This window comes from Gasterosteus aculeatus, chromosome X (genome assembly GCF_964276395.1).
Source record: "Gasterosteus aculeatus chromosome X, fGasAcu3.hap1.1, whole genome shotgun sequence".
NCBI classification, from domain to species: Eukaryota; Metazoa; Chordata; class Actinopteri; order Perciformes; family Gasterosteidae; genus Gasterosteus; species Gasterosteus aculeatus.
The window spans coordinates 15,193,396-15,333,917 of NC_135698.1; the positions used below are offsets into that span (position 1 = coordinate 15,193,396).

The 140,522-nt window shown below is 45.4% G+C and overlaps 8 protein-coding genes and 1 non-coding gene across 30 annotated transcripts; 5 read left to right on the top strand and 4 right to left on the bottom strand.

Annotated features, from left to right (window-relative positions):
* The first annotated feature begins 1,833 nt into the window (after positions 1–1,833).
* Positions 1,834–11,838, top strand: eif4g2b (eukaryotic translation initiation factor 4, gamma 2b). 3 transcript variants are annotated; one of them, XM_078082395.1, is made up of 21 exons: positions 1,834–2,076; positions 3,038–3,157; positions 4,125–4,190; positions 4,460–4,585; positions 5,133–5,235; positions 5,342–5,473; positions 5,564–5,630; positions 5,718–5,869; positions 5,966–6,076; positions 6,338–6,520; positions 6,645–6,786; positions 7,049–7,212; positions 7,310–7,411; positions 8,262–8,390; positions 8,803–8,907; positions 8,986–9,201; positions 9,304–9,562; positions 9,706–9,910; positions 10,108–10,316; positions 10,781–10,902; positions 11,019–11,838. In XM_078082395.1, exons 8-21 carry the CDS (start codon positions 5,786–5,788, stop codon positions 11,082–11,084), a joined length of 2,097 nt encoding a protein of 698 aa, XP_077938521.1. In that variant the 5' UTR covers positions 1,834–2,076; positions 3,038–3,157; positions 4,125–4,190; positions 4,460–4,585; positions 5,133–5,235; positions 5,342–5,473; positions 5,564–5,630; positions 5,718–5,785; the 3' UTR covers positions 11,085–11,838. The 3 variants fall into 3 exon arrangements, with proteins under 3 accessions (XP_077938521.1, XP_077938522.1, XP_077938520.1); XM_078082396.1 differs by having other exon boundaries at positions 1,844–2,076; positions 8,812–8,907; XM_078082394.1 differs by having other exon boundaries at positions 1,878–2,076; positions 7,310–7,410; positions 8,252–8,390.
* Positions 8,000–8,163, top strand: LOC120809916 (small nucleolar RNA SNORD97). The gene has a single exon (XR_005710164.2). It is a non-coding gene; the product is annotated as a small nucleolar RNA SNORD97 (small nucleolar RNA).
* Positions 11,016–15,608, bottom strand: LOC120809197 (uncharacterized). The gene is made up of 5 exons (XM_040162846.2): positions 15,364–15,608; positions 14,072–14,285; positions 13,902–14,000; positions 13,685–13,752; positions 11,016–12,412 (listed from the first exon to the last, which is right to left on the bottom strand). The coding sequence occupies exons 1-5, from the start codon at positions 15,606–15,608 to the stop codon at positions 12,268–12,270; spliced, it is 771 nt and encodes a 256-aa protein (XP_040018780.2). The 3' UTR covers positions 11,016–12,267.
* A 64-nt stretch (positions 15,609–15,672) lies between these two features.
* Positions 15,673–18,178, bottom strand: LOC144383703 (uncharacterized). The gene is made up of 3 exons (XM_078082397.1): positions 17,809–18,178; positions 16,407–16,547; positions 15,673–15,894 (listed from the first exon to the last, which is right to left on the bottom strand). The coding sequence occupies exons 1-3, from the start codon at positions 18,070–18,072 to the stop codon at positions 15,682–15,684; spliced, it is 618 nt and encodes a 205-aa protein (XP_077938523.1). The 5' UTR covers positions 18,073–18,178; the 3' UTR covers positions 15,673–15,681.
* Positions 18,179–19,257: 1,079 nt separating this feature from the next.
* lyve1b (lymphatic vessel endothelial hyaluronic receptor 1b) lies at positions 19,258–23,151 on the top strand. Of its 2 annotated transcripts, XM_040162215.2 has the most exons (7): positions 19,258–19,496; positions 19,679–19,714; positions 20,273–20,435; positions 20,868–21,007; positions 21,237–21,638; positions 21,935–22,019; positions 22,135–23,151. In XM_040162215.2, the coding sequence occupies exons 1-7, from the start codon at positions 19,478–19,480 to the stop codon at positions 22,322–22,324; spliced, it is 1,035 nt and encodes a 344-aa protein (XP_040018149.2). In that variant the 5' UTR covers positions 19,258–19,477; the 3' UTR covers positions 22,325–23,151. The 2 variants fall into 2 exon arrangements, with proteins under 2 accessions (XP_040018149.2, XP_040018148.2); XM_040162214.2 differs by lacking the exon at positions 19,258–19,496 and having other exon boundaries at positions 19,539–19,714.
* Positions 23,152–23,912: 761 nt separating this feature from the next.
* rlig1 (RNA 5'-phosphate and 3'-OH ligase 1) lies at positions 23,913–27,977 on the top strand. 2 transcript variants are annotated; one of them, XM_040162216.2, is made up of 7 exons: positions 23,913–24,315; positions 24,635–24,752; positions 25,005–25,100; positions 25,352–25,468; positions 25,695–25,892; positions 26,079–26,248; positions 26,348–27,977. In XM_040162216.2, exons 1-7 carry the CDS (start codon positions 24,229–24,231, stop codon positions 26,549–26,551), a joined length of 990 nt encoding a protein of 329 aa, XP_040018150.1. In that variant the 5' UTR covers positions 23,913–24,228; the 3' UTR covers positions 26,552–27,977. The 2 variants fall into 2 exon arrangements, with proteins under 2 accessions (XP_040018150.1, XP_040018151.1); XM_040162217.2 differs by having other exon boundaries at positions 24,085–24,315; positions 24,638–24,752.
* cep290 (centrosomal protein 290) lies at positions 27,976–60,844 on the bottom strand. 12 transcript variants are annotated; one of them, XM_040162198.2, is made up of 54 exons: positions 60,024–60,158; positions 59,807–59,884; positions 59,547–59,616; positions 59,403–59,449; positions 58,752–58,883; positions 58,264–58,317; positions 58,043–58,063; positions 57,361–57,507; positions 56,885–57,067; positions 56,633–56,722; positions 56,103–56,225; positions 55,769–55,789; positions 55,494–55,617; positions 54,393–54,565; positions 53,952–54,114; positions 53,732–53,832; positions 53,590–53,656; positions 53,322–53,413; positions 52,861–52,936; positions 52,656–52,783; positions 44,742–44,906; positions 43,777–43,926; positions 43,592–43,707; positions 43,398–43,500; positions 43,019–43,249; positions 42,250–42,423; positions 42,046–42,157; positions 41,218–41,423; positions 40,756–40,907; positions 40,000–40,111; positions 39,346–39,801; positions 39,073–39,237; positions 38,694–38,801; positions 38,473–38,607; positions 38,108–38,377; positions 37,833–37,940; positions 37,517–37,716; positions 36,142–36,355; positions 35,792–35,929; positions 34,747–34,968; positions 33,877–33,999; positions 33,654–33,796; positions 33,398–33,553; positions 31,911–32,034; positions 30,968–31,663; positions 30,590–30,724; positions 30,041–30,127; positions 29,770–29,934; positions 29,565–29,687; positions 29,203–29,372; positions 28,978–29,119; positions 28,818–28,891; positions 28,464–28,558; positions 27,976–28,381 (listed from the first exon to the last, which is right to left on the bottom strand). In XM_040162198.2, exons 1-54 carry the CDS (start codon positions 60,126–60,128, stop codon positions 28,137–28,139), a joined length of 8,010 nt encoding a protein of 2,669 aa, XP_040018132.2. In that variant the 5' UTR covers positions 60,129–60,158; the 3' UTR covers positions 27,976–28,136. The 12 variants fall into 12 exon arrangements, 11 of the variants coding, with proteins under 11 accessions (XP_040018132.2, XP_040018133.2, XP_040018134.2 ...); XR_005710039.2 differs by lacking the exon at positions 30,968–31,663 and having other exon boundaries at positions 31,911–32,068; XM_040162199.2 differs by lacking the exon at positions 58,043–58,063 and having other exon boundaries at positions 60,024–60,844.
* tmtc3 (transmembrane O-mannosyltransferase targeting cadherins 3) lies at positions 60,095–76,992 on the top strand. Of its 5 annotated transcripts, none has more exons than XM_040162212.2 (14): positions 60,095–60,295; positions 61,723–61,936; positions 62,178–62,396; positions 65,123–65,222; positions 66,230–66,345; positions 67,052–67,224; positions 69,238–69,490; positions 70,609–70,757; positions 70,955–71,075; positions 71,181–71,292; positions 72,043–72,146; positions 72,454–72,623; positions 73,233–73,459; positions 74,548–76,992. In XM_040162212.2, exons 2-14 carry the CDS (start codon positions 61,748–61,750, stop codon positions 75,429–75,431), a joined length of 2,817 nt encoding a protein of 938 aa, XP_040018146.2. In that variant the 5' UTR covers positions 60,095–60,295; positions 61,723–61,747; the 3' UTR covers positions 75,432–76,992. The 5 variants fall into 5 exon arrangements, with proteins under 5 accessions (XP_040018146.2, XP_040018143.2, XP_040018144.2 ...); XM_040162209.2 differs by lacking the exon at positions 60,095–60,295 and adding an exon at positions 60,845–60,921; XM_040162210.2 differs by lacking the exon at positions 60,095–60,295 and adding an exon at positions 60,863–60,996.
* A 25,520-nt stretch (positions 76,993–102,512) lies between these two features.
* On the bottom strand, positions 102,513–123,730 carry kitlga (kit ligand a). 3 transcript variants are annotated; one of them, XM_040163688.2, is made up of 10 exons: positions 123,406–123,730; positions 110,641–110,751; positions 110,430–110,486; positions 110,176–110,328; positions 109,744–109,924; positions 107,571–107,615; positions 106,717–106,808; positions 106,473–106,582; positions 106,074–106,130; positions 102,513–105,972 (listed from the first exon to the last, which is right to left on the bottom strand). In XM_040163688.2, exons 1-9 carry the CDS (start codon positions 123,418–123,420, stop codon positions 106,100–106,102), a joined length of 795 nt encoding a protein of 264 aa, XP_040019622.1. In that variant the 5' UTR covers positions 123,421–123,730; the 3' UTR covers positions 102,513–105,972; positions 106,074–106,099. The 3 variants fall into 3 exon arrangements, with proteins under 3 accessions (XP_040019622.1, XP_040019623.1, XP_077938524.1); XM_040163689.2 differs by having other exon boundaries at positions 106,067–106,130; positions 123,406–123,726; XM_078082398.1 differs by lacking the exon at positions 123,406–123,730 and adding an exon at positions 121,723–121,743.
* Between the last annotated feature and the right edge of the window lie 16,792 nt (positions 123,731–140,522).

The window sequence follows — 140,522 nt, forward strand, 5'->3', positions numbered from 1 at the left end:
CAGACGAGTTTCCCCTCTCCGGGTCGTCAACGATTTATCTGATCTCTTCTTATCGTACATTCTCAATTCAATTACCGAAACACAAGGAAGAACGAGCTCCTCTTCTACATCACTGACTCGTACAATTAATGAACAAAAGTCAGTGCTCTGTACAACTTCCCTTTCAGAACCAACATGTGTGTGTGTGTTGCTTCACCCTGGGTGGTTTCCCGGTTGTCTTCTTCCGTGTGTTCCACCTGTTCAAAAGAATAGGGCCTTGACAGGTTGGGACGCCATGAGCACACCTGCATGTCACACACACACACACACACGTTTCCTCTGCAATCTTTTAAATAAGCAACTACATGCAGCTTTTCTTCCTGATCGCCCCACTGGAAACACAATTGCAGGTCTCCTTTCACCTTTAAGAAGAGAAGAGGAATAAGTTCAATCTGCCACCGTGTGCAGAAGGCAAAACGCTGGCTTCTCAATATTCTATGTACATTTTAGCACAACGACGCCAACTGATTTCACTGATTCGTAGTGAATGTGAGTGATGTTTGGGTTTTCTTATGAAACTCGGCGGTTACGCTTTTTGGAATTTGCATTTAAATGAAGTTTTCAAAGACGTCGCCACAGTGCTACACATTGCCTTTGAGACACGTGACCTACGGCTGAAAAGAAACTTCAAATATCTACCCTAAATGACAGATTCCTTCCTTTTAAGGGATAGATAGAGAGTACAGTGTTGTGATGGTTCCTCAAAAGGATTTCATACATTTCTTCTTGTCTGTTTGTGTTTTCTTGGCAGCAGTAAATATGAGGCGGAAGGGTTGATTAGCTGGAAGTGCCGAGCGGGGGCGGGGGGGTTGTCGGGGGGGTCCCGGGTGATGGAGGTGGCCAATTAATTTCCTGGATCCTTCCTGGAGAAGAAGAAGGCTTCCTCTGCTGAAATGAGTGATGTGCAGCATTTGGCCCGAGGCTCTGGATGAAACTCCAGTTGTTGTTACGCCAGTTTTAACTGGTCAAGACTGGACTGAGATTCGCCGGTGGACAGCAGATTTTCTGCACAGGGGTAGAGGGTTGATGAGCTCCTAAACAGAAGGTCATGTGTTCAAGCTTCCTGATTGCTGCATCCATCAAAGGTCACATCAAAGGCCCGCTAAAGTTGATTTTGTGCACATAAAAAACCCATAAAAATAATTAGTGTCACTTTCAGCCTTGATTTTCTCATTATTTATGTAAGGTTAATTGCTGATAATCGAAACATTAACTAGGTTTCGGGTTTGGTAGTGTGCTTAATTTTGGGGTTGTTTTTAATATATGAGAAAATCTACCAAACTCAGGCTAATGATGTGAATTAAAATGTTTGTTAGCAAAATATGTGGGCAAATGAAAGTAAACACATAATGTCCAATGATGAGAATATGCTGAGTCTTAAATAGCAATGAAAACAAACATATATTGTGATACAAACAACTGCCATGCACAAAATGACAGGTAGGTTATTCATTTATATTTGTTATTTACAAATTATAATGCACTATCAACTAAAACAACTTCAGCTTTCATAGGAAATATTAGTTTTCCATACATCCTCAACTCCCATGTAATGTTCATGCTTTTTTAATAACAATTTTGAGTACTGAGTAATTGATCTTGTAAGTTAGTATCAATCAAATAAATTCCTTTATTTCTTTTAATTTGATAACGAAAAATATTTTCCTGCACTGCAGATGTTAAATTGTGTGTCAATCACGTTATGGAGGCGGCTTCTTGTATCACAAGAGGCTTCTCATTGGATGAAAGGTTGTACTGGAAACGCCTTCAAAATTGAAGATTGGTCAGGGTGACATGGCAACAAAGTACGTACCGAGTGCAAACTGTTCCCATAAGGCAGCAGCAACCTCTTGAGCCGTTTACCAACTAGTCAACGCAAACAAGCCAGGCAGCGAGTAACGGATTGATGTGTTTATCCGGTCATCTTTCTGCTCCTTTGATATCCCTGCATATCCAGTTTTTTTCTCATTTACAACCGTTTTATTTCTACTTTGGTAGGCCCACAACAATATAAAGCTGAAGTTTCTTTGCTGAAAGGTAAGGCAGCTTTTTCCCCCTCTTTTGCAAAGCCTGCACCGACTCATCCAAAATGGCTTCTGTTAGCTAGCGAGCTAAAGACACGGACGTCTGACGTTAGCTCGCTACAGCTGGCTAATCGTCTGGCGTTGGCTTCGGAGCCGGCAGATAGCATAGCAGCTTCAGCTGATTTATTACAGTCAAGTGGGAAATGGCGTCGTCACCCAGCTGTTTTAAATAGTATTAGTAGAAAACCAACATGGTGACAGTAGTGTCACGCTTCTGTGTTACTATTCTGAGCTCGCCTCTGAACGTCGATAGTCCCCGTCATGCAAGAACAACCCGACTGGTTGTATTATTAGCTGCAACCCACGACGCCCTGTCCTAGTTTACTGCATGATGGTGCATCGGCTCCTTGTCCCGTTTACGATCTAACGGAATCATACATCTCTGATTTGACAGTTAACGTATTCCGATATTACGCTGACTGCAAAGCTTTATCTTCGCATACGGTTAAACCACAGACTAAAACGCTGCCACCTTGTTTAAAATAACCCGTACGTGGCCAACATCTGACGTGTGAGTTCGCTAACGGATTTAGCGACTCGGCCATGTTAATCGGTGAACGTTAGCATGTAGCATTAGCAGCTTAGCTGACGCACCTCTGCTGTGATGCAGCGGGGACGCGCACTTGTTGTCGTTGTGGCAGGCACGCCTTTTTTTAAATGCACAACTCCCACTGCTAATGTGCTTAATGCGAACAGGGTCGTGCGTGCGTGCGTGCGTGCGTGTGTGTGTGTCCCTTCAGGGACATTGATGCTTCGAGTTGTCCTCAGTGGCCTGTGACAAACACCCGGCTACTGAGCTGTTTATCTAAGCCGGCTAATTGACGACCTTTAGATGACGTTGGATAACCTCCCGCGCCCTCTGTTAGTGATCTAGCCTACGGGTGACTAAATGCCCTCCCCTTTCTCTTCCGCAGCACCGTCCCCCCCTCCCCCTCCCCACCCCCTCCTATTATTCTTATTCTTTTGAGTATTCTTCATTGTCAAGCCGCCAAAGTGGAGAGTGTGATTTCAGAAGGGGGTGCTTCTCGTTTCAGGTAATGACAATGACCTTTTATATCTTTTTTTTTTTAAATTTCTATTCATTCGTGCTTCGTCAATAAGTTCTTGGAACAAAGCAGGATGTGGTAAGGCAGAAAGGGGCAATCAGGAACCTTCTAGATAAGATGGACGAAGTGAACATAATGATCCTCGGGAGGATTTCTGAATGTTGGTGCCGTCTTTCGTCCTGTCAACAGGATGTCTCCCACCCCGAATCCAGCCTTAAAATGCCTAGATTGAGGCCTAAAATGATCTGGGACACTGTTGGACGCATTCTTCATCCCGGGGGATTCAAGGTTTTACGGTGCACCTTATCATCGGGCACCAGTCGTCTGCGATTTCCAAATGTCATTTAGCAAATTGGTTTATCACGGATATGTTTAAAAAAAAAAAAAAGGAATGCATGGAGGGGAAATAACTTAATATCCAAATAATCCGTCCCAGTCCTCTCTGACGTGCGCTAGTGCCTTCAGGGTTGAGTATTAATAGAGCGTGATATCTGTGATCATGCCGCAGCAGCAGAGCGGTTAGTCTGGAGCGGCCCGCCCTGCTTCCCCGGTTTTCTCTTTCAAAGCTCACAAGCCAGAGTTACTGGTCTTAAAAACACTGTTTATTTAGTTTCTGTGGAGTTGAAATGAAATATGGTTGAGAGATCGTCTGACAAGAGCCCGCTGGCTTTGAGGAGAGCTTATATATATTTTGTGATTTGAATGGTAATAAATGTTTGTTTATTGTATACGAACATCCAATATGCATCGGATGTTATCACAACAAGAAGGGATGAAATGTAGCGTGTGGACCCAGGTGTCATGTTTACATCACTGCTGGTCCGTTAACCCACTAAATAAAAAGTAAAGTTGTAATGTATAAATATTCCAATTAACCTGGTTTGTTATGACGTTGAGATACGCGAACATTCCATGTGGCCCACTTTTTGCGTTTTCTGTTTGTTTACTTCTACAGTGCTTCTTCGGGGGGAGGAGGTGGTAGGGGCGCACCTCAGCACTATCCCAAGACTGTCGGCAACAGGTTTGTCCTCTGGAATCCATTCAGAAAACATTTGATGGTCGTGATTTAAACTTGACGCTTTTCCCCCAATGCAGAAGTAGTGGACGTGTTTTTACCCCTTAAGAGCAGCATTTGTGGTCTGTGCAGTCGCTTTTAGATCATGATTTAAGGTATTAGATTTTATGCTCAAGCCATAACTACGTTGTGAGGGTGGTGTATTTTTGCGTACTGGCCGTGATGTCTCCAGGTCATCCGGTACTTATTGTGCGTCTTTCTCTGTACTTTGTCAGCGAGTTCCTGGGGAGAACCCCAGGGCAAAGCGTTCAGAGATGGGTTCCTTCACGAAGCACTAGACGAGAAGTCAACTCCAGCCTTGAAAAAGAGCAACACGATGGAATCTTCAGGAAAGTGAGGGGGTAAGATTCAAGCCCCCACAAAGGCTCCCCCGTCCTTTATTTTCTGTCCAGATGTACCTGGAAATAGTGAGCAAGAACATTAACGGTTGGTACCAAAACCTTTTCCGTTGCACTGATTCCAGTTCTTGCAGAATTTACAAAACCCAAGTGATAAGGAGTTGGTGTGGTTCGACCCGCTGCATTCCATTCTGGATTTACCAGAATAACTAAAAGTCAGTGAATGTTAGAATAATAATCTTGAGATTCAGATCAGTGTTTGTGACCAAGATCGCAGCGCTTGACCCGAAGGGGACATATCGTGCACAACTCTGCTCACAGTGCTTGTTGCCTTTGGAAAGCGGAACAATCCAAAACTATGAAAACCAAGCTAGTTGTTTTAATTTTATTTTTCATATTGGCTTACTGGATCATTTGATTTCACAAGCGAATCAGATTCAGCACATCGCCCCATGCAACTAAATATATATATGTATATACTGCAAAACGCTTCTTGATATTACCCCGTCCTGCTAACAACTTCTTTTCACCACCTTTTCTTTCTTTCCAGCATACTCAATAAGCTCACGCCTGAGAAGTTTGACAAGCTATGCCTTGAGCTCCTGAATGCGGGCGTAGACTCAAAAGTCGTCCTCAAAGGAATCATCTTGCTGGTAAGGGCACATTTTTACCCACGAGTCCTCTGCTGCACCGAGACGTGTCTCAGACGCCGGCTCCTCCAATGACCCGAGTGCTTCCCTCTCTGCCCTCACGGCTCAGATCGTAGACAAAGCCCTAGAAGAGCCCAAGTATAGCTCGCTCTATGCTCAGCTATGTCTGCGCTTGGCAGAGGACGCACCAAACTTTGATGGCCCTTCATCTGAGATCCAAACATCCCAAAAGCAGAGCACAGTAAGTAATTGTCAGTATTGATGAGTTAGTGAACCCCGTACTCTGACATGCTCAGACATTTAATGATGCGTTTTTGTTCTGTTATTACAGACCTTCAGAAGATTGCTGATTTCCAAACTTCAAGATGAATTTGAAAACCGCGCCAGAAATGTTGAAAGTAAGTTCTTGTCATTTTGTTTCCATTTGGTATCCTTTCAGCTCATTTCCTGTCCACTAAAGCTCTGGTCTTCTCCCCTCCCCTCAGTCTATGACAAACATGACAACCCTCTTACTTCGGAGGAGGAGGAGCAGCGTTCCATCGCCAAGATCAAGATGCTTGGCAACATTAAATTCATCGGGGAACTGGGCAAACTCGACCTCATCCATGAATCTATCCTTCATAAGTGCATCAAAACAGTATGTGCACATTACGGGTTTGAAACGAAAGAAATGCTGCATACCTTCATGTAGTGACCCATGTGCATTGCTTCTCTCCTTCATCCTTTTCTGAAGCTTCTGGAAAAGAAGAAGAGAGTCCAGCTCAAGGATATGGGGGAGGATCTGGAGTGCCTCTGTCAGATAATGAGAACTGTGGGGCCGAGACTCGACCATGCGAAAGCAAAGGTAACAAACAGCTTTTCCAATAATTTAAGTAAAGATGTGTCACGTTTGTACATGATTATGGATATTTCACTGAATAAATAGTATGAAAATGTTGCTCTTTTAAAGTCATGTGTGAGAATGTGTTTGACTCTTTTTAATCAGGGCGGTAGACTGAAACCAGACGTCTTATGTTCTGGTTCAGCTCCTTCCTGCCCATGCAGACTGTCATCTAGCATAAATCCTGCAGCCAGTTCTCACCCTCACTCCTCCCTTCTCTTCCAGTCTTTAATGGATCAGTATTTTGGCCGTATGCGATCCTTAACGAACAACAAGGAGTTGCCCGCCAGGATCCGTTTCCTGCTGCAAGACACCGTGGAACTGCGACTAAACAACTGGGTCCCCCGCAAGGCTTTCATCGACAACGGACCAAAGCTGATCAACCAGATCCGTCAGGATGCAGTGAAAGTGAGTCTGGTGCCGCCGCGGCCCCCTGTCTGTGGCCGTTGATCAATCAACGATTGATAAGGCGTTGAACCGTGCACAGGATGTAGTCCAGTTGTGGACCAGCTGTTCTTCTGTGTCCCTGCAGGATTTGGGTGTTTTCATCCCAGCACCAATGTCTCAGGGGATGAGAATGGACTTCTTCCTGGAAAGCCCCTTCATGCCACACCGAATAAAGCTGGACAGAGAGACACTCGGGGGGTTGGCCGACATGTTTGGGCAGATGCCAGGTACGGGCCTCATTTCATCACGTGTTGTTTTCCTTTTTGCATTTTATGTTTATTTCACATTCAATTGAAACGTGATTGAGGCTTGTGTTGCCAGTAGTGGAATAAATGGAACCAAAGACATTTGAGACATGTACAATTATCTAGGATTTTTTCCGAGCAATTTTCAAAGAGTCTCCCAGTGCAAGATTATGTAATCTTTTATTTTTGATGACTCGTCCTGGTGGTCATTTTATATAAAACCTCTGATCTTCTGCCTGCTCAGGCGGTGGGATCGGAACCGGCCCGGGTGTTATTCAGGACAGGTACTCGCCCACTATGGGACGCCATCGCGCCAACCCACTCTACAACGGCCACGGCAGCCACATCGCCCCTCCCCCGCAGACGCAGTTCGAAGTGGGGACAAAGTCCTTCGTTAAGTCCAACCAGGTGATTTCATGCAGGCGACCACTGGCTGACGTTTCTCTCCAGATGTTTGAGGTCAAAGCTTGTGAATGACCCGCTATGCCTACTGGACTTTCAACAGGTTCAGAACCAGCACTTCCAGAACCACACGGCCCTGCAGCAGGTCCAGTCCAAGGACATGCCCCCCCGATTCAGCACGAAAGGACAGCTCAATGCAGATGAGGTAACTAGAACTAGTTTTTGCTGGCTGGCAGGAGGTGGACAGAAACATAGTTGCAGCCCTAGACTTCACTAAAACAGCTGCTAACGATTATTTGGTCAATAATTCAATAAATTCGTTAATTATTTTTTCGATGAATTGGATAATTAAAAAAAAAACTGCATTAAAGGAAGCTTTAATTCCCACCTTTTTATTTTAAGAGAACTGAAGATTGACATTGCAAAACTTAACTTATAGAAAAAAAATACAAATCAGAAAATTTAACAGGATTCGTTTTATCTTCAGAACTTGTTCTCTACACTCCGATGCACATACTCAAACGCTGGCACTCAGACACACGACACAATGTATACACCACATCTACATACAGTGCTATGAGATGATTTTTATTTTTTTGCTCTGCGCGCATCTCCGCAACTCATTGAGTGACGTAATAATCGCGCGACACAAATAATCGATTTAGTCGATTCGTTGTTGCAGCCCTAGTGAAGGATATAAGCTAAAGCTTATATATATTTTTTTGTGATTGTGTTGTCACACCAACATCAACGGCTGTAGTTTGATGTCCTGCCTGTTGCTGTTTAAGTCTTCATGCCCAGTGATTATAAAAAGACGCGTTATTCTGAGGAACACAACCTGCTACCAGTCTGTCTTCTACCACGCCCTCTGTCTTTGATCTCCATCGCTCTCCTCCTCCTCCCCCCCTCCTCTCTGGTAGCTGGTCCACTGACTGCGATTATGAGATATGAGGACATGGGTGCAGTTCATGCTCAGACTATTCTCGTTCTTTTAGTCTTTTTTTTGACTGATCCTAATGTGTGCTTTGTATTTGTGACACTTCCTGGTCCCACAGATCAGCCTCCGGCCTGCTCAGTCATTCCTCCTCAACAAGAGCCAGGTGCCCAAGCTCCAGCCCCAGATCCCCACCATGATGCCTGTCAGCGCTCAGCCCCCACGCACTCAATCCCCTCCCCTGGGACAGGTAGCTGGGGATCATTTGGATTTGCACAGACATGGATAAATGCATGGGTAGAATGCAGTTCTGTTTAGAACTGCATTCTTTGCCAAACTGGGTTCCAGCTGCTCCTTAAAAAGGATGGTCAGGAATTGTTTTCTGCTGAATGTTATGTTGTATTATGAATTCTAAACCTATTGAAATAGTGTCCATGTGCCTCTGGCATTAAGGATAAAGGAACCGCTAAGAATCCTGTCCTGCTTCCTGTGGGGATGCTCAGTGCACAGCATGTGTATGTTAAACAACAAAGCAAAACGTTTATTTTCATTAAAAAAAAGTCTTTGAACTAACTAGCCTATAGCTGCAGGAACCACGATCAGATGCTGCCGTTTCTTAGTTGAACTGCATCTTTTAATTGTCACACAACCTTCAACCTCAGCCTCCACAGCTCGGCCTGAAGACCAACCCTCCGCCCATCCAAGAGAAACCTCAGAAGATCAACAAGAAACCGCCTCCTTCCAGGGAGGAACTGCTCAAAATGACGGTATGCAAAACAAACATCTCGTGAAGGTCTGTCTTACTTTTACACTTGCCAATCTGACTGCCTCGTCTCCACTTTCAGGAGACGATCGTGACGGAGTACTTTAACAGTAAGAACCTGACGGAGGCCGTGAGCGGGGCGAGAGAGATGAAGGCACCCAAGCACTTCCTGCCCGAGATGCTGAGCAACATCATTGTGTGCTCCCTGGACCGCCCCGACGAGGACAAGGAGCACGCCAGCAGTCTGATCCATGCGCTCCGAGCCGAGGGCCTCATCACTGGAGAGAACTTCATGCAGGTAGAGACTTGATCGAGCTGAAATGTAACTTTCATAAAGAGGGGGGGGTGGGGGGGGTGCTGGTTGCCTCCTAACTGACTCTGGCGATCTCCTCTCCCGCAGGCTTTCCTCAACGTCCTGGACCAGTGCCCCAAGATCGAGTTGGACGTTCCGCTGGTGAAGTCCTACCTGGCCCAGTTCGCGGCCCGGGCCGTCATCGCCGAGCTTGTGAGCGTGGCGGAGCTGGCCCACCCGCTGGAGAACGGCACCCACTTCCCCCTCTTCCTGCTCTGCCTGCAGCAGACGGCCAAGCTGAAGGACCGAGAGTGGCTCACCGACGTCTTCCAGCAGAGCAAGGTCAACATGCAGAAGATGCTTCCAGGTACCGCTTCCTGCTGCACTGCTGATCCAGCAGATCTTTACATCTTTAGCCTCTCGGCGTTTCAAAACTTTCAAAATTCTGTTAAACTTTGTGCTTCAATTATGACCCCGCCCCCTCCCGAATGACTGACTTGTTCCTGGCAGAAATCGATCAGAACAGGGACCGCATGCTGGAGATCCTGGAGGGGAAGAGCCTGAGCTTTCTGTTTCCGCTGCTGAAGCTGGAGAAGGAGCTGCTGAAACAGATCAAGGCGGATCCCTTTCCGCAGTCCATCTACAAGTGGATTAAGGACAACATCTCGCCGAAGCTTCACACCGATAAAGGCTTCGTCAACATCCTCATGACCAGGTAGATATGCAGCAGGGCTCACGTTGATGAGCTCCGAGGCTCCGCTAAAGGTGATCAAAATGAACATTGCTTATCAAATAGTCTGTAATTGTAAAAGAAAGTCAACCAGGCAGTTGTTGTGTTTTGTACACAGGACACCGATGAATGGACCTGGTATGTGATGAGAAGGGTCAAATTAACATCTGCTCTTCTCCCAGTTTCCTCCAGTACATCTCCCAGGAGCTCTGCATGACTGAGGGTGACGAGCAGCTGGCGGCCCCCCCCAAAGAGCTGCTGGAGCAGGAGAAACAGCTGCTGCTGGCCTTCAAGCCAGTCATGCAGAAGTTCCTGCACGACCACACCGAGCTGCAGGTCAGCGCCCTCTACGCCCTGCAGGTGCACTGCAACGCCAGCGCCTTCCCTAAAGGTACCCCCCACCTCCCCCACCGCATGATGATATTAAGCAGATAGATTGGTCTCATTATTTGGAGTATAAGAAATGTTGTCATTACATGATCAGTCCACCAGAGAGCGCTGTTATCAGTGACTCAACTAAAGAGGTTTTCTTGGCACTTTTGAAACATTTTTTGGGTTACAAAACAAGGGCTCCATAGCCGGGAGCCTGACGCTCCCTCAAGCCTTATATCTAATCAACTTGAAATTCACCACACATGTCCATCTTTAGACAAATAAGTAAATTAGAGATGTGTAACAAACAATTAGTTGGATCTACTCAAGTACTTGAACAAATAGTATTTCAGAGGCATCTTTGTTGCAAAGACTTTAATCAAACGTTAAAAATGTTATTAAATGCTATTTGTACAACAAAATTAAGTTCCTTTTTTTGTGGATCTATTCATTAAGGCTTTTTAAATAATTCTTTCCACTTAGGCATGCTGCTGCGCTACTTTGTCAACTTCTACGACATGGAGATCATCGAAGAAGAAGCCTTCCTCGCATGGAAAGAAGACATTACCCAAGAATTCCCGGGAAAAGGAAAATCTTTATTCCAGGTACGGTAGTCTTTGTGTTGTAATCTTTTGTGTTGAATATTCTGACCTCCTCGTAACCATCACGTGTGCACGTTTGTTTCGCACAATCCTCTTGACGCACTGTCTCCCTCCGTCAGGTCAACCAGTGGCTCACCTGGCTGGAGACTGCTGAGGAGGAGGAGTCCGAGGAAGAAGCAGACTGAGGAAGCGTCGTGGCGTAGAAGAACAACAATGTTGTCTTTCCTTTTTCATTTCGCGCCAATCTTAATTTAACCACTACCACATGGCACTTGGCTGCTTCTGTCGTGCAACTATACCCCAAAAGCTTGTACCTGTAGGGCCTAATGTGTTACCAGCCGTAACCGTGACGATGGGCTGAGAAGCCTCATTTGATCTGTTGCCTGATGGATGTTGGATTTTTATATCGGTGTCCCGATCAGCTACATGAATCCTGGAGTGGCTCAACATGTTTTTTTTCTGTGCATGTTATTCATTTCCTCAAATGCAGATAAGAGACTTCACCTTTGGCGAAGTTCTTTATTTAAAAATGTGGAAGCTTTTCCCCTGTTAATATAGCAGCTTATTGATCCTTTTTGCTGATTCTATGCTCTTTTAGCATAAGGCTATTAACAAGCGGCCTTGTCACTGATCTTTGAGGGTGCAATTGCACTAATTGGTTCATTATTATTATTATTAGTGAAGAGAAAAGGCTTGTTTCTTCCCCTCTAAATCATGGCGCTGTTGAGTTGTAGGAGTCTCGCTCAGCATTTTGGAGTAAAGGTGTGAATAAAATGTATTCACCTCCCTCAGATAAACTACTTTTAAATAAGAAACTACTTTACACAAAAAATGTGCCAACAGGCCATGCTTATGAAGATCATGCTATAACATATTCAAAGTTATTGTGCACCTTCTATTGCTTTAATGTCAATAAAGTCAACTACATGAGCACCAAAACCAGTTTCACTATTTTTACTGCTATTCTTAATATATTCACACTCCTCGTTAAAATGTTTTGCACTCTATAACACACTAAAGGGGACAACAATTGGAGTTTCACTAAATGTTTTTGTTATGCATTTGAAAACACTTCTCTTTACCACATGGAAACATACTGGGTTATTCATTTTACCAGAATGTCCAAAATTGTACAAATTTGTCATTTTGGCTAATAAATCCCAAATTCAGAGCTTTAATAGCCTCAAACCAATTTCATCCATGTTTAGGAGAGTAATGTCTGAGTAGAGAATTAAGTAACAGGAGCGTCAAAATCGGCACTATTGAGGCTGATGAATATAAAATCACTTCAATCCCAAAAGTGGACCAGGGTCTTGTTGGGCCTCAATTGTCCACAACAACAGTTCCATGCAAAGAGATGGTTGACGACTACTCCTCTGAGGGAATCCAGAAGTATTCCACCACCTTCCTGCTCCTGCGTGGGGGGGCGGAGTCCGGGCGCTCTCCTTCGAAGGCGGGCAGCTCGTCAAAGCGACTCGGGCCCATGTGTGGGGCGGAGACCCTGAACGTGGTCCTGAGAAACCAGTGGTTGTACATTTAAAATAGATTCACACTCCCCATCCTGTCAGGCCACTGATATGAATTTACATTAAATGTAAAACCAAAATTAAATCTGCAACGAACACTTTATTAGAACTTTGTGCTTCTAATAAATAAAACCAAAGGGGTTCAGGCATTAAAACGGCATCATTGGCATGTTGGATAGACACGGACACTGCGTTACCTCATAAAGCTTTACCTGAAGAAGTGTTACCTGGATTAACTGTTCCCTTAAGAAGTATTACCTGGATTAACTGTTCCCTTAAGGAGTGTTCCCTGGTTTAACTGTTCCCTTAAGAACTGTTACCTGACGAACTGTTACCTGATCTGTTACCTGACGAATTGTTACCTGATGATCTGTTACCTGACAAACTGTTACCTGACGAACTGTTACCTGATGATCTGTTATCTGACAAACTGTTACCCGATGATCTGTTACCTGACAAACTGTTACCTGACAAACTGTTACCTGATCTGTTACCTGACAAACTGTTAGCTGACGAACTGTTACCTGACGATCTGTTACCTGACAAACTGTTACCTGACGAACTGTTACCTGATGATCTGTTACCTGACAAACTGTTACCTGACGAACTGTTACCTGATGATCTGTTACCTGACAAACTGTTACCTGACGAACTGTTACCTGATGATCTGTTACCTGACGAACTGTTACCTGATGATCTGTTACCTGACGAACTGTTACCCGATGATCTGTTACCTGACAAACTGTTACCTGACGAACTGTTACCTGATGATCTGTTACCTGACAAACTGTTACCCGATGATCTGTTACCTGACAAACTGTTACCTGATGATCTGTTACCTGACAAACTGTTACCCGATGATCTGTTACCTGATCTGTTACGTGACAAACTGTTACCCGATGATCTGTTACCTGATCTGTTACCTGACAAACTGTTACCTGACAAACTGTTACCTGATGATCTGTTACCTGACAAACTGTTACCCGATGATCTGTTACCTGATCTGTTACCTGACAAACTGTTACCTGACGAACTGTTACCTGATGATCTGTTACCTGACAAACTGTTACCTGACGAACTGTTACCTGATCTGTTACCTGACAAACTGTTACCTGACGAACTGTTACCTGATGATCTGTTACCTGACAAACTGTTACCCGATGAACTGTTACCTGATGATCTGTTACCTGACAAACTGTTACCCGATGAACTGTTACCTGATCTGTTACCTGACGAACTGTTACCTGACAAACTGTTACCTGGATGAACTCCTTTCAGGCTCTCCAGCACTAGACTCGGGAGTGGAGATGTACACAGGATCCCCTTCCTTAAAAAAATGCAAATAGACCACTTTAACTGGTGGCTTTAGCATTATTTTAAATATAACAATTAACATTATCAGATGATTCCTTGCATATTTTGGGGGATAATTTGTTGGTCTGCACATTGTGAGTCTTATTCGTGGGGATGTTTTACCGTGAAATTTCTCGGGGAGCCGTCTTGATTTTTGAGAATTTTAACCCTCTGGTCGCTTTCTGTCATGCAGAGGAAGTAACTCTTGATGTTGGCTTGACACTGTGGGGAGAACAAGCGTGAAATGCACTTTCCTCTCGTCTCCATTGCGTGCTCAGTGGCGTCCTTCTTACAGCCTTGCTGGTCCTCAGGGCCTTCAGGTCCTCCTGCGCTCTGAACCTGTCGGCTAACTCGCGGTGCTTCTCCCTCCAGGCCAGGCACTCGGCCGTCCTGTCCCGCCTCTCCTCCTCGGCCAGGCGCCGCTCGGCCTCGGCCTCCCGCCGAGCCCGCTGGGCCTGCTCGCCCTGGTGCACCGCCGCCGCCTCCCTGCGCCTCGAATCCACCTCGCTGCAAAGACAAGACTGGAGCTCACGTCCCCGAAATAATAAATAGCTAAAACACCACCTCACCATAGGACGCCTTCTTTCACTGGGCCTTTCAACCTCTATTTAAGACCTTCAGCAAAAAGTGGTCTACCGCCGGTACAAAAACAAACCATTAGCCGGTAAATGAAAGCAGCAAGTGATCAAAGAATGAAACGGCCCCAGTGTTTCAATAAATCCATATTAACCGAGCCCATCTGGAATGAGGAATCTTCCCCCTGTTCGACCCTTCAAAGAATCGCTCAGGCTCGAGGCGCCGCGGAGAGAGAGAGAGGTCCACACGGGGGGACAGAAGTGCGTTTGCTTTCTCTACTTTGAAGGCAGTGATTGACGTCTTGGAATCAAAGAGCCCTTCTCCTCTCCCGACATTTATTATCATTCATTCCTTATTATTCCTCCTTCTCGTGTCGCTTCCCTCCTCTCTGCTCTCCTCTCGGCTCCAGTCAAGTTGTGAACACCTATTGTGAAAGGCCGACCTCCATCGTTGGAGCGGTCATGTTTTGGGTTTTTCTTTGTGGCGGCTGACTTTTTAAAATGACGTTCCTCGTCTGGATCCTGCTGCAGCAGTTGGCGGCGCCAACTGCTGTGATGCTCCGGGTTTGGCGGCGAGCGCTGTTTAGGTTAAACGTGGAGCCGTTCATCACATTTGTTGTTCTTCTACAGTTACATTTTATGATTTCCCGACTTTACAGTTAATGTGTGATGCAGCGCTGGCTGGTCCAGAAGATTCTCACAACTCAAATAAGAAATCATCGTCTTCTGACTAAAGGATCTCCACATTGCATAGTTTGCCGTCATGTGTGAATTCATCGCTTCTTGTAGGCGGAGTACGCTGCCACTTTAATCCGATTTCATGTTTTAATTTGACTTTTAGGTGACATTGTGAACCTCCTCTGGCCCCCTCCATGTTGTTCCAGCTCCCCCTCGTATCTAAAGTGGTATTTATGCCTATTTGCTTTACAGTCTAGTAGCTGTGAACGGGTCACATGAACCCGTTTCCTCCTGTAGAGTCTTGAGAGGCCTTCTGAATCAAGCAGACGCACCTCTGTTGGATCTGGACCTTGTCCTCCGTGATCTGTCTCAGCTTCAGTCGGAGGTCGTCTCGGTCCCCCTCCAGGCTCCTGTTCTCCTGCAGAAGGGCCCGTTTGTCCCCCGACTCGCGGTCCAGCTTCAGCTTGGTTTCAAAGCAGCTCTGCTCCGCTTTAGCGAGGGAAACCTGCAAATCGGTGTGCTGTGAGGCGGGGGGGGGGAGGGGTGGAGGGGGGAGGGGGTGATGGTCTGCACTCATCGTGATGTCTCGAATGGACTCAATGGTGACAAACAGGTGGCAAACAGTCACCGTGGCCACTTCAAAATAAGCCTCACGCCTCCACCTCTTTCTTAAGCCGCTGCAGCTCCTCGGCCAGGCGGCTCCGGTCGGCCTCCGCGGCCCCCTGGTCCCGCTGGCTCCCCAGGGCCCGAGCTTCGGCCAGGGCCCTGCTCCTCTCCGCCTCGCCTCGGGACTCCTCCGCCTCCTCGGCGGCCCGCGAGCACAACGCCGCCCTCTGCTGGCTCTGGCACAGCTTATGCTTGAGCTGATAAATATATATTATTATATATTATATATTTATATATATATATATATATTTTTATTTTTTTATTTTTTTATATAATATATATATATATATATATATATATATAGAGAGAGAGAGAGAGAGAGAAAGAGAGAGAGAGAGAGAGACCTGTCTTTGTTTCTGAATGTAACACGACCCACAAACCCCTGTGTGGTATGAAACGAAACAATGGTTCCACATGAAGCTGTTGAAGCAGGAGCGTATGTAGGATTTTATCCGCACAATTATGTCTACAATAGTGTAATAATATCAGCGAAACAAAAACAGCGTTATTTAGCTGCTGCAAATACTCAGAAACATAAAATTGCTGAAGTCTTGAGGCCCTAAGCATTGTGTCCTCCTGCACTTCTTTGTGCATTAAAACAGAAAAAGTAGCGGCGCCACTTCTTCTCCACCTGCTTCATTCTCTCAATATTTAGAATTCCCCACTTTGACTTTTATTATTATGAACTGGTGTTTTGGTTTGAATGTACCTCTTTGATCTGAGCCTGCAGCTCCTGGTTCAGGCTCCTGAGGTTCCTCATGGTCAGCTCGCTCTCCGTGCGCATCATGATGCGCTCCATGTGGATCTCATTCGATAAGTACTTGTTTTCTTTCCTCAGATCCTCGCATTCCTGAGGAAGGTTTATAACAACACTTTGCCAGCGTGAAACTCATCATTCGGACAAAGATGTTTTCACACACTTATTAAAGAAAATAATACATTTGTATTCCTAACAGCGTGTCTTTTTTATTACCATAGTAGGCTGTAGGTTATTGTTTGATCAACATTTAAACCCGTTAAACCACCTCAATTAAGCTTTATTTAGTTTACCTTTAAGTCCATTTAGCAGCTGGGGATTACAAGGCCTGGTCTCCAACTGCCATGTATTGTAATTGAAAGTTAGCGGATGAAAGTTTCCAATGTTCAAAGACAACTTAAGTGAACCTCCATTTGGTGAAGAAGATCATGTGATATATGGAGATGGACCTTGTGGTGTCCTCATCAGGCCGCAGACTCTCCACATGAAGTAGAGGCCGCACAAACCACGCGTGTTGCTGATGACAGGACGTCAGCACCTCATGTGTGAGGAGACCAGAACATGCACGCTCATGCCAGGCAGCAGAAGGGTGGATGGGAGGAAGGTGCCTAATGCCAGCGACATATGGGACAAACAGTGGGACGGGGCCATGTTGATAGATGCAGCACACGTGTTTCAGGGTGGAATGTCCCATCTGGGCAGTAACTGGACGATCTGCGTCCGTACTCACATCCAAAAGTACTTTAAAACTCAATCTGTTACATCTGGTTACCGGCTATGATCTTGTTTCTTCTCTTATTTAGATAAATGACTTGGGAGAATAGTTTCGGGATTTAAGTCGCATTGATCCAAGAATTTGTGTAATCGACTAAATTCTACTAAAACAAGACTTAAAAGGTCCAACCCTCTGAATGTTGACAGTTTTATGCATATTTAACAAAGCCAAAAAACTCTTACAACATTTTCAGGCCAAAGATAATAAATCATGGTTTATTAAACACAATCTGTTTCCTGCCTTTTCAAAACAACAAGTGATGATGTCTCCGATCCGCTGGAGCTCTTATTCTTTTGTATTGAACTAATCCAGAAATAGGAGCCTTGATTGAAACACTGTTTTCTATTGATTTGATTCCAGTTGTCCTCACATGGGGTCATAACTTCTACCACATTACAGGTCATTTAGCTGACGTTTTTAACATTGCATTTTTAACCCATGGATTTTTACAATTAGGGGTTAGGGGTCTTGCTCAGGGACACTTGAACCCGGGGCAGCCGGGGCTTGAACCACCAGTTTTGTGGTTCCCTAATGACATTGAATACCTGTACACCTGTGACACAGTCCCCCCCTCCTTACCTTCCTCTTCCTAACTAGCTCTCCCTGCAGGTGGTTGATCTGGAGGAAGGGGCCGTTGGCGCTGACGGCGCTGAGGGGCCGGACCGCCCTCACGGGCCTCCTGGTCAGTCTGGAGGGGCCCTTGACCTCCTCCGCCGTCCCGCCCCCGAGGCGCCCGACTCCGGTCACGTTGCTGCTGCTCGTGGAGAACGACCTGCGCAGGCCGCCGTCTGAGGACGCCCTCGCGGCCGTCAGGTCAGCGTGGGATTTGGCCCGGAGGGACATCTTGGTCCAAATGTCGACCTTCGGCTCGGCCGCGAGGAACCGTGTGTCGGGACGCGACGTGAACGAAAGGTCTCGGTTTCCCGTCGAGCTCACTGGGGCGGATCCTTCCAGTAATAATTGATGAGGTAACGCGATAGGTCACACCCGCAGAGCGCTCCGCGCCGGTCGCCTTTTCAGCGATAAAACCTTTATTGTCGGACTCCAATGGCCAAACTTCAGCTTAGTTCCCAAGAGGAACCGGAACGGGTGAGCTGCACTGGAAGTGAAAGACATGTTGTCTTTTGGAATTTTAAAATGATGTTAGCAGAAAAAAGGGGTTTGTAACTGGTGACCTTTCACAATGACGCTGCTAACTGTCACTCTTTCATCACAGAATTCTATCCGTCTGTCCTCGTGGAGGAATTGAGACGCTCTTCCAATGAGACCACTGAGCTTCTCCTGCAGCTCCACCCTTCATCCTTTGCAGCCCGGCCCGGGGGTCATCCATGCTGCAGCCCGGATAAGAGAGGAAGCCCCCCTATTCACACAATAGTAGTACGACACGCCGCCCCCCCCTAACTTCCTCGCTGTCAGCACGTGACAAAAGAGAAGATCGCTCGTCGTGCCGGCGGGCCTCTGTTTCTCCCCCGGTCAGATCTCCTGAGAAGCGTGCATGAAGTCCAAATAAAATAAGGTCAAATATTGATGTGATAACGCTGAGTTTGGATTTCAGTGTCAACCATCAACGTTTTGATATCCACTAAGATTGTTGCTTATTTCCGACCCAGAAAGCTTCAAAAGACTATCAAAAAAACATGGTTTGGATTTGATTAAAAGCCTACGGAACTCAATTCCCTCCCAACCGTGTTGCACAATTTAAACAAAGGGGATGTTCATTTGGTGGCTTCAGACAGAGTCTTTCCCCCCCGTTTGCTCTCTATGCTGAGCGTGTTTTTCGCGTCTTTAACGACGGCTTTAGAAGCTATCAAACAGGAATGGACCTCTTTAGCTTCGGTGACTGGTATGAATGCTGGAGTTTAACAGAAAACATGAGAGCTGCAAATGATCAGAGAGAAAAAGAGTAAAAGTGAAGAGAGAGAAAACAAGAGACAATGTGGAGGAAGTTCCCTTCCCCACGAGCTTGTGCGAACACGCTGGCTCGGCAGAAAAACATTACTTAAAAGAAAGAAGTCGATTTCTTCCTGCGTATTTGGCTGATGAGGCCACTTTGACGAAGAAGTGCGACGCACACGGCCCACCCGCGCTTTAAAGAATCTTTGAAACTAATAGCTAATAAAGCCTCCATGTGTTTGTTTTTGAACTATTTGTTGCTGTAAAGGCTGCAAATGGCAAATATCCGTGATTCTGACACCACGAGGATCAAACACGCGCAGAGTCACGGCCCCTCTGGGGGTCTCGTTATCTCATGAAGGGGCATCGAGCAGGTTTGAACCCCCTCTTCCTGTTTCCTCATCTCATTCGTCCTGAGGCCTCCCCCCTTGTCGTTGGCTTTATTTGGTCCCTCACATTCAACGGCTTCAGTCATACGTGTTCATATGTGTACATTCTATAGGAAACATGGCGGGATTTAGCTTTTGTACTCCATGCTTACTCTTGTCTTTTGCAGCCTTTCTGCTGGCGTCCGACTCCGAGCGAACCAGAGGTAAGTTGTTCTGCTGCTGATGAGGCAGCACAGCCTTTTATTCCTCGCCGTGTTGTCGCTGTGATTACGCGACGTGTGACGTGGGTGCTGTATTTCAGATCTACCATGCATGACCTTTTATGCAGAACGGAATATTTCCTATGGCTCAAACTTCTTATCTGCTTTTCTTGTGACGGTCAAAATTCATAGTTTAGTCACAGTCTGCAAAAAAGTTTCCAGAACGCATGAAAAAAAAAGTGAAGGCATCGGATAATATGAATTTGGTTAAATAACTGCTAGTAATTACATTATTTGGTTCTATCATCATTGTTTAACCAGGGGAATGTGGAATATAGGCACCGATATTATGGATTATTAACTTTACATCAATATGTACTGTAAACGTATTAGTAAATATTACTGTAAAGTGTGAAATGACTCAACACAAATCATGGTGCACATATCCACTGTGCAGACAAGCCTCATTCCAGGAGTGATATTGTTTTTGTTGGTAACAGAACTCTTGATACTTTCCATGTTGCTGCATACATGCTAAATATGTTCTAAAAATGTCCGTAGTGCCACGAAGTCACCGAGTGGCCGGAGTCTTCCTGCTCATCGAAGGAGGGGAATACACCTTCGACTCCGGCGCGGCCGAAGCGGCATGTCGTATTCTGAACGTAGCCATAGCAACCAGAGCCCAGGTGGAGCGGGCCCAGCGGCGCGGGCTGGAGATGTGCAAGTAGGCTTACATGCAGCGCTGCATGCTCCGCCCTCTAAATAACTTCAAGTTCCCTCCCTTTTCAGCTACATTCATGGTACTCGAGTGGTACACTCTTTTTTTGCAATAGGAAAAAATGTACCAAAATACCTGAAGGCCTTAACTAACCACTGAAGCACAAAACAAAAACGCTAAATACTCAGCAGTGAATATCGACCTGAGAAGTAATCTACTTATTTAATTAGATCAGCCTGCACCTGGCCCCTCCGTTACCCACAATGCAACTTGACAACAATCCATTTGGACATTTGGGTTTGCCAAGCCTAAAGCCGCTGTGCCATCACAACACAAACATCTAATCATTTCACATCTATTCCAACTCAATTGTAACTTTTTTCGTACATTTTCAGCTTCCAGTTGAATCAATCAACGCTTTATTTCCTCTGTTAACAGATTCGGCTGGATAGCTGAACAGATCGCAGTCGTCCCGCGCCTTACAGCTGACAAAAATTGCGGGCAGGGCGCCACTGGTGTGGTGAAGTGGAGAGCAAAGCTGGATCAGAAGTTTGGTGTGTTCTGCTTCAATGCCTCAGGTACCGTTGATAAACCCAACTGCATCCTGGGAACGCCGCAAAGAGACATGTTGTATCCACCGTAGGAGCAGCCAAGAAGAAACCGTTGCTGTGTTTTGCTCGCCCATGTTTTGGTTATGTTGTTTTCTTTGTGTGTCTCTTGTGATAATTGTTGGCTGTTTTGCTGGGGTACAAATTGCTCTTTTGGAGAAATAGAAAGAGTTCAAAGTCTGTTCCTCCCCACTTGCAGATTTTGTGGAAACACCAAACGGTTCAACAGCCGGTGCAGAAAGCTCGCCTCTCCCCACCACAGTGCCCCCGAGGCCAGAACCCGGTGGACCTTCACGCGCGTCAGCCACCAAGCCGCCTCCTTCAATGGCGCCAACAAGCACAAACGCTCCCGAGCGGACAGCTTTCCCTCCAGCCATCACTCCCCTCGTCGGGACGACACATTCCACGAGGATTTCCACCACCTACCCCCCCCCGAAGCCTTCCTCCACTCATGTTCCTACGTCTCTTTCTCCACTTAGAACCTCCAAACCCTCGGCCATCGCCTTGACCTTTCTTCCTTCTGCTCGGGCCTTCAGCTTCTCTCTTTCCGCCGAGTCAGCGACGCCACAGCCAACGAGCTCGGCGACTCCTTCCTCGGGAAGTACGTTGTGTCTGTGTGTAGAAATTGTTCAAATAGTTTTTATCAAAATATATAAAACACAAATTGTCATTTTATGTTAAAGACACAAAATAATCTAACATAAAACACAGATTTTTATATTCGCTAAAAAATTACCATTATTTGTGTCAAATACTCAATTAAAAAAAATAATAAAGCAGAAAAAAAAATCCATGTAAACATTTACAAGGTAACTAGTGTTGTAATTATGGGATGTAATACATTTTATTACATTTTGTTTGTGAATTCAGCTTGGTTCTTTCCATCTATTTCACCAGACACTGTAGCCACAGCACTCATTGTCCTCGGCAGCATCGTCGCCGTCGCCATAGTAGCCGTCCTCCTGGTGAGGTACTACAAGCTGTGAGTCCTGCACGCCTCTAGACGAAGAACACAGGCCGAGCGGAGATGATTCCACCCAGGAGGAGAGAACGTGTGTTTCCAACGTGCACTTCTTTTCTCTCTGCTTCCGGACCAGGAACGTGTTCACGTATTGGCCCCGGGGGCCACAGAGGGACGACACAGAGACGGAGATGTGGAAGCACGGCGACGGCGAGACGGACCTGTACAGTGGACACGAAGGCGAAGAAGAGGAATCAGACAGGAAGTACTCCAGCGACATCACTCTGTGCGTGAATCCAGACTTCAGAACAAACACCTCACAGTAGCTTCACCATGTTTGAAACTTTTTTACATGCTTTGATTGGTGTCCTTTGTTTTCTATGAAGATATAAATAGTTAGTTAGGGTTAAATAGAGAAGAGCAGAGACAAATACCAAGTGTTTCTTTACTGCTACAGAATATTATCTAAATGTAAAGTAATGGATTAAGCCAAACAGCAGTAATGAAGTTAAAACTATGCTTTTATTAGCTTTAACATTACCGTTATGAACCTATTAATGAATAAATAATTACAATTAGAATCTATATTTTTTCTGCATAATGACTAATTTTATGTTTTTTTATTTGGTACATAAGTACATAATTGATGCCAATATTTTTACTTTAACTTTAGTATAAAAACTGCAAGCTGGACTTTAGTACTTCCACACTTACAAAGTAAGTTAGCTTTGTCCACGACTACTGCTAGTTATAGTCTCTCATTGAATTGGTGTGAAATAAATAAATTCAGGTGCAAACCCTCAATGGGTCTGTGAAAGGTGAATAAATAAGAAAGAAGTGTTTAGCTTTTCTTTTCATTTTACCAGATAGGGAAGTATAATAAGACTTACTGTCCTAAAGATGAATTGAAATACAACTTAAACACAACCAACAAGGGAAATGGGTCTATACTTGATTTTTGCTTTGAAAATGAGCTTCCAACAATATCCTTTCACTAACCCCAAGTAGTTAATACACAGACACATAGTGCTTTATTCTCACTCAAGGCAGAGAGCATGGTTCCAAACTCTTACACCAGTCTGTCCCAAAAATACAAATATCAAAAATGTAAGTATTTTGTGTGAAATAAAACAAAATCGTGAATTTGCAGTCATTCGGACAGATTTGACACTGACTGTCCCAGCTGACTTGTAGCTGATTGGATTTTCAACTGCGACCAAGCCAGCGTCCACTTTGAAGAACACAGTCAAGCGAACCCGCACGTTATTTCGCAGTACGCGTATATACAAGGCAATAATAAATAGTTACATAGCAATTCCACTCCAGGCTGAGAGTAGACAACCTCAAGGTGTCACTCACTGATTACCAGGACATTCTGATGTAGCATTTCAAAATGAAAGCCTGTCATTATGTAACTATACACCATTTCCTTTCAAATCGTATCTGAAATTCAACAGAAGTTGGTTCATGAATTAGATTTTGAAGGGCCTTAAGTTTAAAATGATAGATATATAGATTTTTTATAAATATATTTGAATGAGTATTTACACAATTGACATTACATTAGTAAACAATAGTTTGCATGCAGTAATTGTTATTTTGTGTTGAAAGTTATAATTTATAGACTGTATATCCTACATTTGATCCATTTCACTGTTTTGTAAAATGTATTATCACATTTATATATGATTTTAAGACTTATTGAATGAGTTTGAAACGTTCAGTGGAAGTGCTCTTATTTTGAAGTCAGTTCTTACACTAGGATATACAGTGTAAGTATGTAAAGTGGAGGCTGGCTTGACCGCAGTGATTTACTGTAGCGACCAGCTTCAGTGTTTAAACCTAAATGAAGTGATACAATCACACTGTCTTAAGGAAATGGCAACCAAAGAAATACATGCTTTTTAAACGAGGTGTCTGAATAAGACTTCAACGGTTGGTAAATAGATTGACCACTACATTACAGACAGAAGTATTCAGTTCATACTGTTTTAGTCATCAGGCCATTCCCATGGCCACACCGAATAGTGGCGCTAATGAACAAACGGCTTATTTGCTAATCTGTGAGAAAGAGAAATGAAGAAGAAGCACGTCACGTGACCAGAAATCAATACGCTAGCAGCGATGCCGCTCCGATGCTAACAACACACCGCAGCGGGCGGAATCCTTGCTGCTCTCGGCGATAAACGTAAACTTGACCGGTTTGGTTCCCGTCGATAATTCACTCAAAATGCGCCTGGGCTCCGTTCAGCAGAAGATACCGTGCGTCTTCGTGACGGAAGTGAAGCAGGAACCGTCCAGGAAGCGAGACTGTCAGGTGAGGGACTTGTGAACAGTGCGACCCCGACCATGATGCTAACGTTAAGCTAACGTTACAGCTGTGCGAAGACACTACGCAACATCTGTGTGTCTCTGACCTCTTTCTGTCTGGCATCTGCCTGTCTCTGATATGTGTGTCTGTGGCATCTGTGTGTCTCTGATATGTGTGTCTGTGGCATCTGTGTGTCTCTGATATGGGTGTCTGTGGCAGCTGTGTGTCTCTCTGATCTGTGGCATCTTTCTGGTTTTGGCGTCTGTGGCGTCTTTCTGTCAGTCTCTGATATGGGTGTCTGTGGCATCTGTGTGTCCCTCTCCAGCAGTTCCAGGTGGTGGCCACAGAGAGCGTGAGCCCGGTCGCTGTGGTGGCCCAGGTGCATCATGCAGTAGCCACAGAAAAACTCGATGGAACTTGCTGTTATGTTTCTGTTTATAAAGGTGAGACATCTCTCAGGAGGACACGTGCCACGCACAGCTCTCACTGCAGGGGTCTGAACTTTCAATATGCAAAGATTTATCCTGTAAAAATACATTATTTTACACAAGATACATGCATTTTCTTCAGATTTGTGTTTGTTTTATATATATATATATAAATAAAACAAACATTCAGCTAATTCTAGACAAACGATACGGTTTGTATTTAATTCATTTTCAGACTGACAGGATGTTTTTGTTTTTTTCCTGCAGGGCGACCTCACCTGTGGGCTCGACTCGACAGGAAACCCAACAAACAAGCCGACAAGAGGTTCAAAAAGCATCAGCGTTCTCATCATAGTTGTAAAGGTGCTTCAGCTTCAATTAACACACCGCATGTTTCACGAGGATCAGCATCAGCTCACACTACCAAGCCGGTATTCAACACAATAATCTAAACGTATGAAATATTCTCCACAAACTCACACCACTTCAACATAAACTCACGTTAGTTAAAACAAGTCTTAATGATTGTCGGTAATGCATGTTTGAGTCTCGATGTGTGTGCAGTGTGCACGTACACGCTGCCCTTTATCTTCATCATTTGAATTTGTTTGCAGGCTTCCTGTGGAGCGTGGAGGAGGACTTTAAGCCGGTGCCGGAGACGTGGGTCCCGGCCCTCGGAGTGAAACACCACAGCGGGCAGCCGGTGCCCGATGAACACGGACACATTCCAGGTTAAAGCAATAAAACCTCAGTTCAATGAACGAAGATGGCCTTTGAACTCACAAATTGCTTTTACTGCAAGTCGCTCACTCCAGAACACGTTAGTTTACCGCAAGGGGATCATTCTAATGTTTTAGTACTTTAAATTCATTCGAGAGTTAGTTATTAGTTCATTTAATTGTTAGCGGAAATGCAATTGTTTTGACCCGTCCTTTTGGGCCCCTTGTGGTGGCTCAGGCTGGGTTCCGGTGGAGAAGGACAACAAACAGTACTGCTGGCACGCCTCCGTGCTGGACCCCGACCTCCGGGCGGCCCTCGTCCTCCGGCCCAGCGCCGAAGACGGAGACGCGCTGGAAGTCGTGCCGCTCCCATTGGCCGACCTCCTGGAACGGACTCTGGAGCTCATTGGAACCAACGTCAATGGAAACCCGTATGGTAAAGTGTGCACGTGGTGCCCTTCACATACGTTCTCTTCTGTTGATGTGGGGGGGGGGGGGGGGGGGAGAGGATATGAAAACGTCATGCTAATGTCATCAAAGTCAGACTAGAGTTTGCTTTTAAATCCCACAGAAAACCCATTGAATAGTATGAATGAGTTCACTTTCACTTACAATGTCTCAGGTCTGGGGAGCAAGAAGACGCCTGTCCACCTTCTGGTGTCCCACGGGGCCCTACGGATCAGAGACCCCCCCCCGGTGGACTTCCAGCAGCTGTGCTCCTGGTTCCGGGAGAGTCCAGAGGGCCGAGTGGAGGGCATCGTCTGGCACTGCCACGACGGCACGCTCTTTAAGGTCCGACCCGTGTTTAACCCGTTAGACTGACCATGTGACTTCAGTCAAGTCCCTGAGGGGGACAACGAATGTCTTCTAAACGGCCCGTCTTGTCTCCAGGTCCATCGTCACCACCTGGGACTGAGATGGCCGGAGGGGGATCCCTCGCTGGGCGAGCGGGCGGTGGTGGTCGCCGTCGGGTCGGGGGACAACGTCTTCAGGTCGGGCGGCGGCGTCGTCGTCAGGAAAGACTCGTTCGCCTTGTTCTCGGCGCTGAGCGGACGCCGGTTCAGTCGACTGATGGACATCACATTCACTTTGTGAACAGAGCGAGACACGTTTCTGTTGTCTCTGGAGCAGCCGCCGATCACCAGGAAGCATTCGGCACGGTTACGCTAATTCTTCCATTTGACGTTTGCTTTGCAGAAATGTTTACAGCTTTAATTCCAAAGGAAGGAAAAGGATAACGAGCCGACGGGACACGTTGAAGCTGCATCAATATTCTGTATGTTACAGCTCTATGTGAACAAAGTTGTGGAGGAAAATACAGGACAAGTCCGCGATGAAAAGCAGCAGCAGTGGCGATACACCATAAAGTCTATGATAAATAAATAAACCAATAAATAAATAGACGTGACTCTCTAGGTCGTCTTCAACAAAACACGTCACTCCGCCTGTTCTGGAGGTGAATTGCTCTGCAACACACGCATGCGCCGGCCTTCAGTCTCGACACCATGGCTAATCGACAGTTCTCGGCGGCAGACGGTACAAACCGCTTTCTTTGCGTCGTCGGTAACTGCTTCCACCCGTGGCCTTTTGGCTTCCCAGTCCGTTTTGTAATTGCACAATCTTTTTTTCTTTGCAGCGCCAGCCTCACTGCTCATTTTAATGCGTAGGACGGCTCTCACCTCCCATGCTCCGCTCTGGCCACCCGGCACCCGCGCACACAACCGGGAGTTTTTCGCGCGTCATCGACTTAGGAGGCTGTGTATTGTGTGCGGCACAATACAAATGCGACCACGTACCATTTTAACCAGCACATTCTCAAAAAAGGGCTGTTCTTGTCTTTACTAAAATCAAAGTTAGGCCAATCAAAGGGAAGGGTGCTCTTACAAATCACAAGGGAGTGGGGACCCGTAACTTATGACCACTGTTTTTCCTGTTTCCTGTTTCATTTAGCAGACGCTTTTATCCAAAGCGACTTACATTACACTTTAAACCCATGGCTTTTTCACATTTTTGCCCGGGGAGCAATTAGGGGTTAAGTGTCTTGCTCAGGGACCCTTCAACATGGAACATGGGGCAGCCTGGAATCGAACCACCAACCTTGTGCTTTCCAGCACACCTTCTCTAACCTTCTCTAACCCCTGAATCGTCTTTCATACAATACATTCATTACAAATGTAACTAAGTTAAACTTATGTTTAAACTACACCTGATGAAGCTCAGTCTCTCCAGTCGGGTTGCAGGACCAGCGCAGCTTCCGCAGCAGACTCGCTGTGTGCTCTGCACGTTTTTAATCAGGGACGTAGCATTTGAGGGGCAGGGGGGGGGCTAGTAATTAAACTGTTCACTTTTGGTAAATGTATTGTTTTGAGAAGCTTGTGTGGACATAATGGCGGGTTGATTTTTAATTTTTTGGTTCATCAAAGTTAGGGGGGCAGCTGGGGGGGGCAGGGCTCTAGAGTGGGGGGGCAGCTGCCCCCCTGTAGATCCGCCCCTGATGTGAAGAATAAATGTACATATCGTATGAGGCCATTCAGACGTCTGCTTTATTGACACACTTAAACATTAATGTGCTACACAGTCACCAAAGAAATTAGCTGCCTGGTTCTTCACCGTGGTCCTGAAGAGGAGACATTCTTCACAGGGGGGGGCGGGGGCGCATTTAAAGGCACAGTGACCCGTGTTAACCCACGGACACGTCGGGCAGCTCGGCGTCTACGCCAAACCGGTCGCACACCTTCTTCAGCTGCTCCTCCAGCAGGATGTTCTTCTTCACCTCCAAGTTGTAGTTATACTTCAGATCTTCGATCTCCTCGAAAAACGTCGGGTCGAAGTTCTCTAGTTCCTTCTTCAGCTTTTTCACCTCGCCTTGGACTTTGGTCTTCTCCGCTTCGGCGGCGTGCAGAGCGCGTCTGAGCTTGGCGTGGTCTGGGGAGGGAGGGGCAGACGGGTCAGAACAGAAAACATGGCGCCGCTCTCTGAACATCTCACCCGGACGTCCGCAGGTCACCTGGGGTCGAGGACGTGTCCCCGTACCGCTCGCTGTACTCGTCCAGCCTTCGTTTCAGCTCAGCGTTCTCCTCCACCAGGTCAGAGGTCATCCACCTCACAAACACATGATTCCCACAATAAACTGCACAGTCGACACTGACTTTATGACACACCAATTTCAGAATAGAACAATTTTTTATACATTTTCTATAGTGTGACTTTCTATGACTGACACTATATTAAGACCATTCTATAACTTTTCCTCTCATAACCTCTTTATGCACTTTGTCCTCCATACTATGACCTTTTTGTGACATACTGTACTGTGACTTTTCAGCATCCACATTCAGTAGTTCTTACACACTGGACGAACCTCGTGGCCTGCAGCTCCTTGGTGACCCCCCCGCCGGCCCCCGCAGTGGTTGGGAAACCCCTCAACGTGTCAACCTATCAAATCAGAAACATTCTTTTAAACTAATTCCCTCGACCCTTTCCTAAACACGTTGAATACCTTTCGTCAGGAGCAAACGTACCTGATCCTGCAGCTCCCCGATGGTTCTCCGTGCCGTCTCCTGGCTCTGCTTCATCTCCTTCAGCTGGAGTGTGAGTTCAGACAGACTCCTGGTCTTCTGGGAGAGCTCCTTCTCCAGCTCCTTCATCTTGGTCTCGAACATCCTGCGGACGGGAAAAAAATGCCACGGTTTACACTCGGCAGGCCGAAGTCTCCCAGAACGCTTGGGCGAAGTCAGCCTGCTGACCTGGTCACCACGGAGGCCTTGTGGGCCTTACTGCCCGCCCCCTGCGCGATGGCTCCGGATAGAGCCGCCTGCAGCCTCTGCTTGGCCTCCTCCAGCTCGGCCTCCAGCTTCTCGTTGGTCGCTTCCAGACTCGCCTTGGTCTCTCGCAGCCTCTGGGCCGCTTCCATTTCCTGTGACCAGATGACGTGTATTCAGAGGGGGGGGGGGGGGTTATTGCAAATGGTCCTTAAAAGTCCTTTTAAAAACAATGACTCTCATAAAATCAGGAATACTCTTCCATCACTGTGTGACTGACAGTTTGTAAGACACCTCGTTTCATTCTTTTAACCTGACTAAATAGGAGAGTAAACGTGAGCTGTCACCCTTTTGATGTCCCTGCGCAGACGTTCGCTCTCCATCACTATCTTCTCCAGTCCTTTTGTTTTAGATTCAAGTTTGGAACTCAGCTCGGCCTCACTTTGACTCTTCAGCTTCTCGTAGTCAGCCTGCAAAAGAAAACAGCCTCACATTAGAACCGAGCCGACGAGCTCCATCCCGCTGAATGTTTTATGACGCGACGGCAACGACCTTCAGCTTTTCCCTTTCCAGCTCCAAGGCAGCGACTTTGTCTTGACCTGCAGCAGCGCCGGACTTCCTCAGTGCGTCGTTTTCCCTCTGCACCCTCTCCACCACCTTCTTCATCAACCCGACCGTCTTCTCCAGTTCAGCTACCGTTTTCCCGCTGTGACCGGCCTGAGGAGCAACATGCTGCAAATCAGGAAGAGACGAGCACGAGGAGGAGCGCACCTTTGTTTCTCGTCCTTGTTAGGACATAGAAAGAACAGGAGACTTGACATACTCTGCTTATATGTGAGAGCTTTTTCTCCACGTCCGCTTTGTCCTGCTTCAGCGCGCTGCACATCTCCTTCAGGTCTGCTACTTGATTCTGGGGGACAGGGAAGTTCGAATCATACAAAAACACGTCCTCTAACTTCAACAACTACCTTCCATGCTCCATTATTTGTAAAGTTAATACACTGAAATAAAGTGATATGACTCTGAATGAAGTCTCTTATTTAGTGAAATATACAGATATTTTGGGAGGTTTACTTTTGGATTAAAAGATTAATACCACTCTTATTTTTAAATTTGAAATAGAAAGTTTCAGCCTGATGCTGAACAATAAAAACAACAGGTAGCTGTGCGATGACGAAAAGTAAAATATATAATAAATATAGTAATAAATATTCTTTTGTTTTTTATGTGGACCAAAACCTACAACTAAGTGCTGATATGGGGGAAGCCACTTGATCCGAAGCTAAGCTAAGCTAATGACTTCGTATTCACTCAACAGATATGAGAGTGATGTCGATCCGCTCATCTACTTCCTGCTTGAGGCCACGCCTACCTTCAGTCTGGGTAAGTCTTTGTCGGCCTGCCCCAGCTGGAAGCGAAGCTCCAGGTTCTCCGAGGCCAGTTTGAGGTTTTCCTTCTGCAGGTCCTGATCTCTCTGGGAGGGGGTGCCGGTGCCGCGTCCTGAAGTCTGCGGGGAGTAAAAGACGTCCAGTCAACCTGGCGAATTCATAAAAACACCACGACGTGCATTACAGTGCTCTGCCTAGATAGGACATTGAGATGCTAGGACATAGGACATCTAGATGGGACATCTTTGGTCCATCCCAGGCAGTCAAACACCAGCACACTAACGAGCCACTTAGTCTAAAATGTCTACAGCGCTATGACAACACTCCCCCCTCAGCCGGGTGTCTAGACGAGCCTCGAGTACCTTCAGATACCTAACCGATCGGCTCTCTGCTCTTCCAGGGCGAGCGTCCCCTTTTCTACCCATAAACCTCTCTCGGGGTTCGCTCAGGACGGAGCCGGTGTCCACATCTGGTTCTGCGGAGCGGCAGTGCTCTGGATTAGCGTCCTGCATCACCTCCCTGGCAGCCTCCACCCCCTCATCGTTCAGCTCGGCCTGCTCTGGCTTTTCGCCGGCGGTTCCTGCGGGATCGTCGCGTTCACCGGCACCCTGCGGGTACGTGGCTGTGGACGCGGGCTCAGGGGAGGACGCCTCCGATCCTGGTGCCCCCGAAGGATCGCCGGCTCTGGACTCGCCTCCTTCTGCGCTCCTTGTTTCTTGGTCTTTGTCGTTGTCGTCAGCGGCCTCCCCTTCGGAAGCAAAGCAGAGTTCTTGTGCACTTCCTGAGACCTCTTCGTCCTCTCCAACGTGACTGGTGTCACCGCTTCCTGCGACGTGAGGACCCAATTGTTCTCGCTGGGGGCGGACCTCCTCTGCCCCACCAGGGCTCAGCTGGGTCACCGGCCCTTCGTCAGCAGAGTCTTCATCGCCTTCAGGGACTACAGGCCGGCGGTAGGAGTCGGCAGAGGGGGGCGCTGCATTCCTTTTGCGTGACCCATCGGCAACATCAAAAGTGAGAGAGTCAGTCCCTCGGGCAGCCCGAGAGGAGAAGCTTTGGGCCTTTCTCAGGCAATCAATCAGATTCAATTCAGTGAAGGAGAAGAAAGAAAGGAAATAAAGGATGATGAATGGAGAGACACACGGATCGGTGCTCCCTGGTTATAGAACAAGATCTAGTGTGGAGTGCTTCTGCACAGACACCACTGCAACGCGCAGGGATGGAAATAAAGAGTTTTCATTATGGATGAGCATTTGAATCATCAAATTGAGTGATTGATTGAGTCGGTAGTGCGTGAGGAGGACTCACAGAGGGTCTCGATGGGGCCTCTCTGGGTATCTGCATCTCTACGGAGTGAAGTCGCTCTTCCAAATAGCGGTTCCTCAGGGTCAGATTCTCCATGGCGTCGTCTCGGGGTAAAGCCTGCTGCTCTCTGCAAGTTCAAGTGTACCTGCTTTAAACACAGCCTCGATGAGGCAGACAGGTAGTAGCATTTACATTTAGTAAAATATTAGAGATGCAGCGACTAGTTTTCTAGCCCGAATCTCATTTCATCTCTATTACTGAATAAATGATTTGATCAAAAGTATCTTGTATTATTCTAAGTTGTTAACGATAATAACACCAAAGTATTTAATAAAACATTTAACAGAAATATTAAAGTTGCTAGAGGTGTGGATGGGTAACTACTCTAAATGAATCTAATAGTTTGAGATCTGTCATGTCACACTAAGACACTTTTCTTTATGTAATTGTCACCCAGTGTGTGTGTGTGTGTTTCACAACGTTCATCTCATAGAACGTCGTTTGAATGGTAATTTGCCCCAAAAGTGAATACGGTTTTTTATCCTCTCATATACTGCTGTCAGTGTTGGCCTTAAACAATCGAAGCCTCACCCGCTCCCCATCACCGGTCCTGGGAACGGACACGCCTGTTATTATTTTTCTCATGCCATTATCTCGGGGAACACGAGGACAGAACGTTGGAGGCAGAGCTCAAATATTTCCCTTTTTTTATCCCGTTTCGTCTGTCACGATTTGGGAGGATTCAGAACCGAGCAGAGTGTGCAACTCATCAAGATAATCCCGGATTTGACATAAGTAATCAAGCGTAATTTTGTTCTCTCGTGGTAACGGGTTGGCCATCTTGTGATCTGGAGATGAAAGCATCATTTTCTTTTTTAATATGCGAGCCAAAATACTTCATTTATGAATATCATTGTGCAATTCCTCAGTCCACAAAATGATCATGTGTGTCCAGTTAGAGAAGATAAACCAAAATATTGCATGATGTTTACACACAGCACTTGTTGGAGTGATATCAGGTCACTTGGCCTCAGGCCTGTAATTAGTTACAGCACACAGCTTTTGAAAACACACTTGTTTGTGTGCTGAAACAGATTAACAATCATTACATTTTAACCGTCTCTCTCGGGATCCGGTGCCGAGGCGTGGAGATTTACAAACATAAAACCAAGATTCTTGTGTAGAAAACGCAAGTTGAAATTTAATTCCGATTCTTTTGGTGCGAGATGTCCTGCATGAATAAAATCAAACTGCTGAGCTCTATTGCACATGAATGTGTTTTACAAGTGCTAAAAATTTTAAATTCTGACTTCATGGGGGGAAAACAAGCTTTAAACACACAACAATGTGCAGTGCCAGTGCCCATTGACTTGAACGAGAAGGTGGGTTCACACTTTTGACTGGTTCAACAAAAAAGATCCACTTAGAATGTGTCAAGAAGCCCTGATTGTAGTGTGTTGTTTTGGAATATGTTAAAGATAGCAGCATACTTTATGGTGAGGATCTGTGTCTCCAGGGCAGAGTTCTTCCTCCTCAGCTCTTCTGACTCCATCTCCATCTCGGCGGATCGCGCTCCCACCACCTGGTCGGCGGTCACACCTCGACCCCTCAGCTTCTTCTGCAGGGAACTCTTCTCTTGTTCCAGTCTGTGTGCACAGTGGAACGGCGTATGCATCTATATATATATATATATATGTATATATATAGAAATAAATGATATACACACGGACCACACGGACCACTGACCTGGCGTAGAGCTCTTTCAGAGTGCCGAGCTGTTTGGACACGGACTCATTCTCTCGTTCCTTCTCCTTCAGTGAAGTTCTCATCTTCTCCAGCTTGGCCTGCCATTTCTTCCCCTCCTCCCAACGCACCATTTGACCTTTGGACTGTCAGACAAACGAGTCGTACATCAAGTGACACGGCGATCCAGACGACAACGTTGGGACGACAGAAACGACGCTCGCACCTTTTCATGATCATCCTTCACGTGCGTCATCTCTCCTCTTTTCTCCAAGTCAGCCTCCAGGCGCCGGACCTTCTTCTGCAGATTCTCGATGGTTGACCCCTTCCCATCTGGTTCTGCCGGATTCTAAACAAGAAAAAGGGAAAGGATTCTTCACAGTGCCGGCAAACCATCCCCGTATCATTCAGGGTCCCAAACAATAGTCACGTTGAAGATATAAAAGAGGGAGAAGCTGACAAAGTCCTGAGTAAAATGAAATATACATTCTAACCGCTCAGGCTACCTTCAAAGAACCAAATAATAAGAAAAATATCCTAAACCCATGTCTATCGACGATATTACTGGGACAAATAAGAATGAATGTATATGATAGCGCCTGTATCTTTGATTAGAGTGGAGTAGAAGGACACGCCTAACATCACCAGCTAACTTCCTCCAACAACAGTGCTTCCATTTCAGGAAGTTATTATGAACTGACTAACTCACGGTTGCATACTTCGGAATCCCTGAACCTTTGCGTTACCTGATCCCCATCCTGAGAATAGATAAGATCTGTCCCGAACATGTCCTCCACAGCTGAGATAAGGTAGGATTTTGGACTTTGGCGTTTCTGTCCAAAGGGTTGTAACAAACAAGATTAGCTCAATAATTAAATTCTGAAATGCACCGGAGGAGTTCATCTTCAATCTTAAAAGAATGTGAGATTCAAGTCTCGACGTACTCATCATAATTTATTATAATTGAATTGTGCAAATGTCCCGTCCACGTGATGGGATGCTGATAGCCGTCATGTGGCTGTGGTTGCATTCATCATGTGAGGACGGGCCGGACGCTCCCTTATCAACCCTTGGATTGACCCTCGTGGATGCTGACCTGAAGGGTGCTGCTGAGCCTCTTCACTTGCTGCTTGAGCTCCTGCACCTCCTGCTCCTTCTCCTCCTTCTCCGCCTGCAGGCGTCGCTGGGTTTTCAGACTCTTTTGGAGGTCCTGGTTCAGGCCGTCCACCTCCTCTTTCAGGCTTTTCTCCCGACATCTGGCTGCTTTGGCGAACTCCTTCGCAGCTTGAAGTTCCTCATTAACTTCCTGTACTTGCACCTTTGTCAGGAGGAGAGGTGTTACAATGCAGAGGATAGATATGTAGATACCCTCAAAGACGGGATGCTGCACTAAGTGAATGCACATTTATGAATCATTGCATCCTTTAACACCGCAGGTAAAGAAAAGTTCACTCTCTGCAGACACTGCAGCCTGATTCAGTGCGCACGACGGACAGGATGCTGAAGCAGGTGGTACGGGAAAAGGGAGCCGTCCCCGGTTTTAGAGGGGACGATGAAATATGGTTTCAAGGGGGCGGTCTGATGGATGGCGGAAAATCAATCACTCAGAAGACAGGAACCCGAGGTTCACGGCCTGCCATGCACAACTCATCGCAAAAGGATGTGGAGGAATGCCAGTAATGTGTTTTTCTTGTAATCCGGGCGCTGTCCCGGTGGTTTGGCTGTTCGCTCTATTAGTCCGGCAGTGGGAGGAGAGCGGAGGGCACGGGAGGAGGGCTGGGAGCAGATGTGAGCGGGTGGAGGATTCCTAACGCAAGCAAGGCACCAGGGGAAGCATCGACAAACGTATTGGTTGATTTTGTTATTTCTTTGCCTTTGTGAGGCCCGACAAATTAGTTTAGTCCAACTCAGTGTAAATGTAAATTGATTAAGAGCCCACGAGTTATTTACAAATGTATTCATTTATCAACAGCGTCACCTTACGCCAAAGTAGCTATATATTTAGATGAATTGGTAAAAACCGAGCCATTTACCAGCTCAACACGTGTTCATAAATGTCAGCATTGAAATACAACATGCCTGAAAAAGAAACATTTCATCATGATAAATGGAAGAGGGGGGGGGGGGGGGGGGGGTCCAACCTTTAGCTCTTTGGTGTGTCTGTCAACCAACATCTGCACATTGAGGCTCTCCTCCCTCTGCGCGGCGCCGGCTACGACTTGTTGCTCGGCGGCGGCCGTCATCTCGGCCCGCAGCTGCAGCAGAGCCTTACTGAGAGCCTGTAGACGCAGACAAAGAAGCCGGCGATGATGGATGGGACCGCGCCAGTGGTCAGTGAACGCATGGTCATCCATCTGGGTAGAAACTTGACCAACTACATTTACAAAAATTACAGAACTGGCCTCCTTCTCCACAACTCAACGTGACCGAGCCAGGCAACGGCAACGGACCAGAAAACGGTACAAGTGAGTGCATGAGGTCAAAGAGCCACCTTGAGCTGCTTCTCCTTCTGGCTGAGCTGAGCTTTCAGCCGCTCCACCAGGTTCCTCATGGTGTTGCTCGGGGAGCGGACGTTGGCCTCCTTCTGGGCCGCCAGCTCCGCGCGCAGGTAGTTCACCTCCTTCTCCACGTGGGCCATCTGGCTCGCCTGATCCTCAGTCTGACCAGTCAGAGCTTTCACCTGGGCGGCGTGCTCCTCCTCCAGCCTGCAACAGACCCCCGGGGTAAGCTTGTTTCTTAAGGGACACATTTTCTCAACTTGTTGCATTTGAAATAATGAGCTTTAATTTATATCTGACCGGGGTTAGGAATGTATTTTTGACTTGGTCAGGTCCAGGTCATTCCTTCTTGCTCAATACAGTGGGGGCACATGTTGTGCTACATGTCTCTAGTGTTCTAGAACTTGTATGGCATACATGGTCGTCAGGATTAGAGACACATTTAAAAAGGGAAAATATATATTCCAAATATTAGCCTGCAGAAAAACCTTAAACAGTAAAACAAGCATGCACCAACTGTCAGAAAAATAAAATAGTGTCTAAAACTATCAAAATAAGGAGGGGGCGGGGCAATTCCAGGTTGATTACTGAATGACGCAGGACAACATTCCTTGGTGTGTAGTACTGTGACCTTCATTCGGGCAGCACTTTTAGTGGGTCATTCGATTTGATTAAGTTTGCCCGATAAAGCGATATTGGTTCCGAGCCGGATGTTTTTTGCTATTTGATGTAACAAGCAGCGATTGAGCCCAGTTGTCAGGTAAGCAGATTCGACCTGAGTGCTCGTCGAATTGGCAGCATCATGCTACCGAGCAAAACTTAATGCAATTGAAGACAATTACTCTCCAACATACTCAACAAAATAGTCATCTTGTAGTTTAAATGATCTTCAGTGGCTCAAGCGATCCAGTGAACTTCTGAACTCTTGAAAGCCTCGTCTAAACTACTTTGGTTGAATTTTATTAGACTCTAATCCTGTTAAATTCCCCATATGCCCCTTCGGGGTTGGTAAAATCCTTTGATTCTCACTCTCGCACAGCTTGTTCCTTCTTAGAAGCTACTCGGTGCTGAAGCCTATTCTTCTGTATGGCATTTCAGATCACTCGAGGCCTTCAGTTAAGTGTGTGGGGGAGGGGCCCCCCCATGTAAACTACTGAATTGACCATGGGTCCCCAGGCTTCATGGGCTGCCCATCAGTCGTCAGGTGGTGGACTTTGCTGTGACTGTAATTTTAGCCCTGGAGTAATCAACATATTTTAAATGGTAGATTTAGGTGCTCCTGTGGCGCCTTTGTGTTTGCTGCTGTTAATATTCACATCAATCATTAATGACTCAACAACGAAGATGATTTTATAGGAGGATAATCACTTTGACATGTCGCCGGCGTGTCTCTTAGCCAGGGTTTCCATGGTGATCCTCTGACGCTCCAGCTCGCCGTTGGCCAGCTTCAGCTTCTCTGTGATGGAGGAGAGCGACGCGTCCTGTTCAGCCGCCGTCTGCTCCAACTCAGCCAGACGCTCGAGATGCTTGGTGGTCTGCACCCTGATGGTGGGCTTTTTCATCAGCTCCTGAAGAAAACGAGGGTGGGGGGCATGAGACTCCACATTGATGGATATCCAAATGAAACTAGAATGTTATGTATGATGGCATGAGAGTGCTTGAAGCTACTGCTGATAATATGTACCAAAGCGGTCAGTTTGAAGCGGTCCAGCGAGGTGTCCGTCTGCTGGTCCAACTTGTGATGCAACGTTCTCAGCTCCTCCTGGTGTCTCTTGATCATCTCCTCCTGGTCCTGGGATCAACCAGCCGGAGTTGAATGAAACGAAAGGAACACATATCAAAACACACGAGTCGGGTTTCTAGATAACAGTGAGTTACCTCTTTAATATCTTGCTCTCAAAAGGAGCAACTGCTCCTTTAAAGGCACATGGGAATAACAGCGTCGTGGGATCACTGTACCTGTCTGGCTCCAGCCAACTGGTTGTGGCATTTCTTTATCACGTCCTCTTTTTTGTTGAGCCGGGCCTGGAGGTCTCGGATGGTCTGGTGAGCGAGCTTGATGGCCGGCTGACTATCTGATCGGCCCTCTTCGTGCTTAGCGAGGTCCGCCAGCAGGCGCTCTCTGCTGGCGGCCGCCGGGAGCCGCAGGCGCAGCTCGTTGATCACTTTATCCCTGGAGACGACGTTCTGTTCAGCCATCCGCAGAGCGGCTTCTTTCTCTTTCAACTTCTGCGCGTGGAGGAAACGGAATTCAAACGCCGTGCTGGGTGGTTCATCGATGGGGCATTCGATGCAGTCACGGTGCTTTGAGTGAATACCATTACCTCATCCATACTTTTGCAGGTGGCCTGCGTGTCTAAGATGGTGCGGACATGCTCTCTGATTTTCCCCAAGGCAAACTGTAACTGGTGAGCTAGAGGGAGGCTCGGGTCGGGATGGGATCCCGTACCGTCTTCATACTGAAAACAACCAAACATTAAGTAGCAAACTAACACGCGCACATATGATGAACTTGCGCCGTTTCCTTCTCAAAGCAGCGGTTCACCTTTTCCGACCCGCTCACTATTTCATTTTGGTGCCTTTCGTACTGGTCCAGTTGACGCTCCAGCTCCACTTCTCGCTGATCATACGCAAGCTGCCGTTCTTGCAGAAGCTTGACGTGGAAAAGAGAAGAGCTTTCTTGTTAACAAGTGTTGCGTTTACAGTTTTCAGAGCTGCACTTTTCTTGATTCTCTGTAAACAGGTAATTGACCCTTCATGGATCCCCCTTGTTTAGCCGTGGGCTTGTTTTTATGTGCATGACGTCTTTCCTTCCAAAGGGAAAAGAAAAGATACCATTGTTGATCTTTTGATGGAGACTACAAACTTTAATTTCGCATTTCTGAGCGTGTAAAGAAACTGTCAGGAGTTTTTCTCCTGCTCACCGTGTTTTGCTGCACAACGTCCTCTTCCAGCGAGCGGATGGTGCGCTCCTGCTCCTCCACCAGGTTCTTCAGGTACCTGATCTCCTCCTTTTGGACCACCAGCTCCCTACCTTTCCTCAGCTCCTGCAGACGAGCTTCTTCCATCTTCTTGTGCCACTCGGTCACCTGTTGGCAGTGTTACGGTGGTGAGCTTTTCAGCAGGTGTTGACTAGTTTCGGGCAAGCTGTGCCACGTTAACAAGACTAACAGTATCGGTCAATCAACAAAACTCACCTTCTGGGCCCCTTTCACGTCCTTTAGAGTTGAGATGAGCTCCTCCAGGCCTCGGAGTCTCAGTTCCAGTTCTTGCGCCCTGCCCTCAGCCCCCCTCCTCTCCTCCACAGCCTTCCTCTTCTCCTCCTGGGCTTGGGCTTGGTTTTCCTGGAGGTCCACCATGGCCACAGAGAACTTTTCCTGCTGGTGAAGTGGCAGAGCTCCGGCAAATTGCCTTCGCAGCGACTGGATGGTCTGCCTCAGGTGCTTGGAGCGGTTTCTCCCCTCCTGGCGGGCGAGGAACAGAGCGCGCTCGCCGGCGTCCAGCCGCTGTTCGGCACGCAGCCTGTGGGCCTCCAGCTGCTTGACTTGAGCAGCGGCCGCCTCCAGCTGGGCAGAGAGGGCCGCCTCTCTGAGCTGCAGAGCAACAACGTGCTGGTGGAGCTTTGCAATGAGGGCCTTCTCATCGGACTGGGACTGAGGGATGGCAGTGACATGGTGAGGGGACACACACTTACGGTTTCATATGATATAGTGATTCTAGGGTGGTTTGTGTATACTTTATAATCCCACTATGGAGAATATTTAAAAATGTTAACTATGATTTATAAATGTTAAGCATTGGGACATTCGATTAAAAAGTTTAAGAAAATCAAAAAAGCAACAGCCAAGTACCTGGTAGTCCAGTATTTGTCTCCTCAAAGCGTCTACCTCCTTCTCGTTGGACTGTTGTCTGGCCTGTAGGGCAGACGCCTGCATCATGGCCACGTCAGATACCTCTTGGAGCCTGCACAAAACAACAACCAAAGCAGAAACACATTCCAGTTTTATTGAAACTCCCCACGGGCGCCATAACCTCGGCCCACACGGCGGCCTCTCAGAGGCAGACTTTACCGGCCCAAAGGGAACGGAAAGCCGCAGGAGGCGAATTAGTTCGGCACTTGAGATTCCGTGTGAGCACCATAAACTATGAGAAGAGGTAAATTTCATGCTCTGAGGAAGCCAACGTTTGCTTTCAAATGTGGTTGCAACATTTGGAACAACCAAAATCAGCATATTGTTTTTGAACGTGTCCTAAAAATACATATTTTAGTGTTTCTAAACCAGGTGCTGAGACCACTGAGTGCACTGAGGACAGGTTCAGGTGATCCACGTGGCAGAGCAGGTCAACTTCTTTGAGGCCAAGAAGTTGTCCTGCTCTTCCTCCCTTACATGCCCACACCCCTAGAGAAGTATATCTAAGGAATGAAAACCATTTGACAGTTCTGACCGATTGTCTCCTGATAACAGCACTGGGACCTTAAACACTGATGTTTATTCAGCGTTTTCCCAAAGTAATTTGAGGGTCTCAAATGCAATCTTTAACCAAACATATGCTTTGCGATAGGAGCGTGAATGATCAATCACAGGCCGGCGCGTTGCCAAACCTACTTAGAAACCTCGACCCGGAGTCCAGCCTCGGCCTTCTCCAGCTCTGCGATGCGGGCTCTGTCGGCGTCGCTCAGAGCTTTGCTGACGCCGTCTGCCAGCTCGTCTCTCAGCTCCCGCTCCACCCGCTGGGCCTCCGCGTTCATCTTGGTCAGCTGAAGTAAAACAGACACGACCCAGCTCCATAAAAGCACAAGCAGTTATTCAAAAGTGTCAGATAAAGACTTCTCAAAGAGAAAGAACCGTTTAAATAAGATTGTGGGGAAGAGTCGACGCAAAGTGGTGAGAATCTGGCACGGTTCGAGCTGTGTGGCTGTCGGAGGTCGTGAACTGTGAACCAAGTGAACCAAATGGCCTTTTCCCCCCACATCACGTTCATTAAACGTCAGCGCCGTAGGCCCCCCCGACCGACGCAAGTGCGTGACTGAGAAAAACGCCCTCCCATTGTTGTCCTTGGCCTCGTACCTCTGCAAACTTGGACTCCAGCTCCGTGTTGCGTTCTTCCACCTGCCTGAGGGACTTCCTCAAGTGCTCGTACATTTTGTGGGCATGCTCTGCTCTCTGCCTCTCGTTCAGCTCCTTCATTTCCAGGGTGGTGATGCGCCTGGCAGCCGATACCATCTCCTGGTTGGCCAACGCCTTGTCGGCCTTATCCATGTTACTCTCACCTCCTGATGACAGGAAAAAAAAAAAAACACGACAGAATTTAAGGGTGGAATCCACAAGCTACGATTAACTTTCAAGGTTAAATTTTGCATCAAAGCCACAAAAGACAGGCTCATACAAACACGGTTTCATAATGATTTACTAATAATAATATAAAAAAGGTTCAGCTGCAACTGATTGTCCCTCTTTTGCTGCATTTTTGGTACCATTCCTGGTTTGAATCCCAAAGTTGAACTCTACCTATTCTGCAAGTGTTCTTCTGGCCAACAGCCTTATGAAAGTGACCGTGAAGATTTCTTTGTCAACACACAGACAAGCGGGTGTTGACATTGCTGGAACACAGCATTAATCAAATGAAACCATCAAAGTTGTATTCGCTGTATTCTCGGCACAACGGTCAATTAAAGCTCCATCGGGACGAAAGCCAACCGTGCATTAAACATGCACAGCTTTCGGTCCGACCTTTAATCGCCCACTCTGTTTGTGTGTTCTGTGTTGATGATTTGATTACAACACAAACTCCTTTTGTGCAGGATCTTTGAATCCTTCTGTAACCTTGTTGTTGGCATAGTAAGTAATTGTTTGAGAAGGTATTTCTGCCGACCATCAGCTCCGCCATCAGTTTACCAATCGCATTGATGTTGTTCCATGCTTGCTCCAAGGTATTCAGTTTCTCCTTTGTGATTTCCAGTTCCTTATTCATGGCTGACATCTGCTCCCGGAAAGACTCATTCTCACTCTGAGGGACAGGAAGAAGATCAACACCAGACGCGTCGTCAGTCCACAGTTAAGAGACAAAGATATAAACGTTGTGCAAGTGTGTTTTGATACCTCCAGATGTTCGAGGTTGGTGGTTCTCTGTATCAGGCGGCTGTCCCTCTGTAGCACGTCTCTGTATTTCACTGTCAGCTCTGTGTACTGTTTGTTGGCCCTCTCCAGGTCTGATGAGGGCACGCTATCATCCAAGGCCTTCTGCAGCGCTGCTATCTTGTACGCCGACATTTCCTAAGACAAAACAAAAGACACCAACAACAGCATTGTGCACTGGTGATAATGGGAGACAAAGTGGTCGCCTTGGTGGGGCCTCCGTCGGGTCTCTGAAGAGCCGTCGTGATGCTCAGTGCGTGGCTCTGGCAGGAGGTGGTTCACGGGCAGAGATGCGGCAGGCTCGGCACGCACCCACCTGTCATTCAGAGCTGCCCCGCCCTCAATTATGAACTACTTCTTTGACACAGGGGTCAATGATTGACCTTTTTTTTGATGCTAGCCATTTAATGGCCATTTAAGCAAGTGGAGTTTTTGGCACTTCCCTGTTTGCCTCATTTCTCTGCACTGGATGTGGACGCCTGTTTCGAACATTAGGTGGTGACGTGCTTCATCCTGTTGTGGCTAAAGTGTCTATTACAGCAATAAACATGTGGACATTGGATTTAACCCCAGAAAGAAAAGAAAAAAATGTTCAACTGGCAAAACATTTGTTTGTGTATTTAGCTCATCCAAGTTTATTCTGGCAAAGTCTTCTTACTTCACTTCTCTCCTGACTCCCATTCATGTCACTATAGCAGCGGCCATATATATCTGTGCCGCGTTGCCTCGCTACCTTGTATCTCTGCAGGTAGCCTATCCTCTGGGTGACAGAAGCCTGCATGCGGCTGCTGTCGTCCCTCAGCTTGCCGTTCTCCCTGCGGAGGTGCTGTTCTTGCTCCAGCAGGGTGACGTAGCGACGCGCCAGTTTCGTCTCGTTGACCTTCAGCACCGTCGCCCTGCGCAGCGCTTCGCTCAGCGATCTCCTGACTTCCTCCGGGCTCTTCTGGAGGCTGTCCAGCAGCTCCTTGTGGATTAAAGGATAAGTTGAGCTCAAAATATTTATTGTTTTATGGGGTAGCTTGAGAATTGAGGCATATATCTTAAAGCCGTGTAAACGGGAAGCACATTGTAAACTACTTTTCACCCCATTAACATTTATTGGTCTGACTTACGTTGAATTCTTGGATTTTAACAGCATCCACTTGCTTTTGCTCCTCCAGCTTGTTCTTCAACTCTGTAAATGTCTCTTTCTCCTTTTGCCACTCAGACTTCTCCCTGAGCGTAAAAACAATGAAAATGGGTTCATTTTGCACTTGTGGTCACGGACCAGCTGTGATGGTGCAATCCCATCCCTCGTTTAACCAACCGCAGGTATTCTTTATACAAGAGTCCTTGTTGGTGGGTAACAACAGAGAACTTCTCCTTGTATTCCTCCAGTGTTCCTGCCAGTTTCTTGTTTTTCTCCTCCTGGTTTTTAAGCTCCTAATTAACACAAGTGTTAGTTGATTTACAGCTTTACCGTCTGGGTCTTAAGAAGACAGTTAAACTGACCTGAAGAAGTCGGATGGCGTACTCATTCAGAGAGCTGATGACCTCAGTGCTGCTGGGCGCTAAGCCCTCGGGGAGGGTCAGAGGTCGGAAGGCGACCCCCTGGTGGCCCGACCTCCTTAACAACTCCAATTCACCTTCCAGCTGGCTCACCTGGCGAGGCCAGACAAAGAACATCAAAACAAGGGCAGTTAAACCCTTCTTTTTAGGGGGAGATGGGGGGGGGGCATTAAATGCCATTAAAATGAAATATGAACACACAGAACACTTGTTCTACAACAGCACGGTATCAATTCTAAACGCTCAGCACGCGTCTGAGAACAAAGAGGCTTTCAGGGAGATCAGCTGACTCACTTCTTTACCAGAGTCATTCACCTAAAGACGAGGCGAAAGGCCGGCAAAGGACGGAAACGGATAAACCGAGAAGAAACTCAATGAACCAGACAGCGGGATGACGAAGCAGAATCCATGGAGGAATGGAGTGGTGGAACAGAGGAAGCGTTGAGGGGAGATATGATGACTGCCTTGAGGACAAGAACAAGCATCCAAACTAACATTTTGTAGTCAGCGCTGTGAGAAAACACTGGTCCTATTTATCATCTGTTCCAGTCATGCTCAGCCCGCTCAGACACGGAGGGGATGCCAGACATTCCAACCCTATCTATAAATCTTCATTACATAAATTGCTCTATTTTCATGCAAAACATTATTTTGTTGATTTGGAAAAGAACGTTCCGACACATGGCTGTAAATTGCTGTTGGCACCGAATAACCACTTTTAGAACCACTTGACTTTGACAAATCAACCTGACGAGGTTTACATTATCGCCGCGTTGTCCTGCCAGAAGGAGGAGGTGATGCCAAAAGAGGGGGTTAGATAAGAAACGGGAATCCATCAAACAGTTGTCCAGTTGTCCGTCAACATCAGTCAATGGGCATCGTGTTTTTAGGAAGAAACTTTAACGCACCTTTTCTTTGGCTGCGGCAAGCTGAGTGAAACTGCCGGTTGCTTCCAGACGGGCCGATTTCAGTTCCTGCCTCAGCTCCTGGTTTCTGCCCAGCAGCTGATGGATTTGGGACTGGAGGTCCGGGGCCGACTCAGACTGCCCGCTCAGGCTGCCGGCATCCACGGCCTGGGACGTGGAAAAACAAATGCCATAGATGTACCATGTAACGGTCCGCCACCATCCTGTTCATTAGTTGGAATGCTTTAAGCATTCCAAGTATTGTTCTTCTAATCTTTATTTCCGACTTATACTTATTATTGTTGGAATGCATTGAGATGCATTCCAAGTATTGTTCTTCGAATCTTTATTCCGACTTATTATGTTTCTTCTATTTCTTCCGCGCCGCCTTTCAACTCCTTCACACTTTCAGCTATTAAAACCATTCAAATATTAAATTATTCAGCTCCTTCAGGAGAGGGGTGCTATGACTTTTCAGCTTTTTAGCTCTTAAGCTTGAATTTATATAAATCTATAATCATTAATATTTTAACATGGTTTTCCAATGGAGATCGTTTTTCAAATCCTCTTAAACTTCTTCAACTTTCAGATTCTTCAGCTTCGCCAATCTTTCAGCTACAGACACCATTTAAACTTTCAAATGTTGACATAGGTCTCAACTATTTTATGAAAAAAACTGCTTGTGGATATCTTTTGTACTTTTTTCATAATCACTGATTATGTTTCACTAGTTCTTCGCTCCGTTTCTGGCTTTTACATGAGTGTGTATTGCGTCTGCTAGAGTGGAGAGCTCGAGGGCTAGAGTGTGGGGCATCGCAGGAATCTGGTTAAAAAAATATGGAACTTCTGTCCTTGCAGCCAAAGTATACACTCTAGAGGCTTCATTTCTTCAGATTAATGAGGGCATGGTTGTGCTGATTGGATTAATGTGTTCATGGAATCCCAGAGTTTTTTAGTTTTGGCGCAAGGAGTGTTTGAGTGACACAACCTCTGCCAAAAGCCCCATAGGCTCCAATACAAATCTGCCGACATATTTCTCACAAAAATCCACAAGGTACACGTTCTGTCAACGGCCATAGGAGCCGTATTTATTACCGGACAGACATAAAACACACATCCACGCGTTCGGTAGAGTCTTGGGTCTCATACAAACGCCGTATTTTTTAGATAGCTGTTATAGTTTTGCGCTGGTTCTCATTTGTTTGAGGTGTGGATTCTGTGTAACTCGCTGTCCTGTGTCTGCCCTTGTGCAGCCGCACAGGTGCGGCGTTGTCATGGTTACGAGCACTCACACGCTGCAGGATCTCTGTGTGTGACTCACAGCTGCTCCTTGTGACCTGATTAGTGGAGTTACATGACGCAGCTATGCTTTCTGTCAACAGACCAATATGATAAAGACACTCGCCCCCCCTCCCCCCTCCCCCCTCCACCCTGACCTATTCTCACTGTTAATCAGCCAGTCTGTCTGTCTATTTCTCCTCCTCTCTCTCTCCCTCTATCTCTTCCTCACCACCCCTCCCTTCCTCACCCTCTCACCCTCCCTCCCTCTATCTACACCCCCCCACCCCACCCAATCCAATAATTTCAAAATAAAAGCCCCATGGAGGGAATTTTTACTGTAATGTTTGTGATGAGGCCTATTAATTAAAAACTTCTTAGTTTGAATAACAAACATTCTGTCTCCCACTACGAATATTACTCGTACTTCTAGTACTACAACTGATACTTCTACTACCGTACTACTAGTATTTCTACTGCTATTAATACTACAACTACTACTAATGTTATTACAAATACTACTATGGCTAATAGTATTACAGCTGTTTCTACTGCTATTGATACTAAACCTACTATTGCTGCTTATACTGCTAGTACTACTAATACCACAATTATAACTAATACTACTACTAATATTACTACAAACAATTTTAAACAAATTTAAGCTCCTGCAACTTCTGTTTTTAGAAAATCTATTGAAATTCAGCTTCCCCACTTCCTGTATTTTCAGCAGTTCTTTAAAATAATTTCAGCTATTCTTATGCCTCTATCAACAGCAATTTTTTAATATTCATTTCTGTATTTTTTTGCAATATTTCAAATTTATTTCAACTGTTTTCATTTCTGCTTTTTCAGCAAATCTATTGAAATTCCTTTCAGCTTCTCCCATTTCTGTATTTTCAGCAATTTCAAATTCATTTCAGCTTTTCAGCAAATGTATTCAAATTCCCTTCAACTTTCTGTATTTTCAGCTATTTTTAAATATTCAGTGCAGCTTTCAGCTTTTTGCATTCCAACGCATTTTCAGCAGGAAATGCCTTTTCTAGTTATTGTTGGAATGCATTGAGATGCATTCCAAGTATTGTTCTTCGAATCTTTATTCCGACTTATTATGTTTCTTCTATTTCTTCCGCGCCGCCTTTCAACTCCTTCACACTTTCAGCTATTAAAACCATTCAAATATTAAATTATTCAGCTCCTTCAGGAGAGGGGTGCTATGACTTTTCAGCTTTTTAGCTCTTAAGCTTGAATTTATATAAATCTATAATCATTAATATTTTAACATGGTTTTCCAATGGAGATCGTTTTTCAAATCCTCTTCAACTTCTTCAACTTTCAGATTCTTCAGCTTCGCCAATCTTTCAGCTACAGACACCATTTAAACTTTCAAATGTTGACATAGGTCTCAACTATTTTATGAAAAAAACTGCTTCTTGATATCTATTGTACTTTTTTCATAATCACTGATTATGTTTCACTAGTTCTTCGCTCCGTTTCTGACTTTTACATGAGTGTGTATTGCGTCTGCTAGAGTGGAGAGCTCGCGGGCTAGAGTGTGAAGCAGCGCAGAAATCTGGTTAAAAAAGTATGGAACTTCTGTCCTTGCAGCCAAAGTATACACTCTAGAGGCTTCATTTCTTCAGATTAATGAGGGTATGGTTGTGCTGATTGGATTAATGTGTTCATGGAATCCCAGAGTTTTTTAGTTTTGGCGCAAGGAGTGTTTGAGTGACACAACCTCTGCCAAAAGCCCCATAGGCTCCAATACAAATCTGCCGACATATTTCTCACAAAAATCCACAAGGTACACGTTTTGTCAACGGCCATAGGAGCCGTATTTATTACCGGACAGACATAAAAACACATCCACGCGTTCGGTAGAGTCTTGGGTCTCATACAAACGCCGTATTTTTTAGATAGCTGTTATAGTTTTGCGCTGGTTCTCATTTGTTTGAGGTGTGGATTCTGTGTAACTCGCTGTCCTGTGTCTGCCCCTTTGCAGCCGCACAGGTGCGTCGTTGTCGTGGTTACGAGCACTCACATGCTGCAGGATCTGTCTGTGGCTCACAGCTGCTCCTATGACCTGATTAGTGGAGTCACATGACGCAGCTATGCTTTCTGTCAACAGACCAATATGATAAAGACACTCGCCCCCCCTCCCCCCTCCACCCTGACCTCTTCTCACTGTTAATCAGCCAGTCTGTCTGTCTATTTCTCCTCCTCTCTCTCTCCCTCTATCTCTTCCTCACCACCCCTCCATTCCTCACCCTCTCACCCTCCCTCCCTCTATCTACACCCCCCACCCCACCCAATCCAATAATTTCAAAATAAAAGCCCCATGGAGGGAATTTTTACTGTAATGTTTGTGATGAGGCCTATTAATTAAAAACTTCTTAGTTTGAATAACAAACATTCTGTCTCCCACTACGAATATTACTCGTACTTCTAGTACTACAACTGATACTTCTACTACCATACTACTAGTATTTCTACTGCTATTAATACTACAACTACTACTAATGTTATTACAAATACTACTATGGCTAATAGTATTACAGCTGTTTCTACTGCTATTGATACTAAACCTACTATTACTGCTCTACTGCTAGTACTACTAATACCACAATTACAACTAATACTACTACTAATATTACTACAAACAATTTTAAACAAATTTAAGCTCCTGCAACTTCTGTTTTTAGAAAATCTATTGAAATTCAGCTTCCCCACTTCCTGTATTTTCAGCAGTTCTTTAAAATAATTTCAGCTATTCTTATGCCTCTATCAACAGCAATTTTTTAATATTCATTTCTGTATTTTTTTGCAATATTTCAAATTTATTTCAGCTGTTTTCATTTCTGCTTTTTCAGCAAATCTATTGAAATTCCTTTCAGCTTCTCCCATTTCTGTATTTTCAGCAATTTCAAATTCATTTCAGCTTTTCAAATATCTGTCATTTCAGCAAATGTATTCAAATTCCCTTCAACTTTCTGTATTTTCAGCTATTTTCAAATATTCAGTGCAGCTTTCAGCTTTTTGCATTCCAACGCATTTTCAGCAGGAAATGCCTTTTCTAGTTCTTCTATTTCTTCCGTGGCACCTTTCAACTCCTTCACACTTTCAGCTATTAAAATCCTTCAAATATTAAAATGTTCAGCTTCTTTCTGGCTTCCGGGCTATGACTTTTCAGCTTTCTACCTCTTAAGCTTGAATTTATATAAATCAATAATCGTTAATATTTTAACATGGTTTTCAAATGGAGTTTGCTTTTCAAATCCTCTTCAACTTCTTCAACTTTCAGATTTTTCAGCTTCGCCAATCTTTCAGCTACAGACACCATTTCAACTCTCAAATGTTCACACAAGTCTCAACTATTTTATGAAAAAAACTGCTTCTTGATATCTATTGTACTTTTTTCATAATCACTGATTATGTTTCACTAGTTTTTCGCTCCGTTTCTGACTTTTACATGAGTGTGTATTGCGTCTGCTAGAGTGGAGAGCTCGCGGGCTAGAGGCTGAAGCAGCGCAGAAATCTGGTTAAAAAAGTATGGAACTTCTGTCCTTGCAGCCAAAGTATACACTCTAGAGGCTTCATTTCTTCAGATTAATGAGGGTATGGTTGTGCTGATTGGATTAATGTGTTCATGGAATCCCAGAGTTTTTTAGTTTTGGCGCAAGGAGTGTTTGAGTGACACAACCTCTGCCAAAAGCCCCATAGGCTCCAATACAAATCTGCCGACATATTTCTCACAAAAATCCACAAGGTACACGTTTTGTAAACGGCCATAGGAGCCGTATTTATTACCGGACAGACATAAAAAGCACATCCACGCGTTCGGTAGAGTCTTGGGTCTCATACAAACGCCGTATTTTTTAGATAGCTGTTATAGTTTTGCGCTGGTTCTCATTTGTGTGAGGTGTGGATTCTGTGTAACTTGCTGTTCTGTGTCTGCCCTCTTGCAGCCGCACAGGTGCGGCGTTGTCGTGGTTACGAGCACTCACATGCTGCAGGATCTGTCTGTGGCTCACAGCTGCTCCTTGTGACCTGATTAGTGGAGTCACATGACGCAGCTATGCTTTCTGTCAACAGACCAATATGATAAAGACACTCGCCCCCCCTCCCCCCTCCACCCTAACCTCTACTTACTGTTAATCACTCTCAGTCAGTCAGTCAGTCTAATTCTCCTCCCCTCTCCCTCTCTTCCTCACCACCATTCCCTTCCTCACCCTCTCACCCTCCCTCCCTCTATCTACACCCCCCCACCCCACCCAATGCAATAGGTGCGCCGTTGCCGTGGTTACTCGTAAACACGCTGCAGTATCTCTGTGTGTGACTCACAGCTGCTCCTATGACCTGATTAGTGGAGTCACATGACGCAGCTATGCTTTCTGTCAACAGACCAATATGATAAAGACACTCGCCCCCCTCCCCCCTCCACCCTGACCTCTTCTCAGTGTTAATCACTCAGTCAGTATGTCTGTCTGTCTATTTCTCCTCCTCTCTCTCTCCCTCTATCTCTTCCTCACCACCCCTCCCTTCCTCACCCTCTCACCCTCCCTCCCTCTATCTACACCCCCCCACCCCACCCAATCCAATAATTTCAAAATAAAAGCCCCATGGAGGGAATTTTTACTGTAATGTTTGTGATGAGGCCTATTAATTAAAAACTTCTTAGTTTGAATAACAAACATTCTGTCTCCCAACCCCCCCTCACCCAATTCCATCATTACAAACTAAAAGCCTCAATGATTATCTGTACCTTAACCATGAAGTGGTTTCGTTGAAATACGCATTGCTCTTTCAAATACTACTATAACCACTACGAATATTACTAGTACTTCTAGTAGAACTACAACTGATACTTCTACTACCATACTACTAGTATTTCTACTGCTATTAATACAACTACTACTAATGTTATTAAAAATACTACTATGGCTAATAGTATCAGTATTCCAGCTGTTTCTACTGCTATTGATACTAAACCGACTTCTACTGCTAGTACTAATACCCAAATTACAACTAACATTACTACAAACAATTTTAAACCTCTTTTTATTCATCTCAGCTTTTGTTATTTCTGTACTTTTTAAAATTCATTTAAGCTCCTGCAACTTCTGTTTTGCAATATTTCACATTTATTTCAGCTGTTTTCATTTCTGCTTTTTCAGCAAATCTATTGAAATTCCTTTCAGCTTCTCCCATTTCTGTATTTTCAACTATTTCAAATTAATTTCAGCTTTTCTAATATCTTTTATTTCAGCAAATGTATTCAAATTCCCTTCAACTTTCTGTATTTTCAGCTATTTTCAAATATTCAGCAAATGTACTCAAATTCCCTTCAACTTTCTGTATTTTCAGCTATTTTTAAATATTCAGCAAATGTATTCAAATTCCCTTCAACTTTCTGTATTTTCAGCTATTTTTAAATATTCAGTGCAGCTTTCAGCTTTTTGCATTCCAACGCATTTTCAGCAGGAAATGCCTTTTCTAGTTAAACTTAAAACTCATTAAACACTTTTACAAGGAAGGACAAGTACTTTGTCTCCTAAATCCCACCGCGGACGGGAAAGATCATATTTGAGGGGAACTTGGGTCTTTTTTTTCCCAGTGTTTTTGAGTCCAAGTGACTAATAAAAAATGATCTGATCAAGTTTGTATCGTAAGCGATCTCCTTCGCCTCCAACAACATTATGGAAAAGGCCGCGGGGAGAAATGAAACGCTTTTCCGCTCTTCAACAATGAGGCGGAATGTTTGGATATTGGCAACGTGGATGCGAGTCGAGAATTTGATGTTGTAATTTTACAATATGACTTATCTTCCTGTTCGTATGGTCAGACTTTTCTGCGTTTCCACCTTTTCAATTCACATGACAGAGGACTTAAGTTTTCGGACACCCCACAAGATGATTGATGGTCAGAGGTTCCTAAGCTCCACCCATCCTGCAGACTGCGTCGCACGCTGTGTGACGATCGAGGGCATAAACTCCAAAGATAATATAATAATGTAATGTACTGTTGGACTAATGGACTCTCTCAGAGCAAGACTCATTGGATCAGGTGACTTTTACACACGAACGTGGGGAAATAGGATCCAGGCTTAAAAACGCCAAAGTCTCCTCACTACTGCTTCTTATGGGCTTTTCCGTAGCTTGTGCCTTGCACTTCATACGGCCTCCTCTCGTACTGAACAAGCCAAACAAACATCCTCTCAGCTGTTTCAAATCCAACTCACTTGGAGCCTCTCAAACCCCTTTTTTTGCGACTTGTTGTTTGTAGCCATGTGCCAAGCCCTCTCCTTTATCAACTGACAGAAGCCATTCAAGCACTGAGCAGGGAGCATGGCTATGGTTTCTCAGCATATGTTTCAGGTTATATTATCAGCAGGGGGATAAAAAGGCTTTTGCATTAGTGCAAACCAGAGCTCTTGATTTGAATGTTTATAGATAAGAGATAAAATAAGGTAATCCTTTATTAGTCCCGCATTTGGACTCTGTAGGCGTCATTGTATGATGCGAGAGGTTGTACAATAGATGATATAGCGAGGGCACGTCATTACGTCTCACACCCACTAATGGATGAGTCAGCATAATGATAAATGCATCCGCGATCACGTCAGATGGGGGAGACACTTACGTTGACCAACTTTTCAAGACGGGGAATATTGATGGCAGCCGGAGTGCTTTCTCGATTAACCCGCATGGCGTGGAGGACTTCTTTCAGCGCGCCCTCCAGGTCGCTCTTCACCTTCGTCAGTTCTTCCACTACGAGTTCGCGCACAGGAGGGAACAATGTCAGCGTGGCCCGCGTGGGGCTTTAAGTGCAGCGGGGCGGGACTCACATCGCATGTGGAACTGGGTCTTATGAAGGTCCAGCTCGCTCTCCTTGTGGCTCAGAACTTGTTCTAGGTGCTCATTCTGCAAAGTGAAAATGGAAACATCAGAAATCATTCATCGATTCAGTGAATGATCGTTTCTCTGCTGTTTCTTTTCAACATTTTCTTTTTTTCTGCAGTTGCAGATATTAATAGAACAATTTCATTCAATTCCTTCGAACATAAGAGTCTTATATAAGTACATGACATCGTCCGAGTGCCCCCCAGAGAGCAACTCTACTGTACTTTGTAGCACTGTAGCTAATTGCAAAAGTGATGAGCTCTCCATCCAAAGCAGACTGTAACTATGGTTATGAAACAGCGATCCTCTCTAGCAGCGAGTCATGGCGGTGAGTGGATCAGGAAATCAATCCTCTTTGGAACACTGGACCTTGAGCAAGGCAAGAGATCATTAATCATGTGCTCACTTTGCGTCGGTCCTCTTCATCCGTGTAGGTCCTGCCCGGTTTCCTGCCGGGCCCGAGGTCCTCCTCCAGCAGCAGGCTGGACTGTGGCATCCCTACGAACACAGCCCAGCGTCACATCATAACACAGGTGGCGGCGAGGATTTTGTTTGTCTCTTATCGCATATCAGGTGTGACATTAATCTACAGGTACCCCAAGTTAAAATCAAAACCCAATTTTTCCGTTTGACGCCATAATTGGTGTAATTGAGTGCAACGATTTGGAGGTCACCTCTTTCCTTCACCATGCGCCTGACTTGTTTCTTCAGCTCCAGTCTCTCTTCTTCGAGTCTTTCGATCTAGAAGTCAAATAAAAGCCACGAGGTGAGAGTTGCTGAGGAGCCGCAGGGATTTAAAAATGACACTTCTTCTACCTCTTTGGTGAGGACTTGGTTTTCCGCTTTGTACTGCCGCTGGCGGAGTTCTTTTGCTCGCCGGAACTCTGTGAGGTCAACTTCCGTCGCTGGTTCCAGACCTTGATGGTCGTCAAAGAGAAGTAGAAAATAATAAACAATACTTTGTTTCATCGCTCAGGTCAATCAGTGTCTAAATAGGATAAGAGAAGGCGAGAGAAAATATGAAAAACAAACAGACCTAGTTTTTCTCGGAAATCCTCGTTTTGGTCCATGAGCTCATTCATTCGCATCTCAAGCTGGTTGATCTCTTTGGTCAAGGCCTCCGCCTCAAGATCTCGCACTTTAATTTGATTTTTACTCTCTTTGATCTCTGCGATGGCTGCTTCCAGGCCATAAGTGCCCTGTTGTGCAGAGACAGAGCTGTGATTCTGATTTCTTCTTCAGCTTAAACTCTTTTTGGGGAAACCAGGATGTGATTAGATATGGCGGAAGACAAACACTTAGCTTGTCGACCCACAGAGAACATTTAATATTTTGAAAGAAAGGAATAAAAACGTAAGCTTGGCTTCTGGGAATTCAAGTCTCAATTCATTCAATATGGGTTAAAAAAGAGCCCTTGAAGTAAGCCGAAAGTGAAAAGGGAACTCAAAGGAGACAGAGGGCTTGTTTGAAGACTTACAGACTCATACTGGCTCAAGCGGTTTGAGGCCTCAATGAGTGCTTTGTCTTTCTCTTCGGCGTGAGCCTCGGCGAGCTTTGCCGCCCGCGCTGCTTCCACGGCTCTCGTCTCCGCAGCCTCCAGCTTGGACTTCAGCTCCTGCATCTTTCTCTGCTGTACGGACGATGGGAGGCCTTGGAGAAGAAACGGAGACCTGTCCTAAAGCTGCAGACTTAATGATGAGGTGATCACGGTCAGCCCCTGGAGTGAATGTTCCCGTCCCTCCACCGACCCAAAGAACCCAGCATCCGTTTCGTGGGCCAGAGGTATTTGAGCTCCAAACTGAACCCGTCCGCGGCCTTTAGCGGCGCCTCGGGGGTAAGCGTCTCCGCTCAAAGAGCCGTGGACAGGAGGAGCAGGGGATCGAATCTTGTGATGAAAGCACAGCTCTCTCTCTCTCGCTCTCTCCCCCTTCAACCACAGACGTCCAGCACAATCTTGAGTGGAATATCTGGCTTTTTAGCCTCTGAAGGCTGGATTGCTGAAGGCAGCTTCTGGCCGCGGGCGAAAACAACCGGGATTAGAGCGGTGAGACCGAACCGGAGGGACAAGTGCCGAGCTTTTCACCCCTTTTCACTAAATCCTTTTAACAGACTCTTGAGCCTTAAAGATGACTATGCTTGTGGGTTCTTCCTCAAACTAACGTTACCTTACACAACCCGGCGCTTGTAGATCCCGTACCACTTGAGCAATTCCTTTTTAACATTGTGAAACATTCGTTTGAATAGATCGATGGCGTCTTAACAATGTCAAACGAGGCTGAAAGGTGTTCGGGATGTCTGGTTTGTTCTCCCCCCGATCCTCATCTGAAGCTTTTAATATACAACATCTGCTGATAAGAGTCCTGATCGGATTCTTTTCCTTTCGACACCTCAAGTATGTTTCAGCGATGAAAATCAATCCAATAAATTAAAAAAAAGAACCTGCATCCAAGCGCTTTTCTTATCTCTCTCTTCCATTCAAATTGTTCTTATACAAAACATATTTGGCCCCAACACGGTAATAAAGGACTCAAATAAAGAACTTTTGATTCAACATTCGATCACATCTGCTGTCACCCACCTCTGTCCTTCATGGTGGAGGTCTTTAGCTCGTCGATGAGCAGGGTGTGCTTCTCCATCTCCCCTGTATACTGCTCCACCTGCTCACTCAGTATCTTGATTTGATTATCTCTCTCTTGGACGGCCTTTGGGAAATTCACAAGTTAGAATTAAGAGAATTTATGTGAAAGGCCGAGCGCACTGAATCATATGCACTTTCATCATTAAGGAAATTTATGAGATGAACAAAAAAAAAAGCGGGTGAGACTGAGGTTGAGACCAACGGAGGAAACTTACGCTGCAGAGCTCAAATATGACCTGCCCCAAAGCAGCGATAAGAGAGATGGGAGGGAGGACAGGTTGATAGAGCACGTTAAGGCAACAAGACAAAGCAGAAAGCAGGAAAAACGACAGGTAGGTGGAAGAAAATGAAATCAGGATCACAAACAGCGACTTCCCACATTAGAATAAGGATTTTGGTCGGCCCGATGTGTGTAAAGCTTTTTGAGCAATGAGATTAGTAACTAAGTGAAATTATGTTTCTATTTGCAAATACTACTGGCTCAGATGAATATCAACTCCATGTTAAAGTGACCCAAAGACGAGTGGCTCCTCGCGTGTCGGGACAGACCTGCTGCAGGGCCCCGATGTCGCTTTTGTCGAGGTCCAGCTGGGCGGACCGCAGCTTGTCCCTCTGCTCGCGGATCATCTGCTGGTACACCAGAATTTCATCGTCCTTCCCAGAGAGCACTCTCTGTGTGGGAGGAAAAAGGGAACAAAAGAGCCGGAGCCGACGGCGGCAGTGAAGAAGCATAGTGACGTCCACGTTTACGGGGTAGTTACCCTGTAACGTGCTGTAATAAACGTGAGCTTTGTTTGAAGCGACTGTGATATTTGACTGGGTGCCGTAAAGAAGCTGAGTGAAGACGTCCTGAAACGATCTGCTGGGTGCTTAATAGATGTGCATGTCTGAGATCAGCTGATGAATCAATACTGATAATACGTCCTGCTTCCACTGTGACAGCCTTGTATTCTTTTGACTAATCGGCAACATTCAGCACAGAACATTTCTCACAATATTTCTTTTATACTTTTAAGTGCATCTGGTGTAGAGATGACAATCCAGGCCTAAAGAGTTGTCAACATTTGAACATCACTCACCTTCCACTCCTCCACTTTGGCGTTGACTGCTGCCATGATTGTGTCATCCTCTTCAGTCCTACTATGAATCTTATCCGTAAGCTCTCTGACCTGCACATTAAACACACAACCCACAGCGGATACATTGCAGCCATTTCTGTTAATCTTGGAGTGAAATGATGAAAGGCATCAGGTGATGAATTTTAAGATAGATATAAAGATAAATATGACACACGCAGAGCTGCATACAGAAGAGAGAAAGAGGTTCTTTACTTGCAGCTTTGTGTGGTCCCTCTCCTTCCTGAGCTGGTCCATGATGGAGTCTGTCTGCTGAATGACGATCTTCATCTTGTTGTACTCGTCCGTCATGTTCTCCATCTCCCTCACCGACTCCTCCAGACTTTTCTGCATCTGCTCACTCTGTGTCTTCAGGTGTGCGTTTTCGTCCTCGGCTCGCTAATGGACACCAAATGGACAAAATAAAAGCATCGTTCACCAGCAGTGAAAAATGCAGGTCATAAAAAAAACAGTTGAAGCCTTATAAATAAGGACTTGCCCGTAAAGTATTTCATTGGGGACAAAGCTGAACTTTCCATGTTTTGGCAGAACGGGATTATTCCTCCATCGGCACGGCCCTCACCGATCACATTTTTTTTTATGCCTGAAGGTACCGTTGCTAGCTGTTCTACACGGCGGTCTGTTGACGCATCACACCAGGTGATTTATTAGACACGAGGGCGTCCAAGTACCTGAAGGTCCTCCAGGCACTGGTAGAGCTGTCGGTTGGCCGAGTTGAGCTTCCTCTGGGTCTCTGCGTTCTCGTCACTGGAGGCGAGCGGCTCCTTCTGCTCCAGCTCGCCGCGATAGAAGTCCACATCCTGCCGGAGCTGCGCATTCTGTTGTAGGACCCAGAAGCACAGACCGACTCTTAGAAAAACAACTGGATCCAGTGGCCCGTTGTCCCTCGTTCACCCGAAGGCACCCTTTTGTGCTTGGAATAAAGGCCGTTGGTCAGGTCATACGATTATTGAAATCTAAAATGAATATGCAACAATTTGATGATCTACTAGAAAACACATCAGACTCAAGCCTGAATATTTGGGGTTTTCTTAACCTGTATATTTTTTGGACTTTGTTAATCAAGAAATAGTTTGCTGGATAAATATTTAGTAGTAGTTTCTATTTCTTAGCATGAACATACGTTTGAAATATATTTCAAATATACCCTGGCCCTGTCACACTCTCTTACCTTTTGTATGGCAAAAAAAAAACAATTCAGTAATACATGTGCAATAAGTGACCACTTGTTAAAAGATTGTTAGAACGTATACAACATATATTGGCTCACATCTACCTTTATAAAACTACAATCTTTGGAACGGATTGTGAATAGCTAAAAGCTACTATTGCTTCACGAGCTACACGTCTTACCTTCTTCCTAAGCTTTTTAATCTATGCCAACCGAATGCAAAGAGATTGAGAGAGAGAGAGAGAGGATGAATGGTGGGAAAGCTTTCATGTGAGAAAATGATGGCACAGGACATGCAACTCCACAAGCTTTAACTTGAGTATGGACATATGTTGGATTGAGTGAGAATGAAGTTATGCATCAATCGTTATGATCCTCATGATCAGCACCAGCTGGCACATACCTCTCTTTTCAGCTTCTTGGCTTCATCCTCGGCCTCCTCTACTCGCACAAGCAACTAGAAAAACACAACGGAGACGTAGCAGAGAGGCGGTTTGAATTCAACCCCGCCCGTTGCACAACAGACACCTGGCGGTTCCATGCTCCAATTTGTCCAAAAAGCCCAAATATGACATTATTAATGAAAAATCGACATTTAACTAAATGTAGTTGTTTTTGCTTTAAATTCTTTGTTGCAACAAATGATTGATCACTGGAGTAGATTAATATATAACTACGGACACTATATCGCTCCCCATGAATAACACAGAGGGCCAAAAAGAATCACCATAACTAGCATGTGCATTCCAAAGTCTAATGTGACGCTTTCTCAAGCTCGTTAGTCAGATCATCATTGAACTACTAAGTTAATATAAGAAGGTCATCCGAGGACTGATTACTGAATCCATGGTCCTGTGCAATGCATGGGAATTACGGGTAACGTGCTCATACCTCCTCATTGGTTTTCTTTTCCTTGCCCATTTCTCTCTGTAACTGGGTCAGCGCTGTCTCCCCCTGCTCCAGTTTGGCCTCGAGCTGCCGGATCTCATCTCTCAGAAAATGGGTGTCTCGCCCTTTGCCGGACTGCCGAGTGGTTTGGACCGGAAAGGAAACACACAAACACCCAAAGAAACCCCTTAGTCTCCCCTCACCACCACCATCTGTTCACCACACTAATACATGCAGACGGTGTCGTTACCAAGTCCTTAAACAAGGATTTGTTTCATCTTAGCGCGGTAAACTGCTGGAGTGCCAAGTCTGATCACATATAAACCTAAAGAAAATGAAATAATAAGATAATAATAATAATAATCAAGTTGAACCTAGACGTAGTGGGCTGTTTGCCTGCGAGGAATTAGCAGTAATCTTCTTAGGTTGTGTCACACCAAGCAATCCCTTCCTGGCCAGGGTTACGCTCTGTGATTGGCTGAAAGATTTGTCACATTTGCCGGAAGTAAAACCCGAGATTCTCAGTTAAACACATAATGTTTTTTTATTTGCTTTTTTGGACCGACAAACCTCAAAAGTGCAGTGAGGAATGTGACGTACAGTATGAAAGTATGCAGACATAAACAAAAATAGAGAGTTGCTCAACCGTATTACCTTGAGTTCTTGTTCCAGCCTCGACACCTTGGCGACGAGTTCCTTTTCTACAGTGCAGAACACACGATCAAGCATGTAAACCCTGCTCTTTGATAGCAAAACATATAAAACATTTGGACTGCCAAACTTTATCTTTACACTTACCTATTTTACCATGTTTTTCTCCAGCTTGATCAAGAATTGTGGAGCCAAAAGCAGCTTCTCGGTCTTTGATCTGACGGTTAGTGCAAAAAGTTGTTATTTTAATTGCTATGCATCAAGCAGCACATGGTAGAAATGTAATAAATACATAGTTATTATGCGCACAAAGTAAATTGTCCTTATATTTGAAATAAATGACACGTAGTAGTGGGGTTGTTGTTAAGATTTGCATGGGAGAATTTAACAATAATAATACTGGATACCTTCAACAGTGTCTGGAACAATCGGAGGACTTGAACAATGTTCTCTGGGGCTTTATCCTTCACCTCCCATTCTTCTGTCTTTGTGGTTAGAAGTGAAAAAACAGTCATCACTGCTTTGAGGTCATTACGAAAAACAGGGAAGCCTTGGTGATTTGTCACCTAAACAGAAATGCAATTAATGCTAGAACTATTCATTTGTACGGGCGGTGACATTTACCAAAACAAACATGTCGATGACCTCTTCCAACTGGGTTTTGTCAAAATCGAGGAGGCTCGCCGGGCTAATCCGCGTCACTTGATCCCACTCCAGAGTAGCAGGCATCTTGGCCGGGGCGCGCTTATAAATATTAACGCAGGAATTGAGCAGAAATGTCGCCTGAACTCAGAGGAGGAGTCAGCTAGCTCATTGAAGTTGATGAGTTACGGCCTCGCTTCTCAAAATAAGCCTCATCTTTCTATACTTGCTTGTACACCACATTGCTTCTAAAGGTAAGCTAACCTTAACTAGCGGCAGCTCACGTTAGCTGCATTTATGATAACGCTCAGAGGACATCAGGTTAAGCTAACGACATTCAGAGATCAATAACTCCGCTCGTGTTCGTGAATAAGTTCGCGAGACGCTTGTGGTTTGTGGTAATTGCTTTAACCAAATGTAGGCGAGGTTTACATCGCTCAGTAAGATAACGTTACATTGCAATGTCCCAGGTCGAACACACAGACTAACATTTCAAAGGAGTTGAGACGGCGGTAAGAAGCCATCGTTGGACTCCCGTGACGTGACGCCGTGTCTGCTAGGTTACCGTGACAACACCAGCAGTGACTCGGTCAGCTAGCTAGTCCAGCTAGTCCACAGGCATATAACTTAAAGTAAAACGAGGAGCGTGAACCCTCGCAAGCGTCTTAACCAAACTGTAAACACACAAAGGACACAGCGTTACAAAAAGGTATCGCTAAGTTGCACTTTAAGAACTTTCCTTTGGACGCATAGACCCGAGTCTGTTCCGGCTAACGTCTCATTTGCGCGGTTACCTCTGCCCCGGAAGTGATAGTAATGACACTTCCGGGCTAACGTTTTCGCAAGTGGAATGCCGCTATCTGAATCGATCCCTTCGTAGGTTTGTAACTAATTGTTCACCATTCAAAGATTCTAATGCCATCCCGCAGTCGCCGTTTGCCATTTTATAAACGCGGTAGGTAGGAAATTCAGTAAATACCTTCAAGACATCTGCGCCCACCTTATCCGGCGCAAAGACTTTTGTCAAAGCAAGTTAGCATTAGCTAGTCGCTGTACCGCTAGCTAATATTATGCTGAAAGCCAGTGGTTTGATTGCAAGATTATCAATGGTATTTGGGGCTTTTTGTGCTTTTATGTTGTCGCGGTCGAGTGATAGCAATGTGTATTTCGTCCGAATGTCCAATGCCTGCCCTTAAATAGCTATTTCATTAGGATATAAGTTCATTCACTTGCTAAGCTGTTACTATCCACCCTCCAATGCTTTTGCAGCCAGCTGGTACTGTGAAGTTAACTACCGGCTGCTATGTTTTTTCAGCCTGTGTGCTAAAATCCTCACAGGTAGTTTCACTTGTCGTGTAATTAGTCTGCCAGATGATAGTCCAGAATTCCAGACTAGAATAAAAACATGGCAATCTACTTAACCGGGTGCCAGAAAAAATGGGTGTTGGAAGTGAGGACCACCACAGATTTAAGCCACCGTAACTGTCATTGAGTAATATGACAAGGAAGCTACAAAAGAACAGTAAAAACTAAATGTGGATTACTCGCTGTAACATATTGGTGTGTGAGGTCCTTTGAAAAGCTGCATTGGTATTATGATTGAATAGTGATTGAGTCCAATCAGGAAATCCTGATTGGTGTCTGCTCATTTGAATGTTTGTCATACCTCTTTCCTGCACAGTGATCAATGACGGCTTTGGTCAGCCATGGCTGTCGTGTCATGGAAGGAGATTTTACTTTTGACTGGACTGGTGGTTGGATGTTACTGGAACAGTGTGTCGTGCGGCTTTGTCTTTGATGACGTCTCCGCAATTCTCGACAACAAGGACCTACGGCCCGCAACCCCTCTGCGCAACCTGTTCCTCAATGACTTCTGGGGAACACCCATGGCGGAGGTAATTCACGGCCCACCATGCACCTTCGGTTTATCGGTATTTGCTTACGGTTTGGCCTAGTTTAAGGGGTGGTCAGTAAGCAGTTTTATTTAGGTTACTTTGGTTCAACTTAACATGATTTTAAACGATCTGCCGTTGTTAGCGTGAGAGAAATCATTATGATCACATCACAGTCATATGATTAGCTCGAAAGCCTTTGATGTCTCTCAATCCGTCAACTGATATCTTTGTTTGACTACAGGAGAGGAGCCACAAGTCTTATCGACCGCTGACCGTTCTCACCTTCCGACTGAACTACCTCTTCAGTGAGCTGACCGCAGCTTCCTACCATCTGCTCAACGTGGTGTTGCACGCCGTGGTGTGTGTGCTTTTCCTGCGAGTGTGCCGGTTGTTCCTGGACAAGACTTCCGGCTTGGTGGCGGCGTTGCTGTTTGCTGTGCACCCCATCCACACTGAAGCTGTGAGTATGCATTGACTATGAGTTGAATGATTAAAACCTCTACCAGAGGTCTCCACAATTTCACTTTCCAGCAGAGAAAAGCAAAACTGACTGAGTTCAGTTGAGCCATGCTTGGATTTAGCCTCTATATATTTCAGTTAGCCATTGTTTGCTTCAATTTGTTTGAGCAATGACTGGTGATTTCTTCTATTTTCATTCCACTGTTGTTTTGTTCCACTTTTTTTTATTATAAACTCTTTATACAAAATAACATCTATTTGTGGAGGACTTTCCACAACACAAAAACATGAAAGACAATGTCTTCGACAGCTGTGTAAATACATAAAATCACAAACAACAGTGACAATTGCTGTGCTTTTTTTGTGTGAATATGTAGAGTGGTTTCTTTGCTCATGTATAATCACTTCCTTAGTGGTGTGTAAAGGCATTGGTTATTAGTTCTGGTTTTAAATGATCGCAGTCTATTGGTGTGACTCCTCGATTACCTCCAGTTCAGCGTGGGGTCATCACACACGCTGTTTACTAGGAAAGCGCATCTGATTCCTACAGTTCTAGGCAGGAAATACCGAAGCCCTTCTCATCCAGAATCAGAAGTGAGTTTCTGAATCGAAGCTCCTTTCCCACGTGTCCCAGTGGCACGAGTTCCAAGTACATCGGATGCAGCAAACCTGTGCACCATTACTCCGTTGACTTAACCCTTCGACCTGCGCATACGGCTTAACAAAACATTCTTGGTGTGTTTTAAGCCAGGCGACGTTGAAAAACGATCCTTTATTCACAGGCCCGGCCTAAGACTGTGAAACAACAACGCAGATTCCTTCGTTAAGCACAAACCGACCAAAGATAAGTCGCAGCGCAAGAGCGAGCCAACAGAGCAGGTCAGAACTCCGCGCAGCTCCCAGGGGACAGGGAAGGCAAACACGGTGCTGAATACACGGGGAGTGTTTAGGAAATCACTCGTCTGCTGCTGTCAACTCAATAACCCCCCCCCCCCCCCCTCAGCGTTGCTCCAACATGCCTGTGACGCTGCATCCGCTTCTGAACATTTATTAGCCATCTAGTCACAGCCGCTGTGTTTACGTGGGCTTTTTAACTCCAGTTACTGCAACTGTCATTTAAAGGCCTTCTGTTAACGCAGACTGTTATCGGGACCATCGCGTTTGTTTGTCATTTGAACCGGAGCTCGTTCTCTTCTCAAGGGCCCGCCCGAGAAGCCCTCTTTTCCCCAATTAGGGCCTGTAATTCATCCTATTCAGCACGGCAGAAGTGATGACCAGACAGCCTCTGACCGGAGGAGGAAAAACAAAGACAACATTCTGCTTGTCGGGCCGGAGCGCTTCTGTTACACAGCGCGCACGGCTGCGCCAGTCTTCCTCCCGGTGTTCTCTAATCTACGCCGAGTCTCTCAGACGTCTTGAATGGAAACAATTTGCCTCACAAATGAGCCTTTAGAGTTGTTCCAGCGAATGGCCTTCATGTAATCGTCGTCTGGAATCTCCCTCTGAACGGATCATTTGTTTTTGAGTTGTGCTGCGAGCACTGAAGGTCCCTTCATGATAAGCGTGTACAAAGAGTCCCTGTGTGCCCCAATGTCTCTCTTGGTTGCTTTTTTACGCTCTGTCTTTTTGAATGGAGACTCCAGCTTTCTTTTTCTTTTTCCCCCTAAAGGATTTCCGAGTATCTCCCAATACAACTGGTTTCGTGAGCCCCACAGAATGTCAGCGCTGTAAGATGGCAGTTCTGGGAAAGAGACACACAAGCGGAAAATGAACAAACCAAATCTGTGGTTGTCCTTCTTTGGATTTCCTTGTTCTATCTGAATGTATTTTCCTCTCACCCTCTTCTTGAGATCAGGTTATTGAGATACCGGCCACCTTATCAAAGGAGCCAACGCGATAAACTAAGTGGAGTTGGCTATTTGCGCAGTGTTTCATCTGCAGGCCACACCACTCACAGTGACGTCCTCCGGCTGTTGGTTTTAGATAAATGGGCCACCAGGGGATTAGTTTGTATTTGTCGAGTAGGTCCGTGTAAGCCCAGTTTGAATCCAGATGTGAATAGATGTCGCCTATCTCACTGGCTAGGCGTCTCTCTCCAGGAACCCACGCCTTTGGTCGCGGTGGAATTGAGAATGTTATCCCTTCCACACGAGGGCAGTCATCATTTACACAAATGAAAGGCGTTAATGTCGGAGAGGCGCCTTTAAGGAGATATGCTTGTCCTCCGCTGAGAGGATTTACATGACCGGACCTGTTTTCACAACTGGATCTAAAAGAGATTAGAGCACAAAGTTGTCCTGTTTTTCTTTTCTAGAGGTGTATTGGAGAATTTTTCCGTTGTGGTTGAACCCTGGAGAGAAATACTCCCGTCGTGACACCTGAGTGCTTGTGGCAAAAAAATAATATAATGGGTACTGATGTTGATGAAATGTGGGGTTTCTGAAGCAATTTCCCTAAATGCGTGAGCGCCTTTACGATAAACACGTGGAAGACGTTAGCCTGAGATGAAACCGCCCGCTAAGGAGGATGACAAAAAGCCACAATACCTCTTGTTTACAAGAAAACGTGTGAGCAGTAAAAGCTCCAGTAGATCTATAAAAGAAAGAAAAGCACCACACTGAACGTCTCTCTCTCTCTCTCTCACTATGGAGACTTTTCAATAATATATCTTTAAATGAAGGAATCTGTGTGCTGGGCAGCGGAAGTGACTCCTGTCCCTGTCCTCAGGTCACAGGTGTCGTTGGCAGAGCGGAACTTCTCTCCTCAATCTTCCTCTTGGCCGCTTTCCTGTCTTACACCAAGTCAACAGGTGCCGACCGCTCCATCGGTGAGTCTCTACACCAGCGCCCCCCCCCCACCTCCTACGTTAAGACCATCAATTCATTGATGAGCCGTGATAGTCGACAGTCACATGTTTGTGTGAATATGTAGGCTCATGGGGGGTGGGGGGGCACTTTGCAGGATGGGCGGGTAACCATGTTACCCATAACCGTTTCTACCGCATTACGCAACCCATTGTTTGCCACTCGGGTGGCGTTTTATAGGTGTTTGGTAATTTGTCGGATGGTGTCCATGCACTGGAAGCTGTAAAACAGTAAGGGGGTGTCATTAAAAACACCTGTTTGAATTAGTCTTCTGTAATTGCGCCCCAAGAGAAACCTCTGTGCCTTTTAAGTTTGTTTTACTCGTGCAACATGTGGTAACCATCTATAATGAAGGCCTTCCAACCATTAGATGGGTTCACATTATATTGCTTTGGTTCTACGTTAGTCCTTTTTTACGATTTAAGCTAACGAACCAACAAAAAAACATGACGGAAAGCTGTTGGAGTAAGTCCTGTGAGTTTTAACTACAGCACAACCTGTGCTGGATTCGAAAGCCGTACCAACATTGCTCAGGATCCTTTTGATTTGGTTATTGAATAATCTAAGTTAAACAATAAGATGTTGGTTTTGTGTTGATGCCATTTCCTGTTGCGTATCTGCAGATAGATTATTGTCTAAATCTTTGATAACATGACATGTGTGAAATGGGTCCGGATGTCGTTCGTTCCTTGGCGTGGCCTGTTTGTGCAGGTTGCTGGCAGCCCTTTGAGCCGTGCTCCACTTCGGAGGCCAAATCTTAGCAAGAGCTGAAAGGCAGAACTCGTCATTCCTTAAACTGAGACTTGAAGCTCTTGATCCAGACAGTCAAGTTCTCATGAGGTTACAATGTCAATATGTGAAAGTTTTTCAACAAGATGTCCCCCTCAGTTGGCCACGGTGGATAAATCTCACCGGGGGACAAGGGAAATAGGAAGTAATGAATGTGATGTTTAACTTCACCCACCCTCAGTTTGGTCCCCCATCGCACTGACGGTCGTCCTGGTGGCGGCAGCGACGCTTTGTAAGGAGCAGGGAATCACCGTCATCGGCATCTGTTGTGTCCACGAAGTGTTCGTCGCACAAGGGGTAAGGCTCCGCCTCCGACCCGGCCACACCTGGAACATCAAAGCCTTCGGCACCGATTTAGAGTTTGTGATCACAAGGAACGTTTTAATGCCGGTTAGGTATTAACAAACCCAACGCATTTTCAGGGCGTTTTCTGTCCCCTTATTAATCGCTATCGCAAATAAGTCCCGCCCCTGTTATGGAAACCGAACAATCATGGTTAGAGGAATGCATTTTGTGCAGTTAAACTGTTAAAATGGCATGAATTAAACGGGGGGGGGGTTAAAATGAGAATAACTTATTTACTAACATAAAAAATAAGTAATAAATGATCCTAAACTTAATAATTAACATGCGCCACACAGACATTCAACCCAACCCTGCTGGAAACCTGACTGGTCTAAATACTCCGACTACACGCAGGAATCGGAACGCTCGCAGGACTCGCCGTGTATCAATGAGGCCTTCAGTGAGAGCAGTGATGCACAAGTCATTTTGACAGGAGCTTTTTAGCGCAAACTGTTTATTCTGGGGAGAAAGTAGAACAATGTGTCAAATATGACATTCACCAGCTCATAAATTTGCAAATAATTAACAACAAAAAAAACCAACGGAGCGGCATTTTGAAATGGAACTTGACTCTGAAGCTTGTGTGAACGCCGTACGCCACATGTGGAGTTGACCCTTCCCTCCCCGTGTGTTTCTTCCCCTGCTGCTGTTCCCTCAGTTCACCCTGCCCATGCTGCTGGACACGCTGCGGCGCTTCTTGCAGGGGAAAGGCGGCTTCCCGTATGCTGTCCTGCAAACTCTGCTGAAGCTCATCGTCCTGGTCATCAGCACCCTGCTGCTCGTCATCGTCCGGGTGCAGGTCATCCAGTCACAGCTGCCCGTCTTCACCAGGTAAACCGCCGTCGTCTCGCCAGCGGCAGCAAAGCGCCTGCATTTGCATTTCAGTCCGACCACCGTTTTTAAAATCTACTTTTCCCCGTTGTTCATTTAACTTATGAGATAAACCTAAAGCATAACTTTGACACTCAATGCTGCTCAGAGGGAGGTGGGATTGTTATTATGATATTCCAATTTGTTTTTATTGTTTTACATAAATCTTCATGTATGACCAGTTACGAAAAAAAGTGTTGCTCTGCAGCTGCTGTGTTGCATCTGCACAAAAGGAAAAGACATCAGTGGATAATAAAGGGCAGTAGAGTCGTGATCTGAATGTAAATGGCTTTCAGATTACATAAACACATTATACTGCAACCACTTGGTTATTTATTTTCAGATGATGTAATAGTTTACATAATGTCTCATTTGATTAAAGTAGACATTCTTCCCTTGGCCTCTGACATCCTGCTGCCGATGGATGTTATTTACAGGCCTGTAGTTCTTTCTCGTGGCGGAGACGCGTTCTGCAGTCGGGTTCAGAGATCGGCTGCAGGCGCTTTCACACTATTTCCATGGAGGAAAAGCAGCGAGGTTCCCCAGTGAGACTTTTTAGCGCACCACGCAATACTCTGTTATGTTAATATGCTGAATTAAGCACACAGAGCACCATTATTTAATCATATCACATTACGGTGTTTCCATCCACTAGTTGCTGCCTTCAATCTACCATGTCCTCCAAATGCTCCTTTCATTTTCTTATTATTTTAGTTCATGTGCCTCCTATTATTTATTTCTGTCCTGTGCTGCAACAGAATTGTCCCGTTGCGGATCAAAATGCGTCTTGCTCTTAGTGACTGATGTGAGCAAATGTCATTTGAGTCATTGGATTAAGTCTAGACTATTTTGGAACGGTCTGTAAAGGACTCCACTTAGACTCAACCTGATGGCATTTGATCGCAAAGATAAAATTCCAGAGTATTGGCCGAGGTCGGCTAATCCTCCAGCCGTCATCCCAAAGATGTCTCCGGATTGTCTGGGAGAATTTCTGTGTCCTGAGTCATAACAATACGGCGATCTAGATTACCGCCGTCCCAGTTGAGATTATTTGTGGTAGACTGGTTTAGACCACCTGCTTTACCAGAGAGGCTGAGATACCAACACGTGCCGGAGGGGACAGGGGACAATCTGATTCTGATGTTCACGGTCCGGGGACGTCTCCTGGCACTTGTTTTGACAAAACGCGGTCATGGTGACTGCAGGATGGACCGGCTGAATTTTAGAGTGCCTTCTTTCCGACATCAAAGGCTTCCAGTGTCTTCACCAGATGGGTTACATATTTCTATATCCATCATTAAAGCTTCTTTTACTTTAGCGGTGGGATCAAAGGACAGCAGAGCTGGCCGATCGGATCACACGCTGGTGGAGTAAAATAAAAACGGCCAGAAAAGTCACGCAGTCGTTGCTGCGCTGACAATAACATTACGAAATGAGAGCGAGAGATTGTCCTCATTCGTCCCACAGCTGGGAAATATTCAGGATTGGAGCAGCAAAGTGCACATTGACAAACGGCACCAGTCTAAAGTTAGGACACAAGTTTGTCCAAACCTTTGACCGCTAGTGTAGTAAAAAAGTTAGAAATAATGAAGTAAAAAAAAATGATCCACAATGGCTTAAATGACACATTATATATACTGAAATAGAGCTATTGTTGTCCTTATTAAGTGTTTGTTTGGTATTCTTTTAGAAATGCACATTTAAGATATTCTGGAAACTTTTCCTTTTATCAAAATTCTAATTTAAATTTAAAATTCTCAAGTGCACTCGAGGGATTTATTAGACGTGGTCTTGTTAAGATGGGTATAAAGATACAGATTTGATTTACAGTGCGATAAATGATCGTTCCTTCCTTCAGCCATCTCTGCTTTTCCCCCCCGTCATAAACATAATGCCAGTGAACCACATAAAACGTGTTTTTATCCTCCCTGCTGTTCTGCCCAGATAAACCTTTCTTCTCCGTCCTCCTTGTAGATTTGATAACCCTGCAGCTGTCAGTCACACGCCCACCAGACAGCTGACGTTCAACTACCTGCTTCCCGTAAATGCGTGGCTGCTGCTGAACCCCTCTGAGCTCTGCTGCGACTGGACTATGGGCACCATTCCTCTGGTGGAGTCCCTGCTGGACCTGCGTAACCTGGCCACCCTGGTGTTCTACGCCTCCCTGGGCCTGCTGGCTTACCACAGCTTGCGCTACCGACACAGCTCGGCCCGGACCGTCATCATGGTGAGCGATCGTCGCTCCAGGCCGCCGGGCGGGCTCCGTAAGACGATGAGAAGCACACCACGTCATGTGCAGGGAAAAAAAAAGACCCACAATACACGACTTTGTAAAAGCCCTCAAAATAGGGCATGGCAACTCCTCACTGTGGATTAAACTAACTTCCCATTCATGGGATTGGATAGATGGTATAGTTTCCCCTTCCCCTCTAGTTTCCCCTGATGTAAGCTACACTTACAGATGTTCCTCATGTCCACATTCGCCATTTCACAGAAACATAACTCTTTTTTTGTGGAATTTTTTCGGGCTGAGAGCTTTTTAGTCGATCCCTAAAATTGGCTCTTAAACGTCGTACTCAAGTCTGCGCTTTAGTGTCCTTTGTTGGGGCTCAACTTTGATCTTCACAGTGTGCTTTTTATAGATCATGCGACGGCACATGACATCACTAAATTGCTGACAGACAAAATCCAGATTGCACGCTCGAAAGCATCATTAGTAACAGATACATATGGTGTTTAAAAATAAATAAATAAACAAAAGCAGGATCCGCCTGACATGAAGTCATTTAAAAAATAAAAAGGCTTCTACTTTAGCGAGGACATTGTGTACCTTGTGGCGCACAGAAATGAGTCAGCATCCCATGGCTCTCTTGCTACAGGGTGTAACACAAATCAGCTAAAGAATACACATAATTATGACCTCTGCAGTGTTGATTGTGGTTCGCTAGCAGCATTTCAAATCAGGTTGCATAACCGTATTATAACACATCAACCTACCTACTCGTTTAGAGATTATTTTCATTATTGTTTCATGTAATGAACTGATCCCCTAGTCTACACATGTTTAAAATGCTTGTGGTTTTCCACAGCCCAAGGAAACACCAGGCGTTATGAGAAAAATGTGTCATTATGTCTAAAATCATAAAAGTCCCCAAAAACATAATAAAGTCTCATTTGAGATCCGAGGAGCAGAGTACACAAATCTCTCATAGTTTCCAATGAATTATGTCTATCAAGCGTCCCCTTAATTGGCTCATTGTTTGAGCCGCGGTAGAATAATGAAAACCGTCTGCATGTTTAGCACGGCATTGAAACAAGACAGCTGGTCTGGTTTCTCTCGTGCAGGCCCTGTCTCTGATGGTCCTGCCCTTCATCCCTGCGTCCAACCTCTTCTTCCCGGTGGGCTTCGTGGTGGCGGAGAGGGTCCTCTATGTGCCCAGCATGGGCTTTTGTGTCCTCGTCGCACACGGATTCAGGATCGTCTCTCATAAAGGGTGAGCGTTTGTCCCAAACGACACCGATGCCGGAACCGAACGAATACCACCTGTGTGTCGTGCAAAAAGAAACAAAGAAACAAACTGCAGGCTTTTTGAAATGTATCTATTTGATTCATAGATCACAGGGCTGGCTCGTGCTGGATTCATCGGGCTCCATAAAGTGCTTTGATATACTTAATTGCTTGTCTTTGCAGACACTTGAAGAAGATTTCCTGGTTGGTAATTGGTGTGCTTTTGACTACGCACGCAGTGAAGACTTTCCAAAGAAACTGGGACTGGGAGTCAGAATATACTCTGTTCACCTCCGCCCTGAAGGTAAGCTAGGACGACCCCTATTGCATCCTGCCACACACCGTCAGCGAAACGTGGTGGAGCGAAACAGGCTCATTGTCGTGTTTCTTCAACCGTCCGCCAATTCAGGTCAACAAGAACAACGCCAAGTTGTGGAATAACGTCGGTCATGCTCTGGAGAACCAGAACAACTATGCCAAGGCGCTGCAGTATTTCCTCCAGGCCACCCGTGTCCAGCCCGGTAAGAAGCTGCCCGTTTGTCAATTTGTGACATTTTTGGCATTGCAAATGCACCGAATCTGCTGGGACTCGTCAATGTGACATGTCCCATCGCGTCTTGTGTGCTGATAACGTTCTTTTGTGTCTGTTACACAAGCATATTTTTAGTTAATCAAATGTGATGGCAGTTCTTTGTAAGAGAAATGCAGACCAGGTGATCATACAATTCCCCCCCCCTCCCCCCCGAGTGGTCATCGATACCGTTTAAGAGAGAAAAACCTCCCTTCCACCGAAAGAAGACAATCCGTCGCTCTCGGTGGCTCGTGACTACGCGTAGCCTCCAGACCTTGACTGAACTACTTCATTTGAGTTGAATGGTCAGTGACGGGGTCAGTTTGTTTTGCTTCTCAGCTTTGTTGTCGGGAAGCCGGTGGTCAGCTGAGACATGGACTCATTCTGCTGCTTCACCATCCAAGAGTGTTTCCCCGAGATAAACAACCTGCTGAGGATTTCCTGCGATGCAAATGCCGCCCCCTCAATTCCGCTGGCCCCCTCTCAGCGCCTCACTTTTCCTGCTGCTTTCCAGAAGGATTTACTTAGTTATTTTTAAATACATCATCAAAGTTTGGTTTCTAATAATGTAAACAGAACGTCGGTTTAGCTTATTTATGTCAAAGCAAAGCAAGGGGGGAGAAAGACACCGGGCTGGGTGAGGAATAAACGCATTTAACAAGATCACACAGTCACGATCGAATACGATCCGTTTCCACAGATGACATTGGAGCCCACATGAATGTTGGGAGAACCTACAAGAACTTGAACAGGTCCAAAGAGGCAGAAGATGCCTACCTGGTTGCCAAGTCGCTGATGCCACAGGTATGTCATCGATCATGGAGCAACGAGGCCACACCCCCTCATCCTCTCCGTTCATGGATCCTTCTGCCTTCCCATGACCTTTTAAGGCCTTCAAGCAAAACACACATCCAGTGTCAAACTATGTGGGGCAGCCACGATTGATTACCTTGAAGGGATGATTGTATTGTTTGCTGCATGTGAGAAACCCCACAGTATGCTGGTGGGTAGCCAGCAGCCCATTTTTGATCTACATTTAGGTTCTGTAACCTCTGTTGCATTGTCTTGCATTTAACCACCATTAAATGGGCCTCTGCTGATCGCTCACCAGGTGATTCCCGGGAAGAAGTATGCGACGCGCGTGGCCCCGAACCATCTCAACGTTTACATAAACCTGGCCAATCTGATCCGGGCCAACGAGTCGAGGCTGGAGGAGGCCGACCAGCTCTACCGACAAGCGATCAGCATGAGGCCGGACTTCAAACAGGCCTACATCAGCAGGCAAGGCTTTGGGGGACTTATCAACCTCAATCCTTCGTTTATCTAAATCACTGTAAACTAGGCTTTCACAGAACTTGTGATCCTCGAAGTTGCGCATGAGCAGGTTTACAGTTCTACTTGGAATTCTTTTGAAAGGGACAGTCATTGTTGCCTTATCCTTCATCTGTCACTCTCAGACTTGCCCTTTCTTGTTCGTTTGATTGGGCCTCTCCCACTGTACTAACAGCATGTACAAGTTCATTGATACCTACTCGGGAAGGCTTTGTACTTATTCGTCACAACTTAAAGTCAGTTACAGCTCAAACACGTTTAAAAAATCTCAGTCTTTCTTTGGAATAATGTCTAAATTATTGGTCTTTGCTGTATTCGTGGATAGGGAAAGACAAAAAGGAGCAATTTTATACTAATAGTGATTTATTATGTAGACTTTAAACCATGACTAGTTAGCACTTATTGGCATTTTTGTGGTTTGGCTTTCTTGAAGACTTATTGTGAATTTCTAAATGATGGATGTCATATAAATGTGGTAATACTCTATATATAATTATAATGGGCCAAGTATTTATGTCGCGTGTGATAATTGCCGCTCTTGAATTTGATTTGCGTCAGAGGGGAGCTGCTCCTGAAGATGAACAAGCTCACGGAAGCCCGCGACGCCTACCTGCGGGCGCTGGAGCTGGACCGCACCAACGCCGACCTGTGGTACAACCTGGCCATCGTCAACATCGAGATGAAGGACCCCCCCGAGGCCCTGAGGAACTTCAACCGCGCCCTGGAGCTCAACCCGCGCCACAAGCTGGCGCTCTTCAACTCGGCGCTTCTCATGCAGGAGTCTGGTGAGCGATGTCGGCCCCCGGGTTTGGTTTTTCAAAAGGCCCTTTGAGTCTTTAGGGTGTACGGGCAATGGCCAAACTTTGCGTCAGGTCAAAGGTCGAGTGACATCCAAAACAATATTAATAATAATACGCATAATACGGCAGGTTGGACTGGCGGCTGCAGTTCGCGTCTCCTCGCCGCGTACATGCACATGCTTATTACGAGCACATTCCTGCAGCTGGTTGATGGAGTGTGAAAAATCCACTGTGTGTATATAATTATGAAGAGTACTTTGTCAATCACCAACATCAAGGATTACAATCGGCTTACTCTTACGCAGGTTGGCTCGTACTAAATCCCAGCGGACGGAGTCATTAAGCCAGCGATAGTTCATGTTGACACGGCGTGTTTTCCTTTTGCCGTGCGCTCTCCTCGGGGTTACCGTGACCGCTCGACCTTTTGATACCTTGTCAACGCGGGCGGGAGGGTTTTCACCGCAACTGTCATCAATCAAGGGTTTCTAACAATGCGGTTGTAGCAAAAAAAAGTGAGATTTACTCAGTGATTTAAAAAGATTAGTTACGCAACGTGCCCCATGTAAGCCCGTATGCGTCTCCTCCGTTGTGCACATTTCATAGCACTTAAAAGGATTTGTCACATTCTCTGAAATATTCTCATGATTTGCAGTTCTTTTTTTTTTTTTTTTTTTGATCCTGAGATGAATATTTCTTAGTGGGTGGGGGGGCACGTAACATAAACATCTCAAGAGATACGATTGTTTTATGCTGTTCCAGAGTTATCTGGTGGTTCTATTTGTGTAGTCCTTTGTTAACGCCTCACTTTCTCTCAGAAGAGTTTAACAGAAGGGTCACATGACCATTAAATGCAGCCAGTGAAAAACTGACGGCATGTCCAAAGATCCCCAAAAAATACTTTAGAAAGTAACTTGAATGAATACAGGGGTTAAGTACATACCGCATATTACATTGTTTTCATTCCTCACATTCCTGCAGCCGCCGCCCTGTGTGGTCGCTTTAAATACCTCAAATCCAATATTTGAGGTGCAATAGAGTCTGACCCTAAATCCAGTCTTTCCTCTCCGCGGCAGGCGACCCAAAGTTCTGGCCCGAGGCCAACCGCCGCTTCTTGATCTACGTGGAGGAGCAGCCCGACGACGCCAACGGCTACTTCAACCTGGGCATGCTGGCCATGGACGCCAGCGAGAACGCGGCGGCCGAGCGCTGGATGCGGCGGGCCATCGCCCTGCAGGCGGGCTTCCGCAGCGCCCTGTTCAACCTGGCGCTGCTCTACTCGCAGTCCAAGCGCGAGACGGACGCGCTGCCCGCGCTGGACGAGCTGCTGCGGCACCACCCGGAGCACGTCAAGGGCCTGATCCTGAAGGGGGACATCCTCATGAACCACAAGAAGGACACGGGCGGCGCCAAGGCCTGCTTTGAGCGCATCGTGCGCATGGACCCCACCAACGTGCAGGGCAAGCACAACCTGTGCGTGGTGTACTTCGAGGAGCGCGACCTGCCGCGCGCCGCTACCTGCCTGGAGGAGACGCTGGCGATGGCGCCGAACGAGGAGTACGTGCGTCGCCACCTGAGCATCGTGCGCAGCAAAATGGCCGCCATGAGCGCGGCAGGCGAACCGCTCACAGCGGCAGGCGGCGGCGGAGCAGCAGCAGCAGCAGCCGCCGCCGAGGACGAAGCGCCGCAGAGGGTGGCAGAGGAGGAGGGGGCGGCGGGGGTCGGGGAGGAAGGGAGCGGCGCCGACCCCGTTGGGAAGTGGCCTGGGGGTGAGAAGAATGTGCGGACATCCTCGGCGGAAAGCCTCGGCGGCGCGGACCAATCGCAGCCTGGGGACAGTGGGCGGTCCGACCAGCAGACTCGGGGGAAGACCACGGAGGAGGTGAACGGCATAGAGGAGAAAAGGGCCGCTGCCCTCAGGAGACTGGAGGAGATTGAGCGCATATTAAGTGGAGATTAACGTTGCTGTGATCAATACTTTTATAGAGCTCTTTACTGCTCGGGGAGAAGAAAATGTGCAAATCAAAAACGTTTCGGACATTTTATTGTTTTGATTTATTGGCTGCAGGGCATAACCTCGTAAATTCGACACTAATCATGTAAACAAAGGGACATTTTGATCCGCGCATGAAAACCCATGTAACAATAAGCACAAAGCCAAGTCGGTGATTATCTATTTAAAGCGTTCGGCCGCCGTGCTCCATCCGAACGGGTCCCCCCCACCCCCCCACTAGATCTCCAGTAGTTATATTTGTTTTTCTTTATGTAGTCCTTGTTTATCACTGGATTTTGTTCTTTTCTTTTTTCACTCACTCACTTTTGTGTTATTTAAAAAAACAAAACAAAAAGAAAAAAACACCGATTTGAATCGGGGGGACAATTACAGGAAATGACATGTTCCACACAGTGATTTCTGCACAGTGCGAGCCTTAAAATTAGCCTCCACACTGCATCACCGCCGGGCTCGTGTTCCGTTGCATTTTCTAATCTTTATTGATCTCATTCGGGCATTTCCCGCCGACACATCACCAGCCTCCAATAGACTATTACACCCTCCCCCCCTGAATCTCCAGGGTGGGGTCCCTTCGCTTCCGACACATTGAATCAGTAATTTGTTTTTTCCCTGCTTGTGTTGCTAAAATAAATACTCCACACCCTCCGACCGGCGCTCCGCCCATTTAATGTGACGTCAATCATCTCCCGCGTCCTGCTTCATCATGTGTTTTCCTTCAACTTTATATAGGGGGGGGGGGGGGACTTTTCACGGCACATTTGCAGAAAACGGATGTCCCCATTCATCCAGCTGCACGGCGGCGATGTCACTTAAGCTCACACGCACGAGAACTAAAAGCACCGCAACGTTTTTGCTTTTTTTTGGCTTGACTTTCTGCCGCGTTTACTCTTCTTCATTGAAAAGTCTCCCGTTCTTCTTCCACCTGGAGAGGCACATGGCTGACCAACAACCACCCCCCCCCCCCCCCCCCCCCCACTCTTCTCACTGCACAAATCATCTCCAGCACACAAGCCCCGGTGGTCGTGAGTCCGACTCGCAGCCAGAATGTTTAATCAATCACGCTGGCTGCGAAGCTCCTCCGGGGACGGCGTTTGCTGGGACGTTCCCGCTCCGTTGCCTCGCTGTGCAATAAAACCTCTCAGCCATAGTTGAGCGGCGTAGACCTGCTATGCATCCGGATGGTCTGTGTACATATATATTTACAGCGTGCTCGTGTCCAGTGTTATTTATTATCTTCACATGCCGTAGATCGCTGTTTGCATTCACAGTGCGTTGTTTTGTTATCCATCATGTGTCACTTGTAATCACCAACAGAGCCTCGTCAGTGTTCAACATGTATGACATTCGAGGAACTAAAAAGCGTGTCCATCCACGAGGAAACATCCTGTTTTTATCTCATTTTGCTGAGTGGCTGATTTTTGTACAATCTTGTTTTCTTTTTCTTTTTTTCTTTTTTGCTATAGCCCTTGGTGGTGGGGGTTTAGGTTAATAAAGTGAGATGACGACGCATTGCCTCTCGTTCTACTGTGTCCGTCTGCTGCAGGATTCCGCGATACGTCAGAGACGCGCCGGTCAGGCTTCCCTCCCGCTGTGCGAAGCAACATCTGGCCTCAGTTAAAATCTGCTTTCCTAACAAACTGTACCAAGTTACAAACAACAACATGCAATGCCATGCAACGAGGCTCAGCAGCGGTACCTCTAAGCTAGCTGGGAGCCAAATGGAGACGGCTGTGTCACTCTGAACTCAAACACTGGAGTGGGACAACTCCAGCTAATCCCAGCCCGAAGCGACGGGCATTAGTCCGATTCATGACGGCCCTTTAATGCGCGACGAACGCATCCGTCATCAAGACAAACAACCAAAACAGCTCCAATTGTGGTAATTTGTCAAAAACGTTCATATTGTGGCTTTAACCACATACTGTGAAAAGCATTACAGGCCGCGCTGCTCAGCCACAACTAGGGGGCCGGCATCGAAGTGCGTGCTGCTGAACACCACACCAGGAGACGGGGGAGGGAGGGAGGGAGGGAGGGGGGGGCATAAAGAAAACATTCTTAGTCTCCCTGGGGGGGAAGACTAACCCAGAGGCTTTGGTTATCGGAAACTGCCCCATGCTGTGAGTATCTTCTCCCCCCCCCCCCCCCCCCCATTTGTGAAAAACAAATAGGGTAACATCAGCGAATCTTGGGGGAGCAGGGCTCAGTGTCTACTGGAGATTTAAAATGATTTAATGTTTACTTCAACAAACTCGCATTACTGCTGAAAGTCTGTTTACAACTGTATCTCATCATATTCCATTGTGTTTTTGTATCCCGTCCTAATCATCTCCATAACTTTGGTTACCGAAAGGCTCAGTTACATTTATGATTTTGACATTCCAAATTTATCGAAACACTTAAATAGTTCAAGACGTCCCTTTCATGTAAACTAATACTGCTCATGGCTCGCTTCCTGGAGAGCACATTTGGGAGTTCTGAATCCTGCGGCTCCTGGAGAGCGCTGAAGCCGATGCCTGGAGATATTTGGAGATGTCTGCTCTCCGCTCTGAGCTTAGTTTTGTGGCAGCCGTTCATCTGGCTGTGCAGAGCCGACGAGGAGAAGCTGCTCTCCGCCCTCAAGCTGCCAGGCCAAAAGAGACATAAGACGAAATGCGCGTCGCCAGGAGTCGACTCTGCAGCGTGCCGTTGGGCATTGACCTGCAGCTGAAACGGCCCCCGCTCTTCCACGAGGCCTTGGACCCCGGCTGTAGAGATCCGCTCCCCTTCGGCCGCTGATGTTTGGGGATGAAGCGGCTTTCCGCTCGGTCTCAGAAGGCCGTTGGACGGCGCTGAGGTCACAGCGCGGTGCAGGCAATGCCGACTCTGTCTGCACGCTGTAGGGGATTATTTGTTTAAGGAGCAGGCTTTGTGCTCCAGGGCGTTGTCCCGTCGAGGAAATGGCCTTCTGCAAACTTTGCACCCAGTTCGGAAGCACACAATTAACCTGCGAGTGTGTCCTCGGCTAACGCGCAAGGAAAGTCATGATCCCGCTCTGTGAAGCCCTTTAAGCTTCATCAGCCCCTCCCACATGTGGCGCGTAGGCCAGACCGATGTGGAGAAAGTGGCCTTTCTGGGATGCTTTTACTTTGAAGGACTTAAATCTCTCTTTAGACAGCAGCCAAAAAATCCACCATAGGGCAAGAGGGGCCGATATGACCTCCGATGCAACTCCACACAAGGTAACATGGTGAGGAAACAGTAATTCTTGGCTCCAAATGAAGGAAGTACACTGTGTTTAGGGAGAAGCCTGCCTCTTAATTTAAGTGTAATGTGACTCCTAAGAGCTAGTGGTTGCAGCCGTGTGCTTTTGAGTTATTGGTGAACTGCATTGATGTGAAACGTGCAATAAAGAATATCTGAAAGGAAAAAACATCTTAAATAATAAAGACGGCGAACATGTTACCAAAGCCAAAAATCGGAATTACAGGCCTACACATAACTTCACACTCTTACAAAGAGTGATTTACCTCCTCAGCCTCATGGGGGGGGGGGTCACTTGAGTGTCAGTGAGGTCTTTTAAGCCCCTGCGCATGCATGACCTCTGACCCTGGGCCCTCTGAAGTTTGAGTTTGCCACCTGGGTGCTCGGCTCCGTCCAGCCTGAGGTGGCAAAGCTCACACGGCGCCGTGGTGACCCGCGAGGCCGCAGGACGCAGAGAGCTGAAGCATCAATGGGGGATTTAATCATTCATTTAGTACCTCTCTATTTGGGGTTTTTCAATATGTATTCATTTAAATGTGTTAACACGGTTTTAGCAAGGTTTTACTTTTTCTTAATAGACAACAAACTGCGGCTTTGTTTAGCAAGAAAAGACCTCAAAGGAGGGGAGGAACGGATTGTTTTTGGAATTTACAGTTTGGTTTGACAGAAACAATTCAAAGACATGAGCTGAACTCTGGGAACTGAAACATACATGTTCTGGATCGGTTGCCTGAGGACACTTGAACAGGACACATCCAACCTCAGTGCACATGGTCAAATAAACTACTTGTATCCATGGCAGCACGTTACTGGCTAATGACAAATGACCTTGAATGAACAGTAACAACAAAAACACTTTCAAGAATGAATGAAGTGGCGGCTTGTGTCTCTACTTCATATAAAATATACACAAGTAGATTATTTCTAATAGTTAATTCCGACATTTCAGAAACACACACAGCTCATTGAAACTGGCAACACAAACTCCAGCCTCCAAAACTGTAAAACAGTTCAAACAAACACATAGTGCAAGTACTATGTGTACAAGTACAGGTATCCATAGCAACATGTTTCTGCTCCATGAGGAAATAATCACAAATGAATCCAACAGCACAAACAATTTTAGCAACAAATGAAATGAAGAGATCATCATCACATCAAAAAGTTGAATATTTATTTAAAACAAAACACACAAGCAGAAATAATAAGAACCACATGAACAGACAATCAAAATGAGTTATTGATTGTTGCAACCATTTTCCTCACATGTACTTTTCACTTTTATTGTGAGAGTCCAGACAAGAGTAAGGGCCTTGCGGTCACTATTGGACGATGTTTTCGACTTTCGGGGCCTTCCACAGTCTTCCGCGGTCTGGTTCAGTCTAGCAGTTTGATTAGTTGGTCCTTGGTGGGTTCAGCGGGTGTTCTGTGATCTTCTTCCAATAGTGTCAACCCGACACTGAGCTGCTGAAGCTGCACACCTGTTAACAATCCAGCTTTCCCCATCCTGCACTAGACGGCGAGAAGAAGAATCTGTTCCCACTAGAATGCGATCACGTGGAGAGTCCTTACTCAACCGTCGCTCAGCGGGATCTCCGCCTCTTCCTCTCGTTTTAAACCGGCATTCCGTTTCAACCATCGAACCGCGTTTTGGTCACCATGTGCAAAAAGTTACTTTTGTTTGCAAACCCTTCATGCATAATAAAACCCATTTGTTTTAGAGGACAATTTAAAACACTAAAGCACAAAAGACAATTTGCATCAACAGTCATCTACGACCCGTCATACTTGCTGTCAAGCTGTCAATATTTCCCCAGAGGGAAGACAGTAAATAATAGCAGTAATAACTGTTAAGGAGAAATGTGAAACCCTCAGAAAACCAACTCAACCGCTCCGACGTGTTGAGTCGCATTATAACATTTAGTCAGCTCCTGACAGCAAACTCCTTTTCAACTTTCACAGTTTTCACAGTAAGAACAAACAAAGTAGAACAAAGTTTGTTGCTGACATATTTGAGCCTGTTTAGTTGCTGGAAACATCGAGGAACTTGTTTCCCTCACATACCGTTCATGGGGAGTAGAGATATAAAGTTGGTTTATTTGTTCTTCTTGGGGGATTAACTAAAAAAGACAAAGTGAATTCGAGCTTTAATGCATGATTACTTTTGACATTTCTGGGTGTGATGGAAGACTTTAGGTGATGACATCGACCCGACCTGCCAGCCTTTCATTTAGCTCCAACAAGCTCCTTCCTCAGAGGAAGTGCCGGCGCTGTTACGGCAGGTTTCATTTAGCGGGCGGAAGAGCAGGAAGAGACTTACTGCCACGAGCCCTCCGGCATTGGAAGGAACGCAGGGGAAGTTCATGTTACCTCTGAAAAACGAACCCGTGTCCCATAATGTGACGCAGATCCACAACAAAATGTACTGACATTCAATAAAAAATCCGCCAAAACAACATTCGGCTCTCAAGAAAAACTCCGAAGCCGCGCTGTCAAGAAGACCTTGACAAACAGCCACATTTAATTCAAGAGAAGTCACCGCATAGTTTTGTTTTCCCACACTGAGAATATCGCAGCGATCTTTGGTCTCGGTGTCGTATTTTGAACGTTATCGTTGGAAGCGTTCCTTCAGGACCGGTCGGTTCACAGTTTGGTATGAAGATGATCCTGTTTACATGGGACGTTGTTTCTGGGAGCCACATTGGTCCCAAATGGACATCTGCATTTTTTGCTTTAACCACTGAAACCTAAATGATCCTCCACTGTTAGATATCGGAAGAATCACCATGAACCGGGCTGAGTGTGGAAAATGTGTTTCATTTGTGTTTGTTGGGTGGAACTGAAACTTTAAACTGTAACCTCAACTAGCTCAGTGCCGTAAAGGGCTCAACATTGAGTCATCAGCCCAATTAACAACGTCTCGACGAGCACCGTCCTGTGGAGCAACGTCTCGTAAATCAACGTCTCATGAGGCAGCGTTGCGTATTTCAGCCAGAACACCACGCAAAACTACTAATGTTACTACATAATTAAATAACACAACCAAATCTACAAAAAGTTACGTCATTAAAAACAAGGTTTGTGCGCAAGATTCATAGTGTTAACATAACATAATTATGTAAATTTACCAAAACACTTTTTCCGGAGAACAGTACGGAAAACTCTGCTGCTTTGTGTTCAGAGAGTTGCGCACCTGGCGCTCGCGGCCGATAGCTAACGAGCTAGCTAATTGCAAGCCCCTCCCTCAAGAGCTACATCAAGAAGACAAGGATGGTTTGGAATTTGGTTTATTGGTAATCAAACCTCGAAATCGGATCTGCAATGGATACAAACACAAAAGTCGATGCTGATTTGACAAAAACTCTATGAGGATGTAAACAAAAGAACGGAGGCCAATTATCTTTGAGAAACACCTGCCAGCGCCTGGGTCTCAATTTCATGTTCCATCACACACTGATTACTTCTGTTCACTTTCCAACGGCCTTTTGAGCACGGGGCGATTGTACTTATTGAAAGGGACACTTCTGATCCTTTTTTATTTCACATAAATCAATAAAAGGTAGACATAGTGCAGCCTTACATATAAGACATTTGAGCGGAGTATTTAAACAAATATTAGTATACATTAATTAATATTTCAGGCCCAGGGAGATCACTCAGGTTTGGTGTGTTGCTCAGCGGAGGCCCGGAATCTAACCTTCGACCTTCCGATTAAAGGACGAGCCAAACTATTCGCCTGAGCCGCCCCATCTACTCTGGCAGGTACGTGTTCTGATCGAGTTACAACTTCCTGTTCCGTGTGGGAATGAGCAAGATGACGGCCAATAGCGTGGCGCCTTGCGTAGGAGGAAAAAGTCTTTCTTACGTAAGACTGGATCAAAAGTTGGCCCCGTCTCTGTGATTATACACAGGCCCGGCTGTTGGCATTCTTTTAAAGGGAAGGGAATGTTTAAATAGAGGAGCTGCAGGGAGTCCTCTGGACACGAATCAAACAAGAAAACACCCTGAAAAAAAAAAAAAGCAGAGTTCCTACTGTAAACGGAGCCGTTTCTCTGGCACCCAGATGTTGGAGATTTACACCTTCAGCGAACGAGCTTCCCCCTGAATCAAACCGACCGCAGAGCCTTGGTTCGGCACGCCAGGAACGGAGAAGGGGAATATCATGTTGCAAGACCAACTTGAAACGGCATGGAATCTGTCACTTCAGAGAGCGCTGCCTCCAGGCCGAAGGTAGCTAATGGTAAACCAATGACTCAAAATCAACCCTTCCCCACTATTCACCCCAAACTGCTTGGTCTTTAAGCTGTTTGACATTTTATCCCCTGAGTAATGCTCCTGTAATGTTCCTGAGTATCCCGCGGTTTGGTCACCCAACAGTGAGCGAAATGTTTTAATCTGATTTATAGGGACTGTTCGCTTTGCGTAACGGTGTTTTCCCCCCGGTTCAGTTCTCCAGTTCATTCGGTGGACGCCGTCCAGAGCTGAAACCTCTCGCTGGTTGGCGGTCGGAGGTCGAGATGCTTTTTAAAACTCGCACGCGCTCGCAGCGGGGTATTCGTAAAACACTCACATCGCAAACCCTTATATTCCAAAAGTCTTCCTGAACCCGTCTGAAGCTTATTGTGTAACGAGAACGCAGCTGCGCACCACTAGCGTCTCGGCGTTGCGCTCGGAGGCGTTTCTGCAGGAACACGTCACTTTGTTCGATGATTGGGAGGTTCCAGGTGGGGAAAACGATCGCCCCCGGAGCAACAGCAGCTGTCGCCGTGCTCGGTGCGCTCGTGTGTCGGTGTCATGTGTCACTCAGCGAGCTGTCGTTGACTCCTCTTTTCCCCACAGGAAGTATAGCATTCATTCATATGTGTGTTCATACTTTTAGAAATGATTTCTTCATTTGTCCAGTTGATGGATGTAGTCTTTATAAAATGGTGACGGACCCGGTTCCAGTTTGTAGGCTTTATGTTTAAGGCCCTCTGGGCCGGCCTCAGTTCAGTTCAGTGGATGGATGGATTGAAGCATCGGATCAAGCGATGGAGGGATAATGAAGGAGCAGAGTGTAGAGGCACAGGAGGCCACAGTGAAATCACTCATAGTTTATGGTGGGACGTTGCAGCATCCGGCATGCCGTGCATCTGGTACCACTTAAATATCAAAAATGAATATTTCAAACTGCAGGGGACTGCTTGTCTGGGCATAAATTAAGTTAAAATCAAACAATGTCTACACAGCAGCGTGGTTAAAACTCCCAAAAGGCCTCTTTTGAAAGGTTTGATGAGTCAGGTTTGACTATGCAACTGGATAATTAGAGCAGCGAGTAGTTGGGAGTCTGGAGGAACAGAAATGTGGTGACCTCCCTTCGATGTGAGTCGATGCTCACGCCGGGTTGGATTTATCGCTGAGATTTTTGGTGTTCGCCTGTTCGAAAGAAAGAGTTCAGACTCCAGCGGAACCCGTGAGCGGTTCCTCGAACCAACCCACGTGTGACCACTCGGACCGGTGACGTGTTGCAAAAAGAAATCCGTCCTGGATCTGATTTATGTCCACATCACAATTTAGGTTCATGTTCCGTTTGATTTCTGCTGTTCTGGCATGATGAAAAACAGATTCAGGCACATGTGCGCAACATTTTTTAAAAGAGAATATTAAAGTCACATTGGGAATATTTCGGCCTGCGGTGTAAACGAACCATTGTGTACCAGTGGATTCAAACTGGTTTTGTCTGAACCTGTCGAGGAAAGAGTAGAGCGAGGGGAGTGCAAAAATGTTTTCCACGAAATCTTGACACTCCCACGTAGGTTGGGAAAGCTGCTCGCTTTAATATCTCCTCGATCAAAAATAGTTCTGGATCACCGTAGTGCAACCACCCGATGAAGGATAGGGGACAAATCACTTGGACAAATCTGGTGTGTGGAAGTGGGGGGGGGGGGGGGTTATTACGGGGAAATATTTGCGATCTTAGCCTCCGATCGCTAGCTCGCCGTGTTTTCCAACCGACACAAACGGGGAGAGACACAGTCACATGAGGGGGAGATGGATGGCGGCCCCCGAGGAAGAGCGCGAGGCTAAGTGACCTAATTGGATCAGACGAGAGACGTGTCTTTGTCTCTCGTCTTGTTAGACCTCACTACTGCTTTTGACACCGTTCAGCCTGCCTTCCCCTGCAGCAACATTTGTATTCTGCAAAGTGACTTGTTTCTTTTTAGAAGGAAAATCATCACTGATTTGGATAACCTCTAAAAACGGACTGTTTTGGTCCTTATTTTACAGTCAAATCTAGTTTAAAATGGAAGTATCGTATACCGTATAGCAGGTATGTAAGGTAACAATCCACCTGTAAATTCAGCCATTAATTGTATTTCATCATGCAATCTGGATTGTGACGAAAAGAGAGCTTAGCCGGAAGGCAAAGCTCTCGATCTACCGGTCAATCTTTCCTCAGGAGAGTGGCTGGCGTCTCCCTTAGGGAGAGGGTGAGAAACCCAGCCATTCGCGAGGAGCTCGGCGTAGAGCCGCTGCTCCTTTGCGTCGAAAGGAGCCATTTGAGGTGGTTTGGGCATCTGGTGAGGATGCCCCCTGGGCGCCTCCCTAGGGAGGTGTTCCAGGCACGGCCAGCTGGGAAGAGGCCCCGGGGAAGACCCAGGACCAGGTGGAGAGATTAACGCACAGGAGCCAGCGAAACAGGTAAACATTAATAAAACAACAACACTGATTCCCTTTCAAATTCAATTTAAACTCCTCTTCCTCCCCCATGAAGCCCTGAAAGGCACCAGGCACCATCATAACTTAGTACCCAATTACCCCGCATGAACCCCCAGGATGCAAAGTTAATCGTGGTCCCAAGACCGCCAGCTCACAGTCTTTAAGCAAATCTTGATTTAATCCAGATTGATTTTTTAAGACCGTCACGACAGCCAAAACAACATGAAACGTGAGTCGTGAAACGCTGCTCCAAACTCCACTGACTTTGAAGTGCGCCCCCCCCCCCACTCTCCCCGGTTAGAGACACACATTTGAATAATTCAAACCAGCGTGTTTGTAATGAGTGGATGTTCAAACATTATTTGTGTGACAGGAGGAGTCACCGTGTGTCACAGGACGTCCCGGGGCCGTCCTGTGACACACGGTGACTCCTCCTCCGCCTCTCCGTCTGCAGCCACCGGCCTCCCAGTAACGCACGCCGGTGACTCGGCCTCTTCCCCGGAGTCTCTCGCTGTCGTCTCGCAGCCACGGGTCAACGGTGCATCTGGACAAATGGATCCCACCCAGAGACCTGCCGCCGAGATGTTCTACGCTGCCCTTCATTTGCTGACTTGATGAGTGATGAGATCAGAGAAACAGGGGGAGTTCACTTTAATGCTGGCCCCCCAAACACCTCTTTCCCAAATGTGAGATGAAACGTAAGAGGCAAGAAGCAGTGAACGCCAGTACTGCATGTTCCCTTTGTGGTGAAGCGACTGGGCTTTGATCGGAACCCATCCATATTATTGGCTCCGCCAAAGAAAGCTACGCAGCACTTCAGACTGTGGCTCTGCAGTCTGCTTTCCTAACAATAACTCATACTCTCTGCTCTAATGTCTTTCTATAAAATTCCCACCATTGTTCTGGCTAAATATAGCTTTTCTCACCGAACACAAAGGGGTCACTTAAACAGGAAGTTGCAACATCAACCTAACATGCCTCTCACTGTATTTGGAAACAGCCATGCGGCGATTTGCATCTTGGAGTTCCATCTCTGTATCTCTCTGGATAAGACACGTGCACAGTCCAGATTTAAAATCCTTTAACGCAGGACGGACAGCAAACAATCAGCATTTAAATCCAAAGGGTTGCAAATCTAACCTATGCAGAGTTATGTAATCTGAATGTATAGATCGATTACGCAATCGTGGCCATAGCTTGAAGATAAAGACTCCTGGTCAGTTCTAAACTCTTGCATTTCCTGTTTCTAGAAGTTAAGACTGTAAATGGAACCCAAATTTCACAAACCAAAGACAGAAATTTGAGCGGGGAAAAAGCAGAAACCCGTACGCAGCTGCTTTCATGCAGCGGATGGCAATGTCCTCTGGACTAAATTCAATCTGATGTGTTTGCACACCAGCTGTCAAGAAGCAATAATCCGACACAGCCACGGAATGAAGCATCACAAAGCCGCGATGCGCTGTAGGCTCTCCATGTGGGAAGTCAAGTGGAAGCTCTTGATACCAATAAAGAAAACAAGGATTAATTGATGTCAGAATGCCTCGAATTCCTGATATCATAGCAAACAATGGCTCAGTAACTTGCGGTTGCTTGAAGCTGCTCTGATCAATCGAATGACAAACGACGTCTTGGGTGAAAGTGGACACTCACCACCAACACAGGGACATTCATCACCTCGATTGACAGTTCCCCCTTTGTTGCAGAATGTCTTGTTTTTACGGCTCGCCATTACTGTTCCATCGCTTTCATGGACCTCGTGTTTCCCAGCAGCAGGGAGCCGTTTTTTTCAGCAACAACAAAGAACTAAATAAACCGGCGCGCGGTGCATGTGCAACGCTGAGCTGCAGACGCACGTAGAGGACAAACGTGCGGCCCACGTGGTGTCACTGAGGAACCGGCTGCTGGAGTCCTAAACCGAGCAAAAAGAGGAGTTTCAAGTGAGCATGTGACTCCAGATGATGTTTATGTTGCTCCTAATAGGAGCTCTAATAGCTAACAGCTGTATATAGAATATTTATACAGCTCTAAATGTTGTATGGACCTTTGACTTTGAAGAAACAACCGTCAATTTGAACTGTTTAGCCTACTGTAGAATAGTCTTATTTCCAACAATGCTATGTTCTATAAAACGATGCAGGCGAGCCCATATGGCCACATGCACGAGAAGCTCTCAACTACAGGTCAAAGGTTAAGTCCAAAGGCCTCAACAAGAGACGAATGCAGCCTATAGCGTGTGCCTGCGTTCTTGCTCGATGTGAACCAGTTTGAATCCCTTTGAATCTGCCTTCTGAGGACGGCGTGTTTCCCAGTTTAAACGATTATTACGAAGACTTTTCATTTCCACAAAGGACCTAACTGCATTACGCTTCCATAAAACATCCACTGAAGCTTTCGTGTGACAGGAGTCAGCGGGAGGTAGGACCGGCGCGGGGACGGATTTCCATAAGCGAAGCGAGGGGAGAGAAGATGTTTTTTGGAAAGAGTGAAAACATTATTTGACGTTAATTATTTAAGGCAGAAAGTAGGAAATTTGAACTCACCAAGTGCCAGAAGCTTACAACACGTACATCCATGCACGGTCAAAATAAGCTCCATCCCACATTCAAACAGTTGATTTGTATCCTTTAAGGAAACAGGACGCCACGCCTGCTCATTGATGTCGAACAGGATGAAGTCTTATTCAAAGACACAATTACATGGGATCGAATGAGAAAACGTTTTGACTGGTGCCGTATGAACCCAGGGTATTTGTCATTTTAAAACGATGGAAACAATAAACGATTATATATATATGTACATATATAAAAATTAAAACTACATTTGGATGCCTTCTTTATGCTCTCAAAGTACCTGTCTTTATATTTGGATATGTACTGTTAAGTAGTAGTAGTTCCAGTCATTATTAATTAGGACTTCACTTAATTAGCAAACCACTTAGCAGTGGTCTATTTCCAAACAGCACTTAATACTTCAAGTTACATCTCAGACATAAATATTGTACCTTTTAAAAAGCATTGCAGTTTCAGAATAATAATTATAATCATTGAGGTATGAAAAAAATACACATTCATACATCCATAAGTACCATGAAGGAATATCGTTATATTGCTGATGGTAATTATCCACATTAACCAATAAGATATTATTCTGCATAGCACATACTTATATCATATACCATATACTGCTATATAAAGAACTGTTCTTTCCTCTTGAAGTAGCGTCAGAGTGCTTCGCCAAATAGAATCCAACGGACCCCATGGCCGGGGGAGAGTTTGCTCCGGGCGGAGATCTTAAGGGAACCTACCGGTCCAACACCAGCGTAATCGCTCTACTTTACCGGCTGATTTAAGACCACGTCTGTGCCCAGGGAGCCCATGCGAGACATGTGGAAACACACAAAGCCTGTTGATAGCGGCGCTCTTTATAAACGTAACGATGTCTCTAACTTGTGCTTCATGCATCTCAATAAACACAACATGGAAAAATAAGGGTACACTTAAACATTAATGTCACACAGGATTGTTACTTTTCAATTCAGGTTTTTACAGTTTAAACAAGTCTGGGCCGTTAAGGGCTCTGTCGGCGGCTTCTGAAGCGATGAGGTCACTCCCTGGCTTCCCCTTCCGAACTGCTTTGACTTTTCAGGGCGAAAAGATGAACACGGGTTGATTTCAGTTGCACAAACCGCCTGTGTGTTGAATCAGACGTTGGAGCGCAGCGCCTGATATTTAATGCCTCAGGTGTTCTGAAGTCAGAGCCTATCCAATCTCCCCTCGGCCCCATCCGGGGGGGGGGGGGGGGGGGGGGGGGGGGGCAGAAATAAAACCAACTTTTTATGATCACATGTCTGACAGCTTCATGAATCAAGCCGTTATTCAAAACCAAACACTTGATTTTACGTAAGCTGTCCTCGCAGCACGGCTTGTAACGACAACATGTATACGTGCATGTCTTCAATCTATGCAAAAAAAAAGGCAGATATTGTGTTCAACCTGCTGGTTAGAAATACACCCTTGATGCCACATGAGATTATTTCTGCTCGACGGATCTGTTGAACCCTTTGAGCGAGTTCTCAAACATCTCAACCGTCTTTTTTTTCTCTCGATAGTTTGGACTTCACTTCCGAAAGTCTTTTGGGACAAAGGGCCGCATTTTCCCCGAGAGACAAAGCGTGGACTCTTTGCAGAAGAATCCCTCTCACCAGCAAATAGCCTTCGGACGTCGAGGAAGGGTGTAAACCCCCCCCCAACCCCTCAAGCCAACGGCAATACTGTCGCTTTTGTCAAACTTTATTTCATAAAATAATATGTTTGATTGTGAAAAACACAACTAGCACCGCTATGGCGTCGGTCTGCCTCGAGCGGCGAAGGCGTGACGGGAGTCACAAGTTTGAATGCTAAACTCTTTTTCATGAGGGAACTTTAATATCCGCTGCAGGGAACCAACGGTTCAACTTTCCACGTGAATGAGAATGAAAAGAATTCACTTCTGAGACGCTTCCACGGCGAGTTCCAGCTCATCTTTATGTACTTCACGCGTTAAAACACACCAAATACGTTGCCACATTAGGAGGTTTCATTTTAATGATGTCACTCATCTGCAGTGTTGGGCAAGTTACTGAAAATGAGTTACTAGTTACTTATTTTAAAGGTAATTGAATTACTGTACGGTATCAAAAGTTACTCGGGGAGGTAACTTTTAAGTTACTTTTATTTCTGTTTTTAAATGTAATGAGCATGAACAGTACTGAACAGTCAAACACAATAAACATATTTTTTAGACCTATTTGTTATAATCACCATGGCAACAGGCCTTCAAATCAAGCGGTAGTACAAAAGTCCCTTTTAATACTTAACCTAATAACAAAAATAGCTGAAGGCAAATGACTCAACAGTTGACAGGGCGCATCTCATCTTCAACATACCGAGCAAGCAATGCATTATCAGCATTATTATCAGCCGGCTTATCAGCTTATCGGCAGTCCGTGTGAAGTGGAGGCTGTCTTTCGTGTTGTTTCAACAGGTGCCTCACAAGATTGGAATAGCTTCTTTGCACCTGCAAACCTTACAACTCACCGCTACATTTTTGTCTTTAATTTCGACGAGCGAAAAGTAATGTCCATATTTCCATGAGAGAATCTATCCGCACTGTCGGCCATGATGTGGTTTAATGCTCAGTATTTATAATACGGGTAGATGGAATCCAGCGTTGGTTGGGAGTGAGTCACGGGGTGTTTATTATTGAGTGATAATGTGCAGTTTCTGTTCACATTGACCCGAGCGTTCCGTATCACTGCGCGCTCAAAGTAGCAGGTTAGATTTTTTGCGACCGTTAGTTGACATTTTAGCTTTTAGCTCAATGGCGATCGGCAAAAAAAAACACGGAAATCCCACAAATGATCGTTTTCAGGCAACGCGAGCTTTCACAACAGGACAATTAAGGTGGACGTGAATGAGATGGTGCGGGACCCAATGCTGTTTACGTGCATGTACTGGACTACTGAAATGAGATACACAACGTTTGGTGGCTACAACTATTTTGTGCTGAAAGGCAGCTATTTACTTACTATTTGCCGGCCCTCCGCTGCGCGTCACAAAGGGGAGTAAATTACGGTGGCCCTGAAGTGCAAAACACAACGAAATTAACTCCTTACGGAAAAGGGCCTTATAGCAGAGGATGGACCCTTCTGATTGGACAGATGGACTGTCTGTCTTTTAACAGGAAATAATACAGGGCTTTTATTTACTTTTATTTACAACACCTAAATATAATTGAACAACAAAACAGCGGTAAAACAATAGTGAAACACTAGTAGGACACTTTTAAGACACTCGTAAAACATCGTCGTCTCTCCGTGATTTTCTGCTGCGTCACTTCCCCCCCTCGTCACAGCCTCTCAGTCCCGCCACTGATTTATTGATTGACAGAATATCTAGAAAACGGCATTTCTCAGATTTCAGAATCCGATTGTGCAAATAGTTAAGAAGTCACGGTAATTTGAATCCTCCATGTTAGCATGGACAGACAGTCTGTCTGTCCAATCAGAAGGGTCCGTCCTCTGCTTCCTGCTATAAGGCCCTACCCTTTCCGTAAAAAGTTAATGCCGTTGTGCTTTGCACTTCAGAGCCACCGTAGTAACATGAGTAACAAACTCATTTAAATTTCAGTAATTGTAACTTCACTACATGCTCGTTACCGCTAAAAGTAGTGGAATTACACTTACTTTGTAACGCGTTACTCCCAACACTGCTCATCTGGCTGTAGAGAGGAAACTAGATAGACACCCCCGCACATACCTACTTTTACCGTATAGGAATGCAGCGCACTGACGGGCTGTTTTAAACCTTTTTTTTTTTTTTCAAACATCATCTACTCATGCACGCTGGCCTGAGGACTTTGAAGAAAGTGGTGAAAGGTGTTGAAACAAAGCAACCGGATCCACCAACCACTCGTCATTCCAAGCTTTGTCTCATCTGCCCCGAGGAGCTTTCCCTCGCTGCTCACTGCACAACGTCTCGTTTACCCAAGTGGGATCCAAGCGTACCGAGGCCTGCAGGCCGCAGAGACGCAGAGATCCACCCTATTGCGTCTCAAAACCAAAACTTCCCACGTACGCCGGCCGCTCCAAAATTAGACTTGGTACTTATTTTTAACATATTATCTTTTTATTTCCAACAGAAAAATGTAATAAATCAAAAAGGACAGAAATGTCTCAAAAAATCCCCCCAAAAATGACCAAAAATAACAAAATAAGAGCGGAACTAATCTCTGGGGTGAAGGAACTATTAATTCCCCCGCGGAGGGAAACGGTGAGGCGCTTCATCCAAATGATTCTTGCGCAGCGCAACAAATAAACACAAGCTGAAGTCCTCTCCAATGACATTGTGGAAACACAACAAGACGTCAAATAGAGCCGTGAAGCCCGAGGCCCAGGTGGCTTGGATCTCTGTCCCTCACTGCGATTGTCCCTCCGAGGCCGTTGTTCAGCCATGCGAGACGCAATCACACTGTTTCCTGTACACTGTATCCAAGGGGACAGCTCGGAGATCTTCTGACCAATGACGTCGCTTCGGGGGAACAGGAAGAGGAACTCGAGAGGAGGAGGAGGAGGAGGAGGAGGAGGACGTTTTTTATTGATAACTTTTTGCTGCTTTAATCGTGAAAAATGTAATGTCACATTCTAAAATGTAAAGTTTGCTTAGAACATCTAAAGCTGCAACAAATGCAGCCTAGTCCAAGCGTTGTGACCTCTACCAGATGCCTTTAACTTTATGCATTAACCTCCATTCTCACACACACACATTAACTACACAACTGAGACTGGCAGCTGCAGGGCGACAGACGAAAGGGTGAAGCTACTTTAATTAAAAGCATACCGCGTGCAGGAAAGATGTGTCGCTGATTGTCAGGTAGTTGATATTTACCTGTAACCAGTAATTAAGGTGCTGATGATTATCACCTGTGCAGCGTCCAATCAAAAGAAAAGTCCACCTGATTGACGCTCAACAGAATTTGTATCTCACAGAAAACAAACAACTATTTTGGAAATAAAATGAGCTTTAGAAGTCAAATGGCTGAGTGATCACACCTTTCAACTGTCACTGACATTCGTGGGAAAAATAAATCTTCATTGTTAGTTGGATTGAGGTTTGAAGGTTGCCCAACAGTATGTTGTCGTAGCCGATTTGAATGTTTTTTTTGCCCCATGAGTAGAACTCCTCGCCAAGTCATTGCTTATTTAATCTGCTGCCATCCAATCCTCTGCAGATCGCCCTTATCTCTCGATGATGGATGTGATTGAAAGGCTTTTGTGGTTACTCCTCTCGCTCTTGTGTGTGGGAATGTGCGTGTGTGCGTGTGTGTGTGTGTGTGTGTGTGTGTGTGTGTGTGTGTGTGTCATACGCACGCATTGTAATTGCCAGCTACCTTTGACTCACCCGCTGACTCACACACAAGAATTTAACCTAAAAGAAAAAAATAGTTTGTAGCCTCTGGTGCTAAAAGGGAAACTGTGGCTCAGCAGCCGCTCGGTCAGCTTAACGATGAGAGAAGGTTTAACTGCAGGAGGAAGATGGTGAAGTTTTATTCAAATCTTTATTCATGAAGAGTTTAAAAAAAATCTAGAGGGTTCAAATACTTTTTGTTGTTGTTTGTCCAAAATGACAAACTACTTGCTACATAATTCCTCATAATCCCTGTTGATTAGTGTGTTGGCAGTGACCTGACCTTTGACCCTCCTGACTTCCAAATTCCGTATCACTTCAAACACCATTTCAAGTGGATGTTTGAACCAAATTTGACGAAAGTCAAAGTTCGTGAGGTATCCCGACATTAGGATTGGATGTGAGGACCTGGTGAACCTGACCTTTGACCTCCAAACTCAAATCAGGTCATCCTTGAATCCGAGGGAAGAAATTCCCTCCACAGATTGGCACGATTTTATTCGATAACTCCTCGATGTTGTGACTGAGAATCACAGCCTTATTGAGAAAATAGGTAAGAAAGAATCCTCCTTGATTTTAGCAATAAAAAGTTGTATAAATCAGGCGGTAAATGAGAAATAAACAAACCCCTCTTTAAAAAAAAACTAGATACTAACTAAACATGAATGTTTGGTGTGGACCTGCAGTTCTGTTGGTGTGTATTAAATCATTCCAGCTCCACTGGTCTGACAGAAGAAACAGAATTCCTTTCTCTCAGCTGGGTGGGAAACACTTTGGCTCTGTGCTCTCTGGCCCAGTCGGCCTGTTTCTGCTTTGCGTTTGGTGAGAAATCCTCGTTTGTCTTTTTCTGCTCCGTCCGTCGAGCAGCGAAGCTTCCCGCGCTAACGCACACGCCTAAAAACACACGGTGAGGAATCCGTCAGGAGGGAAGGCGTCTTGAGGGCGAGACTGAGAAAAGTCATTCTCATCCATCACAGCACAGCTCATCGATACGTGATTGTTTTACACAAATCACCGCTGTCGACATTTCTTGTTTTCTCTCCACTCATGTTGGTCGCACAACAAATTCAAGCAACGATTCTAAATCAAAAATGAATTTGAATGAAAATTTTGTAAAAGAAATATTGACATGCTGCAACTCCCGAAATATATCTCATTGGCGAACCGAAGGCAGACCTGCTATTCTATTTTCAGTTTTTGAAAACCTTTATAATAACTGTACTTGTATGTTTCATTCGATCCTCTCAACTGATCCCCTTGTGTCTCCTTGCGGCCTCGCACTGAACCAGCGAGTCGCTGGCGGTCGGAAGCCGTGATGCAGCGATTCAACGCGAGTTGAATTTGACCATTGTTGTTGTTGTTGTTCTGCTGAATGCCTCGATGGATTTTCTCCAGTTTCTGCTTGTAATTTATCTCTGTATAGAACATTGTGCCAGGACCATCATGTGCTGTTTGGCTAACATGAGACAAGGAGGCATTTACTTTCATCCGGGAGCCGAGGTTCCCACCTTGAATACCTTCAGGACCTGCTCTGATTGGAGGATCAGAAACACATAACCACGGTTACGGACCAAATACTACAAATCCAAGGATGCTGATGTATATCTTTTGACTTTAAATGTCTAAATATATATAATCTCGCCTACACAAGAGACTTACAGGTCAAAGGTCGACCGTGGTCGAGTGGGACGGCAGCTCGCCCTGATCCCCCGGCTCTGCAACAAAAAAAATCTAATTTATCTCGTCCGTTGACGAGCTGTCAGCGCGCTGGAAGACAAACTCTCGGCGGATGACGCGGTGGGCGGGAGAACGCCGTCCCCGGGCTCGTTCCCGTCAGTCACGCGCGCTATTTGTGCCGACAACCGGGGCGTCGATTCCAGCGTGAAGGGTCCCGTCGTGTCCACAGCCTGGACGCACTGTATTGTGCACGCCAGACGTGAGCATCTCCAAGTCCACCTGCCAGATGACGAGCTTATCTACGGCGGTATTCATTACATAGATTCTGTGCCGCATCTCAGAAAGAAACAGGTGTCTTTCATGTCGTAACCCTAAAAGAGGGAGGTAGCTTTTGTTTGAAGTTTTCTTCGTCAGCTGGCTTTCGGTGTTATCACATTACCCCTTTGAAATCCGTCAAAAGAGAGACTAAATAGGGACGCGGCGTGTTATTCATGTCTAGATAATATGGCGACACCCATCCAACTCCCTTTGTTGACGCGTTTGCAAATACGTCGTCTCTGGGGAGACGTTTGCTTCTGGCAGAACAATTTCATATTTGAGAAGTGCTTGGAAAGTGCACAAAGAGGCGCTCTTGCATCTGGGGTTATTCAACATAGTTTCAAGCGTGTATATATGACCTGACCTTTGGGTAACTTGTGCATGTTACGTGTAAATCCACACGCATGATTAAGGACAGTGCCAAGCATATTGTGCAACAGTACGGAGGTTTCTGTGTGGCTCATTAATTCCTCTCCCACTGAAATAACAGCTCACCAGATGGTCTGATGGAGGCCGCGGCGAGTCCTGGCGTGGGGGCGAGGCGCCGACCAGCGTTCCCCTCGCAGCGGAAACGCGGCCGCGCAGAAACCGGAGGCAGACGAGCGGGACTTGGTCCAGATCTCAAAAGGGGTTTTTTAATTTGTAAAAAGGAAGGTCCCTGGTACATGTATCATTAAACAAATAAACAACAAAACAAAAACCGAATAACGGAAATTTATAAACTCAACATAACCTAATCCTCAGCTACACGGATGTGCCACCATTCCCCCCCCAAACAGTCAATGTCCTCTAACTTTAATAGCGCTATCAATCAACCTGCCATAGGTCGCACCATGTGTACAAGGTGACACCCATTATGACAGACTCTCCTCTCATATACTTGGTCTAACCCGATGATGTCACTGCTGACATCACCCCCAGTATAAACACTAGGCCTCACTGCCTGCTTTCCCCTTTAGCATACCTGCCAAGCATGGTACGTATCCATGACACATACTACCATGGGGACAAAGGTGAGTTGTCACCCACCTTGTTACACAATAAATTAACTCTACATGAAATGATGTTTTTTTATTTCTATATACTGTATATGTTAATTATCGCAGCGGAAACGCGGGAGCGTAGAAACCGGATCCTCTGCAGGAATAAAAGGGCCGAAGTTGAGCGATTCATCATCGATCGGAGCCCGAAAGCGGCATTCAGGAGCCACCATGGGGGGGTTGGGGGCGATCTGCGATGGCCGCGCACTCTCTCTCTCCGCACCGAGGTGACACCGAACAAGAGCGTCCAGACAAGGGGGGCCTTGTCTGGACGCTTCATCCGCACCCTGTTCCCCCTCCTCTGCCCCCCCCCCCTCAGTGTCGCCCCCTCTCACACAGGTGAGCCATCTTCTTCTTCTGTCACCGCCTCCGACTCTCTGTGCTCCTTCACTCTGTTGGAGCTCGTAGGGCTGATTTCTACTGCATGTTTGAAATAAACACTTGAAGTACTTGAAAAATCCATTTACTCATTTAATCTGGATTTTTTTGGGCAAGATAATCAGATTTATCTGAGACATTTGGGTTAGTTAGTTAGTAATTATATAACATAAGTGTGTAGCTTGAGATATCTGTGTGTAATATATTTTATGATTCCATCAAAATAGGAACAATGATTATATTTAATAATCAGGCTCTGTGTTTAGAATTATTGTCATAATATTAATAAGAAGATATATTACATATATATAAAAGTGTAATAGAAATCCCAGAACAAACTGCCAACTTTTGAGTGAGGGGGAAATGTCAGTTTTGAAATACAAACCGCTTGAAATAATAGACTTAACATCACACGATCTTATCATAACATAACAGGAAATCCTTATGTAAACCCCCCTTAAATCTTTTAACCAAACCTCGCGGCCTTTGACTGACCACTTGTCACTCCCAAAGTTATAAACACAAACATTTCAACCAAAACCACAAACTTCTCCCTCAAACTAACCAAGCGCTGCTTTTCTTTGCCAAACTCTAAGTAAACCACGTCTAAAAAAGAAAGCGTGAAGAGAGAAATGTATCATGAAGAGACTTTATGAAGAGCTTATAAGATAAAGCAATAGATGAATAGGATATCTCATAGTGGGGAGATGGTAGTGTGTGTCTGGGATACGTACCGTGCTTGGCACGTATGCTAGAGGCTAAAGGGGAAAGCAGGCAGTGAGGCCTAGTTTTCACAATAAGAGCCCATTTGATCTGAGGCCTGTGATGAGATAAAAATCATCCCGGGCAATAATGCACGACCCCTGAACAAACAAGAAGTGACGCCTGCTTCTAAGTTATCAAGACGGCTTTGATTCACAGCAAATCATTGTTTCTCTGTTTCTAAATGTACAGGAAGTGATGCAGCTTTGGTTAAGTAACCTTAAGTCCTGCTCTTTGCGACCATAACCTCGAATAAATCACTGTGGGAATCGAGACCTGAACTCGAAGCCGCAATATTTACTGCTGTTTGCATTTCTCTGTCCAGCACAATATAATCTGTTTGTGTCCGCTCCAAATGCTTCCCAGGAAGCACCATTTAATGTCACGTCTCTTGTTCCACTTGATTTACGCTCCTCCTTAATTATGACGAATGTGACATATGAAACATCCAATGTGGCAGCAGAGGATTGAGAAACAAAGTAGACGTTTCACAATTCCCTCTTTTTGAAAAATGAAGGTTGAAGTTTATACTATTTATACTTTAGGAACCTCTTACTCAAGTCAGTGACCGCTGAAGGAGGGAGAGGGGGTGGGGGGGGGTGGCTCACGGCCTAACTTGGCCCGGCATGACCTGAGTCACAGTTACTGCGTTTGACCTTTTCTCTCGCTGTGCTGGTTTGACACGTTCTGGCACGGAATCTGAAGCAGAATGAAGTGAGGCCGAGTCCTCGCCGCGGCAGCATGGGAGCCAATTGGGCCCAAAGGGGCCCGCGGCGCTTCCTGTCTCTCTTCTCCTCCCTCGTTCATCCGTTTAGAGGCCGACGAGCCTTCGGTCCAAGACTAAATCCTGCAGTCACTTGGCAAAGGTTATTCGTGTTCGATTTCCGACCACTCAGGATGAGCCCTCTGTAATCGATCGGGAACGCGCGGTTGAAGCGACCCGTTGTTGCCGCACTGGTTGTAAACTCAGAACTGCGTAGGGTCGATGTTTCTGATGATTTTAATCTGCATGAAAGGGGGCCAATCCTCATCCCAAGATTTAACCGATAACAATATGTTTTACCAATGCACTATTTACTAACTGAAGATCTGTACGTGAGCCGATAATGTGGTGCAATCAGCGTGAAACCCACATGATGGTGAAACACAAGGAGGTAGGTATTGAAGGCGGCTGCTATTCAATTAAGCCCGTAACAAAGTTACAGCTGATACGTTACCGTTTGAACACAAACCATGAGGATTTCTGAACACAATCATTTCACAAAGTTTGTCCGAAACAATCATTTCACAATGTTTTGACACCCGGTTAAAATGAAACGTGTTTTTAGTTCAGAAAGGTCCACATTCATTGCATCAATTGGCAGAAAAGGTTTGTTGTGTTTTTCCGTCGCTCGGGGTCGGCAGACGTTGAATTAATCGAGTTGACTCGCGCGGTCAAGAAACACTCCGCCGTCTTGTTTGGTTTTGGCAACAAAGAGGCACCGAAGGTTGAGGAGGGAAAACCGAGGACAGCGGCCTAAATAGTACGCCTGTGTCTCACACACGTAAACTCCTATCTCTACCTGTCTCCTCCTGCTCCTCCTCCCTAGCACGGGGCCTCTGAGGGGGGCCCATCTCCATTTCCCTCCTGCCCAGAAAAATCAATATTGGGAGGTGGCCCGAAAGACCTTTCACAGGAGTATTACAGCACAGCCCGGCGCTCCGATAAGCCTCCTGTTACGTCCTCTCGGGACGGGGCTGGCAATGGCCGCGCTCCCCACCTGGGGGAGGAAGAGGAGGTGAGGGGGGGAGGGGGGTGCGGGCATTCTCCTCCGGCCGCAGGGAAGAGCGCCATAAAGGGCAAGATGGGGATCCCGAGTCTATCGGTGTGGGCTATTAGTAACCTTAGATCCCCTGACCTGTGACTAAGGTCCTGTGCCGATTCCCACACACACACACACACACTCACGGGCAGAGCGGGAAGGGGACACGCACAAGAGACGCACTCGGGGGAGTGGACAACACATTTTTTGTGTTATTGTGCGTTGCGGTTAACGTATGCGTCAACACAGCGGGGAGCCGAGCATTCACAGCCTGGCCGTCCCGACGCCCTTTCACTGCATTCACCTGTAGTGACTCAGGTTGTTTTTGCTTGCCTGCCCCCCCCCCCCCCCCCCCCCCCACGGACACATGAAACAACAAAAATAAGTCCCACTCATGACTAGCCAGATAAGATGAAATAATGCTTTATTGCAGGGGGATGTTCACAATAACACACATAAAGTTGGAGCACAAACATAGCGGCTGCGTATTCAAATTAAGAAGTGTTAAGTTGACATTACAGCACTTATACAAGTCCGACCGACTGAAAGCTCTAAGGGGTTAGAAGATGGACCGGATGGAGAATGTCGGCGTTTCAACTCAATTTGTGATGCCGATTTTCTGCACACACACACTCGGACTGCGGAGGAGTCACGTAGAGACACCGCATTTAAGCGACAGTGACCTGTCAATCCCAGTAAGCCCCGCCCTAAAGCAAATATACGAAACGAACATCATGTTGTATGGATGAAGACCTGGAAGCAGAGATTGAGGCCATAAACTCACCCAAGAGGAAGATGTGTGTTTAACCAGAGCCATTTGGAGCAAGTGTGTTCTCTTTGACAATAATTCATTACTACATGAACAGCTTTTAAAGATTATTCACACTCAAGCCAGTCAGCCATGTCAGTTTGGTTTCATTGGTACATTTTCCCAGCTGAGCCACGACTGCTTTCAACCAGTACTTAAACATTGAGGAAAGACACAACATACAGGAATGTGTGTGAAATAAGTTTGGCGCTGTGTAGGACCCATGCACAATGTCACAGATAATGATAATCATCCAGACACAATTGCTCAAACGTTTCTGTATACGGTCATTCTGGGAACACTTTGTCTGAGCCGTGTGACAATGCCTCATTGCGTTGTGATCCATTCGTCCACAATGTCGTTAGCTTCCACTCCACAGTTGCAACGCTTCTTGTTATTTCTGGACTCGTCCACCAGCTAAATCCTTTTCCACTTGAACCGCTGTCGGATAAAGTCCATGGCTCATAATTATTTTCAGGGCGGTTATCTAAAGCAGAACTGGTGGAGAAACACGGGGCCCATTTGTCTCTGCCCAAGACAAATCGCAAACTGCTTTTTTTCCCCAAAAATAAAGAAACAAACCTCTTTTTGAACTCGCATCTAAGTCACATTCATGAGTGCATGAGGGACGCATCCATCAGCAGCACTCACACAAAGAGACAACACACTGTGGTCCAAGGTCAGCTGGCTTGCAGTCACGAAAAACAAAAAAAAGAGGTCCGGTTGCTAAATGATTTTCCTTCATCAATTTGCGCAGCTGAAAGCCGTCCGAGGGGACGGATGAGAGGACGGAAGCTCCTGGCTGTGAGGTGGAAACCAGAGCCCCCCCATCTTTGCTTGAAGCCCACGACGCCCGAGATTCATGAATAACTATGTTTGCCTTTTTATCGAGAGAAGCACCTCGCTATGCATGCAGGGATTCTTGTTTTCACACCTGTTGCCATGGATACAACCGAATTCCGATGATGTAATCTGCCTTTTATTAAACATTATCAATGGAGGCCGAGGTTTGTTCTCACCCTTGGTTCCCTCTCTTTTTCCTCCTCGCTGCCTCATTCGGTTTCCTCTCGCCCCCTGACCTCCCGACCCCTCGGATCTGTAATCAGCTCTTTTACAGCACCGGGGGAAAAAAACAATGTCACGCAGCCGCAGCCGCTGCCAGGACGTAATTATTAAAGAGCAATCGAATCACTCACGGTCATGGGAGTGCCCTTTGAACCGCTTGTTCGCTGTGCGAGATTCTCTAAACTGGAACGACATGATGGAGGAGACCCGAGTGACCCTGGGAAACATTCGTGCCACATGCACGTGCACGCGCCAGCGGCTCGCTTATGTCACGTCGCACACGCCGCATACCCCACAATTGCACATTCACGCAAACAATGTACTTTTGGCGGCTTTCCTGCCGTTTCCTGATAGCGAAGACAAAATGGTTACGTTAGTCACGGCGATGTCCTTGATATCTACAAAACACTATCTGTGGAAATCTATGGAAATAGGAAAGGACCGGCCAAGTAAAACAAACATGAGTCGGAATACTCAGCTTTGGGCTGTACGTTTCATAAAACCACAGAGAGGTTGTGTATTACTTTTCTCCTCTATTTCTGCATTGCGCAGAGGAAGTGACGCGTTACATTGCATTTGTGCTTTTCCTTCAACTGTTCATGAAAAGTAAATGGTTGAATGCTTTAAGGAAATACAAATTGAAGCAGCAAGAGCATTTATGACCGAAACCCCTCTTCAGCTCGAATAAGCAGAGTTGTTTTTTTTAACAGGCAATTTAATGCCATTTCGTGAACATTGATTTAAAATAACAATAAAAAAAGAAAAAAGCTATATTCGACAGCTGTGATTTCTCCCATTTACCCGCCCCATAAAAACCCAATTTAAAATCTGTTGACTGTCTTGTAATGTAAGCAGAGGAATACATTAATGTGCGTTAGAACAGGTGTAATTCCCTTTCTGGTTGAAATGGATTTGTGACATTTCATTATTGATTCTATAAAATTCTTAGGTTCAAGTAATAAGCGTTGTGGGACACCTAATCATCTAATCAACAACTCTCTAGGCCGACTAGCAGATCAGTTTTTATCGAGGCATTAGATATTTTCCTGAACTGATTTGGTTTGATTTGGCAGGCCGGCAGATGGAAGCTAAGCTAATCCAGCTAGGTCCTAAGTCTACAACACTGGGCAGAGACTGCTGAGGCCTCATCTGCACATCTGACCAGGCTTCATTGTTGTCTCCATGTGTTGGTCGGTGATTGAAATGTTAATCTAAATGGTAAAAGCCTTCTGCCCACCTTGTAGGGTGACACACTCAAAAAGCTTGATTAACAGTCCTGAACAACAAAAAATAAATAACAGTTGAATACATGTACTTTATTCATATCTCATATATGTTTCTTTACATTTATACAAAAATACAGAAAATAGTTTTCACCCAGAAAACCAACCGGCAATAATTACATTTGCTTTTTGGCACCCAGACGTATTTCCTGCCTGGAGCCTTTTCTTCCCCACACTGCAGCACGGTGGATTGGATTCATCGAGGCCAGAAGCACCGTTCAGTGTGCCGCTCTGCTCACTCGGACCACACAGCAACCCGCACACCAACAGCTCTTAAGGGCGACCGTCCTCCCGACCAATGCGTGAAATCACTCGGATTCTGCTCTCTATGCATCAGACACGCGGACCGTTTGCAGCTCTCGCAGAGACAGCGAAATGGGAGACAATGTTGTTTTTCTCTCTTTTTTTTTGTTCACAGCTTAGACCTGTTACTGCTCATGATATTCATAGACTATGCATCAATCAGATTATACCTTTGTTTGTGGCGAGACGAGTCAGTACGTAATAGCCTTTATGTAGAGAAGCAGAACCTAAAGCTGAACAAAGTGAAGGTCTCAGGTCCAGGCCGCCGTAGATAATATGCTCTAATATTGTTCAAGAATGCATTTTTGGATAGAAACGGCTAAAATGACAAAGCTTCCTGCTAAAAGCGTCGTTGTTGTGGATTATATGAACACCAATGTGGTATACCTTTTTCTAACAGAGACTCCAAGATGCCATGGAGAATGGGGAACAGTTAATAACAGTCGGCAATCAGGTGTTCCTCAAAAATGCATTTTCAATTCAATGAAATCATTTGCAGGTCAAAACAACAAACAATATAAAACCACACCGAATAATCCTGGCTAATGATGCTGAACAGTACTGCTGCTCTGAACTATATGAACACCAATGTGGTATACTCTTTCTTTTTAAACACAGATTCAATTTTGCACAAAATACTCCTCCTAAGCCCCAAACACACATGAAACAAGCAGTTGAACTGTTTCCTAAAGGTTACAAAGGGATAACACGTAAAGTTGTGTGAAAAGAAATGTCCCAATCACTACAGATTATTCTGCTGATGAGCTTTACCAGAAAACCGTCTTCCTAATCCTAACTGGGTAAACCAACTACATTGATATAAGTTCAAACAAAATGAAAAATCTAAGAAAGAAAAGAAATATTGGGGAACTGATCTGTAGTTCAGCGCTGTAGAGGCCTCACCACTTTCTGCTACCACACAGAAACATAGCGAGGCTTCTTTTTCTACATCAACGAGTCAATCAAACTAATCCAACAAGGCACAAAACAAAGAAATGGATATGGTACAATGTAAGACCACAAACATGACAGAAATACTCCAAGCAGATCTGGAAACAGATGTGTGTGACTTTGTCCCGGTCTACTCTCCCCAGTCACAACCAGCATGTCCTCTTCTACCCCTTATCGGATCTTCATTTGTATCTTTACACCTGCCGCTAATGGTCAAACTACTTTGGGACGAGGCTTTGTGGGAGTGAAACCAGGTCGAATTAGTTGGTGTGGACGCTCACTCGTGATATCTGCATCGTCGTTGTTTCGTCAAAGCTCTGCTCCCAACGCACCTTCACAAAGACGCGTCGGCAGGTCCAGGAAACGAGCCCGAGGGACAATACCTTGGCCGACTCACGTGACCAATGGCGGACGTTGCAAAATGTTGATTTTAATTTCAGTGTGGCAAACGGTCTCCTGAATGAAAGCGCTGTGTTTGTTGCCGTACGTCTTCCTTTAAAAGCTGTCATGATAAACCTGTCAACTCAAACTTAGCTGACAAAAGCCGAGACTGCTTGTCACAGATTAAATGCCTTTAACCCGTTGAGATCTGTTATCAGTGAGATGCGGAGCACTCTTGGCAGCAAACGTATCAGATGTGAGAGTGCGTAAAGGCAGGGAGGGGCACCTTCATGTCCTCCAGGAACGAGTTCTTCTTCACTTGCTACACACTTATTGTTGTGGGTTGAGCAACCGTGTGGCAACTGTTTGGATTTATCCGACATTTAATGATTTTCTGCCCTTCACATGGATCTCTGTACTTTAAGGCAAAATTGACATTTAGGTCTGGACGGCATTCCCACCTGGCGAGCTTTGTGAATATTGAGAACAAATAGGGTGCGTGTCTAAGATTTCCTCCTTCAGAATAGCATTAGCATTTGAATGATGATGAATGCACTAACTAGCTTTGTCAGATTGTCTTTAGTGGGTTTTGTTATGCAAGTACCACACTGATACCGGACAAAGGCAAAATGAGGAAGAATAAGCTGACGGGTTGGATTTATATAGCATTTTTATAATCAGTCATATGTCTCTTAAATGTAACTATTTAGTTATTTTCCTTTCTTAAAAGAAACGGCCATTAAAAATCTCTAACATTGTTTACTTTGCCAGCCTAAAGGGTGGTTTTTAGAAACTATAATAAAAAGACGTTTTAGAGCCATCATTAACTAGGGGAGGTCCGTCGTTGTCTTTCATTCCTCTATCACCTGTGTTCTGAATTTAGGAAAAAAAAAAAAGTCATCCCTGATATTCGTGAGCAGAATGTTCTAGGAGTCTAAATGTGAGTTATTCAAAGCAGCATATTTTTAAATACACTTTTTTCGTTCTCTGTGTGATCCATTCACTCAACCTAAACCATCCGAGTCACATACACCAACAACAACATCATACGAGGATATGTAACTTGTTCACAAATGGGGGGGGGGGGGGGGGGGGGGGGGGGTTACGATGAGTTAGTATATAGATTGTTCTTTAAATGTGACCCATTAGTAGAGGTGCTCTTAAGTGATCGCTTGAAGCGTCTCAGTTGTATCGACAGCAGCAGCTCAGTGCTGCCGCCAATAAATAAATACATCGTCCGCCCCGATGGGCCTGAACCAGACAGCGTGACTACAAGTTGGAATTACAAATGTCTGACATTATACTCTTGAGGGGAAACCTCCCCCCCCCCCGGACCGAGAGGAGAGCGCAGAGCTGTTGGAGACGTGGTCGAGACGTGAGGGTCACCGGAGGTAGAAATTCATGCCTCAGCTCGAGCGGGAGACGACGAGTGTCCGTCGCCCTCGGCGCCGCTTGTTTGTAGACTGCCGGCTCCAAAAAGAAACACAGGCAGGCTGTTGCAACGTGCCGAAGGTTCTGCAGGACGATCCGCGGGAGCCAAGTCGGTGGGGGGTGGGGGTGGTGGTGGTGGTGGTGGGAGGGGGATGAGGGTTTACGCTCCGCTTAAATCTTAGTCTTTTTCACAAGCACGAGGTTAATGCAGTCTTACATGAAAGGCGAAGCTTATCCGCGCGGCTCCTCCGGACGGGTCCGTTCCGCGGCGTTTGTGACCGCCGGTCTGCAGAGGAGTCGAAGACAAACCCTTTTTGCGATGGCGCGATGGAACTCGGCTTCGCGGGTTTTGGTCTGAGGAAGGGGGTGGAGATGGTGGAGAGGGTGGGGGGGTAGGAGCAGAGCCCTGTGAGAGACAAACGTGTGTGGAGAGAGGTTTCAGAGCGCAGCTGCTAGAGAGGGATTTAAGCTGGATTTGCTTTGGATTTTCAAAATCTCACTACTTACGCAGAGGCGGGCGGGACGCAGCGCCGTTACTCGATTTCAATGACGTTCAACATGTTTCTGTAATTAGACGGAAAGAGGAACGTCAGACAGTGAACGTCACTCCCCCCCCCCCCCCCCCCCCCGCGGCTCAATAATGAGCCAGGAAGCTTTTAACACTCGAGGTCAGAAGCTTTCAATGCTGTAACACAAAAAAGGTTTAACTGGCCGTGGACAAAATTAAAGGGATGAAGCGTTGTGTTCGGAGAGAAATATACAAAAACGGAATATGATTTTTATTTTATGTATGAATACATTTCTAAATTCTTAGAAATAGGTTCCCAAATCCTTTCTTATGTTAAAAATTGATGAGCTAAAGCTTGGTTAAAATGTCAAAGAGCAGAAGAAAAAAAGAACGCTCACTTTTCTGATATTTCAGTGTCTAGTGGAGGTGCAGTCGCTTCGGCTCCTGGGAAGAGTCCACCTTCTCCAGGACTTTGTTGCAGATTCTCCTCGTTCCTACAGGATCGAACCTGTTTTAGGAAATAAATATTAACAAAAGAGTCTCAAAAAATGGAAATCAGTTGCAGCTGAAATGGACAGTCTCGCACATGGGGCCCGTCATACATGAAACAGCTCAGTGGCCGGGCTCAAAAGGTCGACTCACCTTCCACACAAGCAGGAATATGAGAGCTACGAGTGGAATGAACAGTAAGGAGAGAAGGCTTTGCTCCAACACCCCAGACAGGGTTTCAGGTTCTGGGGGGAAAAAAAACAGTAAAACATGAATTCCTCCTCTGACTACATGTTAACAATAATTAGACCCAGGAGGTTGGAGATCATGAGGAAGTTTTAACCTCGTCTTTTGTGTAACTTTTAACATCTATATTTCCACAATTAGCGTGAAGTGTGAATCAGCAGAAAAAAACCCTCTTTCCACATGACTAGACAAAACAAAACAAAAATACTGCTTCTGTTTCTGTGAATCTAATGATGGAGTGAACGGCTTCCACAGAGGGTTCAAAGGTCAACCTTCAGCGCATAAACCGGAAGACACGAAAGAGAGAAAAAAAAACGTTCAAGCCGTTTCATACTACCACGCTCTGAAAATCTATCCATGCTGTCAAAACCAGACTGGGTGAAAAAAAAAAAAAAATCATTCATTCACGCAAATTGTGATTCCTCAGTCGTTTTACATTTTACGTGACAAACTGGAAACCTTGTCCGGCGCTAATGTTCCTCTAACCATCTCAAAGGATTCTGGAACAAGGCACATCATATATTTGCATAAATGTTTAATGTATCAACTGAACATTCCGACACGCCTGACGAGGAGTGATGAGGTATTTGCCCCGCAGAGCTTCGAGTGACAGCAGCTCTGTGGGCAACGGGGCGGACCTCGCTGTCGAATGTGGCAAAATACCGTCGGTGCCGAAAGCTGCTGCTCTAACACACCAGCTGGGCCGGATTCTGCCACGAGAACACGGACCCGACACCCGACTGAACCCAAAACGCACTTACTTGGTTTGCAGTCTGCACACTTTGGAGGGCCGGGCTCTGATGTTGCTGCAGTGGGGGGGAAGGAGGTGAGTTGGTGAGGGCCTCATGGTGAAAACATGTCATTGTCAGGTGCTAAAAAGTAGACTCAATAGTGCCTTTTTCATGCTGCTGCCCCCCCCCCCCCCCCCCACACACACACACAAAAGATCCAAAGCAACCACTCGGTCCGAGCTTAGATTGGAAGATTGCTCTATAATCAACACGTACACAATGAGGTTTCGGCCCTTTTCTTCCCTCTCACATGCGCTACCTGGGGACGCCGTCCCCTCGGTCCTGTGACTCAGCCGCGTCTCAATGGGCCGTTCTAAACGCCGGGACCGTTTTTCAGTTTTTTTTTTTTTTTTTTTAAATCTCGCAAAGTTCTTGAGAACAAATGACAGTTCCCGGACTGAAAAGCTTGTGGAGGCGGCCACCAGAGATCCGCGCTGAATGGAGCCGGCTCACAATAGACCAAAGGAGACGGCGGGCGCTTTACAGGCCGAGGTTGACTGCTGGTTCGAATTTGTAGACCAGACCATAAATAATGAGCCGGAAGTGTGACCTAAATCGTCAACTCAGGCCGTAAAGCACTTGAAAAGGTGCAGTGTGTGGGATTTGGTGGAAACTAGTGGGGAGGTTATATCTGAAGACCCCTGATGTAACGCTGCGCGGTCTTTCGGGACCGTCGACTCGACTGCTTTGGACGATGATTTGCGGGCGGCAACATGGTCTTGCACTCTGCAAACAGAACTGTTGTGACCCTTTGGGGCTTTGGAAAACACAAAAAGGCTCTTTCAAGAGCTGCTGTTTGGTTAGTCCTTTTTGTGACACCGTGGAAACGTTACGAAGCCTCACAAGTAACACAAACCCTACGGTTTTCAGCCGCAGGTGAGTGTACACCCAATGGGAACCGGTTTCTACCAAGACTTCCTTTTAACATTTAATTATTTTGTTCCAAGGAAATGCTCCCGTAAAACCAGTTGGCAGTCAGACAATAGATACATAACTGTCAGCGTGGCATGTGGACGCAACGTCGATGTTGAGTCTCCACCCTTCCCGTGCCACAGGAGGGGAGAAATCCACACTCCAGAGTCTCTGCCAGAGAAAGCTTGGACTGATTGTTGTCTTTGTCCAGTCTTGTTGTCTTATCGTATCACGCGACTCACATCTCGCACCAGATGGGCTCATTGTGGGGATGAAACATGTCAGATAACCACGTTAGCGCCTGACATTTGCCAGTCCCGAGAGTCAGAAGTCACAGCTGCGTCTTATTTTTGCTTAAACCGCAAGCTTCTCTCACTCAACACCCCCCCACAACACCCCCCCACACCCCCCCCCCAGCACCACCACGCATAGCCTGCCCTCCAAACGCCTGCACAGTTTAGAGCTGATTTAATGAGAATTTGAAACCAGAGGGGATCAAACGTGCAGATCGAGGAGCATCCATAAATCTCAACTGGTGGGTTTTATACTTTGCAGTTGAGGAGTACTTCTAAAGGTGATGCTGTGTGCACTGTAAAGCCATCAGTGAGAAGAACCAGGCCGTAGAAGTGATCTGCAGCAGAAGAGGCCATGGGGTTAATAATGGCGGCAGCAACAAACAAGCTCTCCCCAAGGATTGCAGCCACCAAAAGGTCTTAAACCATCCGTCCATAAAACAGACAGCAAGGGCACCGAAGGGCTGCAAGTAATCACTACAGGACTTAAGCAGCAAATTCCTTGTTTTGTCTGACCCTTCAGGCCAAAAGATGTTCAGCACTGATTCAAAGCTGATTTTCATGTTTCTTTTCTCGAAACTGGATTTTTTTTAGTTTGTAACTAGATGTAATAACGATAGCCGAGAGCTCACGGCGGCTCCAAGTTGCTTCCTGCACTTTTAGGTATTTGACAGCTGTTACGGACAAGTTTGTCATAAACCGGCCACCGTATCATCATTTCTTCATCAGCTCCCGTCGAGCCAGCGGATATCCGGGCCCAGACTTCCATTACTTTACCTGCGTTCAACCAAAGCCCGCCGGCATGTGATTGGTCAAGACTACCAAGAGTGCAAACCTGATCAGTATAAAAATACACAACCATGAGGTGGATGGTTTTCTGTAAAGGAGCACAAAGAGCAGGCCAACACGTGTAAATATTGCGTCAAATAAGCACTCACCATTTAAATAATCTGCTGTTGTTACTGCGTATGGTGTTGTGGGACAGGGAGGAGGGTCGCAGTAATCTGAATCTTCTTTATTCTGTGCAGCTATGAGAAAGTCTTTGACAAAGTCAAAGTACCGCGCCGTCTGCCACCTCTCTTCCCTGTAGTGGCACTGAAAGTCGTTCATGATCGCCTCCTGCAAAGACACATTTCAACATTAGTCGCATGCAATAACTAGTTCTCACAGACTGGTTTTACAACTCTAGGGCTGACATCACGACTGTATGGTAATTAGGTTTATAATATAACAAACTCTCACTGCAAAGGGTCCATCCACGCTACACTAGTTTCAAATAATCCAAATGTGTAATTGACAAAACAACTGAGCTTGTTTTCCATCTAGCAATGGACACGTTTAGAAATCATACTTCTGCCATGTGAACTTACCAAAAGGCCCATGTTGAGCCGCAGTTCTTGGAACATTTGGATGAATATGCTAATATCTTTTCGGTTGGAGGAAATGTTTCCGAACTTATGCGCTAAACCTTTTAAGCTCTCCTCCAAGTAGAAGACGTTTAATTTCACCCAACACATCCCTCCCTGAAAGAGGAAGAGCAGATGTAGGGCTTTAATTGAGCAATAAGTGTACATATCAACTAACGTTCGATAATCCTCCCGGAGCGGATGCCACCATGTCTTACCTCTTCCCTCGGAATGTAGTTCACAGGGATTTTGTAATCTTTAGGAATGTTTTGTCTCTGCAAAAAGAAAAAAGTACAAAAAAAAAAAATGCAGACAAATGACATTTTTGAAATAACAGCCAGCTTGATTTAGGAATTAAAAGAGCTTCAAACAAATAATGAGTGTGGCGTTAGCTGGGAATGTTGTAGTGAATCACAGCATTGTTCTTACCAGAATGGAGAGCCTAGAGATGTCATCTGTCACTGGGTTGACGTCAAATTTGCTCGAATGTACCCCAAGCGTGATGAACAGCAGTATATGGACACAGACGCGTATCCAAATCTGCAGATTCAACACAAGACAAACACAAGATGTTTTGACAATTATCCAATAATTACCAATTAGCCATAATAAATGACAACATATGACTGACTCTTTGTGATCGGCGGGTCAAGCGGGTGCAACTACTCCGCACACCTCAATGCAATCAATGAGCAGCCTGATTGGCTTATGAATCCACGGCAGCCCACTTGAAGCAAGTCATTGAGCGCACAAAGTTATTCTGGCTTTTAGCGGGTTGTTCTACCATGCAAAAGACAAACACACCTTGCACACACACACATTTTGAGGTGCTCCTGCACTGACCAGAAAAGAGAGGACAGAAATATTCTGGCATGATCCAACAGTCACAACCGTAATGGCTGTTAGGTAAGAGGGATTATGCATGAAGCCTTCTGCCTGTATGCTAGATGTACTCTAGAACGCCTTCATACCACTCACAGTGCTTTTACACAACATGTCGCACACCCACTCACACCCATTCATGCACTGCTGGGGCTAACATGCAAAGTGCCACTATCCATTAGAACTAACTAAGCACTCACACCCATTCACACACCGGGGAGGAACCACAGGTCGGCAGATTAGAGGCCAGTCACCAGATGGCTAATTAGCTTAGATTGGCTCACCTGATATCAGATTTTATGGCAACATTGCACAACTTCATGTAAATGTGACAAACCGTTCATTGTTCCAAAGTATATGTGGATATTTGTATTCATCCCATTAATGATTCCCACATTTTAAAAGGACTTTAAACCGAAAAGATAAAAGACACTCCGATGTCTGATAAGCAAGTTAGAAGAGTAGCTGGAGGAAGGACGCGCCTTACCAATGTCGTCTTGGTATGGAACAACCTGAAGATCAAGGTCTGTCCCAAATTACTGATCAAAACGGGAAGTCTTTACACACTAAAACTAAATGCAAAAAAAGCATCTGTCTGTGCTCTGTTTTAGTGCATTGACGCCTTGGGAAAACCTTTCCAAGAGAGACACTTGTAACTCCTGAAATGCAAACCTTAACATTAACAATGCCGCTTTCCCTGCATGCCGACACGTTGAACCGATTTCTGTGTGGCGGCTCCTTCATACTTCAAGTAGGTACTCGGAGCTGGGAAACAAAGGGTGCCGAACGTTTATAGACGGGAGGATATATGGACTCGGTTTCTGCTTTTAAGTGGTCGGGCTTGCCTCTCTCTTCCTCAGCCTGCCATGCAGCTGGTCCTCAGCGGACCAGTAGGCCCTGAGAAAAGTAAACCTCAAAACAGTCATGTTGCAACACTGCGTTGTTGTGACATGCAGGTGGATACAATTTCAAGGACGGATCCAGTGTGTCAGATATATCGCATTATCACAATCTGCGAGTCCTTGTCTGCGGCTATATTGTCGAGTAACCCGACACGTCTTGCTCCATCACATGCGTCGCCCGGGGGCAGAAGAAGTGCCCAAGAGTCCACGACTCATCTGCAGCATCGCACCTTCATTGTCACCGACCAAACGAGAAGAGGCATATGACCAACCCAAGAGGATGAGTGAACTCAATGGAAGTATGTTATAATCCATCGCCGTGGTTACAATTCGTCTGGTCAATGCCTCTTTTGTCCTCGGATGCGCCGGGTCACAACTCAGCTGCGTCCGCGTGTTTGTGTCCATGCAAAACTCCTATTAATTCTTCACAGTAACAGTCCCTCGTTATCTTGGCTGCTTACTCTTCTTCTTGCATTGGGGCAATATTGCACAAGTTATTACTGGCAGTTGGCGATGATGATGATAAAGCGTGTAGTGTAGTGATGCGCCAAAAGAAAACGACTGCGGGTAAAAACAATGAACGGACTCAAAATCTTTTTCAAAAATCTGCTCTGCTATTGTCCTTTGAGGACGAGAAATGAAACTCAGCCCATTTGTTGCTCATCAACATCCTTTAGAGCCTCATGAGGAGTCGTGGAATCAAAGCTTTTGTTCCTTCACAAGGAAACTGTGACTTTAAGATAAGGTACTTGGCTGCCCGGTGGAGCTGCACTGGCTTACCGTACATTAGCAGGTGTCGTTCACTTGGCTGACCTGCTTCCTGTTCTCCGTGCAAATCTAACCATATTATGCAATGGGCCTGCAGGTCTCCTCTCAATAGAGATTAGGGCCAGCTAGGGCCTAACCCGAAACAATTCAGCAACCTTGAAAGTGAACCCTATGAACTGAGCCATGTCTAATCTAACCTCAACCAGTACTACTACTACTTTTTGGAGCAGCTCTTTGCTTATCATTGACCGTCGCATTCAGGTCCTTTTTGAAGTGAACACACTTTCACTGCCAGTTTGGGCCGTTTAGATCGGTTGTTGACGGAGGCAGAGTCGGCCACCCACCTTCCTCCGGCTACTGCACACTTGGTCAAATGGACCCACAACAGGAAGTGAATGGAACAGCAATCCATTAACAGCAGGAAAAGGCCGACGGGCGGCATTTTAAAGCGCAAACGGGACGTAATTCAATTGCCCGAAGCTTCTTCTGCTCACCCAAACGAATCGTCGTTCAATGGCAGACAGGGACTAGGAGCAATTAACCAAAGACAAATGCGTGGGGTATCTTATAATTCATCAGCTGCGCCTCGACCTCTTGTCATATGTCATAAATCACATGAGCAAAGGACACAGCGGATGAAATGAGAGGAGCTCCAGATACAACAACAGTTCGCTACTTGAGGTCAAGGACAAGCTGTTTAACAAAGCAAAGCCAGCAAAGATCTTAAACAACATCTTAACAGATTCCAGTGCGTTCGCCATTTCCAAAGAATGGAACCTTTGTCTTTTATTTAAGCTTTGAGGACTTCCTAACGCTAACAATCACAAACAAACTCGGCTGATATCCAAGTGGGGGACGGTTCATGCGTCTGGATGTTTTCTTTACCTTGTTCTTATGGACAGAACTAAACCATGTGGTTTCTTCATGTGAGTCAAAATACTGTTTTTGTTTTGGGTGCCCGTTTACAATTTCAAAAAAGGGCCACTGGAAAGAAACATGCACCAATTGATTGTTTATTTCATTGCTCTCTGGTTTCACCCCTGCAAAGTGGGCTCAAGAGGACAAACCAGTTGGTGGAGGCCTCCACAGACAACAACATGATAAGATTGAAAAATGACATCAAATCACTGAAAGAAAATGTAAAATAACGGTTCTACTTTGCTTTTGGCAGAATCCAGTGCAGAAGGCTTCCCGCCGTTGTTAAATACAACGTTGCCATTTCCCTTACACTGTGATCCTGTTCACAACTTGTCTTTCTTTCATTTTGGTAGCAAACATGGTCAACAAAACCACACGGAAAGGCTTAGCGATGACGTCCTTCTCAACATGTGCCGAGAGTATGTTGAGTCGAGCCGGTTGAAGGGGGGAACAAACATGTTCTGCACACATGTGCGCTCTGCATGCAGAGAGCTGCCATTCGCCGACGTTATTCTAAAAATAAAAAAAATCATCCCCGCGGCGTTCCTTTTTTTGCGAGAGCAAGTAGGGCCGAGTAAAGACTGCAGCATTCACAAAAGGACGTGATGATGGCGGGAATATCTGCCCCCGTCTCCAAGTCTTTATGAGACGGATTCACAACCCATTAAACGAGGAACCGCAGGTTCTGACAACAAATCAGGGTTCAACTTTCATTGAGCCGACAAGTGTCATTGGTTGGGAATCATATGGAACGGAGTTAAAATGAAGGAGTGGAAATGTTACAAACGGCACTTTTCTGGGTGGATAATTATATGTTTTTGTACAATTTGACTACTTAGAACGGCAGGATATTATGTCATAGATACCGACTCGCGTTACAACTGAAACATGTCTAGTGGCAGGATTCCCAGTTCTGAGGGCCAGAACTATAAACTGTTTATGGGATTTAACAAGTATTAACAGTCATTGTGCTCCTCGTGAAGTTGTTTGTCGATCTCCATGGGTGTTTCTCCCCGGAGGTTCAAGAGCAGACCCACCACTGAGAAACTGGTTTCCTTTGGCGTTAGTGAACGCCGCGCTGGCGAGCTGTCAATCACAATATGGCCTCAGAATACCTTGCTTTGTAATCTATTTGCCACCTAATCTAATCAATCTGTTTTGAAGAAGACTCAGAACTAGTGGTTGGGACCTTGAGAACTCATGTTAAACGTAGTTTTCGGGTTGATGCATACAATAAACTTTCAGGTTTACTGATGCAATAAACGTAATTGTTTGGTTTAGAAAAAGATGTAATTAAAGATGATGCCGATACCAATTTACTAAAAATAAGTTAAAGTAATTAATGAAATCATTTTAGTCTGAAATGTCGTCTCCTACTCTAAATCTTCCAAACGTAGAGTGCACAAGTAAGTTACTTACTTGTATGGATTGGAATGCTTGGAATGATTGCAGTTTTGTCAAAATGACTGACCGATTACTATTATTAGTAATAAGTAAATATGTCTTGAGTTTACAACTTAATTACAGTTTTGCGATGCGGCCTCATTTCCGGGAACAATAATTCCTATCTTATCGTGAGCTTCCTTATCCCCACAGGGAAACAGACGGAGAAATACATCTCTGTGAAATAACGCCTGTGCAAAAACAAACAGATCGGGTCTTTAGAAGCCGCAAAAGCCCTCATGAGATCCCGGGACTCAGCTCGGGCCAAACACATCAATAAACCGCACAGCTCATCCCTGATCCTTAATAAAGCAAGCCATTCCTGTCTGTGTGCTGCATTCACAGGGAACCTTCTGTGAGGCACAAAAGAAACGTTTAAAGGAAAGTTGACTTTCACAACCACCGACTTGATATCTGGCAGATCTGACATCTTCTTGAAACAGCGGACATCAAACCCTCCAAACTAAAGCCCTCTTGTACGTCATCGCCAGGTGCATTAATGCACTCAAGGCCCGTCCTCCAGACTTTTAGCCCCCAGAGGTGTCATTGGCTGGTTCTCCAGGCCTAACCCTTAACCCATAATCACGTAATCTCATGCATCCATGATATAATTGCATAGCAACATGCAGCCTGTTTGTCAGAGTATTTTATTCTAACCGTTTTGCCTACATTGTTTTGAGAGCGACCAGTTCCCATGTGAGGATTAAAACAGGATGATCATGGGCGTGCAGATGGAATCCCGGGCGGCTGTTGTCGTCCACATGTTGTAGAGTTCATCCAACTGAACTGGGGTTTCAAATTCAGAGGTTTGCTTTTCTTTTTTCGAGAGGATGAAGACATTACTTGGCATCGAGCATGGAAGGATAGCACATTCAGTGTGAACGATACCCGGCCTCATGTCACCCTGATTGATAAAACGTTTGGTACAAACAACGTTGTACTATAATGTTGCATTCGGTCCTCCGTAAACAGCGGCCGCATTAGCTTTTCTTTGTGCTGTTTACCGACTACAAGGAAAGAGTCACGTTTTTGCCCCACATTGCACAGCAAAGACTAATCTGGTCAAAGGCTACCCGGAAGAACATCAGTCCCATTCTCGTGTCAATAATTAACATCTTGAGGCTTCACTATTCAAGCGTACTGCAGCTGACAGCTGCTTTGGTGTTTCGCATCTAAATGTAATTTAGGGGGGTGACGAGTTGATGAAAATTCTTCAACAACAGATGAACTGTGATCAGAAGTCTGGACAGTCTTGGACTCGGACGGATTACATCATGAAAGGAAATCATGAGTGCACGTTCAGTAAGGACAAAACCGCCAAACATACGAACAAAGACGCCACACTTACGAAGCCTCCACACAATAATTGGACGTGGGCTAAAATTTCAAGTGACAGAAACTCACTTACTTCACGCGTAAATCCAATTAGATTCTGAGAAACATTCAGGCCGAGAACAAGGTCCTCCTGAGTGCGATGGAGAGGGGTCAGACGAGTTGTGAGGGATCAAAGCGAGTGTGCCAGCAGCTCAACAGCCACCTGTCTCACAAGTATGGGGGAGGTTCTTGGTGGTAATGAAGACGTAGTGTCAAACTGGATTCAAAAGGTAACAGGTTTGCTGTAGTGATGGAGGGATTCATTTAAAGCAGCAGTGGATTCATGGACGATGTGAAGAGCCAAATGCTGGAAGGCCAGACGAGCAAAAGAGTAAATAAACATACCACACAACAAATAAACACGTGACAGCCTCGTTCGTGGGAAACTTGATGAAGACTTGAAAGGATTCCACATGGAAAGAGGATGTCTTGGACCCCGGATTAAAGCTTGGTGGCTCTGGAGGAAGCGTTTTACCAACAGCTGGTCGCACGGAGGTAGAGACCCCTGCTCCCATAATGGCCCCGGGCACAAAGAGAGAAAAAAACAAACCTTTTTAATTGTGTAATGAGAACAGACTGCATTGAGACTTTGGTGGAAAAACACATTTAAAAGATAAGTGGGTACCAAATGCTGTGCCCTTTTAACCAAATAACAGAGGTCTTAATAAAGCGAAGGGTACGTTGTGTTTGGAAAGGAGGAACTACGTGGCGATGCTGTTATCCACGGAAACTCACAAGATTCTCATTTCAAACTTTGAACCAGTAAGTGTCCATTTGGCTCTGGGAGATCTTGTTATTCCACATTTCCAGTGGCTCAATCTGATTACCGTCACCGGGGCTTGAGTCCTAATTGAAGAATGATGATATCATATGATATGTCATTTTTATCAATAGGGAATTCGCTGTGTGTCATTAATATGAAACTGATTTAGACAATTTAGACTCAATAAATTATATTCATTGTGTTTTCATCTCGATTCCCACCAGACATCACCTAATGATGAATTTATTGTTTACGGTCTTAAAGCTCGTAAAAAGGCTACTTGTAAAAAACGTCCATGCATAAACAGTGTCCTCCAACTCCAATTTCTAATTGGATTGTAAACAAGGAGCAGCAGAACAGGAAGCCCGGAATGTCCGCCGGCTACACCGTAAACCCTGAAATACGGCCCCTGAGCCCCCGAGGATTATCTGTTGTCAGACCAATATATATTTATGGATAAACTTGGAGGTTCTACAGTCTAAAAGGCCAAGATTGCAAACTGTATTACTCCTTTTGACTTTGAAAAGGACAGCGCCAGATCCACTCTGTCTACGCTTAACTTTCACAATAAAAGCCCTAGAACATAAAATATTTGTATTTCACACTCTGGTGTTTGCCCTGCCGAATGGCCTTTGCTCTCCCCTCTGGTATCTAGCAGGAAATCTGATCTTGCCACTGAGAGAACATTTCAAAAGTGGGAGGATGAAGATAAAGTGCATTAGAAGTCTGTATATTCTCTGGTGTTTTCCTTGGAAAGGAAACGCTATATTTTATAATCCCCTTATGGTCACTTTAAAGTCACATCACTTTCTATGTCAACAAACAGCTACAAGGATAGTTCTGGTTAATACACACTAAGGGGAATTTCCCTCTGAGTTGAGCAACCAGCTTTTCCCCCCCTGTTAGATTCCTCACTCGGATGTCCTGCCAACTCTTTCACCCTCGGCTCACCCACAGCGGAGCTTTTATTCTCCAGATGGGCATCGCAGCTGTTGGTAAACGCAGACGTTCACAAGCTCATTGCAGGTATTCAAACACACCATATGTTATGCTGTATGCATCGATAGCTGCAGGATTAGTTGGTGTTAATAATCGTCAAGAGACAGGAAGCAGGAGATTTTGGGGGAGGTCCGGGGGGGGCTGAGAGTTTGATGGCGGTAAACTTTTCTTCCGCCGGACTGTAGGATGCGGTTACACCTGATTCGTCGGATTAAACATCACAATGTTTCCAACAACGGCCGCCAACCCCCGTTAAAGAGATCGCTCGGGAGCACAGTCAAAAAGCGAGAAGCCAATGCGAGAAGCCACGAGCGCCCATGTGAACAGCACACTTTCCTCTGTATCAACTGCCCTCCCTCTCGTCCTCGCTCAAGGGTAAAAAGGATCATGTGGAACACCCGTCGGATGGCCCCGCAGCGGAGTCAGATGCACACAGGGACAGCTCATTGATTTGGATGACTTCACGCTTGTAAAAGATTTCCATTCACACATAAGCGGGGCATTGGAAAGAACGTTGAACACGCACGTACAGCGGAACCACAAAGAGAAGAATGTGCTAATTCAATTGTTTGTTTCCTCGCTCAGAGATCAGGGTAATCAAGCATTTGCAAGTAGCGCCAGGTGAAATTTACATCACAAGGCGACTTATCGTGATCCACAAAAGGAAAACCAGGTCAACCAAAACCCTCTTATGCTATTTATGAATATGTTATTGTTAAAAGAAACTAATTCCTATTTAGGTAAAGACTCTGGGGGACGTTACATTCAGAAAGGGTGTGACGGCTGAACCAACAGCTCCCTGAAGATGGAAAGATGAGGTGACTCCGCACAACCCTGAAACGAAAACAGCGATCAGCATTTTAAAATCAGAACTACTGGCGGATCGTGTTGGCCCGGAAAAGCAAAAACTGTTTCATTCTTTACACGCACAGAATGTCATTAAATTGCGGATAATGGCCATTACAATCTTTACGAGCACAAAGTGACCATCAGACCACAGTGCGGAAAACCCAAAGCTATTACTTTAACGATAACACAAAACAGAGAAGAAACATGAAATTGGTGGGGCGGTGCGGACAGACGGATCGGCGGTGCACCAACAATGGTTACGAACGCTGAGGTGCCTCCGGGCTGAAATGCTGTGTTGAGTATCACATAGTTCACAAGCCCAAATGCAACAAACCAATATGCTATTAAATAATCATTTTCACTGCACAGGAAGACCTGTCACTCTTTACAAGATCCATACATCCTGCCCGAAGGGTACGTGCGCGCGTCTCTCGTGGGAAAGAGGCAAGATGGCTCACTCAGTCATGCCATTGTTTTTTTTCCAGGGTCAAGAAAGAAGTGAGCAATCTTACTCCTATTTTAATGTGTTGAGAGACCCGCCGGCAAAACTGCCACCTCGTTTTCAGATAAGGGGTCAAAATTGGTATCGGAAAGGGAAGAAATGGACATATCTAAACCTCGATAACATTACCAGAACTCCTTATTCTTCAATCTTCAAAAAGTCCTTTGCCTTCGTTACCTCATCGTCAGACTACTGTAATGATGTTTCCTTCATCCTCCCATCGCGTGTCACTGGTATGTTGACTGGGCTGCCCGTATCCTCCGACACAAACATACAACTCTGGTTAGGTGCAAAACACTCATACTGACGTACAAAACTCTGTGGCACCTTATCTCCTGCCTGCATGGCACTGATCGCCTATTCTCCAGAAACCAACCCCCTCAATCGGCAAACTACGGGCCGACTGTTGGATGTCTGAATAATAATGTCTAACAGAGCCCATCGGCCCGGCTATGGTCGAGTATTCTCTTCACCTGACACTGATTATCCCCACTAACTGACCGGCGGCACGTTGTGTACAAGCCCCAACCCAGGTCTAATAAATCACTGAACTGATCCAACCTCTCGCGTCAAGCTGCCGCGTCAGGTTGAAAAAGCCCTGCAGGAATTGTCTAACTGACAGACCTCAGCACACAGCAGTTGATGGTGCCAAAATCTCCATAAACCATTTCTCCCCCCGAGGTTTCTGTCTCCTGCGTCATGGGTATGTTCTCAAACCCGTTACTGACTCAACGGACACCTCTCCGAGCACGGCTTCAAGGAGCTCGGTAATCTCAGACTCCGATATGCAGATTTCGATATGCAGAGTAAGACGGACACGAGGCCTGAGCTGACAGCCGCGGCAAAAGTCCCGGAGCCCAGACCGTGTCGGCATTGTTGCTTTTATGGATTCGCCATGCAGTTTATTTCTGAAGAAAAAAAAACCTGCAACATTTTAGGCCGGGACTACAAAAAGCAATGACTAATGAAAAAGAAAAAAGTGGGAACACGGGATTAGCTGGATGGTATTTTCTGTAATGAAGAAACAACGTTGCATTCCCAAGATTTTGGCATCTACTTGACCACAATACGACACAGCGAGCGTCGCCTATAAATCGCCTCTCTGCGGTAAAGCACTGAGAAGTGTATGTTCCAAACTCCTGAAAACTCTGCTACAACTGTGGCTCTGACGCTTTGCGGTGTCCAAAAACATAAAACGAGGAAACCCCGTAAACTGTTCAATTTCTTCCATGAATTGAGTTTCTCTTGTTGAGAATGATTTTTGATTTGGCTATTTTCATGAGAGACAACACCTTTTATATTAAATTACATTTATCTATAAGAATATCTGCTGGGAGAATTCCTCTTTATAGGCATAACATGCATGTGATCAACCTTTGCACATTAAATATGACACACAAAGCATTCACTTCCCAGAGGGTACGGTAACAAAATGACAGAACCAGACCAATAGAATTTAGTTTAACCAGTAACACGAGATCCTGGAGATCAATGTGACTGAATCTCTCAAACTCGAGACAACCTTCGATGCGCCTGTTAATACTGGCAAAGTTAAAAAGGATGAATAAAAAAAGAACCAAGATACCACGAGGCTTTAAATGTTAGATTTCATTGAGAGTTGCAGCCACAAAAAAAAAAAAAATTCTTGAGGTGGAATTTTTGGAGTTGACGCGCAGTGATTAAGGAACGAGTCACGGAGCCTTCTTGATACGCGCCGACTGACAAATAACCATTAATCCCCGATGTGAGCTGAGAGAGTGTTAGTAACTGAAGATCTTCCATGTGGCTTCTGACTGAGAGGGTCCACTTTAAAAAGGAAGCCGTTTCAGCAGCCGTGAGCTCACAGAACCTCAAAGCAGCATGACAGCTATAATGCAATAGACCAGAAGCCATTAGCGAGCTGTGAGAACCAATCCTTAAACCATGGACTCGATTAGCAGATTCAAGTCGGCATTACTTGCCTTCTTAAATGATCTAATTCGCCTTAAACAAACCCATTCAGCTGGGATTACTGGAGAGCGTAATTGTGACACATCGCCGTGTGACACAATCTGATGGCAATCTGATGATGCACAGCTCTGTTATTTCATCGCCTTCTGGTCGGCACCTACTTGCATCTTTCAAAAAATCAGAAACAGTGAAGATTTCCTGCAATGAATGAAAAAAAAAAGCCTCTTCTGGTGTTGCGCGCTGGTCCCTGAGCAGATAAGAGGACACAACAACAAAGCGGAGGTGGATCCGGCCTGCGTTATGTGAGCAGCTGGCCTGAGGATTCGCTCACCGCCTCCAGCCGCCATCAGGACAGAGATCTCAGATGAATAACGCCCCATAGGGCTCCGCATATGTGAGTCTCCGTTCACTGAGGGGTGGATAGGTGGGGGTGGGGGGGGTGAAGACATGTGATGGCTCTGTTAACCTCCCACACGGCCCTAAAGATCGGAGTGATTGATCTCTCATACATGGCGCAGGCGTCAGAAATGCAGCGCTCCCCACCGGTGACAAGGTGTTCTGTGAAGGTCGAGAGGGCCCCGCCGCACTTCTCCCCCCCCCCCTTGCTCTCTCTCTGACATTCACCTTGTGACCCACAGATTACCTGGGGATTCTTTCTTGGCATAAACCGATCAGGCCATCCCCGCCGCACATTCCCTACGCGTTTGTGAGTGTTTCCAACACAAGGGGGGGAGGGGGGGGGGGTTAAATAGAAGATGAAAGGTGTCCACCCGAGGCAGCCAGGCCACAACTTAGTGTGTAACTTCATTAAAAAAACATAAAGGGAGACTCCTCTGTTATGGATGTGATCAACAGCAGCAGGGATGCAGAGTCCCCCCCCCCCAACTTCAAAGCATTTTATTCCCAGATGCGCACACGCATACATCTTTATTATTTTATCTAATAGCCTTTTATTTCTCATCTGATCACGTCTGAAGTTGCCATTCAGAGTGAGGTGTTTCTATTGTTATTTCTCACATTGGATCCATCACGCACACGTGCACGGTTTGTGTTTTCACCTGAGACACTAACAGGGCTCTTTCTCTTTAGTAGCTGGATGTCTTAAGAGGATCAAACCGTCCACTTATAGAACACGGTAACAACGAATAGAAGATAATAAAAGATGACATCAGGTACCAGCATTTACAAATGCTGTACGTCGTCTTGGGGAGGATGTCTGTGCACCTCCTGCACATACAGGCTGTGCATCCATGGAAGCACAGCCTGCCGCCCTGACCCCCAGTCTACCTGATTACTGACAGCTTAATTCACCTACTAGTGACTTGTGCCAGGCTGCAAAGGTGGGTCAATCAGGTCGGTCCTCCACGGAGAGGGAGGGGGGGTAATCCTGTACCACATCCTATACAAACGCAATACTTGGAAGAATAACTAATTGAATTATGGACAGATAGACAGACTGTGCCTGTCTGGCGCCGCACATGTGATGGTTTATTGATCTGGCGGTCGGGGGGGGGGGGCGCGCCGCTTTCGAAGCGCTTCATCGGAGGACGGCGGGTTTTGGCGGCTCGGGGATGGAGCCACGCCGCGGCAAAAAGAAGCCGTCCTGCCGCCACTTAAATGTCCGGTTCGTCCCGAATAAGCAGCTCGTGGCGCCCATTCAAAGCCTCACACTAATTGGAAAGAAGGGGAGGGGGGGTGAAGTACTCGTTTGACAGGTGAAATTGGAAGTCGTGCGTCCAGCAGCAGCGCGTCCACCTGGCCCGCGCCACGCTGCAGCGCAGTTTCATTTCATTTCTCAAGTAGAACAAAACAAACAAACAGAAAAACGGAAAACAATCACTTACTTTTGACTTCTTCATATGGAACGACAGCGGCAAATCCAGTGTGTGCGAAAGCCTATTTTATTTTACTTCTACGGGGAGGAAAGGGGTTGTCATCATCCTGTGTGCACATATCCAATGCTTAAGTCCGCGCAGTATCCAAGCACAGGAGAAACAAAGCTCCCGAGAGGAGCAGCGGGAGGAGGAGGAGGAGGAAGGAGAAAAGGAGGAAGGAGAACTGCAAATAACGTGAAATCAAACTTTCAACCTTTGCAACGTGCAGGCTAACGGCGTCGGGGACGTAGCCCGTCTATCTACAACATAGATCCAGAATGGAGCGGGACAGCGCGCGCAGGGAGGGCGTGAAGCTTTTATAATGGTGCGTAAAGAGCCGCCCTCTGACGCGCACGGGGTTCACTCCGAAACCTCTACTGGCAATCTGAACCGGTCTAAATCAGACATGAAAGCGCTTTCACAACCGCTCAATGGCGGTGGACATTAATTGCACAATGCGTGGTGGATTTAGAAGACATTTAACCCGTAAGTGGCCACACAGTCTGACGTTTGGCCGTTTTTGTGGTCGTTGGTTTCTTGTCCAACTTGGAATGATGTCTTGTTCTCGAATTCATAGAGGGCAAATGGCGTCATTGGCTTGGACGTTTTTCAAGACCATCGTTGCCAAAGCAACAAAGTCGAACATTATGCAATAAAAGTAATCACAGTGACATTAGGATGGGTGTTATGATAAAATTCAGTGTATCCTGCATGAATCTGGATATCAATCATTTCATCAAATCCCACTGTGTGTGTGTGTGTGTGTATTGCTCGGGTTGTGGCATGTTGATACATAATGGGGCGCAAGCAGAAACTGATCAGGCCGACAGGCAGGGGCCCAGTGGCCTCAATGGGCCCGATGGCCCCCCCGACCTTCAGCTACAAAATGTCCCTCAGAGCGACTGAAGATGACGACAACGAAGCAAAGACCACAAAGTGACACAACAAGACAACAAAGACCCCAAAAGAACTACAACGAGGTACAAACCAACTAGAACATGATGCCAAACAGCAGCAAGGGGACACAAGACTCAGAACAGTTACAAAAAGGAAAAAAACAACCACAACGGCACAATGGACACTGCAGATCACAGACAATTGTTTAGGGAAGTAAGCTGAAAAGCTATTGGACAACAGACAGCAATGTGTGTAAATTCCTCACATTTTTTTTCAGGACTCGGGAAGTCCGCAAGGTGCCACGTGAATCATTTTTACAACAATACGGGTCATACTTTATATTTAGAATATTCATACTATTATTATTAAAATCTTTGCAGACGACACAAATTTTATTTTGCTGTGGAAAACGTTTTTTAGGTTTGCTACTGAAAGGAAATCATCAAAACCTGGTCAGTTGTTGATGAATTGTATCTTAATCTAAATAAATATAGAATTTATCGTCTTTGAAAACCCAAAATAATCAGATGGGACTATTTAATAAAAAATCTGGGATGATATTAAGATCCATTGCTCACTTATATTGCCTTACATCATGTTGTGAGCAGGATTTCTTTGTGAGGAGATTGTATTGCACATTTTGGGGTGTCAAAAAGTATTGTTTACAAAGCTACTTTTGAGGGTTGCGTGTGAGTGAAACACCTCTTTCTCCTTGAAATCTCTTTACATGTTATTCTTAGCTCGATGCACATCTGGGACTCTTCAGTCACTTGACTCATTTGTCACAGTAGTCTTCAGTCAGTGAGGTTAATAAACCCCCCATTGTTTTGTTCCCCCAGTGATGACAAAGTGTTGAGTTGACCCTCCTCTTGTCACCAGTGTGTATTGACCACAAAGACTGACTTCATGGCCTGAAGTTCAGAAGTAGCGAACACCGAGGACGTGTCTCCTGTGGCCCGGCCGCCCATCGCCTCGGAGCACTTTCTAAATTGTGAGCTCACTGTGTAAAATTACAGGGTTGAACATGTCAGAGTGAGTGTTCCTCGTGGTCCGCGTTCTTATGAGAGTGCATTTCGGTTTCGGACATCACCTGTTGAGCGCTGCCCGCGCATTCTGCTTTCCTCCGGGTTGCCGCGAGCTTTGGGGTCGCCAGTTTGTGGTCGCTGAGCCTTGATTACACTTTGAGGGAAACATATTTTTCTTCCCAGAGAACGTGGTAAACGTGAATCGAAGCAAAAGAAAGCAAGAACCAACGCCAACGAAAAATCACGGCTCTGGCTTGAGAAGTGAACCATAATTGAAACATAACAAACGCAACCATGTACTTGATTATGTTTAGGCAACAGATGCAGATCCCAAGGTTTCTGATCCCCTCCCTAAGCTGACTCATTCTAAACTGTATTTGGGAAATATGAAAAAGTAAAAGCCAGCCACAATGTGTTTGCCTCTGAATGGGTTTGTTTAAAGAGAAAGCAATTTGTTGGGTTCCCAAAGTGAGATCCATGGAACGAGAGGAGTAACAGTAAAATACAGGTTGAGGGCAACAGATGAACAATCAGAGGAGGGAATTAATTAGCAGTTAAATGTAAAAAGGAACTCAAGGGAACACTATGCTTCCTGCAAGGAAGGCAGCACGGATTAACACACGCCCTGAACCAGAGGAGAACAATATAGGGCCAACGGGTAGGTCCCACTACCGACGTCAAGCTGAGAAAAGACCCACAGTAGCCACCCAAACACACACACAAACACAGCTGGAAAAGGCTGCTCCAGCTGCTGATTGAATAAACCGGTTGGGCAGGTCATCACCTGCAGAGAGAAACAAAACACAAAAATCACGTTTGAGGAGACAGAATGAGTTTTGTTTTTCTCCTCAAGATGTCATGAAACCAAAGTATGGTCACGAAAAAGCTGCGACAGGTGCTGCATCCGCCGACAAGAGGGACGCTTGTTTTTACATCCTTCAGGTCCGGAATGAGCTGCAGGCTGGACGCAATCGGCTGAACAACGGTTGCGGTGGCATTTTCTCTGCATGTATTATGTAGCATAATTTATTCATAAGAAAATATGAAAAACCGTGAGTCATTTAACAACAGCATGTTGTGAGCAACAACTTTGAATTGGGAGAAATTAGAAAGGTTTTTGCAGCATGACACTTTATATTCATACTGTTTACATTTTCTTTCAATTGCTAAACAAGCATTGTTCAATACTGAAACCACACTTTCAAAACTACAGATTCTCATTCAGAAAACGTCCATGTCACTCATACCACACTGACCTAAAAAGACACTAGCAACAGGGAGCATTACATAAATTATGAACTTTTATCGAAAGAATTTGCACACACAAACATTTCATTATATAATAACAGATTTTTCATTTATTGAATGTACTAGACATACGTATGTAACAAGAATGAATCAGAAATCATTTGTTTTGCTGCACATCTGAAAGGTTTCAGCCTCTCCCTCCTCTCTGAGGCAACCTTTGGATCCTGAATCACAACAATGTCTGTATTGTAACAGGTTTCAAAATGGTTTTCCTCTCCTTTGTCCTCCACACACTCTCCGTCGTATCACTCCTCTTTCCCCACCCACCTGTCTTCTGTGATCCATATATCCAAACAAAATCAGGTCCAAGCGATCACCTTTAAAGCATGATAATGAGACTAAAGCAGGACACGGACTGATTCTTTTTAGATTTTCTAGATTTCAAAATAATAATAAATAAAAATAAAAACCGTTTGATAAAGCATGTAGCAAATACACACTTATCTCACCCAGTATGTCTTTGCTGTTTATTCAATAAATGCCCCTGGAAGCAGGTAATCTGGCATTTGAGATTGAACTCGCTTCCTTTGATGTTTTCTAGAACAAACCTGTGTCTGTATCACTGTGGTGACATGATGGTGCGTTAACTTCATGGCTCTGCTAATGTCATTATTGCGTAACGTTTATTTCACAGTGGCCCAATTGTATTCAATGACATTTCCTGTTGGTGTTGTGTGACCATAATGTCAACCCTTTGTTTGTGTTGCATGTGACATCGGTTCGATTTGGATTCCAAACGTTGAGGAAATAATTTCTCGCTTTCAGCATGATTCCATTTGCGGTATTAAATCACATGTCTTTATTTTTTTTTTTTCTATAGCTGAAATATCATCGTTAATAATATATAATAACCATGCTGTATATATACATGTGATCATTTTTTTAAAGATTAAAATTAAAAACACAGCCAAAGCAAATAAAGAAAGCACATTCTTTATAGATTTGTGACTCTTCTTTTTTTCTGTGAAGGATCAAAGAGGGCAGATTCCATTAGTCGCAGCCTGAGGGATAAAAACCTCTAATGCTGGTTTGCTACTCGGAGGAAAGTGAACTGATTCGCAGGAGCTACGGGTTCTGTTAGCACCTGTACATCACACGCCAGCCACAAGACCTCTCCTGGTGCAGACATGTCTGACAGGCCTCCGTCCACAATGTGCTTATTTTGCAAATCTGTCTGTAAGATGCTGCGCCAATGCTGATATTTACAAAGGAATGTAATCTAGACGTGCAAAGAACAGGATTTCAGATACTTACAATGGGAGTCCCCTGTGGAATGTCTGGAGAATCTGGTGAATATATCCGCATTAAAGCTGCATTAATTGATTTTTGGCCACTCGGGCTAAAAAAAAAAAAGGAAAAAAGTCTTTAGGCCCACAGCTGTTATCATCTTGTAAGGCTGACAATGAGTAATTTGTTCAGACTGTCCGGGTGCAAAGCTCCTCCACAAATGATTGGAGTTCCAGTATTATTTGTGGTCGGGTACCTGACAAATAAGGCCTATTATCTTGTATTATTAAAGTCTTTAGTGCATATCACAGACATGCAGAGTATTTATCTCTTTTAAGTTAGACACTTTAAATCGTTGTGTTCTTTTGACCTTTCATGCTGCAGAGCCGCTCATCTTGAGTAATTTCTGAGCTCCCACTTACAGGGATTCACTGTAACCCCAAAGTGGGGTTGCTTTCGTGTGTGTTTTATTGCATGGTTAATCTGTAAAAGGTGCTGCATGTTTTAATTTACGTCAAAAGTTTAACTTCCTGCATACTTGCTCTGGAGCTGCATACGATTCAAAAGCTCATAGTGAAACTGTCCAGATTCATGTCAAAGCAGGCAATTAGGATTAGGCAACTTTTGACAGCCCCTAGCAACATAATACGCACATGCACACAGATACTCTGTACAGTGTCCTGAACGAATAAAAACTCATCTCACCGATAGTGAAGTTCATTCAGAGATATACTTACTTTCTTTGGAGCAAATCCCCCCCAAAATTTGGTGATTGTGGTAACCGAATGGATGTTATTCTGCTTTAATCCGCCCACCCACACTCCAGAGTGCTCACTAGCAAAGGCGCCAGTACGCCCCATTTAGTCTCAAGGGAGCCAGAGGCAATGCATTATGGGGCAGCTGAGCGTTTGGAGCGAGTTTAAGGCTCATTCTCAGAATTCTTACTTCAGCATATGTCGAAAATCAACACACGGCAGTCTGAAAGCACTTCACCTTCAATGCCACGTCTTCCTATGCATCATTCACCGTGACGCCCTCCATCGCTTTTGGTCATTTCTTCTGAAGCCCCAAGTTTGCCATTTTGGCGGGCGCCATCTTGCAATAAAAGCGACCATATTCAGAGTGCTGAAGATTGACGGTGTGGTGGCCAGGGGGCCACGAGGCAACAAGCCAAGGAACCAGGTGGAAGGTTGATGCCTTCAAATTGAACGTCTTTAATTGAGCCGGATCATGACCCACTTTCTCCCCTGCCAGGAAGCCAGACGTGGTCAGTCTGGCCAACACTCGACGAGCAGCGGTAGTAGTAGCTGCACAGAAATAAATCACGCTGTCTTCGGGGCAGGGCAGCGGGCCCTCACATGTCCAACCCATTATCAGTGAGCAGACCTGTAATTTGGCCCCAGAGGGTTTTGCATTTGGACGCATGACCGACTCCCCCCTAACTCAGAATAGATTATACCTGTAAGTGGCCGAAGGAACCAGTTTGGTGCGTCAGTGCCCAAATGACTACGCTGCTGTTGTTGGAGCAAGAGGATTAGCTTGAATTACCGCGACTTAAACTAAAATAGTCACAGTGGTTAATGGCGGCGATTATCTTTATTGTGAAGCCAAAGTGGGTGAATGTTGCTGACTCATTGCTTCGATTAATACCCGCTGACTTCCTCACCCCGGCATAGAAGAGAGACATTTGTGACCGGGAGGTTTGCTACGCTGAATTCCTTGGATTATTCAAAAAAAGCTTTTTTAATTACCGATTTTGGTTCTGATCCTGTCCTGACTTCCAACCCCTCTTATCTGACAACACTTTGTACATGTTGACAGTTTTTAAAATGATCATAATTGTATGAAATATTTTGTGATGAATATGTTAAAGACTCTTTAGCTTTTAACTTCAGCGCATGTATCATCATCACATAAAAAAAGCCTTGAAGGTTAGATATTTGCACGGTCTCTCCTTATTTCCTGCCTCCTCTGCTCTCCTCGGGTGTATCCTCCTCTCAGAGCAGTGACTCCCCAGCTGCTCTACAGCTCACGTGCGCGTGACGTTGCTTTGAAATGATGGATGCCGTGACGCTCTTTACCGTCTCTGGTGTGTGTCTTGTCTTCTCAGGGCCTGTCGTACCTCGTCTGTCCTCTAGTTGCCCTCCCTGTGTTTTCTGTCCTCCGGAGATCACCGCCCTGCTCGAGGATACTCTTGGACGAAGACGACAAGGTGTCTTTAGTTGTCCCTGTCTGCTTACTGTTATCTGCCTGACACATGTTTTCTTGATCTCAAGACCTTCTCCCCCTCAAAAACTGCTCCTCCTTAAAAGCATGCATCCTTGAGTTTTTGGAGGAAAAACGCCACAAGCCTCATTTTAAATCCCACTAGTTTCCACTACTTATCAAATTTACATTTTAGTGTTTGCTTGCACTCGTTCCGAGATAAAATCTACAGCATCCTTTAACTTCTGGGTGCTGTTGGAGGCCTCATTTGCCGCTTTACTAGATCATCTGCCTTTACAACCGATGGCTCTTGCTACTTTTGTTTCTAATTGGTTTATAAACCGCAAAAAGCATCATCAAATGATATATGGAAAAGTTTAAAGACAATTAAAAAAAGGGAGTTCTTATATGCAGTATAACTTTAAAAGGGTCATGTTTTCCATAATCATTACGTACTGCGGCAAAAACATAGGGTCATTACAGACATTTACTTCTATAATATTTCCAGTTTAAAATCGTAATCATTTATAACCAATGAGGTTTTCTTTAGGTTATTCAGAGCATTAATACAACAGCAAACATGTGAGAGAATGAAGCTCTTCACGCTCTAAAATGAAACTTAATTAGCGGTTTCAGTTTAGTTTAAAAAAAGATTGTTTCTACTTTGCTTATAGTTGTTTTTTGTTTAGTACAATAACCCCAGTTCACGCTTTTATTTTGTAATGTTGGGATTTCCAACTATTGGAAGCTTTTTGATCATCCAAAGTTTTCCCCTCAATGGTGAAACCAATATATCTTGACTTACCTCGTGTTGAGGTAACAGCGCTGTCGCCATGAAGGAATCCCCCCCCCGCAGTGATAACGTCTCAATGGCATTAGTGCATTGTTTACTCTTTTTTAATCCATCCTAGTGTTATTTACCACTAAAGAGCATCTGCTTGATGATTTCAAAATGGTTAAATTGTCATAGTTAGCTCGAACAGGACCCAGACGCAGACCGGATTGGTGGGGAGAACAAAAATAGTTTATTATGTGAATCCAAAAATAACACCAGTAGTCCGTGCCGTTCTGGTTTCCGAAGTGGTGTGGTGAACTCCGGCAGGGTGAAACGACGGTTGTCTCACGTATAATCCTGGCGTCCAACGATCCTGCAGGGAGTGGATCGCCGGGGCTGCTCTTAAATACCCCCCTGATAGGGAACTGGAGCCAGGTGCGTGATTAGCAGCAGCTGTGCGTCCTCAAGGTCCACGCCCCGTTGTTATAGCCACCGGAAAAACATCAACAGACAGGGATAAGACAATAGCACACACCAACGATCTGATCACGGCGTGGCCGCCGTGACACAAATGCTCCTTTAGTTACGCTACCAACTACGTCATGGCCAAGGGCCCTCAGCTGAGGTTCTTCTCAGGTCGGTGGAGCAAGGCAGTTTTTGACCCGTGTGTCAAGTTGAACACACAATGAATCCTGTGACTTGATTTGCTAAAAATAAGCTTTAAGGTGACACAGTCGGCCTAAGGGATTCATACACAGTTAGTCATTCTATTTCCCTTGTGCATCTTGGTGCCGAAAGGCAGTGCCATCATGTTCTCACTCGGCCTCCTAACCATCACGCCATGGTTCGGGGTCAAATGATTTTAAAGTAGCAGCCACATTATGTGTCCTTGTGTCAGTTTGGTTACCGGAGAGCTATTTTAACCGTAGATGTGCTTTAGTTTGCTGCAACTGCATTGTTTTTGATGTCCCGGCTGACTCTTTTATCCAAAGCAACCTACATTGCATTTTACATTTTTGCCCAGGGAGCAATTAGGGGTCAGGTGTCTTGCTCAGGGGCACTTCAACATAGGACATGGAGAAGCCAGGGCTCAAACCGCCAACCGTGCAGTTCCCCGTGCACCCTCTCCACTCCTTGCCCTTTTCACCTGCAGCACATCTCCACGTCAGCCAATCACTATTTAATCCCATCACATTCTGTTGTTCCCTGCCAGATTATCTTGTGTGTAAGCCAAGTCTTCCAGCGTTTCTGAATTGGTCCATCTGCTCTGACCTTACCTGCATTTTGACCACGTATTCTCTGCTTTCCCCAGTTCGGATTTGTCTGCCTCTCTGATTGCCATCCTGGTTGTGACCCTGCCTGTTTTCATCTACGGATTCTCTGCCTGCCCCTCTGGATTTGTTTTGCCTGCTGACGGATCTTCCAGTAAAATCCATTTGTCTCGCCCATTGTTGTCTGAGTCGTGCTTTTGGGTTCCTTCCTGCACCGGTACCAGTACCTGTGACAATCTGGGTGTTATCAAATTTTGCAAATAAAAGTGAATTATTGAATAAGTCTGGAAGATGTTAAAATGAGACTCAAGGGAGAAAAAGTAATCAATGCAACAAAGATGAAGAATGAAAGACTCACTGAGGGAAACCCCATCAGCAGCAGCTCAGAGAAAAGTCTTTAAATCAGTGAAGAAGCTACATGAACTACAGGTTTGGGAATACATTCCCAAACCAGGGGCTATGCATGCTAAAATAAAAAACACCACAGTGTGAGGTATGCAAAATGTGGAGGCCAACATGTGTTAAATGTAAAAAAAAAAAGGATGCCACGGTTAAAAGCTGTAGCTGCGGAGTGCTTTGTGTTCGGAGGCTGTGTATTACAGAAACAAGAGAAGTCAAGGCTCTTATGACAGAAACGCCAAAGAAAGTAATAGAATGGATCGTGGATGCAGTGGAAACAAGCTACAGGGGAGTACCAGGAGCCTCACAGCCAAAGGCCAAGAGGGTAAAAAAAAGGTATATGAACTAGACCCAGATGTGCGATGCCTGCAAGAAAATGCGTTTTGACGAGAGTTGTGTTTTTGATCACAGGGCGTTTTAGTCCCGTTAGACACAACAGAGGTAATAATGAAAATGGTGGAGGATGTGCTACATTCCTCAAAGACGGGTCAGCCTACACGGAGTCTGATGGTGCGCAGCTTGCTTATGGGGGGTGACACGATTGGGGCTGTAACAGGCGAGGTACGGACCCAAATGCAGCGCACTAGACAGCAGTAGTACTTCCAAACAGAGTATTTCATTTTCCTCAATGCAAACAAACAGCTTAGAGAGTCCCAGGGAAAAGATGTGTTCTGGGAAAGAAGACTGGGTAGATTACCGGGGCGAGACAGGATCGCCCAAGACAGGCAGGGTCGGCAAATGGAACTCAGTCCACAAAAGGACTGTAATTTGTGCTGGAAGGTTTGGCCTGAATGCATAGAACAATCTGGCAGCGAGCAAGTGAGTGACAGGGGTTTAAATACTCGAGGGAGTGAGTAGGGTTGACAGGTGAGTGTGACGAGCAGGTGTACACAATGATCTGGTGGAGTGAGAGGTGGAAATGACAGGGTAGGGCTGACAGCGCTGTGACAGGGGCAGTAATGGGAGTGAAGTAGGGTGAACCATCATTGGTTTACCTTGAGGATGGATTGTAAGGGAATAGATGTTGGTAGGGGTATGGGGGCATGTTTGGACCTCCCATTGCAGTCTTTCTGATGATGAATTCAGAGTATGTTAAAAGGTGCCTCATCGGTGAGATCGACATACTATACAGGTGCATATGTTTGCCTGCTTTATCTAAAGGATTGCTCTATTTTACACAAACTGTTTTTTCTTTGCCCACAACGGATTCCAAATATCGTATCGTAACGTGAGCAAAAACTGTCATTCTGTTTTAAGAAGAAGAAGGATTAAGAAGAAGAAGAATTAATGATGCCAAGAAACTTGCCATCATTAATTCTCAAGGTATCACATAAATAAGATGGAAGAAAATACAATTTCCCTGAGCTTTCCTCCTGGGCTCTTCTACATTTTCACGCACGAGGGTGCTGTCATTTATGTTACAAGCTTCTTCTCAACAATTGGGAGCATCCCAGGCATATTTATACACACACAGGGGTCACGGATTGCTTTCATTACGGTACAGATAACGCTGGCACCGAGGCCCCAGGCCTGAGGGGGTATATTCACAATACACCTCTGATTAGATTTAGGAGACTTTGTGGTCACCTCAGCCCTGGTCCCTCGTTGCGGGCTTAGGACCCACGTCTCCAGGTCCTATCAGTTAATGACGTCCTCAGCCGCTACTTCCCCCACGCAGCTCTGCTTTTGTCATTTTTAGTGATCGTTCAGGTGAGATGGATTGGGGGCCCCCAATTATTCACCCTACTGAAAGCGTTGTTTTTCATCCTCAATAACTCCTGGAGAAAAAAAAACATTTTTGAATGGCACAATTTCACAGTAAATTCAAAACATTCCACTGAAAGACGCTGCAAAGAGTGGATTGGCCTGCATGGTCAAAAATATTTGAACTAAATGTACCATTACCTTCCCATTGCTTTGAATGACATCATTGGGTTCATGATACTGTATATGCAAAAGTATGAGGAACATTCTGTTTTTGAGCCCCTCTTTATATATTTTAGATGGGCAACATAAATCCTAAGATTCTGCGAGCCGGGTGGTTGGTCATGCAAATTTAGACGGACCAGATTTGAAAGAGATTTATAAGGAATGTGCAAAATGCATTCGAAGCGTTCCAGAAATGATGGATTTTTAAGTACATCTTCGTTTCCAAAAGCTGGTACAAAAGAGGGTAACCTACACAGAATATCATGAACTCATGGATCATTCTTGGACTTTAATCCACTTAACAGATGATTTTTTAAGACACTGAAGAAAAATGAATTTGACATTTGAACTCCTGACGCTGTAATAGGTCCCTTCTTCAAATGCCATGTACAAACGTATCACATGGATTTGGACACACACACACACAAACACACATACACACACCACATCAAAGAGTTATATCTCACTACTACAATCAAGTTGTTGCATGCCATCAATAGGCGGGCGTTCTACCGTACAATTCCTCCCAGACGTTTATATATATAATCCTTATAGGCTCCAGAGAACTGCAATGCTTGGATAATGGCTTAATGTTTCACCTGCCGGTTCCCTGTGAATCACATGCCGGTGTGTCTGGCAGGCTGAAGATGAGGCCGCAGATACAGATCCACTTCCAGAAAAGGCTCCTGAGCAACTGTTTTTTTCTGAGAATTCCTTGAAAATCAGCGTAAGTTTTGTCTCTTTGTGTTATGTTAACTTCCCGATCTGATAACTAATAACTGTTTGGGCTGCTCAGTTTCCGTGTGTTTGACAAAACGGTTGATGAAACTAGTTATTTGCTTTTACGTTTTCTGGACAGGACCACTGTTCACATTGGAATTGTATAAAAAACCTCAGTGGCTTTTACTTGTGGCATATAAAGGGTGGAAACTAGTGGCAATAAATAAAGATGTTTTAAATCCAGTGATTGAGTACCAGAAAAAAAGAAGCAAGCACACAACACGAAATGTGTACACGCCAACCTCAATTATGACAGTTATTTGAGAGAATGCTGCAGCGGTAGCAGAACTCAAATTACACCCTGATGTGCACACATGTCAGGCTGTCTTCAGGAATTGAATCTACTAATTTGACTGCCGATTAAATGAATGTGTGAATGTAGTCATCGGAGCCTCGGCTGGGCCTGATCCAACGAACAAATGTCCAGATGTTTTTTGACCTTTTTTATACCGCTGTCTTGATGCTTTCGTACTGCATTGTACTTTTGTTTTTTTGTCATTTTATATGGACTCCTGAGTCTGGACATAAATAAAATACCTTCAGCCATCATCAATCTGCACTGAAATAACATTAACAGTGCTCAGACACACAACATCTGCAAATCCTCCCCAGGTGTGTTGGGGTGGGGGTGTGTGTGTGTGTGGGGGGGGGGGGGGGGGGGCGTTGATGTTGGACGGGATTCAAGTCGGCGTCTCTGTTTAGCTAAGAACCCAACTCAGACCGCTCCCACAGTCCCTGGCTCTGAAAACTCACTCAGCACCCCCATCCCCCCCGTCCCCCATTGGGATGGAATGGGGAGGCAGAAGAGGCTTCACCGGAGCACAGAATATCAGTTTGAGTTTCCAGGCTCAAAAGGCCCAACCCCGTGGATTTAGGCCCTGCAGGGAGCTTCTTCCCCCTCACAGCCCGGCCTACGCTCTGAGACCTCACGCAGACAGGTGGGGGCCTTTCCACACTACCTCCCCCCAGTCGAGTTTACCACAGGTGCGCTCCAATCGAGAGGAAGAGACGTCTCAGGCATGATCAAGTAAAATGAGAGGCTTCTGGCCTGAATTTTAGGTGTCATTACAAAGGGTCGGAATCCTTTTGTTGATGTGATACTTTTTCATTTCAATGAATTTGCGATAAATGCTTTTTGAATATTGTTATCTTGTTGGTGGAGATTAATGAAGGGAAAGTAGGACTTTGTTGTAAGTTTTGTTATTAGGATTCAGCTTAAAGACTAATTGAGTGCTTTCTGAATGCGTGGTATACGGCTGTGGTTTTGAGAATGCTTACATTTCCAGTTGAAAAAAGGATCCTTTGAAATGCAGTCTGGCTGCATTGTCAAGTTTGATTTACTAGAAACCGCTGCTTATGTCCTGTTTGGGAAACCAATGTTTACTTACTTTTAAATTATTTCCTGAAACTTTAATGACATAACAAACTCACTTCTTGTAAGATACACCATTATGTTTGAATAAAACCTTACGAATTAGAACATGTTGCCTTGATATAACCGAGTAATTGTGTTTACTTTTGTTTTTGTTTTTCTTCAGTTTTAATAGTAACCATGTGCATAAGACTAGAACTGTAATATGTGTAGTTTTTCTTGAGACTTAATTAGGAATGCAGTTTAATTGTGTGGGTACGTTGTATTGTAGGAGACTGCATTGAGTCTGACTCAGATTTCATGTGCACCAGCTGTGGAAACATGCTAACAGCATATTTATTAGACAGGAATCAGGGCGACTGATCGTAAATCGTAAGAGAAATACAATGAAATTAGTGTAAGCGTAACGTCTGAGTACATCTTCAGAACAATCCGGTTTCTCCATCCGTTCTCCCCAAAAATGTTTATGACCATTTGCATAGTAACCAACTGGGAGACTTTACAGGATCATCATGACTCTATAAAGACTATCGCCTAACTCGGGTCCGCTGGATACTACGGCTGACGGGGGGTCGGCGCGGACACCACGGCATTTCGCTTAACAAATGGTTCATAAGAGGAAGGAAACAGATATTTTACATATTTTCTGCTGTATATTGGGGGGGACGGATTGGTATTTTCTCAATATTGGGGGGGACACGACCCCCCCAAAGGATGCGTGGTTACGCCCTGGAACTTTCAACCAGCGAATCAGATCTGGCTTCCCCTCATACGCCACATGTAGACTCGTCTGAATATACGTTTACTGTATTTAGTTTTCTGAAAAAAAGGCTAAAAGATGTGTTGAGTGATTTTGATATTAAAGTATTCAAACAAATTCCAGCAGAAACCCCCAAAACTGGTAAGAACATGATGGGTCTCCCTTACGTTTTAATTCTTGGTATTTTTTTTCTCATGGTTAATGTTAATGACAGCAACAAAAAAAAAATATATACAACCTTAGTTACCAGAAATCAGAAATTGTCTCAGCTGAGAGGTGGCACACATCCAAGAAGAGCCACGTTACCGGTGGATGATTAAAAATCTGCGCAGGTAATAATATCTCTAATACCTCCAGTTCAGAACATCGCTGCTGAAGGTGCCTCGTTACCAATGAACATATCTGACGATACAACTAAATCCTGATTAGAATTCAGTAATCCCGTTATCCCAGATTTGCATCAACTGACCGCACCACCGATTTCTATCTGTTCCTCCACCAGCTGACGGGCTTGGTGACTTCGGGCACGTGTCCCGGACACACAGCTTTCACATGTGGCCGGGACACGTGTAAACCGTGTGGCTCCGCTACTTGTGTGTCTTTATTAACACCTTTACAGCTGCATGTTATTCATTTCTCTTGTGGCATTTTATGATGCTATTTATTCGTTGTGATGGGTCTTTCGGTCTGCGGTTCACTGTGTAAACTATGTATATTTTTTGTTTCCCCAGATCAGATTGTAATCTATGTGTCGCTTGCTGTGTGTGGCTTCATTTTTACCTGCCGTGACCAACAGGCGGTTGATGGTAAAGGTTACAGTCAGTCAGTCAGTCGGGGCGCTCGGTGGCAAGTTACACCAGCCACAGAAGACCAGCGCTGGTTTGAGTTGCTGTTGCTGTGGGGTCTTACCTATTCGCCTGAAGAGAAGAAACGTTTATCTGACAAAGAATTTAGCCCCTCTTCTTTTCCCTCAGAGAGCAGCAGGTGTTTCGCTTCACAAAAGTGACCTTGGTAATCGGTGAGTTACTGGGTTTCCCGTAGCGACCACAGCTGCATCTTACCTAATCAATCTGGAATAAATATTCCTCTGCTTTGACAGAACGTCAAGAGATCAGATCTGGTAAAACTGAGATCTTCCACAAAGGAAAACAGGCTTACTTTCCACTAGCTTCTTTTAATAAAAAGTAATCAAACAAAACAAAACAAAGAAGAATTTGAACCAAGGCATTTTCTTCTCAAATAGCGCCAACTAATAAGGGCATGTATGAGGCCCCTCGTCACCCTAATAATAAATGATTGTATCGCCGCGTTGAAGCACTCTGTTTCACCGTCGGTTAAGATGCATCAGGGCGTCGTCCACACTAGACCCGTTCTCCCTACTGATTCCACTATAATCATCAAAAGTAAGTTAATCGATTCCCTTTTGAACTTAGGTTGGGTTCTTATAAGGTGTTCAAAGCTACGTTGTGCGCTGGTGTTGCTTTAAGCTGATGCTGCTGCGTTTACCATGTTTGAATGCGTATGTTTGCATATGGATTATGCAGAGTCAAAGTGTAATTTTTAAAGTCATGAGGACACGTTGGTGCCGGTGAACCGCTAACCACGCCTTTGATGAATGATGCTGATGCGTCATCGGGACTACTAAACCAAGGTGCCAAATTATACAAAGCTGGTTATTCTTGTTGATACATTTAACTTCCGATTATGTGTACAGCATGCTTAAATAAACTGTGGTGCAACCAGACAAACAGCTGCAATGGTCAACGCGTTCAGAGCAAGATTAAGTAGTTATGATTGGGCAGGTCCCATCTCCTTTACCCACCAACACTGGGAATTCTGCATACACATTATAAGGATGTATACACAGTGAATGTGCGTCATGCAGAAACCCAATTGAGATCATGTGGCAAAAGGTTTTGGGGAATTGGGAAAATGTCATTTAGACACTATAGCTTCAAATGGAATGCGAATATTCTTATTTGAATGCTTGAAGACTGAGAAAAGCAACAAAAGCCTTCAAAACAGTGAATGGATAAAGGACCTTCCTTTTCATTATCTTTCTTGTTTCCTCGCATCCACTTACCTATGATATCTTCATGCTTCTGGAAAAATCAATGTTTTGCATACCTGTTCCCATCAAAGTTTGCCATCATACTACAAAGGCAAAAACAGCACTTACAGATATAAATTACATGAACCCCAGGGGATTAAGTATGGGACCTTGGTCGAAAGAAGATACGCCTAATCAGCAGACTGCGGAGGCCTTTTTGATCGCCCCAATTGTCTTCTACTCCCTGTGAATCTGCACAGTTGGATGTTCAGAAGAGCCTAATCCCGAGAAAGGAAGAGATTGTAAAGATTTTCACATATCAGGGAGGAATTAAAGGCGAGACAAAACCCACCAGGGGAACATGAACTTCAAAGCTTGTTTTTGAAAGAATTTGGAAATGCCAAAACGCTTGGAGACATACATGCTTTCCCACTTGGAGCGACACACACATACAGGCGCCTGTTTATTACAAGACACATGAGGGTCTCTAAACAGCATTGCCTTGACTTCAACTGAACATTAAGCACTAGAAAAACTAGTCTTACTGAATCACCTTCTCCTCAACCATTACACGATGTGTAAAACAGACTTGTTACTTGATCAAAAAAGCAGGAAAATTTGCAGAGATAGACAAGTGTCTATTGACAGATTAACTTGAAAAGACCCCCCTTTGATATACTTGATTCTAAATTATACTAATCCTCATAGAAAGCAACAAATAACCCATACATAGTCACTGGTGGCCTGGTGACCCCTTGCATAATATGCCAGTTGTCTTCTTAGAACAGTTTATCCCAGAACAGTCACATAATCACAACAATAAGTCCCGGTTTCAAAGGGTGTGGCGGGTGCTTAGCAGCGAGGTGATGTTAATGTAGACAGGGAGCGGACAGAGACAAAATGTTATTTCACTCACCTGCCTGAGGCAGTTGTACCTCATACTAAAGTCAATGCCAAACCTAAATCAATGGTGTTTATAGGCTGTGTGGGTTAAAAAGCAAAACAATGCAATAATTCTCTACACCGGGAAGGCAACACTCAAAGAAATAAAATGTTAGAGATCACTGTATCCGTTGGAGTGGTGACGTT

Coding starts and splice junctions, on each gene's coding strand:
- rlig1 (XM_040162216.2), top strand. CDS start 24,229: ATGCGCCTGGGCTCCGTTCAGCAGAAGATACCGTGCGTCTTCGTGACG. Junction 25,101..25,351: donor TTCTCATCATAGTTGTAAAG/GTGCTTCAGCTT, acceptor ATTTGTTTGCAG/GCTTCCTGTGGAGCGTGGAG. Junction 25,469..25,694: donor TGAACACGGACACATTCCAG/GTTAAAGCAATA, acceptor GTGGTGGCTCAG/GCTGGGTTCCGGTGGAGAAG.
- kitlga (XM_040163688.2), bottom strand. Junction 110,329..110,429: donor ACTACATTCCGAGGGAAGAG/GTAAGACATGGT, acceptor TTCCTCTTTCAG/GGAGGGATGTGTTGGGTGAA. Junction 106,131..106,472: donor GACACTGAAATATCAGAAAA/GTGAGCGTTCTT, acceptor GTCTAATTACAG/AAACATGTTGAACGTCATTG.
- tmtc3 (XM_040162212.2), top strand. CDS start 61,748: ATGGCTGTCGTGTCATGGAAGGAGATTTTACTTTTGACTGGACTGGTG. Junction 62,397..65,122: donor ACCCCATCCACACTGAAGCT/GTGAGTATGCAT, acceptor CCCTGTCCTCAG/GTCACAGGTGTCGTTGGCAG. Junction 65,223..66,229: donor AGGTGCCGACCGCTCCATCG/GTGAGTCTCTAC, acceptor ACCCACCCTCAG/TTTGGTCCCCCATCGCACTG.
- cep290 (XM_040162198.2), bottom strand. CDS start 60,128: ATGCCTGCTACTCTGGAGTGGGATCAAGTGACGCGGATTAGCCCGGCG. Junction 57,508..58,042: donor TTAAAAAGCTTAGGAAGAAG/GTAAGACGTGTA, acceptor GTCCTACAACAG/AATGCGCAGCTCCGGCAGGA. Junction 43,250..43,397: donor TTAAAATCCAAGAATTCAAC/GTAAGTCAGACC, acceptor TTAATCCACAAG/GAGCTGCTGGACAGCCTCCA.
- LOC120809197 (XM_040162846.2), bottom strand. CDS start 15,608: ATGAGTGCAGACCATCACCCCCTCCCCCCTCCACCCCTCCCCCCCCCC. Junction 14,286..15,363: donor AAGGTCCAGATCCAACAGAG/GTGCGTCTGCTT, acceptor TTGTCTTTGCAG/CGAGGTGGATTCGAGGCGCA. Junction 14,001..14,071: donor CCCTGAGGACCAGCAAGGCT/GTAAGAAGGACG, acceptor TTCTCCCCACAG/TGTCAAGCCAACATCAAGAG.
- eif4g2b (XM_078082394.1), top strand. CDS start 5,786: ATGCTTGGCAACATTAAATTCATCGGGGAACTGGGCAAACTCGACCTC. Junction 5,870..5,965: donor TTCATAAGTGCATCAAAACA/GTATGTGCACAT, acceptor CCTTTTCTGAAG/CTTCTGGAAAAGAAGAAGAG. Junction 10,317..10,780: donor CGCCAGCGCCTTCCCTAAAG/GTACCCCCCACC, acceptor CTTTCCACTTAG/GCATGCTGCTGCGCTACTTT.
- LOC144383703 (XM_078082397.1), bottom strand. CDS start 18,072: ATGTCCCTCCGGGCCAAATCCCACGCTGACCTGACGGCCGCGAGGGCG. Junction 16,548..17,808: donor AGCTAGTTAGGAAGAGGAAG/GTAAGGAGGGGG, acceptor AACCTTCCTCAG/GAATGCGAGGATCTGAGGAA. Junction 15,895..16,406: donor TGCAGGCTCAGATCAAAGAG/GTACATTCAAAC, acceptor TATATTTATCAG/CTCAAGCATAAGCTGTGCCA.
- lyve1b (XM_040162214.2), top strand. CDS start 19,630: ATGGCGGGATTTAGCTTTTGTACTCCATGCTTACTCTTGTCTTTTGCA. Junction 21,008..21,236: donor GTTCTGCTTCAATGCCTCAG/GTACCGTTGATA, acceptor CCCCACTTGCAG/ATTTTGTGGAAACACCAAAC. Junction 21,639..21,934: donor GGCGACTCCTTCCTCGGGAA/GTACGTTGTGTC, acceptor CTATTTCACCAG/ACACTGTAGCCACAGCACTC.